This window comes from Notothenia rossii (genome assembly GCF_949606895.1).
Source record: "Notothenia rossii genome assembly, chromosome: 2".
NCBI lineage: Eukaryota > Metazoa > Chordata > Actinopteri > Perciformes > Nototheniidae > Notothenia > Notothenia rossii.
Window position 1 is genome coordinate 42,684,040 of NC_136904.1, and position 122,953 is coordinate 42,806,992.

At 40.9% G+C, this 122,953-nt stretch overlaps 1 protein-coding gene across 1 annotated transcript; it reads left to right on the forward strand.

Annotated features, from left to right (window-relative positions):
- Positions 1-64,629: 64,629 nt before the first annotated feature.
- Positions 64,630-121,321, forward strand: LOC307029609 (uncharacterized protein; the record flags this gene model as incomplete). Its single annotated transcript, XM_079665689.1, has 4 exons — positions 64,630-64,828; positions 120,242-120,316; positions 120,447-120,877; positions 120,998-121,321. Exons 3-4 carry the CDS (start codon positions 120,710-120,712, stop codon positions 121,319-121,321), a joined length of 492 nt encoding a protein of 163 aa, XP_079521815.1. The 5' UTR covers positions 64,630-64,828; positions 120,242-120,316; positions 120,447-120,709.
- Positions 121,322-122,953: the final 1,632 nt, after the last annotated feature.

Below are 122,953 nucleotides of genomic sequence, written 5' to 3' on the forward strand. Positions count from 1 at the left end.
AATTTACCCGCTATTGATTTTCAAGGTACAATTTTCTTTTATTTGTCATACAGAACAGTGAGTTGTGATCGCACAGGGATGAAATATATATCAATAGAATCTGTGGACTGATACATGTCCATGTGGACTTTTGTATCAGCTGTCCTGTATTCACCTTGCAGGTGCAGCTATGTTGCTTTATCCTGGATTAAGTGTTTGAGTCATGGATGTTTCAAGTTTAACCTCTTCATATTTGTCTATTATAGTTTACTTTTCATTCATGAAGTATGACGTTGCGCTGTCAGTACGATTGTCCCTGTTTGTGATTGGTCAAATGTTGCGGATATAGGTATAAATGGCAATTTTTTGGGCGATTTTTTCAATCTGACTTCATATTGACCATTTTTAACAACAGAGGGTGCTACATAACACACTTTCAGGAAAAGTCACGGACTGGGAGACTTTCATATTTTATTGAACAAAAGTTACATACAATCAAAAAACAGCTGCGAAAATGTGGTGGGCCGCTGCCATTGGTGGGCTGCTGCCTTCGGTGGGCCGCTGGCTCTGGCATAGGTGGGCCGTGGACTTTCACAGCACCGTTGCGCCAGTATCGCATCTGCCACCGCAAACACCCGCCGTTGCGAGTCTCCGGCTGTAACAGTCCACTACCGCCCGCGAGGACCCAGGTTCGATTCCGGCCTGAGGTCCAAAAATAAAATAAAAATAATAACAATAATCTCCCGTTCATCGCGTCCATTCGAGCCCCACACTTTGAGAAATGCTGCTTAAGCAGGAGTGAATCAGGGCAACATTCAACCAGTGAAAAACATGGGTGCTTCTTTCAAAAACTTGAAACCCAACCATTAAATGAGTTCGTAAAAATGTGCCCATCAAAGATCTTACACACCATATACGCAAATAATTATAATTAAAATTCCTACAGGGGCTATTAATCTTACCATCATCTTTCAAACAATACTCCCATGCAGCGCTCCCAGCACACACACACAGTCCATCATCACCAATGAGAGTCCTCTCCTCCTGTTTTCTGGGGTCCGTGGGGATTTGTCAGTGCTCGTCAACCAACCGTGTCAACCGTGACAGCCGTCCAGATGTCTCCTGCTGCCACGGAGATGACAGGAAGGACAGGAGGAATGGAGGAGCGGAGGGATAGAGAGAGGAATATCCCTCGTCTGACAAGCACTACAGTGGGACATCCGTGAGCAATCAAATTCAGAGCACAGAACTAGCCACGTTGACGAGCGCTAATAAAGTGGATTCCATGCTCGCGGTACTTCAGGGAATACTCAAAGTTTGTGAGGGATTGGCCTGTTGCTCAGTTTACCTGTTGAAGCATAACTCAGGCTTTTCTTGCGCGTGCACTTTCCTTAGTAATTTTTCAATTTCAATTCTGACCAATTTCTCAGCAGCTGCTTCTCTGTTCAACTATTTGCAGCTTTCCTGCAAGCAGCTCTTTTATGAGCTCAGAACAGTCTCATAATCGGGGGTGCACATAAGTGGTAAGCAGGTACGCATGCGCGGCAACAATCTGAAATGCGTACCGTCACTTGTGTCACAAAGCGCATTTGCGTACCGACGCACTTGTGAAGCTTTTCCAGAAGGCGGTTAGATCACCGGACGACAGAGTCGGTTTCTGTGTGCACAGACAGGGCTGCTGTTAACGTCGGTCTGTACAGCAGCACTGCGCTAAAACAGCTGATCACAACGTTCACACGCTCTGTGGTCACGACGCTCTGCCATCCACTAGCACCCCCCGCTGACATTCGCGATACAGAGGGCTTCATGGGAACTTTGAGGGGAGCCATAAGTTGGAGTACCAAACACTGACTCCAGGTACCTCACTGAGAAAGTTGTGTGCACCCCTGCTCATAATACACACATGCACACAGAAGGATTCACACTTGTATTTCATGATCCGCAAAAGGAGTACACTTGTATTTCCGGATCCACACTCGTGTTTTTCAATGCACACACAAATGTGTTCCGTTTCATATGCATGTAAATACAATCCAAATACAGAAAAAAAAAAAAAATGCAAAAAAATGTGAACCCTTTGGAACTACCTGGATTTCTGCATAAAAATGTGTTCTGATCTTCATCTAAGTCACAACAATAGACAAACACAGTCTGCTTAAGCTAAAACCACACAAACAATATGTTTTTATGTTTTTATTGAACACACGATGTAAACATTCACAGTGCAGGGTGGAAAAAGTATGTGAACCCTTGGATTTAATAACTGGTGGACCCTCCTTTGGCAGCAATAACCTCAACTAAACGTTTCCTATAGTTGCATATCCGACCTGCACAACGGTCAGGAGGAATTTTGGACCATTCCTCTTTACAAAACTGTTTCAGTTCAGCAATATTCCTGGGATGTCTGGTGTTGTTACGTCCCAACTAGGGGAAGAGGAATGCAACACACACCAGTATGTAATTGGTAATAATTATAAAGTGGTTTTATTACAGAACCGGGTAAAATAAAATGGAAGGCACACAGCCTGAACAAACAAAAGGGCCAAAAGGGCACAGGTTGATAGCCAAACAAAAGGAGGACTCTAAAAAAGGAGTCTAATGGCATCCTGGGAAAATAAATACTAATATAAAGAACGAAACAAAACCTTGATTCAAAAGTGGTACAACTAACCAAAGAATCTATACAAAACACAGCTAAACTAAAGGCAACAGTCACACAATACTAAGCACTCTAAACACTATCTAAACACAGACCACACAAGTTAACCACAGAACAAAGAGCAAGTAGCGAGAGGCGTCTGTTCACTCAACAGAGCCTCCAAAGTGTTGATAGTCCGCGGCCTTTGTACTCGTCCCCAGCAGGTGTGCGCTGCGATTGGATGACGTCAATCCAATCACCATCTTCAGAGGCGGACCAGATGATGGGCAGCCAATGACGTCAGGGCTACTGCGCAGCTTATTTACATATTACACGCACAGCTGAAAACACTCACAGGCAGATTAATGAGCAGACAGAAACAGCAACCGTAACACCCCCCCCCCCCCCTTAAGACACAAACCCACAGCTTTGTGAACCAAACACTCTAACAAACTCCTAATAACACACATTAACATCACAAACTCAACCTAACACACGAACGAAGCTACCTATCACAAAACAAACCTACCTAATAACACACACCAAACCGGGACAAAGCATCGGCCAACACATTCTCTGCGCCCTTTAATGACGGGTGTCTAATATCGTAGTCCCGCACAATCAGAGCCCATTGCATGAGATGCTGCTTGTGCTTGGACACGCTGGGGCAGAATATTAATGGATCGTAACATGTAAACATCACAACTGGCCAAAGGCTGGGTCCAACATAAATCTTGAAGTGTTGCAGAGCTAATACCAACACTAGGATCCGATAAACTACCTGACACTCTCGGGTTACCGGGAGAGTCGGAAAGTCGGGAGGCTTGTCTGAGCCGGCGTGTCGCGCTGGTCTCACAACTTCCTCACGAGGAGGAGCCACAATTTCTGGCTTCTCCTCGGACACAGCTTTATCTGAAGACACTGGCACAATCACAGGATCAGACAATGGGACATCCGAAACACTTTTAACCACCTGTGCACGTGTATGGGTGATCAGGCCAATACCGTTTGGCGGGGACATATTCTGCCGCTTTTCTTTACGCTTCAGAGCTGCGCAGTTGGCGATGACATGTCCAGGTTTGTGACAGTAAAAGCACTCTCTCTCCTCTCTGGTTACATTATACACATTCAATGGTTCAGTAGATGGTGTGGCTACCACACTGCGGGATCTGTCAGTAAAGACAGGGGAAAACACAGATTAATGCGTTAGCACATACTCATCGGCTAATACAGCAGCAGCAGAGAGGGTATTTACTTTTTGCTCATTTAAGTAAACAACAATGTGCTCAGGCAAACATTTTTTAAACTCCTCCAACATGATCAATTCCCTCAGAGAAGAGTAATCGGTAGCATTACATGAAGCAATCCACTTAGCAAAACACATTCCCTTTTTCCTGGCGAACTCTACGTGCGTTTGATCAGGACTCTTCCTATAGTGTCTAAACTTTTGCCGGTAAGCTTCAGGAACTAATTCGTACACTCTGAGGATGGCAACCTTTACTGAGTCATACTGCAGGCTGTCCTCTAACGTGAGAGCCGCAACTGTTTCCTGAGCTTTTCCATATAAGTTGCACGTTACCATCAGAGCCCAAACTTCAACCGGCCACCGCAATGCTGTAGCAATGCGCTCAAAGGCACCAAAATAGGCATCCACCTCAGTCTCACAGAATGTTGGCACTAGCGAAATATTGTTACTCACGTCAAAGGCAGGTGGAGGAGGTAGAAATGGCAAGTTTCTTCCGGCAGAGTCAAAAGCACCGGATGTGCGCAGTTGAGAGTCTAGCTCCAGCTGACGTATCCGGATCCGGACTTCCTTATCTGCCTCAATTTCTAGTTTCCGCACCTCTAGCTGTGTCTGCCTGCCCCGCTCTTTATCCGCCGCCTCCAGCTGGAGACGTGCAAGACGGACCTTTAGTTTACTCCCTTCACGAGAGTCTGAGCTGCCAGAAGACGGTGGATTGTAACGAGGCGGCGTGGACGGTGCTTCAAACTGCCCGCCGCCCTCGCCATCAACACCTTCTCTTTTAGCCAGGACATTAGGCACAGTGAGCTCAGCTTGTGCAGGCAGCACTAGAAAACCCCTTTCCACCAACTCATTCACCACCAGAGCCTTTAATTCTTTTTTTACCATTTGCTTATTCACTGTGAGACTGAAATGTTGCGCTACCTCATATAAGTCGTCTCTACGACACCGAACTAACTGCTCATGCGAAGGACAGACCAAAAACGACTCCAAATCAAAAGTTGCCAAACTCAGCTAAACTGCACACAACCTTACCAAATTGTTGTTATCTATAAAAAAAACACCTATAACCCCAGGAATTAGTTATTTATCCCGGACGAGTCCCCATGTATGTTACGTCCCAACTAGGGGAAGAGGAATGCAACACACACCAGTATGTAATTTGTAATAATATAAAGTGTTTTTATTACAGAACCGGGTAAAACAAAATGGAAGGCACACAGCCTGAACAAACAAAAGGGCCAAAAGGGCACAGGTTGATAACCAAACAAAAGGAGGACTCTAAAAAAGGAGTCTAATGGCATACAGGGAAAAATAAATACTAATATAAAGAAAGAAACAAAACCTCACTTCAAAAGTGGTACAACTAACCAAAGAATCTATACAAAACACAGCTAAACTAAAGGCAACAGTCACACAATACTAAGCACTCTAAACACTATCTAAACACAGACCACACAAAGAGCAAGTAGTGAGAGGCGTCTGTTCACTCAACAGAGCCTCCAGATTGGTGATAGTCAGCGGCCTTTGTACTCGTCCCCAGCAGGTGTGCGCCGGCTGTGCGCTGCGATTGGATGATGTCAATCCAATCACCATCTTCAGAGGCGGACCAGAGGATGGGCAGCCAATGACGTCAGGGCTACTGCGCAGCTTATTTACATATTACAGGCACAGCTGAAAACACTCACAGGCAGATTAATGAGCAGACAGAAACAGCAACCGTAACAATTGTGAATCGCTCTCTTGAGGTCATGCCACAGCATCTCAATTGGGTTGAGGTCAGGACTCTGACTGGGCCACTCCAGAAGGCGTATTTTCTTCTGTTGAAGCCATTCTGTTGTTGATTTACTTCTGTGCTTTGGGTTGTTGTCCTGTTGCATCACCCATCTTCTGTTGAGCTTCAATTGGTGGACAGATGGCCTTAAGTTCTCCAGCAAAATGTCTTGATAAACTTGAGAATTAATTTTTCCGTCGATGATGGCAATCTGTCCAGGCCCTGAGGGAGCAAAGCAGCCCCAAACCATGATGCTCCCTCCACCATACTTCACAGTTGGGATGAGGTTTTGATGTTGGTGTGCTGTGCCTTATTTTTCTCCACACATAGCGTTGTGTGTTCCTTCCAAACAACTCAACTTTGGTTTCATCTGTCCACCGAATATTTTGCCAGTAGTGCTGTGGAACATCCAGGTGCTCTTTTGCAAACTTCAAACGTGCAGCAATGTTTTTTTCTGGACAGCAGTGGCTTCCTCCATTTTATGACCAACTTATGCATAAATCCAGGTAATTCCAAAGGGTTCACATACTTTTTCTTGCAACTGTATGTATTTTTGATCCTCACATATTTGTTTTCCGTTTAAAACCTCTGCACCTGCAAACACAAACTGCTTTCTGTGCACGGATCGCTGTGCATTCGTGTGTGGGTTTTTTGAGACTCCCCTGACGGTCACCCAATTCGTACTTGTAATTGTTTCTATCTATAGCCAATCAGATGTCTCCTCAATTCTAAGCCAATCACATGAGCGCGCCCTCACGAGGGTAGATTTCTTGCGTTCATGACGTACAGAGATGGGGTCGTTACTAGAAAAATGTAATATATTGCATATTACATATTACTTTAAAAAAAAGTAATGTATTACACTACTTCGTTACTCTCTACATAAATTAACTCGTTACTTTACTCGCCGAGCACGTACGAACTGCGCATGTGTGAGTGGCAATAACTCTCCTTACCAGCAGGCGGCGGTAGTGTGTATTCGTCATTCAAAACAGGCAACAACCGGAAGACAGAGAAGAAGAACAGACTACGTGATATAAACAAACAACAAATAGCGTGTGCGATAGCTTCACCTTAGCATGTGTTCTTTGCAGGTGTTTGTTGAGGTTTGAAGTGGTGTTTACAGCAGTGGATAACAGCTTCTGGCCTGGACACAGTTTGCACCTCACCGTCACATTCCTGTCTATTCTTCGGACGAACTCAAAATAATGGGCATACCTCCACCCCTCGAAAGTTATCGCTGACTCAGCCATGTTTATGCAGCACTGCGCGTGGAGATGTAGACGCGCAAGTCGCGCAGATTACGTACATATAAACCTGCGGCGGAAACCCCTCTTGTCTGTCAGTGGGATTATGACTGATTTTAGTAAGTAACGAAGTAACGCGTGTCGGGGAAATGTTAGTAACTGTAGTGTGATTACTGAAATATAAAAGTAGCGCGTTACACTACTCTGTTACCGACAAAAGTAATATTATTACTTTGTAACGCGTTACACCCAACTCTGCTGATGTAGCGCTTCATATACGCATTTTGCGCTGTCCGGAGCTGACAGGTCCATGGGGCTGCAGGCGCTAACCTCTACTCTCAGTACATTGCCACTTTCCGAACAGGAAATACACGCAAATACAAGCCTTTATATTATTAAGGTACAGCGCCACTTTCCGAATCATTGATGAATGCTTGTGTGTGCACAAAAACGGCAGGCAAAACCGTTTTAAATGTGTGTTTCCTGTATGGCGAATACAGCTGCTTTATTTATGTCTGTATGAAGCTGTTGTGAGTGTGGAGGGAGCAGCTACAGGTTAGCTTAGCCTTATCGATCAGTGGCCTGTACTACGAAGCCAGTTCTACAGACCCTGGATATCTCTGAGTTATCTGGCTTAACTAACAAGTGAGATCCTGCTAAGCGGTCCTACGACCATACTTACCAACCTTGGAACCTCAGAAATTGGGTGCATTTCAAGCTGTTAGAACGGTTAGCGCCGGAGCCTCGCAGCGGGGAAACAGACTTTTAACACTAGAACCGCCAGATATTTTTTTATACCTAAAACCGCCACCGGGGTCAAATTGAGCCAGTATTAGAATGCATTGATTTTCAAGGTAAAAGTATTTCTTCAAATAGAAAAATTGTCCTGTGGTATTGGTATTTTGACAAGCAATTTTGTTAAATTGTTTCGTTTATTAACGCTACAACATAGCGTTTCGTGAGGCGGTTGTCATTGTTGGGTGAAAAGCAAACAGCTGTTTGCTGCGGAGCGCAGCGCGAGCAGTCTCCCGTGAGCGGGAGTGCGCTCCTTTACTACAGACTTTCGCTATCAATATATCTATCTATCTATCTATCTCTCTCTCTCTCAATCAATCTATCTCTCAATCTATAAGGAACCGCAGTAGACAAAAGGCGTTGCTATAGCAACACGTCATATTTGTTTACAGGCGAAATCAATAGCGCGAAAAGGGTTGGGGGTCAATATGACCCGCTGGGCGGAAATAGGTATAAATGGCAATTTTTTGCCCATTTCTTCAATCTGACTTCATATGGTCAATTTTTAACAACAGGGTGCTACGTAACACACTGTCAGGAAAAGTCACGTACTGGGAGACTTTAATATTTTATTGAAAAAAAGTTACATACAATAAAAAACAGCTCTGGGTCAAATTGACCCGATAGTGGTTCTAGTTTTAAAGATGAAAAGAACATCTACACATGCTTATTGTAGTTGTAAGTGCAATGCTTTGCTGCCTGTAGCACCATCCTTGATGGGGCATACAGTATGTGTGGGCTGTACCTGTATTTTACAGGAAAGGAGTGAGAAGAGGGTAGAGTTGTTCATTCTTGTTCTGTTTTCTGTGACTATCTTCCTCACCATAATGAACACCCTTTCAGAGTTTCCGTTGCGTTGAATGCGTACATTAACAGGTTTATGATATCACTGACCCATTTAAGACAGTGAATCTGACTTTAATTACATTTGACTCAAGTTTTTCATCAACTTAATGTGTTCTTTAAAATAACACTTCCGCATTCAGTACGTGACTACACTACCGTAAGTGTTGCACGGCCAGATACGGCTTGAGCAGCTGACTCAGATGAATGAGGCTAGTAAACACAGCTGACAGCCGGCGTGAAACTTGAGCGATTATTCGCATCGCGTCCGGTGTGAACGCACCATTATTAGTATTATTAGAAAATGAAATCGCCACTCTCATTATAGTGCCACTTTCCGACCAGGAAATGCTCGCAAATACAATATTTTATATTAATATTTGTATTATTAATAATAATATGTATATAAATAAAGACATCTTGTATTTTAGTTACACCCACTATTGATTAATTTTGTCAACACTGGACCTTGACACCATCCACATTGTCATGATTCTTGTGTTGTGTCACGTTTTTAATTTTGTGTGTCTGGTAGTGGGTGTTTTGCTTTTCTCCTTGTCATGTTTTCCTCCCTGTGTATTGTCTGGTCTTTTTTCCCTGTGTTTTCCTGTCTGTCGTTAGTTTCCCTGGTGTGTCTAATTTCCTGATTGTTTTCACCTGTCACCCCCTTCTGTGTCTCCTGTGCTCATCAGTGTCAGCCCCGCCCCTGATTGTTCCCACCTGTGTCTTGTTACCCTGTGTTTAAATTCCCCCAGTGTTCAGTGTCAGTTCGTTTTTGTCTTTTGCCATGGTCAGTGCGTTGCTCTTGTCTCTTGCCACAGTCAGGTCTATGCTCTTTTGAGTTCTTGATAAGTTTGATCCTCACTACGTGAGCGTTTCATTTTTGTTCTCCATTTTTTGTCATCTCAGCTAGAGAGTGATAGCGACTGTTTTTTGTTGTTCATTTTTGCTGTTCATGAAAAAATAAAGTATCTTACAAATACTTTACCTCTGTCTCCCGGGTCGTGCAATTGAGTCCTACCTCCTAAGTGTCTGAGTTCGTAACACACATAGCTATAGTGAAATAATATAATCGAAAACATTAAGCCTCTTTGATTTTATAATCAGAGCTGGAACCTCTCTGTCATCTCATACAACCCACACTTCCTTACTTATCTTTGAATAATAATAACATAAAAATAAAGACGACCATACTACGGTCCTTCGGTCCTGAGATTAGCCTGTCAGCTCCGGACAGCGCAAAATGCGCAAATGAAGTACTACGTCATGAACGCAAGAAATCATACAGAATTACAAATTGATACTTAAAGGTAGGGAAGGCAATAAGCTTCAGAAACAATTTTTGTTATATTCCATGGAATGAATACATTAAATGTTTTGATAAATACATACAAAAATGTCATCTGTGGAAGCCGTGGTACTGTAAAAAGCATGACCAATTATTTGATCCGGCCAGGCTAAAATAACTGGAGGGCCTACCTGCCTGTCAGCCTTCCATCTCGTGCACGCATTGGTCATGTGCGCATTTGTGTGTGTTGGAGGAGGGGCTCTGTAAGGAAGTCTGAAGGAAGGAGGGGCAGATTTTTTTCGGTTGTGGACTTTCAAATTCTAGCGCACTCGAGCTGGTTTCTCCATTCTTACCTACCCTACCTTTAATGATTTTCCAATTATAAGCCACCATCAACCAGTAAGGTTACGACACTTTAAAATATACTGTTTCGTTCCTTAGGAAATTTGCTCTGGACTGGAGTTCCACAGTGGATGAAAAGCATACAGTACATTCTGCATATAGTACATGATAAAAGACATACATACAGTATGAACACATGGCTTATGTATATATACACAATATTCACATACACTTACACACAGACAATCTTCTGAAAATGGCAACCTATTGCACAACCCTCATGGTCAACTTTTGTATAAAACATTACAAGAGTGTTGAGAAGCGTAATGGCAGGGCCGGCCCTCGGCATAGGCAGTATAGGCGAAGGCTAAGGGCGCATCACCCATAGGGGGCGCCGAAAATTGAAAAAAAAAAAAAAAAAAAAAGTTAGAAATGTAAAGAAAATATTTTTTTTAATTTACATTTTTAAAACACAATTTCCCAATTTTGGATCAACAAAGTACATCTTATTATCCTATACTAACAGAACTACGCATATATTGCATACAGCGCCCATAAACTATAGCACACCCCCCCCCCAAAAAAAACCTAATTGAACTGCCCCAGCCCCAGTAAAAACCAGAGGTTTATGTGAAATTGTTCTTTTTTTGCTATAATGGTTTTAGTGTGCAATTATAGGTTTTCATTTTGTATTTGTCTTAATTTAAAATAAATCAAACTCCCAAAAAACATATACAGCTTCTGTGTGCTTTTATTAACATTGGAATTTACTGTGTAAGCGTCCACGGGGGGGAGAGCTTTAGAGAGCTCTCTCCTGAAAGACTGAGCGGCTATGATAACCTCAGTTCATTGAGGCAAAGGCACACCTTTTATATGATCATTATAGCTATACAAAATAAGAGAATAGATGAAAAACAGGTATAAAATACTATATGACCTTAAAAAAAAGTTGTTATTAATAAACAGGAATGCAGTTTGAAAGGGGAGTGATTTGTAAAATATCCATAAAGAAAAAGAAAATCTGCTTACAGTTCTGTTTCATATGGGTGTTGAGAGATGTATCCATAGATCTCCTAATGTTGCTCTCAAAGGGCACCAGATTGATGCTTTTAACTTTAATATTAAAAAAAAGTCTTCCCGGGGGTGCATGCCCCCCGGACCCCCCTAGAGGAGGTGAGGTCCCCCCTCACTTAAATCATGTTCAAATGGATAGGATACTAAATAGAGTTGCACACATCTTGTGTCCATATCTTTCTGTCTTCTCATGCCACAACCGTGCATGTGCGAGTCATAGTGAGTGTCTGCATTTGGGGGGGGGGGGGGCACCAGCTAAAATCTTGCCTAGGGCAGCAAATTGGTCAGGGCCGGCCCTGCTTAAGGGACATGGACTAAATGGAAACCCTGAATCTCGAACCAGAAGGGAAGGACACAAACCATAGATAGTATTAAAAAGTAAAGTCTGGACATTCTCTAATGTTTTAACATTGTGTGTTTGTCTGTAAATATGCGCATTCGTACCTTTCTCGTGAACAAAATATCTAAGGAACACCTCCATGGATTTGGCACGAACGTCCACTTGAACTCAAGGATGAACTGATTAGATTCTGATGGTCAAAGGATCCTGCTGCCAGACTGAAAAACATGTTTTTTTTGCCACAACTCAAAATTGCATATGCTAATTAGGACAACAAATGTCTAATCGGATTAAATACAAAGTGATGACATTTTCAACAGACATGGATGTAAACTGCAACTTCGTGTCTGATCCCACCCCAATTCTCTACCCAGAGTTCCAGTTCTTACCTTCACACATATAACCATAGGGCCCCATTCTACCGGTCGCTTTGGTTGCACTACTTAGCTATTAGGGCTGGTTTACAGCAGAGGTGAAGTTAATAGTCAAATAACCTATTTTGAGGGGAAAATAACAGTCTCTGGTACATATGAATAACATTTACTTTAATAATGACAAAAAAGTATAGTCATACCCTTTGGATTTTTTTATTACATTTTCCATTTCCATATAATTATCCATGTATTACAAAAAACTAAAATGTATTTGTGAAATGTTTGCTTCTGTGACATTCTGATCATAATTTTGAGAGGTGTTATACGAAAATAAAATAAATCAGTAAATGTTTGTACAATTTTACAAATCTTAAACCATCCATTTGAAAAACTAGACATATTTAAGTAATGAAAAAGGGGTACCGAAACATTTAGGTGCCATAGTTCCTCTACTATACCGGTGGGTTACATATTGTAACCCTAGTTCTATAAGCTCAGACGGAGCCCTCTAAGAAGCTGTGGTACTCTCTGGTGGCCCACTCCGCCGCCAAACCTTCCATAAAAGGAAGTTTTGCCCATGGGGTGCTGACATAGAAAGGGCAGATTTTCTGTGAGAAGTCCTCGTCATCCTCCTCCCCGGCAAACGGAGCCATCTGCCCCTCTGGAATGGCGAACGTGAATGGCACCTCAGCGTTATCCTGGTCCCCAAACACTTGAAGCAGAAGTGGTGGGGATTGGCGCCCGCTGTTAAGCCAGGGCACGAAGGACAGGCCCAGGTCTCTAGAAGTGGCGACTCCATGAAGATACGATAACTTCTTTCTTCTTCTTTCAAATGTTTTACTTTTCTCTGTCAGGTGTTGTCCTGCTCGCTGAAGAGAAAAGGATGACAGTCAGGAGGCGTAGCCGCCTTATATACTGTGAGCTGCGCGCGCATTCAGGTAGGCTCGCCCTGATTGGCCGGCTAAGTTTATACAACTTCAGTGTGCGAACGCTCGGGTATCATTGATGAGAGTAGTACCCATAGAGTCCAGTAGAGAGCGGAGCCTGTGTGAGATAGAACTGCTGTGCATATGTGACACAAGCACTATATAAAATAGCAATTGGATGTTAATATGTAAATATTTAAAAAGAGACTTGTTTTGTCACTCATTAGCTCAGTGGTTCCCAAACTTTTTCTGTCAGGCCCCCCCTTTAGAGAAAAAAAAAAAGGTTGGGCCCCCCCGACACAAGCCAGGCTCAGTAGCGGCGCCAGAGATTTATTTTGGGGGTGCTGTGGGGTAGCTTGACGTTTCATAGAGGGTGCTCAAACATGTAGGGTTTCCCATTAATGTACCGGTCGCTAGTGGAATGTTCTACTGCAACAATCCCCACCCAAATACACAACGTACCCGCAACTGTTACAATGAAGGCTCGATAATCAGCTCATGGCATATAGTTGTAAGCAGGGGTAAAGTGCTATTTTTATAGGTGGTGTGTGGACCCCACATAGGGGGGTCCGGGGGCAAGCTCCCCCGGGAAGATTTGTTTTTAAATATTGAAGTTAAATGCATCAATCTGGTGCACTGTGAGAGCAAAATAAAGAGATCTATGGATACCTCATTCAACACTCATATGAAACAGAACTGTAAACAAATTTACTTTTTTTGTATGGATATTTTTACAAATCACCCTTTTAAACGTTATTCTTTTTTTACTGTCATATAGTATTTCATACCTGTTTTTCATTTATTCTCCTATTTTTGTATAACTATAATGATCATATAAACGTGTGCCTCGGAAATAATTGTTTACATTAATGGTGACCAAAACGTTTGAGACCCACTGAGATAACACTGAGAGAGTCCTTTAGCTCACTGAGTCTCTCAGTCTGACAGGAGAGGACTCTCCTCCACTTTGTTGTTGAAAAAACTCCTTATATCCGTTAGCGTAGCTCGCTAGCACCAGAAGCTAACAACAACGATCTCCGGTACCGGTGCGCTCTCTCTCTCGCGCACACAAAATGGCTCGTTCGACACACACACACACACACAGAGCCGAGCTTGAATGAAACACAGAGACCCAGACGTAATAGTACTGTACTGTATCATATTATTTTCTAATCAATAATTATTCAAATTAATATTTTTTTTTTCGTAATAACCATTTTTCCTCTTGGTCTCTCGCGTCATGCCTCTTTGGGAACCACTGCATTAGCTCAAGCTTTTGTATGTTTCTGGTCATGTTATTTACAGTACTGGCATTGTTGTGCAAATGTGTTGATTACCTTTATCAATTATTAATTAGCTAATTAAAACTATTAATGGTACGCTGCATAAAGACTGCCCTCTGACAGGATGTTATGCATTCTCCCTTACTTTAAAAGCCAATTTCAAATCAATATATTACATTTTGAAAGCTTAGCTAATGTGAAGTTCAGCATAATTGTATAAATTAATATACTGCTAAAATAGGCTTCTGTTTTTTCTTTGAGATAACTAATTATGTGCTGTTTGAACTGTAAAAGGTTTAAAATGAACTGCCGGGATGTGATATGGTAAGGCTATGCTACAACTAGTACTGTTCCAAACACTCCAAAACAATTGTTGTTGCTAGCATGTATGGCTGTCTACCATGACACTTTCAAGCATCATATACATATACAACAAATCTTAAATGAGAAATAGTATATAGGCCTATATGTAGTGAGCTCATGTGTTGAACTAACAATTACAATTAGAGGCAATTGTGAAATTAGCATTGTGTGCAATTCAAAAACAATTGCTAAATTGTTAACATTTTGATAATTATAAGTAACTCACATGTAGATCCCTTTTTAGATAACTAATTTTTTAATATTATATTTCTAATATAAGGACACAAAGTAGTTTGTCGAAATGTGTGAAGTTTTCAGAAATTTGCAAGAAGCTTGTTAGCATGAGCGATTTAACTTTTATTGATGTTGCTCATTCAAACGAGAAGGAGAGCAGATGGAAGCAAAAGGCAATCGTCAGACTCACCCTCCCCACCCTCTACCTGCTGTACATTAACATGTTTCTTATGTGCACAGTTTCCCCGACATAGCTGATATGGAAACGTTTTAAAGCACAGTTTTTTGCGGCGAAGGGATGTGTGACCCTTACAGTTTTAGCATCAAAGATTCACAACCCGCTCTCTTGTAACAACATTAAGCTCATATGGAGGACAGGGCAGGGCAGGGATCCAGCAGGCTGGTGGCCTGTGCCAGGAAGTGCTCTGTAAAGCACATGGTGGGAGCCTGCAGCACCAATCAGCCTGTACTGAGGCTGTCAATGGGCTCATTAGCGCTCATTACAGCGACCTCTTGGGCACCTGGGTGCCCTTCAGAGCTCTTAGGGCAGGGGGTGGGGGTAGACTGTGGAGGGGCAAAGCAAGGAAAAACAGAAAGCGAAAAAAAAGGGCAACAAAAGACATATCCCATGCTCTTTGTCTTGCTGGAGATGTGGGTGAATAATGATGAATTAACTTATATAATAATCATATAATGAAAAGGATCTGCCCTGCATTGAAATTGGAAAAGTGTTATAAAAAGCATTGACAGAATGATATCTAATCCGGCCAGAAAGTTCTGTTAATTCAGTCATACAGGAATGTATTGTAAAAGCAAATTGTTTGCTAAAGCTAAAATACATGTATGTTCAAAAAGCTCAGACTTGCCTTTGTTTTAGTTTGCCTGCCCTCGTTAGCACATTTGCATGGGTTTGAACCTATTCACCTCTTTGTGCTGACTATAGGAAAGTGAAATATGCTCTGTCTAAATATACATTTACTGCAGATGCTACGTTGGTGGCCCTCAGTTTTCATACTGGGAATCCGTCATGATTAGAATAAGTATATTCTGGCTGCACCAATCCAAATCCCCAGTTATCCTAAATGGTGAATCACAATTGATCATAAATTGGAGGCGTGTGGTCGGTTGCTTTTTTACAAAACTCTGGCAGACTCCAAATATTTGATGAGATTGCACCGAAAAAATACTGAAAGAAGAACTATAGCAATAGTGAGTCTTTATTGGGGTCAATGAACCAATAGTATTTTTGTAGTCCACAACTGTAATAATCCAATCATTATAATGACTCAACAACATCTCATTTTTTGTATTTGGTTCAGTTAGTTTTAGGCATTTATCCCTATCTTGGTCAAGTGCTCTCGACCACTCCTAAAATGTTGAGTTACCAAACAGAGAGAAAAGAAAGAACACTTTGGTGGATGCCAAAACTCAGTTGGTGGTCTAAAAAAAGGAAAATAAATCTGAATGGTTATAAATTGCAAAAAGAGAAAATGTGTATGTATATTTCTGATATTTGATCAGCGTGTTCTACCCTGTCTCCTAAAAATTACGTTCCCACAGAACTAAACTGCATTCTCAATTACATTTAGCAAGAAACTTATTTTCTCCCACGTTACGTTCGTTATGAACGTATCTGAAATACGTTTATTTTCTACATATCTTCTAGAAACATATTTTCTCCCACGTTACGTTTCTTATGAATGTATCTTAAATACGTTTATTTTCTACATATCTTTGCCATTTATTGTCTTGCTTATAATAATGATAATAGTCATTTATAAATATCATTTTAGAGCACACATTTGAAATCAGTAGGCGAGGCTGTAATTTCGCCAGCTGTTACTCTCATGAGCGAGGCAGAAAATAATAGTTTTAACATGTCAAAATCTGCTGTGTCGTTTATTGCACCTCAAACATTAAAAAAAATCCAGAGTTAAGTGTTTCTGTACTTCCTCTAAGAAGAAAGGACAGTAACAGAATATCTCTGTGACGCCAGCTGTGGTGTTGTTAATACGATATGATATCCGGAAAAAAATTCAGTTTAGGATGGCCGAAGACACTACACTACCCATAATCCCCAGCTATCGTTTGGGATTACAGTCCCGTTGACAAACCCCGTGATTAATCTTCAAGCTCTGGGATTGGATGTTGGAGTGGCAGTGCGCCAAGGTTACGCCGAGCGTCAAGCTCTTTGAAATGGAACAAAACCATGGCAGACTATTCAAAACTGGACTTGAACGCCCCCCCAGAAGTACACATGCTGGCTATTGTGTTTCGCAGTTCGCAACATGTTCTCTATGGTACGTCTCTACTGGGAATTGTAGTTTTAAAAGACGTTTTAGTTTTTCCCAAAATTAGAAGTTGACAGTATTAAACTGTGTACAGCCCTGGAGGTTTAGGCGATAGGAAACAAATTGGTGTGTACACATTTAAAACATGTAATTACTAAATGGGTGAAAATCGCTTGTATCCATGATGGGCAGCATTAATATATACCCACATGACAGCTCATTGTTACTTTGTAATTCTACTCCACTACAATTCAGAGGTTAACCTGATATTTTTACTCTACTACATTTATGCAGACTTTAGTTACACCTGAGTAAAATTCAGCTAAAGTTGATTGTCAAGTGCCAACAATCAGGAGAGATATTTGATAGTTGGTGCTTGAGAAGACATTTATCTGCAGATCTCTGTAAAATATATTAATTACTCGTTATTCTCTACTAATAGTTCATTAAAAACTGTATGTAATTGCTATTTTGCACATCCCTTTCAAGATTTCCTAAGGTTTATTGACATATCATATACACAACTCAGTGTAGTTATGCAACAGTGCATTACAAGACATATCAATATGTATGTATACCTTCACCATTAAACTGTCAAATTCTGCACATTTCTTATACTATCTACATACATAAGAGTATAATTAATGTGTATAATATCAGTTAAAATAAGTGCTTCAACATGGTTAACATTGCAGGAAAGCAATATATTAGACGTTAAGTACTTTGTCAGGCTTAATATATCTATCTGTAGATAGATACCCCCACAGCTTTTTTCTTATTTGAAAGAAGACCTTAACCTAAAGTATTCTTTAATGTGTCGATAAAGGTTAATTAGTTTGTCTGTTTTGCACATCCTCATATTAATATCTTTGTACATCCAGCAATAAACTGTTCTTCTTGATTTTTTATATTTTATATTTCTATCATTGACCTTCTACTTCCCCCCTATGAAAGTATGTACTCTTAATATTTTTTTCATCAAATAACATTATTCAACAAAAATAACATTATTCAACAAAAATAATTCAATAAAATGCTTTAACCACTAGGCGGTGCACACAAGGTACACACAGCATACTAATAATAACTTTGTATTATTAGTGTGGGACACTTATGTATGTATAACATCTGAAGATGTGTAGTTTACTAGTTTTATTCATGTTTTTACATAATTGTACAGGATATTGCTATACTATTTCTCATGTTTTACTTCTACACATTAATATCTGATTTGTAATACATCACAGACAGAAAGGTATATCCGTCATTTAATGGTAAGCTATTGAAATTGTGATTCCATAGATGTGTCTCCCATCACCCAAATCCCCTGACTATTCTCTCAACTCAGTATGTACATTGTTATATTCAAAGAAAATCAGTAATATCTTTAAAAACTACAAGTCCTTTTCTATCAGCTGTGCACCGTTATGGTGTAAATATAACCTATCTACCAATTGGATCAAATATAAAAGTCAGCGAAATTACTATTGATACTGCAAGGAGACGTATTTTGTGAAAAAAAAATGCAAGATGTTGTTTAATTGTTGATATATTTATGATCCACGTCACATATTCAGTTTTGGCGGCAGTTCTCCTGTTTATCCAAAGTCTTCTCATCAGGGCTCTATAAATAAAGAACTACGGCAGATGTGTAATATTTAAGCGTGTATTACAATGCTGTTATGTGATGACTTCCAAAGAGAAAAGCAAGAACACTCGGAATAAAGTATTATTATTTTTTTTAAATGTTTTCGGATATCATATCGCATTAACATCCTATCCCAACATGCATTGCGGCTAAAATATCCAATCAACGAGCTTCAAGCTGAGGATCTTGGGTAATCTGTTTAGTGGGTTTGTGGTGTGTATCGCTCGAAATGTCGCTTATAGGTCTACGTCTGTTCCCGGTGACTTTATTTACGGCTAAAAAGCATGCTAAAAAGCCCAAGATTATAGAATTAAACGAATAAATAAAAACAAGGATAATTGTGTGTTATTGTTGAGTAAATAACAGTGTGTTATTTAAAAAGAATAACAAATTAGAAGGAAAAAAAGATTTTTAAAAATACAGATTTCAGTATTTTGAGGCTCTGAGCCCCATTTATTTTCCTCACAGACAGCAAAAAAAGTCTGACATTATACGATTTAAAATAAAAATAAATAAATAAAAATATAAAATACTGGCATGTAATTTACATTAGAATAAATAGAATGGTTTTGAATAATATATGAGAGTAAAATCGACGTCACTTTACAGCCCCGCCCACTTTAGGTGAAACCAACGCTGTCATTTGAGCGGCGATCAAGCCTGAAGCCACAGAGATCTTCTGTTACTGTCCTTTCTTCTTAGAGGAAGTACAGAAACACGTAACTCTGGATTTGTTTTAATGTTTGAGGTGCAATAAACGACAGCAGCTTTTTGGCATGATAAAACTATTATTTTCTGCCTCACTCATGAGAGTAACAGCTGGCGAAATTACAGCCTCGCCTACTGATTTCAAATGATCTTATAGATTTCATAGATCTCTTAATGTTGCTCTCAAAGTGCACAAGATTGGTGCTTTTAACAAAAATCTTCCCGGGGGAGCATTCCCCCGGACCCCCCTAGAGGAGGTGAGGTCCGCTCCCCACTCGTAAAAAATAGCAATTTATCCCTGCCTATATGCCGTGAGCTGATTATCGAGCCTTTATTGTAACAGTGGCGGGTGTACTGTGTGTTTGCGTGGGGAGTGTTGCAGTAGAACATTCCACTGTAGCGCCCCTGGTTCTCGCGCTTTTGTGCGTGCTCTATATTGCCCGTAACAGTGTTCACTGGACTGGAGTCACACAGCAGTCAATGATGCAACTCAGAAAATGGGTAAAACAACCAGCCCTAATCGCCAGCAGTAACACTGCATCTACTGCAGATAATAACAGTTAGAATCATGGGGACATTAAGTTACCCGCGGCAACTGTCGTCGACACTTAACGCCCGACTCGACGGCTTTGCCTGCCTCGCCCACGGAGGTGGAGCAGCCGCAGCCGTCTTCGTTGCCCCAAACACCGCCACCCCTCAGCGGCCCGCAAGTGCCAGAGGACCTCGGCAAAACAGAGCCTGCACAGTTATATTTTTAAAAAGTACCCAACTCGCCTGTACAGGCGCTCATTTTAAAGCTCATGGTTTCAAAACAGAGATTGGCTGGAATATTCACGTAAAAAAGATGCCATCTTCTTCTATGCATGTAGACATTTCGGTTCAAGTAAGGCAGATGCCTTCACCACAACTGGCGCCATGCTCTTATGGGCTACGTGATAAGGGACTGGGAAGGTATGAATCAAGCAAAGAGCACATAGATCCATAGATCTCTTAATGTTGCTCTCAAAATGCACCAGATTGATGCTTTTAACTTCAATATTTAAAAAAAAAATCTTCCCGGGGGAACATGCCCCCGGACCCCCCTAGAGGAGGTGAGGACTCCCCTAGAGAGTGTTAGGTCCACTCAAAACTTGTAAAAATAGCACTTTACCACTGCACCCTCTCTAATCTCAGATGCACCCTGAGTCATTTTGTTCTGGAACCGGGCCTGAGTAAAAGTGTGAAAATACAGGTAATTACTGTAATTTATGTACAGCAAGGTACCATACAGCTCTGCTATATCACAGTACTTCCATGGGCATGGCAACTGTAAAGTCACAGTATGTACTTGTACTTTTATTCTAATATACTGTAAAATATCTACAGTAAATTACTGTGAAATCCATGCAACTAGTAGCCAGTAATTTACCGTAAAGGTACAGCCAAAATGTTACAGTGTATGATTGAAAGCTAATGCACATACCGTGTTCTTGCTGTTTTCAGTTTGTGTCTTCATGGTTGATTGCACTTTGTGTAAGTCAGTTAATTGTGATGTATCACATCACATTTAATTTGCAATGATTTTAAACTTTATTTTGAAAGAAGAGCTAAATATCCTGGATCTGTAAACTTGTAAGAGCCTCTCAAATGAACAGGGACATTACTGAGATATGGAGGCAGCTGAGAAACCTCTGATGCTAATTCTGCTCTCTGCTGAACTTTGTGCTTTTTACTTCCCAAAAACTTTCTTTGAAAAATGTGATTAAGCAGCAGAGCAGGGTTAAAGCCCGCGTCACACTGTCCCGAAATTGACACCTGATGGACACACGAATATGGAGTTGTGAATTTCGCACGAAGATGGCCCCGAACCACACACGAAGGCAACATTTACATTACATTTAAGAGATACAACTGCAATGAAAGTAACAAAAACAATTATGTTAAAGTACTATGATACTGTACTGATATTTTCCGACTTTGTTCTTTACTTTATCCGTCTTTATATGTAGAAGATATTAAGTTTTCTCCGTAATGTTATTTGCATAGCAACAAAAACAACTTCCTGTCAACTCGCCTTCAAAATAATATATTCTATCCTGTTCAGTTTCACAGAACACAAATTGGATTATTTACATAATATGTTTACATGATTTTGTTGTGCAATAAAACAACCAGATCGACACACGATAAAGGAAATGTTCAAATTCGGCTCTGATCGTAGCAACATCGGGCCATTCTTGAGGGCATCTTAAGCCATCGTATGACCGCCGGTGGAGTTTCTCAGGCTCCGGCAGCAACTTCGTGAGTGGTGGCAAAATCTTTGGCATGCCAAAAAATTGCCGAAGGACCTTGCGAAGGTTCATTTTCGTGTTGAATTTGTGTGTCAATTTTGCCCTTCGTAAGGCCATCGTGAGGGCATCTTGTTATCATCGGTGCCATCGGGCATTCACCCCGATCAGAGTGAGGGCGAATGCCCGATGGCACCGATGATAACACGAAGATGACACGATTTGACAAGATGCCCTCACGAGTGCCTTACGAAGTTGCCGCTCACGAAGTTGCTGCCTGAGCCTGAGAAACTCCACCGGTGGTCATACGATGGCTTAAGATGCCCTCACGAATGGCCCGATGTTGTTACGATCAGAGCCGAATTTGAACATTTCCTTTCTCGTGTATCCATCGGGTGTCAATTTCGGGACAGTGTGACGCGGGCTTTGAGGTAGGATGTGGTGGCTCCTTGGGGAGAAAGGGGTACTGAAAGTTAACAGTAAGGGGAGGAAGAAGAGTTGAACTTACATTTTTAGTGCCATAACCGAAGAAGGATACAGAGCTACGGAGATAAGAGGCAGAGATATAGCAGGGTGAGGGTTTAAAGGAGTGTAAAGGCAGCTCCGTGGAAAATAATCCAACAGGCCTTTTGGTCTCTTTGCAATGTGATACTGTTGGTTCATAAAAAGGCACTTCAATTGAGTGAGTGTAGTGAGTGGGTGCATGAATTTGATTTGATTCAAAACAGCATTTTCTAATACGTATTCTGCTCAGGTGTCAACAAAGATGAAATACAATTAAGGGACATCAATCTGATCATGCACAGAGAAAAACTGGTAAAAAGGAAAAACTAGAGCTGAAAATGAGGGCACCAAGAAGAATGCGTACATTAAAGCTGCATATTCACAATATTTGCTCTTCGTATTACTCATACAAGAGATTCCCACCGGGGAGCAAGGTTGCCTTTTTAGCAGGCAATGTCAATGGATGTTTCCTGCACCTAACATGACACACATTTCTCTCCTTGAAAAACTAACCCCCCTTCTTTTACTACGCCTCAGATATCGTCATAAATGTTTCAGAAGCAGCAGAACAATATGGAAATAAAAAAGGATAAATACTCAATACTCCCTGCAATGGGGATAAGGCCTCGAAATATGTTTTGGAAACATAATCAGCATCATAGCAGCTCTGTGTCTGTTTACACTGCGGCCTCCACCACCGCTCCCCTCTCCTCCGACAAACAAGGGGACGGGGGGATGGAGGAGAGGAATAATAAAAAATAAAAAAGCAGGAAATATCTTTTGCATATTATTTTAAGTAACTGTTCAAATTTCATTTCAGAATGGTAATCCACAAAACAAATATGTAGCGGCATATTTTAAAAAGGGAGGCTCTGCTTGCTTCAATTTCCTATTGTGGCGTTCGCCGTGTGTTTGCTCTTTGTGTCTGTTTGAATTGATTTGCACAGCTCGGCAGACAAGGGCTGAATGCTCAGACCAAGAATCCATAATTTCATATGATCTGATAGTTCTGCAGTATTAGATTGATTTTTTCCCCTCCTCTCCCCTCTCTCCCCTCTCTTTGGTGTTGATGTTAACAAACAAGCTGAGGTACCTGCGCTCATGGATCCGGAGGAGAGCAAAGAGAGCCGTTTTGTTCAGGCTAAGGTGATAATGTGGAGATGGGGACATGTTTGTTTGAGGAAGGGGATATGTTTGTTGTGTGTTGTTTTTCTGAGGAGGTACTTCCCATCTAGCCTGTTTAGCTGGCGGGTTGCGGTGTCTGCAGACATACAACATCCAGGACTGGAGGCTTATCTACAGCTGGTTAGGTCTGAGCGAAATGCCCATACTGCTATTATTTATTATGCACAAGTGCCAATGCCTAAAAGCAGATGAATAGATTAGATATAGGTGCAGATTGTGTAAGCCATCCATCCACCATACTGTACTGTAGGTCTATGATACTGTTTGGGGGCGGGAAATAAAAACACTTAGTTTGAATTTTCCCTACTTGAAAATCAAAGCACTTATTCATTCATTTACTTTGAGAAACTCTTTGAATACGCTTATTTGAATAACATAGTGAGGCTGGCCAACAACATAGCCTCTGAACGAAAACATGTCATGAACAGTGATTATGACCATCAAATCAGTGATACAGGGTGCCACAATTTAATAAGGTTAGAATGAAGAACTCTTTTTTACACCAGGAAATCCTCAGATTAAATAAAATAAAAAATGAACATATTTTCTTCACTGATTTAAACGCCATGTTAATTGCTTGTTTCCTTCTATCTTGTCTAAAAAAGTCACTATTGTGTTTTGGGGGATTTCCCTTTCCTTAATTGTGTTATATAGGGTTTTTTGCATGTAAATGGTCTGCAAAGGCAAAAATCCCTGTGTTCCCTCCAGAGAGAGATTCTCACACACTCCCCCCTTTTACTGCATTAAAAAAAAGAAGATATTTCACTCAAAAAGAAAAGCGAAGAAGCCTAGATGAGAACCAACCAAACTAATTCAGGCAGTATGTATGCCCACCTATTCCAAGTAGTGGACAATTAAATAGTATAATTGACAAAATATTTACATGTAAATGCTTCTTCGCATTAGTTGATGACACCTTTGATAATGACAGTATATTAACAGGTGAAAGACTCAGCTTGTTGTTTACTTTTCTCTTTTCAACATTTAAGTGATGGTGAAATGTTCACCCAGTGAAAGCATTCTTTGAACTATAGAGGCCATGATGATGAACTGGAAGATTAGCTATGGTTTCACACCAGACCTGTTTTATTTCATACTTGTTGTAGGTGTTGTGAGACAAACTAGCCCCATTGTGACGAGGTTCGTGTATATAGTAGGCATTACAGTTAGAGCGTGTTAAGAACGCACTCTAACGACAAGAAAAATTACTACGCTACTTCGAAATAAAAGTAAACTTTCGGTTCAACGTGATAGGCAATGCAATATTAATTTAATAGGGCTTATCAGTCAATAAATAAGTCAAACAAAATAATAAATAATGAATACATTATTAATAAATACCACCTGCAACTGTATTTCAGTGAACAATTGAATTTCAATTGTCGAATATGCTTTTCCGGACTGCGGTGAATGCAGGTTTAGCTTCGTCCTCTGGACCCTTTGCACGTGCCATTCCCTCTTTCTACTCCTTCAAACTCTATCTCATTAATAAAAGAATACTTGTATACCTTTTATAAATACATTTCCAAAGACCATAGTGACTTCTAAATGCCAGATCAACATCATCATAATGTTCAGATCAGGAATGATCATTCACAAACGGGTTCATTTAAACAGTTTTATTATTTTAGATTATATTCATCATATTTTGCAGCACCGCTTGAAATAACACTTTTATCTTATTTTCACGATGTATCTTTTTGTACTTTCTTTCTTGTCTTTATGTGTGGTCAGGATATTCCAGCTGTTGTCTTTTTGTTTTTCACCCTCAATTGAATTGGCCTGTGATTATGCGACAGCATCGTCATTTAAAATGACGGCAGCACTGATCGAGGCTTCTGTAACTGTCCAAGTCTGCTCACATTTTATTTTCTTTAAATACTGCCAGAGCCCATACCGTGTTCCTGTTAGTGTTTACTTCCTGTCTGTCTTCTTCTGCGGTTCCCTTTTAGTGTTTACTTCCTGTCTTTCTTCTTCTTCTTCTTCTTCTTCTTCTTCTTCTTCTTCTTCTTCTTCTTCTTCTTCTTCTTCTTCTTCTTCTGACATTTGGATATTATACAGTTGGCCAACTGCCATTGTCAATGGAAACTTACTTAAAATGAGCTAATACGTTGTATTGTCTTATTTTAACAATGTTATCACATTATTCCTTCTGAGATAATTGCTAAATCTTCTCTAAGCTAGCTAGCTTGCGTAGCAAACCTAGCCATTCAAAAATATCTGACAAAACACCTTCAATTATGAAACAGACTAACTCTGCCAACAGTGACAGTTGGACACGTTGTAATCCCGAACGTGGACAAGCCTTCCAGTCACAGCTGTGTGCTTCACTTTTTAGTGTCCCAGTTTCCATTGTGCAGAGGTGGGAAAAGTACTCAGGTCTTGTACTCAAGTATAAATACAAGTACCAAAGTGTAGGAATACTCTGTTACAAGTGAAAGCCCTGCAATCTAAATTGTACTCAAATAAAAGTACAAAAGTATTAGCATCAAAATATAGTAAAAGTACCAAAAGTTAAAATACTCATTATGCAGATTGGCCCATTTCAGAATAATACATATGATATGTTTTGATTATAATTATTGATGCAAAGTGTTATCAAAGCTGGTAAAGGTGTTAGTTTATGCAGCGCTTTTAGTAAACACTGTGCATGTTTGGTCAAGAAAATGTTTCTTCATTGGCATGTTATGACACATTTGTGTTGCATCGCGTTTCTCCTAATGGAAGTGTTACAGGCCGTTGTAACGCGTATGCGACTGTGTTTCACCCTAGTTTGTATATGTTAATTGTAGCTAGTTACTTGACAATGTCTGCCTTTAAAATGTGGTGGAGCAGAAGTGTTTTTAGCACGAAATGCACAAGTAAAGTACAAGTATGTAAAATGGTACTTAAGTACATAGATTGAGTACATACATACTTAGTTACATTCCACCGCTGTGAATGGAGAGTCCTCAGTATGTATTTAGTTTCACGTTGTGGTGAACAGTGATATCTGAGAAGCTGTACTGAAGTGATGCTCTCCTGCTGCAGAATAAAGACTAAGATCTCTTACAGCCCTGACAAACAGAGCCTTATCAAGAACGCTGAACAGCAGGGAAAATGCATGTTGCATGATTTATATGAGGCAAAACAAGAATAAAACATATTTGCACTGTGCACTGAAACAAATGAGGTTTCACTCTATATCGGGAAAATCAATACAATAACAGGCTCTCCGCACCCAGTGTGCATGCTTAATAAGAAGAACCCTCCTGCACTGATCCAGCCTGCAAACTTACAACATTATGATATCAAAAACCTCTTCCCTCTCTTTTTAAATCTCTCGTTCAGGATTTGGTTTGAAGAGTGGGGTGTTAAGTACTAAAACTACAGTTCAGAAGAGGCTTATGTTAAAAGAGTCATCCTGAGACACTCACCCACTGCCTTAAAAAGAAAGAGAACTATGATGCTATCACCTCCCTGAAACTCCTGTACACCCCCCTCCCCCCCGATGCATTCCCCACCTGCCTTCAACTTGCATACACCTGTCACAGACTTATACAAATACTTAGCTCCTGGTAGACGGGCAGGCAAACACCTCAGGGGGAGGACTGTGGGTGGGCAGGTGAGAGAAGAGGGGGAGACAATCGGAGGTAGCGCAGAGAAAGTCAGTGATAGAGAGATGGGGATAGAAAAGAGTGATTACGTTGGGAAGCGGTAACATCCTCTGAAGGTTCTCATATCAGTGGGCGACAAAGCGGAGTGAAGCCCAGGTATTAGCCTTCCCTCTCTTCCTGTCTCCCCCCATTCTCCTGCCGCGTACCTCCTCTACCTGCCGCCGTCTATTTTAAGCCATTCCTTCAACGCGGCGTGTCAAACAAGCCTGAAATCCCTGCTAATACTAGTTACCCCTGAAACACTGATCTTACTGTTTGGCTTTTAGCTTAGACAAGCACCCCCCCCCCCCCCCACACACACACACACACACACACACACACACACACACACACACACACACACACACACACACACACACACACACACACACACACACACACACACACACACACACACACACACACACACACACACACACACACACACACATGAGAGTAGTAAAGTTAAGGAGGAAAAAAAGAAGTATTTTGACATTGACTCCACATTTTGAGCTCATTAAATCCCGGGATCTGTCTCACTTCTACCTGGATTCTTTTTTTTGTATTCTCACAGATAAGCCAAATTAATATGAACTCGCCAGGGCCGGTTTTAAACGCTTTGTGTTATCCAAAGCCCTGCGCTCCATCTCCCTCACGCTCACACACTCTCAAAGTTATCAAGGGGCTCGTGATAGCCTTTAAACAAGCAAGGTGAAGTGCTTTAATTAAAACTAGCAGCGTTCCATGGGAAAAGGGAAAGGGGGAAGACTTCATAATTCATCTTACCAAAGGGCTTTCCCACTGGTGGCTCAAAAGAAAAAAGGAGCATCTCTTAAGTGGAAGCATAAAAGATGGCCACTTTGAAGAGATGCATGGCTTCCTGTGCATAGAAAACACACCTCGGAGCCAAAAAGAATGAAATGTACAGCTGTTCACAGGAAATGATAAAAAGTAGTGACACAAAATCAGGATTCCGAATGGGTGTGCATGCTTCCTCTGATGTTAAGTGCACCATTGCACTTAACATCAGGCCCCATGCAGGCCATGTAAATCAATCTGCGTTATATTGCTCTAAACTTTATGCAATATAGCCTCAGCTTTCATTGCTTCCATAATGCACATTTACATACTGTCTACCCAAACAGGCACCGATAGCAGCATGTCCACACACATGCATTACATACACTCACACACGCACACACACACACCAGAGAAATCTATTGAGTGTATTTCTCCTTGCCAGTGATTTTTTTTTTCCTGAGTCAAAGATAATACAATTCCTTTTTTCTTCTTCTTACTTCCTTACAATACATCTTTCAGTTCTGCCTTTTGCGCGCATGAAATTCATTTTCTAATGGAAATATTTGTTTTGTAAATCAAATATGTATTATGCACAGAATGCAAAGCACAAATTAAATTATGTTAATGAAATGAAAGAGATATGAAATGCATATTTCATGGACAAAACATAACCCTGCCGAACAGCCATTTCTTGATAAAATCTTTAAACACAATCTCATTCGGAGAAAGACATATTGCCATGGCAGATAGCACCTCATTAAAATGGTCTCCTTTAATATCAGTGCTTAGTATATATGGGATTGTAAATAACCACTGGGGAAGAGGAACCAATAATGAAATACTGTCTTTAATAGCTTGCCATTGATGTCAGCATAAAAAGAAAACTAGAGGAATATTGGAAATTGGGTGTGCACACACATATAGTCAAAAGCTGTAAATGATTGCATATTTAAATAGAGCTGAGTAAGGAAAAGATGATATAGATATTAGTAATAGGCAGAAAATTATGCTGACCTTACATAATTCCACAAAAAAAAGCCCAGACTGTTTTAAATGTTATATTGGTTACACTTAATGAATAATAGATTCTGTTGTGCAGTCCATGATGTTAATAAAAGCCTAAGAATAGGAGCCCTGCTCTGCCCGGTCAACTAGCAAATAAACTAGACTGGCTTTTCAGCAGAAATAAATACAGCAATAAATACAAAAGGAGGGGGCAGGGGGGTGGGGGTGGGGGTGAGGGCAAAGTAAACGAGAGGAAACGGGGACGATGGCAGAGTACAGAGAAAAGGAAAGATGCAGTTACAGATAGAGGAAGGAAGGAAGGAAGGTGTTCAAGAGAGGGACGACAAAAAGCAGGACGACAGGGAGGACGACAATGCAGTGTGTTTGACAACAACAAAAAAGTACTCTCAAAGAGAGAGAAAATACACAAATGAGCTTTCTTACGGAGAGTGTGATAAATAAATGGATAATTCATGGCAATAGATAAAGAGATTGTGGAACAGCCTCTCAGAAGAGCCAACTCAAGACCCACCTCTTTAATTGGATTTGAATTAGGATATATTCTTTCTTTCTTATTTTTGTTTTATTCAGTCCTGTGTCTATTGACTTCTGTATGAATTAAGTGGTTTTATCACAAAGGTATTTTTTACTCTGTTCATTACCTGGAAAGGGGGGGGCATATTATTTGTTTTTAGTTTGTGAAGCACTCTTTGTGTATGAAAAGTGCTCTTTATTAAATAATTTGATAAAGTGATGGGTGCCTTCACTCTTAGAAAAAACTATGATGTATTTTGATGTTTAAATTGTGTACATATTAATGTTATTTTAAATCATTTAATTATGGTTTCACACCATCAGTATAATCCCTTTATTACTATGTTATATAAGGAAAGTTAAGTGGTTTAAATTAATTTGAAACTACTACTTGTAAAACTATGTTTCTGCATCAAAGTTTTAGTCAAGATGGCAACTTTAAAAAAATTATATTTTATAAACATGCACTATCGTACTGTTTGTCTATTACCCATAAAAAAGGTATTTAAACAACCCTGAATACAAATAAAATGGTGCTTTACAGAAGCAAACACATTAAATTAGGACATATGGCAAATGTGGAGCACCAACATATTATGGTCCTACTGTGTTTTTAAAAACCTTTTATACTAAATATAATCTCACTAGGCTCCTCTCCCGAACATACACACTCTATTTTTAATCTATGTTGTAACAAGGACACGCATGGCTATTTCTAAACACCTTCCAATGTCACTGGAGTGCTTTATCCAGTAAAAAATAATCAGATTAACACTTTTTAATTGTGTTTTAGATAATTGTCATTCTGTTCCTCTCTTCATTCACAAAGGGGAGGCGTGCGGGACACACACGAGCCAGCGAGAGATGTGGAGGGGAGAGAGGCATGATGGGATAGCATTGTGAGAGGAAGGGATGAGAGAGATTAATGCTGCCAGTACAGTGTATAAAATATAGATAAGTAAAAGAGATTTGTGAGTTAAATACTGAGGAATAATGTACTATAGTTCCCTGACTGCTCAAATTCCTCCCCGAAATATATTTGATTTTGTTTCCATTTGTGACACTGCGTTTCCCAGAAATCCCTTTCCAATCTAATTATTCCAGCTCTGTGGCATGCCAGTTTGACTATATTTCTAACAGATGCTTAATTTTTAGAATATAGATCAGTGTAACAAGCCTGTATCTTGAAAGTGTCCTAACCTGTCCACCATATATTACTTTGCAGCAGTAAGTTTACAAGCAGGGAAGAACTCAATGTATATATACGGTGGCCGACAGGTGCAAATGTGCTACAATGGCCCAAATAATATAAATATAAAAACACAAATATGTCACAACATATGGAGAATAACCTTCTCCAACTTGATCAAACATGCAGGTTTACTAAAAGAACTGCATACACAAAACACTGTAAACAAAAAACGCTGGAAGAAGCTCAAAACACAACTGAAACCAGGGGACAGTAAAAAGTGACGCACACAACTGGGACCGAAGCGCTTGTTGACGTTCGGGGATTATAAAGTTGGCCAGTCTCATTCTAAATGCTTCAAGTAGGTGAATATGTTTCTTCATTTGCATGTGTTTTGGCACATTTGTGTTTTTATATTTGCATCATTTTCAAAACTGCAGCGCGGCAACCGTCCCCTGCACCTATATGGGGTTTGTGTCTTTTTCCCCCCATGGTGAGATTGCAACCCTCTTATCCCTACTGTGCAGTCTAATGTTTATTTTTAAACTAATTGCAGGGGGACATCGTCTCTTCCGTTGGCCTGCCAAATGTTTTCCTTTTTCTTAATGAGAAGGCAGTTAATTCTGCCATAGGTCCAATGTAATGCCTGACCTCCTAAAATTCCAGGCTTTTAAGGATCTGAGAGATCTTCTCACCCAGAACATATAAGTGATACATTTGTTTCAGCTGACACTTGTATCCAAAGTGACTTACATACATACACTCCCCCTTCAATACCGTGCATAGCCAACTGGAGCAATTTGGGTATCTTGCATCTTCATTAAGTATCCTGCCCAAGGGCACTTTGACATGTTGGCTACAGGGGCTGGGATGGAACCGCTGACCCTCTGACTGGTAGATGCCCATTGTTAGCTTGGCAGCTCTCTTCTTCTATCTGTTGATTCTGTCCTTAGTGTATTTTACCTGCAATGGAGCTTCTTTTAAACCTACATTATGCCATTTTCTTAAAGATCGCCCTGAAAGGTCTGGCTGAGTATCTTACGGCCCGCCCACACGGCAGCGTCGCATGCTTCAACGGAGATGCTTCCCATTCACTTTGAATGGGGTGACGTCACGCTTTGCCGAACTGCATTGTGGTTCCGCTGCGTCGCTTTGCCTCCGTTGCTCGCTTCGGAAGTTGAGAAAAGTTCAACTTTTCAAGAGTCGACGGAAGTGCCAGCCAATCAAATCATATGCCAGTACAAGCTCTAGCCAATCAAACCGCGTGCTTGTGTGTCCAGGGCGGGAGATTAATGTGATTACACTGGCAAGCTTCAAGCACGCCGCCGTGTGGACGTACCGTTACTCTTCTAAAGTTCTGAATCCAGGACATGTTCTGCTCCTGCCTTATTGCTGACTCCTACAGACTGTTATGCCAAACCTGAGTCTCAGACTTGAGCTTGCTATGCCTCCTTTCGCAACTCGTAACAGTTTGATTGAAATCTTCTTGTAGCCCTTGTATCTATTCAGGGTCAAGTCGATTCAATTTTTTTCTAGCAGCAACAATAACAGAAGTTATCTCATGAAACTTTTTTAAATATAGATCAGGTCTCGACCCTATTCTATCATTTAAAGAGACCCAATGTAAGACTCCCCTATGAGCAAGCAGTACATGGTGGCTAAAATAAAGACCCCTATAAGAGACCTCGAGCGGAACCAGGCTCAGGGTGGGCTGCCATCTACCCGGTTGGGTTGAGAGAAAGACAACAACTTTAAAAATAATAAAATATGACTAAATATTATAACAGTGGGAGTGGGCGTCAGGCAACAAGCTCGGCCACGATCCACAACCGTGATCGTAGCCAACAACACAATAACTCTGGGGAGGATGCCCCCGATGCCAAGTGAGTAACATGCACTTATGGGATATAAATGTATGCAGATATAGAGGGAGAGGAAACAATAAGGAGGACTCAATCAAAATGTTCATCATACATAAAAAGGAATATGAACCCAATCAAACAAAGATAATTATTTCAGAAACAAACCAAAATAGTACCAAGTTGTGTTAAGTCACCATTAACAAACCTGGCAACCTGAAACGAGCAACTTTGAACTGGTTCTGCCCCTTCATCTCTCTGCTGGCTGATGATAATCGAGATGAGGTCATTTTGAATATCCCGCGGTCCTACACATTTTATTACAAAACTCTGAAATTCCCAGGGTCTTATGATTCCCACTTCATAAGACCCTATGTTCCCCCAACCCTTTCTAATTCCCGACTTATCACATACAGATAGTTGGTCAGGAGCACTTTGGCTTCACTTTGTATTGCATTGGGTACCACTTGACGTCACTTCTATTAAGGCCATGTAACTATTTAGTTAGGTTTCGGAAAAGCTTGTGGTTTGAAAATGATTCCTGACAAAATCTAAGTACTTAATCTATAATGCAATATAGCTGTAACCATAGGACCCTGGGAACATGGGTTGGTTCCTTTTTGCTTTGGTCATTTAGGGCTGTAGTGACTCTGTATTTGTACCTCAAATTATGACACTCTTTTTAACTTTATTTTACTCAAGACATTAAGATTAATTTACTAATCTGCCTTTTACTGCAAAATAAATGTTGGTATGATGAACCCTTGTACCATAAGAGCTCACATGGCAAAGCCATCAGCATCTTTATAGGAAAACAAGTCATGTCATCACAGCCAATTTGTGCGTGTCTTCAATCAATTCTAAATGCTACTACTTTTTTGAGTTAGGGACATTGCCCTTTGAAACACTAGAACAGGTTGTATTGAGAAATACCTGTTTAAGAATTATTGGGTTTCAGTGAGATTAAAATGACTTCAAATGGACAAATGCAATACTAGAGCAAATGCATCACCTTAATAAATTAAAACAGTAATAAAACGGTTATGTCTTAATAATGCATATAAAGCAAATATAAGGTGTACCAACATTTAAATGAAGATATTTCAGGTACAAAACAGGCTATTGTTGGATATTAAAGGATACCAAGAGACAGCAGGAAGTAAATGAAGTGGATATCTGGGTCCATGCAGAGTGTGTATCTGGTGGAGGAAATCTCAGCGGGAGGAGGAGGAGGAGAAGGTTTGTCTGAGTGTCTGTAAGGAGGAAGGCTTGTCGAAGAGCAGGCCGATTCTTGACAGGAGGTCACCACACTCAATCACTTCATATCAACCTCACATCACACACCTAATTTATCTCCCACTCCCCTCCCACTCCTCCATCCCCATTGCCTCTGAACTTCCCCTTTTCTCTTTTCCCTGCTGCTTTCTCTTCTTCTCATCACCCTTATTCTCGTCATCATATCCTTCAGTATATTTCTGGTAGCACTGGCCTTAAAAGTGGAAAGTTCAAGTTGATATTTATTTGTTCTTTACAGCAAAAATGGTGTTTTATGTGATTGATTCTTAGCAAAGTGGTTGTATTTGCCTAAAGTTATCTTATGGCCTTTCTTTTATTGTTAAGACATAATTTTAAGATCTTTTCCTCATGTTTCCTCAAGCCAAAGTAACGTGATGCAACAAACATTACATGTGGTAGCCAAAGAGTTTACGGGTTGCTTAAAGTTCTCCATCTCTTTGATATTGGATATTGTAATATATTCTATATTTTATAACATACTGTATGTCTATGTAAAATATGCTTGCGTGTTTTGTTGTTAACTGATAAAGTATGGCTGTAGGCTACACACGTTATGTCTTTACACAGCCATTGGGAACCATTCATTTGTATTATTAATGTTGACAAACTTCATTAAAAATCATTATTGTTACACTGGTTTAGCAAACTGCTAGGTCTAAATGTAGTTTTATGATTGATTTTTCATAGTCCTGAGAGACGGCATGCTTGTGTTAAGAGTCTGTCATCAGAGATGTTCTAACCACTACACTAAGATGTCCGTAATCTTATAACTGTATAAATGGGTTTCCAGTTAATTTAGTTGAAAAGCTGACCAAGGAACAAGGAAAGCCTTGCACTGCAGGGGATACAGTTCCTGACTGATTTGATTAAAGAGTACAATCAAACAGGAGAGGAGGAAAACCTTCTAATATTGGCCCAACATTGCGACATTGGAGAGCTCATGCCTTTATAGGCTATTACAACCTCGCCACATTTTGGCCAATTTGGTACAGTAGTAAAAGGGCAGCCCTATTAAATACAGAGCTAATGCGAAACTGACTGGCCGATTGGTGTAGGGAATAATAGGTCCTGTGCTGTGAAGTGGCCGACATGTGAATAGGCTTACAGATTGTTGACAAATGAAAGTAAAACCTAAATAAATTGGTAGAGAAAGAAAAAAATATATACGTAGATCATTTGAGACAGATCATGATGGCTTACTGATTTACTGAACCAAATTGTATCCCAACTGGACACCCAAAGTTTACTTTAATTTTTAGAGTGACATAATACAAGGGGCTCCAAATAATAAAACATGTTAAAGCAGTGCTGTTCATCCCTCCAATAGAGTTCAATTGAGTTGGTGAGATTATGTTAGGACTCTTGTGGTTGACCAACCTATGGTGATAAGGAATAATTGCAGTTGTTTTTTTTCTGGAAAAGTTGCCAGACACCTAGTATGTACAAATTGAAGTGTGAGGATAATGTTTAAAGGTAGGTATTTTTTTCTACCAGAAATGTGGGTTTTGCTTTTGGGAATACATCACTACCAGTGCTGACCCTAAACATACAAGTGTGTCACACACTGCAGTAAAACCCCAGTATTCAAAATGTGCTGTATAAAGAGTGTTCCTAAAGCCTAAAAAATACCGGCAAATCCGACCTTTTCTTTATCAAAAAATGTGTCATTTGTAATTGGTCCTTGCTCGGAATTTCCAATCAGCTGTTTACATGACCTGCATTAAATTTCGGATCTCGCCACATCGGGGTAATTGTGAAATATAAGTGTGCATCTGAACCTAGTTATTTATACAGTCCTATGGCAGTGTGGAAAACTAACAAATTGCTTCGTGAATGATCGGCCTACAAGGGAAAATAACTCTGCAGCCTATCTCTGATCCATGCTCCCTCTTAACACACACCATTGTCCCCACCAGCCCTCTTCGCTCCTTCCACACTGAGAATGAGAAACTTGGTAAATGTAGACAAAGGCCATATTGTGATGAGTTGACGCATCATTTCTGAGTGGAGGACAAGAGAGAAAGAAACAATGGCACAATGAATCCCCATTTTCTCAAAGACCCAGGAAAAGGAAAGTTCTGGGGGAAAAAAGACGTTCAAATGTAAAAATGGGACACTGCATATGGGCAATTAACACCGTTCTTCTGCTTTCCCTTTGAATCCTTGAAGAAAATACTGTTGAAGAAAGGATACCAACGGTAAATTTGGTGGTAGAGAGAGGTGACCTTGTTAGGTAATTAACATCTTATTCTGAGTTTAATTAGACAAACTAAATCAATTCAACCTAAGTATGAAAGGAGGGCGCCTCTGAAAACAGGGAAGGGAGAAGGAAGGTAGATTATGTTTTAATTGTATGAAAGCATTAAAAATGCACCTGTTCGCCAGCAAATTGCCTCACTCACGGAAATCCACAGGGAGATGCAGCCCCTATTCAAAATAGCATCAAGTTGTTAAGATAGCTATTTATGTGCATGGGTACATGGAAAATGAAAACAGAGGAGTGGGGGGAGGAAATCCAAATGATGTTCCTTGTTGTTCAGAGTCCCCCTTGCTAGGGATTCTAAACAATGTCTCAGAAACTTTTTAGATTTAGCGCTGTGTGTCTCTGTTGGCTTGTCTTCGCCAGCCAAACCCTGTCTTAACCCCCTTTGGTGTACAGCGAACAGACTCAACCTCCCCACAATCATTTCCTTGATGTTTTCATTCGCATCTTTTTTCTCCCCCGCCTCCCTTTCTCTTGAATCCCTGAGCTATTGCTTTATTTGCATCTGGTCCAAAAATAAAAATAAAAGGGATGTGTTGAATGACAGTCCAGTGACAGGAGACTGAATGTGAATCATAGATTCATCAGAAATGTAATTGAGATGGGGTCCAGAGGTCATTAAGTTAATGTAGCGGGGAAGCGCTGGCCTCGTAACCATGATTGATGGCGTGACAGCGGTCGCCTAACGTGGCACTGGTGCTCACACACTGGTGAAGGCCTGCCTGGTGACTGTGTGTCGGATGAGTGCAGTGCAGTGGATGACCTCTGGAGCGACCATTGCTGACACCTGTACGTACTGGTAAGTCCAGAGTTTGACAGTCTTTTGGAACCTTCCCATTCAAATGTTGCGATTCTATCCTGTAAAATAATGAATTGTTTCAAAGTTGTAATACTGTTGATTTAAAGGTTTGTTTGTGGCATTGCAAAAGCGACATACTTTTGATATAACTAATACCACAAAGATGGAGAATTCAGTGGAGTAGGAATAGTAGGGTTAGGGTTAGGAAATGCAAATCTGTTGTTACAATTATTTTGAAGGTGTAGACTTTCTCAGGTTCTGAAAAGACAATTTGATGGTGGCATAAATGTGCCTTCTTTCTAATATCCATGAGGGAGTGACTCCCCTGAACGCTAACCCAGGTGAAATTGAATAGAAGTCTATGAGAAAATGACTCCAATTCTCACTTAATTGATTTTGTCAATAAATATCGTACATATTTGTTACAGTTGATGGTCTCAATCTCTAGTTGCAAGTTGTCTTGAATACAGCATCATGTCCATTTTGTGAATTATAGTCATATTTAAAGTCAAATAGACAAATCCGCCAATGTTTAAGGGCGGGGCTACACGTTAATGAAAGGGCTACAGGTCAATTCCTGCGCTTTTGTCTTAGAATTTACACCAAATCACAGTGTGTATTCAGTCCATGAAAGTCAGTTGTTTCCTATTTTCCTAAAATACCTTCTCCTATCACTTCTGTCTGCAGGAAGAACCAGATGGCAATGGCAAAAAACAATAGTGTTGGCGGGTACAACCTTTTAGTTCACCTGTGATTTAATTGCACTTGATCAACGTCCAAGAAGTGGACGATACAGTCCTCCCTTTTTCCAAAATTCACACCTCAATCAAATCCCAATAATTTAATACATAAAGCTGGCTATTTGTTAAATAATCTCTCCAGTCCAAGTAAAGACGAGGTTATCTTTCAAGACTTGCCAAAACTCCCTTGATAGACACAGAAGACAATGTTAAAGGTCCCATGTCATGGCCATTTCTACTGATCATACAGATGGAGCGATTCATTTCAGACAGTTTGAAACGCGAGGGCCGTGATTGGTACGTGATCTGCCCTCACTCAAGGGAAAACCTCCAGCTTGACTTGAGACCGCCCCCGTGATAGATAAATGTAATTATAATGAAGCCAGCTGCAATGGATCATTGATCCACCAGGGGGTGCAGTGGGGTTCCACACTGGAGCTCATGTGAAATAAAGTCAGATACAGTACGCTGGATGTACAGCCCCCACGTAATAACGTAACGCCATAAAAGCTGGTGGGTTGAAAGCAATACGGGAGGTAAAAATAACTAGAATAATTGTGATTTATTTATTGTGGCTTTTATGTTTTTAGGTATAAAATGTTATGTAATTCAGGCTTATAGTTCACCCTTCTCTAAAAGCCTTCAACAATGACAATATACATTGTCATTTAATAAATCCTTCCAACACACATTGTAAAAAATAGCCTACTGTAAGTTAAGTAATCATTTCAATATGTACATCTTCTGATGTAACAACAATAACATTATAAATAGTAACATAGCTGAACATGGTATTGCACATTTAGCTTTGAGTGTTACTGACCTGAGATGTTTTTATTACATGAATTAAGGTGACTGAGGCTTTTTAACATACAGGGATGCAAACTCATCAGGTATGAAAAAGGTGACAAGGATCCGAGCCCCCGGCTCCCCCCCCCCCCACGGAATGACAGAGGATTTTAGCAGTCAGAACAACTAAAGCAGCAGTGTTAATAATAACAGAAACGCCAAAGAGTCACATCTAATAGAAATATATAAAAGCATTTATTTTAAATTGTGGAGCAGTCAGTTTATAATTTTGGCAGCACTGTTGAGCATTTTGAAAATGTATTTTTGTGCCTCTGTGAAAGGCTTAAGTATTTTTATCTTTATAGCCACATGGTGTAAAGTAACTAAGTTCATAAACTCAACAAGTGCTATACTTGGGCACAATTTTGAGATACTTTTACTTTATTTAAGTATTTCAATGTTTTGCTACTTTGTTCTTCTACTCCACTACAGTTCAGAGGTACATGGTGTACTTTGACTCCACTACATGTATTTAATACCTTTATTTACTTCACAGATCTGGATTAATTAAGTGAAATATAATCAAGTGTTAAATCAGACTTTAGTTCCACCTGGAGTAAATCCACAAGCTACCCTGCAGTATACAAAGTCATTCAAACTAGCTGCACCTTTACCAGCTTTGAGAACACTTTCATGATCAATCATTATAAAACATATCATATCTATTATTCTGAAATGGACCAATCTGCACAATGACCACTTTTACTGTCGCTACTTTCACTATATTTTGATGATAATACTTTTCTACTTTTACTTGAGGAACATTTTGAATGCAGGACTTTTACTGTAACAGAGTATTCCTACACTCTGGTACTTCTACTTTTACTCAAGTACAAGACCTGAGTACTTCTACTTTTACTCTAGTACAAGATCTGTGTGCTTCTACTTTTACTCAAGTACAAGATTTGAGTACTTCTACTTTTACTCTAGTACAAGATCTGTGTGCTTCTACTTTTACTCAAGTACAAGATCTGAGTACTTCTACTTTTACTCAAGTACAAGACCTGAGTACTTCTACTTTTACTCAAGTACAAGATCTGAGTACTTCTACTTTTACTCAAGTACAATATACTTATACCACCTCTGTTTATAGCCTATGAAAAAAACTATTAGAAATAGAAGGCTAAAGCTAACGTTAGCAGATCGTGACAATGTATGCTAGCTAGCTAGCTAGCTCAACGATTCCTTAAATAATATTGCCACAGAAAAACTTTTCAGTTCACATCACGCTCTGCCGCTCCGACGGGGAGCTCTGCTCTGTACACCTGAACAGCCCGTTCTAACAGCTGTTCACCAGCGGTCCAGTCTGTGCCACAGTGACTCTGGATGCACAGTTAATATTAACGAACGCACCCGTAGGTAATGTAGCTGCTGAAGCTAGACCATCATCTCGGAGCAGCAGAGCCTTATTATACATCCATGAGGAGAGCCGACAGGCAGGAAGACTCGAGCACACAGCTCGTACTTCATTATAATATATAAAAAAAGAACACCATGCGTGTCATGATGGCACATAACAGCTCACGGCCGCGGATTACTCCGGGTCCCAGCCCCCCCCATACCCCAAAAATATTTGTATTGCAGATCTACATGAATCACACAAACGACTTATTTTGGATTCAAAACGGCGAATTTCGCCGAAAGGTGACAAGTTTGCATCACTGAACATGAACAGAGCACAACTGAAACATAACATCTGAGATGTAACAACATAATACACTTGTGGGGATGCTTGGGATGTGAGGAGTGAGGGACACGGCTTAGAACGGGCGTGTCGCCTGGCAGGACAGGAGAGTGTGTGCACCAGTCTGCCTTGATCTATGAATTAATGTCCGTGACACTCACTGCTGCCCACAGCTGTTTTATAGAAGGAAATTCCTTCACTTCATGAAAGTGTTTTAACCACACACACCTCTACACACACATGACGGGTGTTATTTTCCCCATAAGGAACAAGTCGCTGCAAATTATCCCGCTTATTACACGGCCACATTCTCAACAAAGTAACGACATGACTCCCAATATTAATTGAAATGCTTTTATGGATTTAGAAAATGTTTTTATTGATTTAAAAAATAGTTCTATGTATTGATTTAAAAAATAGTTGTATGTATTGATTTAAATTGACATGCATCCGCTAAGAAAAATAGTCCGTTGTTACAGTTTTTTAAACAGTCTGAATGAAACGGCAGCTCTCAGCTGTGTATTTACACAACTAATGGCCCATCAACCACAGCTCTCTCCCCCCCTCCCCCCTTGATCTTTCTTCTCCAGCAGCTAAATGAACGGTAGGTTACTCTTAGTGACAAGCTTACAGTTAGACACAACACTGTCATTGCAAGTGACCCTCAGTTAGTTGACTTTTATGTTCAACTGCTAAATTCGTCACTGATAAAAAAGGGCTTCTACTGTACCTAATTACCTTAACACTAGAACCGCCAGAGGTTTTTGTATAGGCCTACCTAAACCCGTCAAATCCCGCTATTAGAATGCAATTTTTAACAACATAGGGTGCTACATAACACACTTTCAGGAAAAGTCACAGACTGGGAGACTTTAATGTTTTATTGAAAAAAAGTTACATTGCACACACACAACACACATCACACAAATTGACCCGATTGGCGGTTCTAGTTTTAAATAAACTCACTAATTAATTAAACCAGTTCAATACGCATTATTCTTATTCTTATCATTCTTTATGAGCGCAGAAATAGTCTTAAAATCAGATCTGTTTTTTAAATGAAATCTGACGGCAGGCAGTTAGCTCTGATCACCTATGATAGATGCGCCGCACCTAATCGCTGGCCATTCAGTCACAGACACTGTTCGAAATGGGGGGGAGCTAGGGGGAGATTGGCTCCCCCGAAGAGGGAGGTAAATGGTAAATGGACTGTACTTATATAGCGCTTTATCCAGTCTTTAAGACCCCTCAAAGCGCTTTACATATTACATGTCATTCACCCATTCACACCCATTCATACAGAGCAGTGTACCTTACTCTAGGACCTAACATTTCACACACATTCACACACCGTTGGCCATGCCATCGTGAGCAACTCAGGGTTAAGTATCTTGCCCAAGGATACATTGACATGTTGACTGCATGGGCTGGGATCGAACCCACAACCTTCTGGTTGAAAGACGACCACACTCCCTCACAGCCACAGTCGCCCACTGTGGCGCTCCCTTGAAGGCTGACTTTGAGATAAATAGGGGGAGCCCAAAACAATCGTGCATATTTGTGTCACACAGATTAGAAATGTTGAGTTTCTGTAAATAACAGTTCTTGAAATAAATAATAGTTATTGTTCATTACAGTTTCTGAATATTTGTTTTATATTTGTGAATATGTCTGGGTGTTGCCATCTGTACGTGGCGGCGCTGCATTCTTACTTACGTTGCTATGGTTATGGCGGTGATGCCGGCGCGATATTTGAAATGTTCATTTTGATATTTTTTTAACTCTGGCTGTGTAATAAAAAAATATGGCAAAACGAAAACAGCCAAGCGTCACAGCTTTTGGATTCACAAGCAAAGAAGCGAAGGAGTCTAAAAATGACAACGTGAACGGAAAACAACTTTTAGTTGGCCGGCTGTAAGCGGCGTTAGGGTCGAGTTTGACAGCTCCACACCGAGGGAGAGGCCTGCCGATGCGGAGCCTGAAGAGGCTTCAACAACGGCCACATCCGCCGGCATAGTGACACCGTCTGTATTAGTAGAAGAGTGTTTTTATAGCAATTGATCGCATCCGCGCTGCCGCGCCAGTCAACAGAGCGTGCGTGTGACATATTTAGTTGCAGGATGTGCTCTGAAAAATAGGGCTCCCCGAAAGCAAATGGGTAATTCGAAAACTGACAGAGCTCCCTCTATACAAATCAAACTGTAGACGGTGTGAAAGCACCTATTGTTTTAAATAATGGTCGGAATGTGACCTGTGAGCCTTCTGAATTACCGTGGGACAGCACATTCTAAACTAAAATGTTCAATCAATAAAGTAACATCTTATCTTATCTTAATAATATCTTCATATTAATAATAATAATAAATCATACAGTATGTGTCCGAAAGGGAGCAGGAGGAAGCAAACACAAAAATATACTGCATATTAAAGCAAACAATTGTAAAGGTTAAAGTATGAGCATAACAAATAAAGAAGTGTAATGTAAACATTTACATTATGATTATTTAATATATAAAGACTATATATTATTGAATTACAAGATTAGATATACTTTAGTTGATCTAAAATATTGATGTGTTCAAATGCTCTTCAAAACACAACTGAAAGTCCATGAAACTTGTCTTTCTGTATTTGTGAATGAAGCGCCATCTCCTGGTTAAAACCTGAAATTGAAAATCTGGCAACGCCCTCTTGGAAAATAGTGGGAGGGCTTAACATTCCTCTATACTGGTCTTTGGCAGGTCGTAGGCAGGAAGCTGTAAACTGGAGTCCGAAATGCAGTGCTACATCTGTAATTCCATTGTTGAGGTCTACTAGAATAGATTTATATTGTGCAATGTTCCAAACTCACATTGGTTTCTCATAGAGCAGGGGTGGAGAACCTCCGGCCTCCGGGCCGTATACGGCACGCGAGACCATTTGGTACGGCCCTCGAGGTAATTTATAAACACACGCAAAAAAGAAAAAAATTCAAGAAATCTAGACCGCAAAATAATTAAACAAGCTTGTTTTTCCTGGCCAAGGTCAGGGTCCTTGAACACAACACGAGCCTAACGCGTCATCACGTGGTATATGTCTCGTCTGACAGGAGTGTAGTTCTAACGGAGAGCACCAGAACGCGGCTCCGGGCCGGGACTTCACAAATTGCAATACCCATAAGGAGCTGTACACATGCCGCAGTTTTTGCGTGGCTGTGTCTTTAGTTGAAAGCCCAATGGCGATCTGTTCATCTGTCATACTGATCATACAGTCAATAACATTGTTGTTATTAGCATCTGGTTAGCTAGCTATGCTAACTAATATACTGTAAGAAGCTTTTTCTCCAACCAGTGAGGTAAAGGCACATCTTTATATGATCATTATAGTTATAGAAAAATAAGAGAATAAAGTAAACAGGTATACAATACTAATATGACAGTAAAAAAAAGTTGTTATTAATAAACAAGAATACTGTTTAAAAGGGAAGTGATTTCTAAAATATCCATAAAGAAAAAAATCTGCTTGCAGTTCGGTTTCATATGGGTGTTGAGAGATGTATCCATAGATCTCTTCATGTTGCTCTCAAAGTGCACCAGATTGATGCTTTTAACTTCAACATTTAAAAAAAATCTTCCTAGTGGTGCATGCCCCCAAACCCCCCTAGATGACGTTAGATTCCCCCCCCCCCCCCCCCCCCACTTAAATCATGTCCACATGGATATGAAACTAAATACATTTGCACATCTTGTGTCCATATCTTTCTGTTTTGGTGGTCATGCCACGGTGCATGAATGCGCGGGTCATGGTCAAATATCTGGATTAAGAGGTTGCTTTTTCTTTGCACATTATGAAAGAAACGCGAAATGAATGGGCTGTGATTTGAGTTTTTTAAGCAGACGTTGAGTTCAATAATTTGTACGGCCCTCGAAGGATGTTGTAAAAGTTGAAATGGCCCTTGAGAGGAAAAAGGTTCCCCACCCCTGTCATAGAGCATCTCTGTATAGTATGTGTATTCACTCTCTGTCCTAAACGGCTGAAATGAAATGAAAACGGCTTGTTGGAGCTCCTGCCCCCCCTCCCTGTGAGCCCAGTGTGCTCTGATTGGTCGAGAAGCTGACAAGCTCGTTGCTGCTCGCACACACACTGCTGCGGGCTGCTGCAGGAGCAGACAGGCTTGCCGATACAGCTAGAACAAGCAAAACTCATCCTGAGCACACACAAACACTCACAGCCGAAGTAAAAACAATAAGTGTGGCTTGATATTGAGTAAGAAAAAGGTTTATAACGCTGTGAGAATGGGTCTGCGGAGAGCATTTCTCCGCGATCCCAACGTAGAAGTCCGAACAACGTTTACGCATTTACACAGTCGTGGTAGATATACCTTGTTTGTTTTAAACATCATAAATACACAAACAACAATGAATACTTACAGGTTGTGTACTCAAATCTCCCGCTGGTCCAAACAAAGTAGGAACAGCATCGTTCTTCAGTGCCCTACGCTTTACATATCCGGTATGAATCGCTGAAAGCTTTGGGAAGCTTTGTTTCGTGAAAGGCTGGCAGAGGGTGCGGCCATAGCTCTGGGCGTGGCTACTGGGTATCCCTACGTAGCGATTCCCAGGAAGTAAATGACAAATCTCCAACGATGCGTTTTGGGGAGGTATTTTCTGTGTTAGAGTTTTACTCGCTACAGGGTGTACTTTGAGGGTTTGTGACTCTGCAGACTGTTTACATGCATAAAAACCTTCATAAAACACAAGGGGACGTCAAACTCCTCCGGAAAAGTACACTGAACTTAATTTGTTAAATTTGTGATGTGTTACCCAAGCTCCACTTTTGAGCTTTTTGTTACACTTAGAACTGCAACACAAAGGACTGGCAGATGCTGCGAGTTGATGTTTTTTGCCAAATCACATACTGTCAAAACAATTCGACAACAAATGATTTGTGTGTATTATTAAGTATGTAAGTCTCTGTCCCCCAACTTATTGTCATGATGATTCTTAAGTTGGAGGCATTTTTGTTTTTATGTTTAAATGTATTGTTAATAAATACAACATATTTAATAAATATTATATACCTTATCACTTATTTTGATTTGATTTCATGATTGCATGATGTGTTTTCAAAATAAAAACCTCATAGGTATTTCAAGCCTTCTTACCCTAGGGAAAGTATTTTTCATTGATATTAAAAATATATATCAATACACAAGGTTTTTCTTTGGCCTTGCAGATTTCCTTCAATGGAAACGCACCATTTGAGACCATGTGAGTGAAAGCATAAAACAAATATGCAGATTTGATTCATGTTCTTTTTTTATATTTCAGGAAAATGCTAATCTTGAGTCAGTGTTAAGACACCGGTTATAAACTGGAATGTATGATTAAATCCTCTATGCATCCTGAACAAACATCAGACTCACCGCTGAGCATGACATCATTATTCCACAAAGGAAGAGAGTTTTAGAGCAGGCTTTTCTGTTTGCTTGACGCAACAGGATAAAGTACCTAGCTCTTTTTCTATAAGGAAAAATAAAGTGAAGTAAATAAAAAGTAGTAGTATGCAGATGCAGTTGAGTTTGGTGTTGGTTAGAGCCCGCTGGTGGTCTCCTCCAGCCACACTGCATGCAGCAGATACTGTGCATGTACTCGACCAGCTGTAATTGGCCACAATTGATGCTCTAATAACGCAACTCTCACCTCCTGACCCTCTCGAGTCGGAGCCTTTTCTCTGATTTTCAAAAAATGTACGAGCATAAAGCTAAGAGAGAGCAGGAAAAGACGGAGAAAAAGAGAAATAAAGAGAGGCCAGGCCACCGTGAAAAGACAGCCGGCGAACAAAACCACTCCACCTTGCATGAGACAAGCTCAGATTGGCAGCGCTTCATCCGGCCTCAATTATACTGACTAATTAGAGTTCCACAATTTTCTTGTTTGAAGTAAAATAAACGACAATGGAGGTCATGTGAAAAGCTCTAATGCAGAGCGTAATGGCGTAAAAAATCCAAGACCTTAATCCAACACTACCATGTGCCCTCTATGATAACCTAGAACACACAGAGTATACAGCAGAATACGATGTATTGGAGGAAAAAAATAAAGCTAAATGATATTGTCCTTTGCTCTATTCCTCCTTCCTTAACTCCTTTCCTCCCTCCATCCATGCTTTCCTCTCTTTTTTTATAATTCCTGACTTTTTTTTTATTCTATGCCATCTGGCCCTCTCATCTTCCACTGTAAAAAAAGGAAAACTAATTCATGTTCCGAGTCATCTGCATGATGAATAGTGCAGGTCCAGGTGCTACTGGTGTAAAAAAGGAAAGAGAAAGAGGGAGGGATGGCGAGAGCAAGACAGAGATGGATAGAAAGAGCAGCCAGAGAAAAGCTAAATTACATATGTATACTGATTATGTATGTAAGCCATTATAAACAAAGCCTCACTTTGAAATGTACATTTCAAGTCCATCTTTTATTATACTCTCATGCCCATATGTACCTCAGGATATTTACTGATGTGTTATCTTTCCTCGTGGTCAAACTGCTCATTAGGATATCTCCTTCTAATGTGGCCACACTGTAAAAGATGGGAAACAAATATGTATTTGGGGCCCTCCTCGCGTCAATGTGGGAATAAACATCCATTATTTAGTTGACCTTTGTTGTTATCATGACTCCCATTTTATCATTGGTCATCTGATCTGTAGGCTATGTAATAAAGGAAAGATCTCAATGAAATGTGTTAGAAGTTCAAAAGTTCAGCCAAGGCTTATAACCGTAGCCCAACATGTGACCTGGGCACACTTACAGTTATCGAGGATAAGAACGCTCCTGACACTTAATTGTACATTTGGCAATTTTGAAGCAAACACTTGGACTTTGGGTCTATTACATAATTAAATAAAATACAAACACAAAAATGTAAGCGGGCAAAAACCTTATTTTCTTGCACTACCCTCTGTCTGTTTGTGTTTGTAAATTATTGCTAAATCCACCAAAAAGTAGCATGAGATAATAAACTTAACACTTCGGAAAACTTGTAATAAAATAAATAAAAATGTCTCAATGTAACAAATCACATGGGATCTTTTCATGGTCAACTGTTAATAAAACATTTTAACCTTTTCAACTGCAGTTTGTTGCAACTTTTTTGAATATCACAATAGGTATTTTTAAAGTATATTTTACATTTTACAAGAGTTTTTTCAAGGGTTTTGTTCATATGTTTCCACCTCTGGAGGGGACATTTTGGATTTTAGCCTTTGCAGACGATTTACATGCACAAAACCTTAACACACTACAGGAAAGGGACCAGCCCTGTCTCCTAAAAATTACGTTCCCACAGAACTAAACTGCATTCTCAATTACGTTTAGCTAGAAACGTATTTTCTCCCACGTTACGTTCGTTATGAACGTGTTACGATATCTGAGAGGACCCAAACGCAGGACACGGCAGAGTGTTCAAAAAGGGTTTATTAGTGAACAAAAGGTGCGGGAAGGATAATCCGGCAGGAGTGGCGAGGAAGTGGAGGCTGGTGACGACAACACGGCGGTCAGAGAATGATCCACTGTGGTTTAACAACGATCTGGCGCCGACAGGTTGTGGAGCCTCTGCTGATATGCCGTTGTAGATGGCTGATGAGAATCAGGTGTGAGGGTGAACAGCTGATTGCAGCAGGTGAGCCGGGAGCCAGAGTGACAGCCACCACGCCCACACAACAGGCAAAGGGAAAACATCCCCAAGGAGGCGGCTGGAAATGGACAGCCACCACAGAACGTATCTCAAATACGTTTATTTTCTACATATCTTTGCCATTTATTGTCTTGCTTATAATAATGATAATAGTCATTTATAAATATCATTTTAGAGCACACATTTGAAATCAGTAGGCGAGGCTGTAATTTCGCCAGTTGTTACTCTCATGAGCGAGGCAGAAAATAATAGTTTTAACATGGCAAAAAGCTGCTGTGTCGTTTATTGCGCCTCAAACATTAAAACCACGCCCACACAACAGGTAAAGGGAAAACATCCCCAAGGAGGCGGCTGGAAATGGACAGCCACCACAGTACCCCCCCCTTAAGGGACGCCTCCAGGCGGCCTACCTGGTCTACCAGGTCTACCAGGGTTATCCCGGTGGAAGTCCCGTACCAGGGACGCGTCGTCGATGTTTCGCCGGGGAACCCAAGACCTCTCCTCCAGGCCATAGCCCTCCCAATCCACGAGATATTGGAATCCCCTTCCACGGCGACGAACGTCCAACAATCGCCTGACGGTGTAGGTTGGGTGACCATCGATGATGCGGGGGGGGTGGGGGAAGAGTCACTGGAGGAGACAAGGGGCTGCTGGCAACAGGTTTTAGCAGAGAAACATGAAAAGTAGGGTGAACCTTCATGTGTGGGGGAAGCTTGAGATTGACTGCAGATGGGTTAACAACAGAGTCGATGATGAAGGGGCCGACATAACGTGGCGTGAGTTTTTTAGACTCTGTCTTGAGTGGGAGGTCTTTGGAGGAAAGCCAAACACTCTGACCTGGTAAGTAGTTGGGGGCCGGGGTCCTGTGACGGTCTGCGATGAGGCGGTTGCGGGCAGCGGAACGGAGCAGGGCGGCTCGGGTGTCCTTCCACACCTTACGACAGCGTCGAAGGTGGGTCTGAATGGAAGGAACAGCAACTTCCTCTTCCTGTGCTGGAAACAGGGGTGGTTGAAAACCCATGGCACAATGAAAAGGTGAAATACCTGTGGCTGCATTTGACAGGGAGTTGTGGGCATATTCGATCCATGGCAGATGTGGGCACCATGAAGAGGGGTTCCTGAAAGCCACACAGCGGAGAGCCGCTCCCAGGTCCTGGTTGGCCCGTTCCGTTTGCCCGTTTGTTTGAGGATGATAACCCGACGACAGGCTCACCGATGCTCCCAGAGCCCGACAGAAGACTTTCCAAACGTGGGAAATGAACTGGGGACCCCGGTCAGAAACGATGTCGGTGGGGATTCCATGTAGTCGAACAACGTGGTTGACCAGAAGATCTGCAGTCTCTCGGGCTGTGGGAAGCTTGGGGAGAGCAACAAAGTGTACCATCTTGGAAAATCTGTCCACAATAGTTAGGATGATGGTATTACCTTGTGAGAGTGGAAGTCCAGTAACAAAATCCAAGGCCACATGCGACCAAGGGCGACTAGGTACTGGCAGCGGGCGAAGCAGACCAGAGGGAGGTTGGTGGGAGGACTTGGCGCGGGCACATACTGTACAGGCAGCAACAAAGACCCTGGTGTCTTGAGCCATGGAAGGCCACCAGAACCGCTGTCTGAGGATAAACAGTCTGCGATGGACACCAGGATGACACGAGAGACGGGAGGCGTGTGCCCACTGCAGGAACTTGGAGCGGACAGAGATAGGCACAAAGAGATTATTAGCTGGGCAGTTACCTGGGTTAGGCTGCGCCCGCTGAGCCTCCTTAACAAGTGACTCAATCTCCCAAGTAACAGCCGCTACCACGCAGGAGGCAGGCAGGATGGTGTCTGGACCGGCAGCTGGTTCTTCGGAAGCAAACTGGCGAGAGAGAGCGTCCGGCTTGAGGTTCCGTGACCCTGGGCGGTAGGTAAGGGTGAATGAGAAGCGACCGAAATACAGAGCCCATCGAGCCTGACGGGAGTTAAGGCGCTTGGCAGTTTGGATGTAAGCCAAGTTTTTGTGGTCTGTCCATACAATAAAAGGGAGCTCAGCTCCCTCCAGCCAGTGTCTCCACTCCTCTAGGGCAAGTTTGATAGCCAGCAGCTCTCTGTTACCCACGTCATAGTTTTTCTCAGCTGGAGTGAGGCGGCGGGAGAAAAATGCACAAGGGTGTAATTTTTGGTCTCTTTCCGGGCGCTGGGAAAGAACTGCGCCTACCCCGGTGTTGGAGGCATCAACCTCCACAACGAACTGGCGAGAGGAATCAGGGTGGATGAGCACAGGGGCAGTGGTGAAGAGTCTCTTTAGCTCTGAGAAGGCTGCATCGCACTCTGGGGTCCAGGAAAAGCCAGTTGTAGGGGAAGTGAGTCTGGTTAAAGGGCCCGCCACTCTGCTGTAGTCTCTGATGAAGCGCCAATAGAAATTGGCGAAACCAAGAAACTGTTGAAGCGGTTTCACTGAGGTTGGTTTTGGCCACCCTGCCACTGCTTGGATCTTCTCAGTGTCGGCCCTAATCTTTCCTCCCTCAACGATGTAGCCCAGGAATGAGACTGTGTTGACATGGAATGCGCATTTCTCCGCCTTCACAAAGAGTCTGTTTTCCAGGAGTCTCTGCAGCACCTGCCTGACATGGATAATGTGTTCCTCCTGGTTACGAGAGAATATAAGGATGTCATCCAAGTAGACGAAAACTGATCGGTTGAGGAGGTCACGGAGCACATCGTTAACCATCGACTGGAAAACTGCTGGGGCATTCATCAGTCCAAAAGGCATTACCAGATACTCGAAGTGACCGAGTGGTGTGTTAAAGGCCGTCTTCCACTCGTCCCCTTCTCGGATTCTGACGAGGTGGTAGGCATTGCGGAGATCCAGTTTGGAAAAAATTGTGGCTTCCTGGAGGGGTTCAAAGGCAGAGTTGATGAGGGGTAATGGATATCTGTTTTTTACAGTGATGGTATTAAGACCCCTGTAATCAATGCAGGGCCGCAGTGAGCGGTCCTTCTTGGACACGAAGAAAAAACCAGCTCCGACCGGGGAGGAGGATGGGCGGATGACACCGGCAGCCAGGGAGTCATGGATGTAACTCTCCATGGATTTCCTCTCAGGGCGAGACAGGTTGAACAGACGGGAGGAAGGCAGAGGGGCCCCGGGAAGAAGGTCAATGGGACAGTCGTAGGGTCGATGAGGGGGAAGAGAAAGAGCTTGCTGTTTACTGAACACTTCTCCCAGGTCATGATATTCAGTGGGGACAGATGACATGTCAGGCGGCTCGATCTTGGGTGGTGGAGTGGCGGTCTCTGCAGGCGGTAGGGCAGACTGCAGGCATGAGGATAGACAAAAACAACTCCAACTAAGGATTTTGCCAGTTACCCAATTAATCTGGGGGTGAGGCCAAGGAATCGGGAAGGATCTGGAGATTGGGGCAGTGGCAGTCCCAATTTGGGGATCAGGTGAGGAGTAGCTGGGATTGGGGTGACGGCTATTCCTATTCCTACGTCTCTCTCTGAGGCGATTATCAATCTTGATAGCTGTGGCAATTAAATTATCCAAGCTAACTGGATCATCCCTAGCAGCTAGCTCGTCTTTAATTGCTTCGTTCAGCCCCTGAAGAAAAATATCCTGCAATGACTCGTTATTCCAGCCTGAGTCTGCAGCAACTGTTCTAAACTCAACTGAAAATTCGGCTACACTACGGGAGCCCTGCCGGAGAGAAAGAAGGCGCCTGGAAGCGTCCCTCCCTCGTACCGGGTGATCAAAAACTTTTTTCATTTCGGAAATGAAAGTATCAAATGATAAGCAAATGTGTGGCTGGCTCTCCCTAACAGCTGTAGCCCAATCTAAAGCACTCCCCTTCAACAGACTCATTACGTATGCTACCCTAGCACCATCTGTATGATAAGTACTGGGCTGCTGCTCAAAAACTAACGTACACTGGAACAAAAAGGCTCTACAAATCCCCAAATCTCCAGCGTATCGCTCCGGTGTGGGAATGACGGCCTCTCGTAGCTGATAGAGAGGTGCGGCAGGAGCGGGAGGAGGGGCTGCCGGCTGTGCAGCGGGCTGCGGAGGAGAATACTGTGTGGTGAGCAGTTCTACTTGCGTGCCGATCCTTTGCACGTTAGCGGAGAGGTTCCGGAGAGTCTCCACTACCTCACGGAGAACCACAGCGTGATGCCCCACGAGAGCGCCTTGACTGGCCAGGGCTTGGCTGAGTTCGTCCGCAGTCTTGGACTGGTGGCCTGTGTCCGCTGGGTCCATGCTGGCCAGATCGTTCTGTTACGATATCTGAGAGGACCCAAACGCAGGACACGGCAGAGTGTTCAAAAAGGGTTTATTAGTGAACAAAAGGTGCGGGAAGGATAATCCGGCAGGAGTGGCGAGGAAGTGGAGGCTGGTGACGACAACACGGCGGTCAGAGAATGATCCACTGTGGTTTAACAACGATCTGGCGCCGACAGGTTGTGGAGCCTCTGCTGATATGCCGTTGTAGATGGCTGATGAGAATCAGGTGTGAGGGTGAACAGCTGATTGCAGCAGGTGAGCCGGGAGCCAGAGTGACAGCCACCACGCCCACACAACAGGCAAAGGGAAAACATCCCCAAGGAGGCGGCTGGAAATGGACAGCCACCACAGAACGTATCTCAAATACGTTTATTTTCTACATATCTTTGCCATTTATTGTCTTGCTTATAATAATGATAATAGTCATTTATAAATATCATTTTAGAGCACACATTTGAAATCAGTAGGCGAGGCTGTAATTTCGCCAGTTGTTACTCTCATGAGCGAGGCAGAAAATAATAGTTTTAACATGGCAAAAAGCTGCTGTGTCGTTTATTGCGCCTCAAACATTAAAACAAATCCAGAGTTACGTGTTTCTTTACTTCCTCTAAGAAGAAAGGACAGTAACAGAAGATCTCTGTGACGCCAGCTGTGGTGTTGTTAATGCGATATCAGTGGCGACTGGTCATTAGGGGCAGGTGGGGCACAGCCAAAAATAATGATTACAAAAAAATGCAAAAAAAAAAGATATATATAATAAAATATATTTTAAGATCATGTTTAATCATCTGATTTGTCTGTACATTGCTGTTTTAGTCTGTGTTCTTCTAATTAGTGTCTACAGTGTGTGCCTATTGAGCTGTTTAGAGCCAAGTGGGACAAAACCCGATCATGCCCTCCCTCTCACTGTCTAAGTATTGTCCTATTTAATGTGTGTGGCAAAAAAATAATGACCATAGGGGCAATGAGCTGCCATCCCCACCATACGTCATCTCACATCATTCAGAGCGGATTGGCTGTAAGTACGTGTGCCACGAAAAGTGTGGTGTGTGAAGAGGAGGAGAGAGACGCGTCCCAAAACCAGGAAGTAAGCTGCGCATGCATGGGTTCCCTCCACAAATAGCAATGAGATTTCTCCATAGGATTTAAGAAAATAGCTCAAAATAAGATCTGTGGGAAACGTACCTGTTAGATAAATGCACGTTTTGTTCAGCCGGATAATATCCACATGTCTACACTACTTTTATAATTTTCTAATCATAAATCTATCGATTAGATTTATGATAGACTTTTGAAACTACAAGAAGATAAGGAGGACTTTTACAAACAAGTAATAGAGATTTTTGTCCAGAAGGATAGCCAAATGGACTTCATCTTCAAGTCAAGGTAAGACCGCAATTTTATTGAAAATGGGATCTTACTAAGACATAACAATTCAATATTTAAATGATAAAATTACATGTTTTGGGTATCCTTTTGTTGAACTGTGTGTTTAAAATTAATTGAAGCATCAGACAAAAAAAGCTTTGGAAAATAATATTATATTTTGATTTAGGTCAAAATATTATATTTGTAAACCTGAAGAGTCAGTGCCAGTGCCTCACCAGCCATGAACCTCACTGCAGAAGCTTATATATAGACAAAAAAATTCAGTTTAGGATGGCCGAAGACACTACACTACCCATAATCCCCAGCTATCATTTGGGACTACAGTCTCGTTGACAAACCCCGTGATTAATCTTCAAGCTCGGGGATTTGGATGTTGGAGTGGCAGTGCGCCAAGGTTACGCCGAGCGTCAAACTCTTTGAAATGGAACGAAACCACGGCAGACTATTCATAACTGGACTTGAACGCCCCCCGAGAACTACACATGCTGGCTATTGTGTTTCGCAACATGTTCTCTATGGCACGTCTCTTCTGGGAATTGTAGTTTTAAAAGACGTTTTAGTTTTTCCCAAAATTAGAAGTTGACAGTATTAAACTGTGTAGGCCTACAGCCCCGGAGGTTTAGGTGATAGGAAACAAATTGGTGTGTACAAATTTAAAACATGTAATTACTAAATGGGTGAAAATTGCTTGTATCCATAATGGGCAGCATTAATATATACCCACATTACCCTACAATTCAGAGGTTAACCTGGTATTTTTACTCCACTACATTTATTTTAGTTACTTTGCAGATTCTGATTAATGATGTGAAATATAAACAACCCTTAAAGCAGACTTTAGTTACACCTGAGTAAAATTCAGGGAAAGGTGATTGTCAAGTGCCAACAATCAGGAGAGATATTTGATTGTTGGTGCTTGAGAAGACTAAACATTTATCTGCAGATCTCTATAAAGTATATTAATTACTCGTTATTCTCTACTAATAATTCATTAAAAACTGTATATAATTGCTATTTTGCACATCCCTTTCAAGATTTCCTAAGGTTTATTGACATATCATATACACAACTACGGTGTAGTTATGCAATGAATGAAAAACTTGGGTCACAGGTTCCTCAACAGTGCATTACAAGACATCTATCAATATGTGTGTATACCTCCACCATTAAACTGTCAAATTCTGCACATTTCTTATACTACATACATAAGAGTATAATTAATGTGTATAATATCAGTTAAAATAAGTGCTTCAACTTAGTTAACATGGCAGGAAAGCAATATATTAGACGTTAAAGGTGGGGTAGCTAAGTTTCAGAAACCGGCTCTAGTGCACTAAAATTTGAAAGTACAAAGCCAAAAAGAATCCGCCCCTTCCTTCAGACTTCCTTACAGAGCACCTCCTCTGCGAGAGCAGGCTGCAGTAACGTTACAAATCAGGCAAAGCTAAACACATCTAGTTTAGCTATACTACACAGCCAAAGCAACTCCGATATTGACTCTGGTTTGACTTCTCCTAGTTTCCACATTCTTTTTGTTCTTAATTTGCTCCGTTACATTTTTCCATTCCATGGAATATAACAAAAAGTGTATCTCGAGCCGGTTTCTGAAACTTACGTACCCCACCTTTAAGTACTTTGTCAGGCTTACTATTTATCTGTAGATAGATACCCCCAAAGCTTTTTTCTTATTTGAAAGAAGACCTTAACCTAAAGTATTCTTTAATGTGTTAATAAAAGTTAATTAGTTTGTCTGTTTTGCACATCCTCATATTAATATCTTTGTACATCCAGCACTAAACTGTTTTATTGATCACTTACAGTATCTTCTGGATTTGTTATATTCTATATTTCTATCATTGACCTTCTACTTTCCCCCTATGAAAGTATGTACTCTTAATATTTTTTTCATCAAATAACATTATTCAACAAAAATAATTCAATAACGTGCTTTAACCACTAGGCGGTGCACACAAGGTACACACAGCATACTAACAATAACTTTGTGTCCTACACTATTAATGTAGGACACTTATGTATGTATAACATCTGAAGATGTGTAGTTTTATTCATGTTTTTACATAATTGTACAGGATATTGCGATACTATTTCTCATGTTTTACTTCTACACATTAATATCTGATTTGTAAAACATCACAGACAGAAAGGTATATCCGTCATTTAATGGCAAGCTATTGAAATTGTGATTACATAGATGTGTCTCCCATCACACAAATCCCCTGACTATTCTCTCAACTCAGTATTTACAATCTACCAATTGGATCAAATATAAAAGTCAGCCAAATTACTATTGATACTGCAAGGAGACGTATTTTGTGAAAAGAAATGCAAGATGTTGTTTAATTGTTGATATATTTATGTTCCACGTCACATATTCAGTTTGGGCGGCAGTTCTCCTGTTTGTGTAGAAGTCTTCTCATCAGGGCTCTATAAATAAAGAACTACGGCAGATGTGTAATATTTAATGCAGCAGAACCGTGTATTACAATGCCGTTATGTGATGACTTCCAAATAGAAAGAATATGTTTCTAGAAGATATGTAGAAAATAAACAATAAACGTATTTGAGATACGTTCATAACGAACGTAACGTGGGAGAAAATAAGTTTCTAGCTAAACGTAATTAAGAATGCAGTTTAGTTCTGTGGGAACGTAATTTTTAGGAGACAGGTTTGAAGGGACAACACAGAAAAGCCAACCCAGTCTCACAAAAAAACGTGTAATAACTACATTGGTCCACAACGTAGGACGTAGTATTTCTACAAAACTCCTCTGAAATTGTAAGATCCATACGTTTTTTTTCACCATTCATTCCAATGGCTGGCGTCTCACATGTCACGTGATCTTCACATTTCTCCCTGCAGAAAAAAAAACATGGCCGAACTTCGTTTTATTCTCGGTATAAAATGCCTATTTTAAAGTTAATTTGGCCATTAATGTGTTTTGATGTCATTTGATGCGAGAAATATGAGTTGTTATTTCAGATTATGTGTGCAGTGGATGTACATGATCTTTAATTTGCTAGTTATTACGAAGATTACTTCAGGAAATTGTGTCTATACAACGTTTTCATTGTTACCAAGGAGGTTGCTAGGGATGCTGCTATCGATATTATTTCTGTTATGTTGTGTAAAATGGTGTTATCTTTATTGCTACCCCCTTCACCGTCAATGCATAGTGTTGGTCCACAGCGCAAACGTATTAGTTTAACAAAATCTGCATCTAAAATTGTGGGATAGTGTGTTGCCGAGAGATGGGAGTCGGAGGCGGGGTATCAAAGGTACAAGCTAGACTTTTATTTTGTATCTCAAAACACAAGCGAAGACCGGCGGAGACAGGAAGTCCGGCTCACAAAAATGTCCGTGCAGAACAATACCCTAACCCATAGATCCGTGGGTGAATAATGTCAATCACCACTATAGATACGTTATTTTCCACTGTGCAATTCTCCATTTACTCAACAATAACATATAATTATCCTTGTGTTTATTTATTTGTTTGATTAATAAACACGAGTTGGAGTCCGTCAGGACCGAGGGTCGGAGCAGCTCATTTGCTTTACAGAATATTACACGTAAGTATTCTCTCCGCTTCACTTGGCAAACCCTGTGATAGTCCGCAAGCTCTGTGATTGGAGAGTGTGCTCCGAGGGTTACGCCGAGCGTCGAACAGCAATTGAAATGGGATGGAACCACGGCAGACTGTCCAAAACTGGATTTGAACAGTTTTTCATTCATTACATAACTACACCGTTTGTGTATGTCAATAAACCTTAGAAAATCTTGAAAGGGATGTCCAAAATAGTCATTATATACAGTCTTTTATTAACTGTTAGTAGAGAATAAAGAGTAATGAATATACTTTATAGGGATCCTATTAATATCTAATAATACAAATAATGAAATGCAATAACATACTTTCACCACTAGGTGTCCCTTTATATCAGGAGTGCACGTTTATGGTGTAAATACAGCCTATCTACCAATTGGATCAAATATAAAAGTCAGCCGAATTAGTGTTTATACTGCAAGGAGATGTATTGTGTGAAAATAAATGTAAGATGTTGTTTAATTGCTGATATATTTATGATCCTCGTCACGTTTTCAGTGTTGGCGGCAGTTCCTCATGTTTGTCTAGAAGTCTTCTCATCAAGGCTCTATAAATAGAGAATTACAACAAATATGTCATATTTAATGCAGCCGAACCGTGTATTACAATGCCGTTATGTCATGACCTCCAAAAAGAAAAGCAAGCACACTCGGAATAAAGTCTTTTCGGTCTGTTTCCGGTATTTGTTTATGACGATGTGATGTGATGTGAGATGTGACATGTCAATCAATTAATGTTTATTTATATAGCCCAATATCACAAATGTTACATTTGTCTCAGTGGACTTCACAGTTTGTACAGAATATCAGTATGACAATACGACACCCTCTTTCCTTAGACCCTCACATCGTACAAGGAAAAACTTCCAGAGAAAACCTCACAGTTTAAAGGGAAAAATGGGAGAAACCTCAGGGAGAGCAACAGAGGAGGGATCCCTCTCCCAGGACGGACAGACGTGCAATAGATGCCGTGTGTAAATTGAAAAGATAATACATGTTCAACATAGGTAGTCCAAATGTTTGGAAATTAATGTGTGTATAATAGGAAGATGAATCCACGAGGATATCCATCCAGGACTTATGATCCAGGACCACAGCCACGACTCAAGATCCAGGACTCGCGATCCATGACACAGGACCACAGGATCATCCATGACTCCGGATCCCGGCGTATATATACACCAAAAAGAAAGACATTTCATCAGGACCGATATAAAAGATTATCTGAACGACAATGATAATGGAGAAGTGTCCCCAATAATCCTGTGGGATGCATGCAAAGCTGTCCTAAGAGGAAAAATAATTGGATATTCCTCAAACATAAATAAGCAAAGAAAAGAGAAAACAAATCAGCTTCAAACAGAACTAAAACATCTAGAAAATATACATAAGAAAACTTTAAATACAAAAACTAAAATGGAAATAGATTAAAAAAAGAATGAACTCCATGAAATCCTCTCAAACAACATAAAAAAAAAAGATCTTTCTAAAACAAAGTTATTATGAGGTAGGAGTTAAATCAGCAAAACTATTGGCTTATAAACTAAAAAAACAACAGGTAGAAAACACAATTGATAAAATAAAAGACCCTGAAACAAGTATTATACATAGCAATTTAGAAGACATACATCAAACTTTTGTCTGTTTCTATAAAAACCTATACTCACAGCCTAAAATAGATAAAACCAACATCAGGAGTTTCCTTGATTTGATAACTTTTCCTAAAGTGAGGGATGAGCAAAATCATAAATTAATTATAGAAATTACGGGAAAAGAAGTAGAAAAGGCAATCGCCGACTTAAAACCCAATAAAGCCGCAGGCCCAGATGGTTTCCCCTCTGAATGGTACAGGGAAATGAAGGATCTATTGATCCCAACAATGAGGGATGCTTTTAACCACGTGCTTCAGACAGGCATAGCCCCCCCCCCTCATGGGGGGAAGCAGTAATTTCCCTGATACCGAAGGAAGGGAAAGACTAATGTGACTGTGGAAGCTATCGTCCAATAAGTGTGCTAAACCAGGACTATAAGATCTTTACCCACATTTTGGCAAAAAGACTCGAAGAAATCCTCCCTCAGATAATAAATCTAGATCAGACAGGATTTATCAAACAATGGCAAACTCAAGATAATATCCGCAGAACTCTACATATAGTTGAACATATATCCAAAAACAAACTCCAGGCAGTACTTTTGAGCCTCGATGCAGAAAAAGCCTTCGATCAAGTTAATTGGAAATTCCTATACCAAGTCCTTGAAAAGTTTGGCTTTCACAAGATCTTTATTAATACTGTTCAAGCACTGTACGACAACCATTATGCAAGAATAAAAATAAACGGAGCCATATCAAATTCTTTCTACCTTGAGAGAGGGACACGACAGGGATGTCCAATTAGCCCTCTGCTATTCACAATTTATATCGAAGCTCTGAGTTTGGGGGTTACTCAAAATAACAATATTACCGGTGTAGAAGTATATGGTCAGGAACATAAACTATCATTATTTGCTGATGATATATTAATATACCTGTCAAATCCAAATGAATCATTCTTGAGTTTACTGACTTTTTTGGATACTTATAGTTCTGTCTCAGGGTACAAACTCAATACAACAAAAACCCAAATACTGAGCTTTAATTACAAGCCAAGCCAACATATAAACTCACTCATTGATCTTAATTGGGATCTGAACCACTTAAAATATCTGGGAGTAAGCATCTCTAAAGATTCAGAGGAATTGTATACACTAAACTTCAACCCTCTAAGTCAGAAAATAAAAGAAGACATAAATAGATGGAACTTGATCCCAGTGCTGAGCTTTGAATCTCGAATAGAATCAGTGAAAATGAACATCCTACCTAGACTCTTACACCTTTTCCAGAATCTACCAATTGAAATCACAGACAAGCAGTTTAACGAATGGGATAAAACCATATCAAGGTACATTTGGCAAGGGAAGAAACCAAGGATTAGATTCTGTACTCTTCAACTAGCAAAAAACAAGGGAGGAGTAGCGCTCCCCTGCTTGAAGGACTACTATATATCAGCCCAATTAAGAAGCTTGTTTTGCTGGTACAAGCCAGACTACAGAGCTAGATGGAAAGAAATTGAGAATAATGTATCAGGAGGAGTACCCATCGAGGCAAGGTTAGGGGATAAAAGACATGTCAAAAACTTACTGGAAAAAGATAACCGCTGGATAAACCTCTCCTTAAAGTTATGGTTAAGGGTCCTTACCAGGAGTGACTTGCTGGACGAAATGAAGATATTAAGATGGTGCTCACATGATCTTGATTTCACCCCGAGCAAGCTGGATAAAACATTTAAAGATTGGGCCAAACATGGCCTTACTTAATATTGCACATTTTTCAGCAAAGGAACCATGTTTGATTTTCAAACACTAAAAAAACGATATGGATTGAATAACAGTGATTTTTTTAGATTTCTACAGGTACGCCATTACTTAAATAGTTCCCTACCAGACAGCCAGAAGGCCCTTGAAAACCCTTTATTAATAGTTTTCACCAGTGCATACACATCAGACACAGGGATGAAAGTAATCTCAAAACTTTACCAAGCTCTTCAAGATATTAAAAAGGAAAATACTTTCTATATAAAACACAAATGGGAAAACGAAACCAAAAAAAACATCCCTGACGAAGTCTGGACAAATTACTGTACTTTTCAATGGAAGATCTCGAGCTCAGGCACCTACAGAATGTTTAGTTGGAAGATGCTGAGCAGGTACTTTTTCAGCCCTGCTCAGTCATCACACCACCTAGGGCCCCCCAGCTGCTGGAGGAAATGTGGTTCTCAGCTAGCACATCACTACCATTTGTTTTGGGCTTGTCCTTTTAATAGTAACTTTTTGGGAAAAGATTCATATCGAAATTGAAATAATACTACAGGAAAAAATCCCTTTAAACTGGGACGAATTTCTATTTGGGCTCGTACATTCAATCCCCACAAACTCCAAAACAAAACAATTATTTGGAATTCTTACTGTTGCAGCAAAAAAAGCAATAACTAGAAAATGGCTCAAAGCGGATATCCCTTCTCTTGACAACTGGTACGACAAAATCCATGAAATCTATGTTATGGAAAGAATCACCTTCTCGATGAGGCTTCAGGAAAACACATTTGAAGAAATATGGAAAAAGTGGAGGATTTACATATCCCAAAGACGACCATCCCTTGTTTGACTGTTTCTATACACCGATTGAATGTATATGTATAGATATGTATGTATGGTCACATGTATGTGTATTGAATGTATATATGTATGTTGATATGTATGCATGTACATGTGTAGACATTTGCTATTTCAAACAACCCCTGTGTACTTTTTTGTTTTTATTTTACTTTGATTAATTTTGTTTGCTATTTCATTTGTCACTTTCGGGTCTCTAAAAATATATGATTTGAAAAACTGTACTTGTACTATAATGTGACCCCAAATAAATAAAGAATAAAAAAAGGGTACAGACAGAGAGAAGGAAGAAGTAAGATGTCCCCCGACAAACTAAGCCTATATCAGCAAAACTAGGGGCTGAATCTAATCAGCCCTAACTATAAGCTTTATCAAAAAGGAAGGTCTTAAGCGCACTCTTAAAAACGGATAGGGTGTCTGCCGTCCGAACACAAACTGGAAGCTGATTCCACAAAAGTGGAGCTTGATAAGAAAAGGCTCTGGCTCCCATTGTACTTTTAGAGACTCTAGGAACAACCAACAACCCTGCATTCTTGGAACGCAATGCTCTAGTAGGACAGTAGGGTATAATGAGTTCTTTAAGGTAAGATGGCGCCTGCCCATTAAGGGCTTTGTAGGCGAGAAGAATAATTTTAAATTATATCCTGTGTTCTATAGGGAGCCAGTGTAAGGCAGCCAGAACAGGAGTAATGTGGTCCCTTTTCCTAACTCTGGTTAGTACACGAGCTGCAGCATTTTGAATCAGCTGAAGCGACTTGACTGACTTCTTTGTACACCCTGATAATAAGGAGTTACAATAATCCAGCCTTGAAGTAACAAATGCATGGACTAGTTTCTCTGCATCGTTTTGAGGCAAGATATGCCTGATTTTTGCAATGTTACGTAGATGGAAGTAGGCGGTCCTTGAAATCGATTTTATGTGGGCGTTAAAGGATAAATCCTGATCAAATATAACACCAAGATTCCTTACAGTCTCACTGGAGGCCAAATTAATGCCATCCCTAGTTAGTATATCTTTAGATAATTTGTTTCGTAGATTCTTTGTGGCAAGTACAATAACTTCAGTTTTGGTCGTGTTTAACATAAAAAAATGTAAGGTCATCCACGTTTTTAAGTCCTTGAGGCAGTCTTGAATTTTATTTAGATGATTAATTTCATCAGGCTTGATTGATAAATATAGTTGAGTATCATCCGCATAACAATTAAAGTTTATAGAATGATTCCTTATAATATTGCCGAACGGAAGCATATATAATGTGAACAAAATAGGTCAGAGCACTGAGCCCTGTGGCACTCCATGGCTAACTTTGGTTTGCATGGAAGATTCATCATTGACACGTACAAACTGAGAGCGTTCAGATAGATAGGACCTAAACCAGGCTAAAGCAGTTCCCTTTATGCCAACTAAGTGTTCTAGTCTTTGCAATAGGATATCATGGTCGATAGTATCAAATGCAGCATTGAGATCAAGCAAAACAAGAATAGAGACAAGTCCCTTGTCTGAGGCTATTAGAATGTAATTTGTGACTTTAACCAGAGCTGTCTCTGTGCTATGATGTGTTCTAAAGCCAGACTGAAAATCTTCAAATAAATCATAGTTTTTTAAGTAATCACACAGCTGTTTTGCGACTGCTTTCTCAATAATTTTTGAGAGGAACGGAAGATTAGAAATAGGTCTATAGTTGGCTAAAACCTCTGGATCGAGGTTGTGCTTTTTAAGAAGCGTTTTTTTATCACTAATACTTTGAATGATTGTGGAACATAGCCTGATAATAAAGACATATTCATAATATTTAATAAAGAAGTGCTAATTAATGGAAAAACTTCTTTTAACAGCTTAGTTGGAATCGGGTCTAAGATACACGTAGATGGTTTAGAAGAGAGAATCATTGAATTTAATTGTTCAAGGTTTATGGCTGAAAAGCATTCTAGCTATATATCTAGTGTAATATTAGAACTTACCTTTCCGGGAGCTGTTGATAACACTATACTGGTCAAAGGCAAGAGGTCATTAATTTTGTTTCTAAGAGTAACAATTTTATCGTTAAAAAAGCACATCAAATCATTACTACTGAGTGCTATGGGAATAGAAGGCTCAGTCGAGCTGTGGCTCTCTGTCAGCCTGGCTACAGTGCTGAAAAGAAATCTTGCATTATTCTTATTCTCATCTATTAATGAAGAGTAGTAGGCTGCTCTCGCTTTACGCAGTGCTTTCTTATATTCATTGAGAGTAATATGCCAAATTAAACGAGATTCTTCAAGTTTAGTGGAAGGCCATATCCTTTCAAGTTGTCTCGACTTTTGCTTTATTTTGCGGGTTTCGGCATTATGCCATGGAGCTAATCTATGTTGTTTTATTTTCTTCTTTTTTAAAGGAGCAACAGAGTCTAATTTTATTCGCAGCGCATCTGTAGCACTATCAACAACATGATCAATTTGGGGTGGTGTACATTTTGTAGAAGTTTCCTCCCTTACATTCAGACATGCTATCAAGTTAAGTATTGGTGGAATCTCTTCCTTAAATTTGGCTATAGCACTAACAGATAGGTTTCTGCTGCAGGAGCTTTTGACTAATGCTTTGTTGTCTAGTAACAGTACTTCAAAAGTTACTAACAAATGGTCGGATAAAGCAGGATTATGCGGTTCGACTAATAGTTGCTCAATTTCAATACCATAAGTCAGAACAAGGTCGAGAGAGTGGGTTGGTTTATTTACACTCTGACAGAAACCAACAAAATCTAATATAGAGTTAAATGCAACAGTAAGGCTATTTTTATCATCGTCAACATGAATATTAAAGTCACCTACGATAATTACTTTCTCGGTTTTAAGTACCAAAGCTGATAAAAACTCAGAGAATTCTGAATAAGGACCTGGTACACTGTAACAAATAAGATTGGCTGCAAAGTTTTCCAGGTCGGATGCGTAAGACTGAAAACGAGGCTTTCAAAGGAGGTATAATTTAATTTTTGTTTAGTATTGATAAGTAAACTTGAGTCAAAGATTGCTGCAACTCCACCTCCTCGGCCCGTGCCTCCGGCAATATGAGTATTGATATGGCTGGGTGGAGTGGCCTCATTTATGCTGACATATTCTTCATGTCTCAACCAAGTTTCAGTGAGACAGCATATATCAATATTATAATCTGATATTAAATCATTTACCAATATTGCTTTAGATGCTAGAGATCTTATGTTTAAGAGACCACATTTAATCTTCCTGTTTTGTTGCACTGTAGTAGTTGTTACATTTACTTTTATTAGGTTATTATTAGGCTTTGGCGGTATGACGGTATTACGGTATACCAGGGTATTTCGAAATCCCGTCGGTATGATTTTCAATACCGTGACGTCACAGACTGTGCGCCAAATCACAGATGCGTTTCATTCTATTACACTGACACAGAGTTTTGACAGGGACGACATTGGTTGTAATGCACAGCACGTGCCAGCAGAGGGCAGGGGAGGGCAGTCCGTCTTTCCCGCTCTCAGAGCTCAGCACAGAGCTGAGCTGAGCAAGATGGTGGCAGCATTTGCCGGCCCCGAACTCGGACAACTAGTAAAAAAGAAAAATGCCTCTGCACCTGTTTGGGACTATTTTGGGTTTACTCGTCGCCAGTGACTTCATCCAGCACAACGAGAGACAGAGGCACTTCTTTGGGAATGTTTAAGACGGGGTGAGTGAGTGTTGACATTTTTGAATCCTATGCAACTGGTTGATGGTTTTGTAGTCGAGGTTGGACGGTTTTAAAAAAGAAAGCATTTACGTGCTAAACATTCACGCGAGTAATCCAATGAATCAAATGGAAATAAGTTTTTTAACACATGCACGGAATAATATTGCCAAACTAGTTAGTGAATATAGTATAGCAAACTTTATTCAATAAGTCAAGTATTTACTCCTGGAAAATGTTTATGTATGATGATATATTGTTAACTTAGCTCACAATGGAAACAACGTCGGACATCTACAAACGCGTCCTGTATCCGATCTCGAAATGTGCCATTTGCACAATGTGTCATGTATGCAGCCCTTGTTTTGCACTTGCGCGCACGTCGCGGCACTTTGCGAGCGTCTACCGGCTCGGGCTGCATTTTACACCGAACATATAATATACCGTTCGAAACATCTATTTGCCGCCGAACGCCACCTCGCTCAAGTCGACCCAAGTCATACCGTCATATACCGTATAGCATGGTATGATGTCAGCAAGGTATGACGGTATGAAAAAAATGATACCGCCCAAGCCTAGTTATTATGTATGACACCTCTATTAGGTTTTACCTTAAATTGTCCTTGGGCAGACAAACACACCGTTAATATTGGGTATTTTATTGGGTTCGGGATTCCTATGGATGACTGCCTAGGAGAGAGCGCAGAGAAGCGTTTAAGACTGCGACTCCGCCTCCTGGTCTCAACCAGTGCTTGAATTGGAATAAAAAAGGTGCCAGTACTCTAAATCAGCAACAAGTATTTCGCACAAAGTCATAGTATGTCCTATAATGCTGGTGGGTTTGTCTCTTTACTGTATATTTTAGAAAGGCTCACTGTACTTAAACAAAAGGACTCAGGATGCATCTGAGATTAGAGGGGGTGCAGTGGTAAAGTGCAATTTTTATAAGTGGGGAGTGGACCTGACACCCTCTAGTCTAGGGGGGTCCGGGGGCAATCTCCCCCGGGAATTTTTTTTTTTAAATATTGAAGTTAGATGCATCAATCTGGTGCAATTTGAGAGCAAAATGAAGAGATATATGGATACCTCTCAACATCCATAATGAAACAACTGTAAACAGATTGACTTTTTCTTTATGGATATAAAAGAAAGTAAAGCTTGACTCCTACTGGCTGGTTAAATGACTCCTCGTCCCTGAGGCCACTACCAGTTTTTTGTGCCATTTTGCTGGATTTATTTGTCAATAGCGTTGCTGCACAAAGTGATAGCCCTCTAGTTTAAATCTACTACCCAAAAAGAAACATATGGAGATGGGTTACTATTTAAAAAAAATTGCAAATCTATTTGGGAACAGTGGGGCCGGGCCTCAAATCCTATAGGGGGGTCCGGGGGCATGCTCCCCCGGTAAGATTTTTTTTTAAATGTTGGACTTAAATGCATCAATCTGGTGCATTTTGAGGGGGAAATAAAGAGACTACACCCATATGAAACAAAAATGTATACATTTAAATAATCATAAAATCATAAGTACATGGCCATAACCAATAACATACAATATCCAATAGGAAAAAACATTGAAACTTGTTAATTTATTTGTTTTTGGTTCATTTATAGTTGTGAGTGTGTCTGGGCTCCTGCATCAGCCTCTCCTGTCTCCCTCCTCTCCCCCCTGCTCCTCTTTGAGGCAACAGCAAAGACTAGTTTTAGCTCTCAACAAGTTTATCTTACCTTTTTTATGGCACCAGATGCTAACAACAATACACGTAACCGGTGTGCACGCTTTCTCGCTCGCTCGCGCCACACATACACCAACACACACCCTCCCGAGCTTGAATGACACACAGAGACCAATCGAGGGCATTAGTATGATCTGTATGAAAGTGGCAATGTCGGCAGGCCACGTCATGTAGACAGCCAGTCCCCCTCTGTGAGGCAGAGTCAGACCCACATTTGCGCTGCGTTGCGTTTACAATATATACGTATATTGCCGGCGGCTGAGTACCGGCATTTTACTGAGTACCGGCACCTTGCCGGTACTCAGTAAGAAGTGCCGGTACCACATGGGTAAAAATCAGAAGTGCCGGTACTGCGTACCGGTGAGTACCGGCCCAATTCAAGCACTGGTCTCAACTCCAGTTTGTCATGGATTAAGTCCACAAAGCCCTGAAATGTTTGCCGAAATGAGATTGGCACCTTCCAAAGTAGGATGAATGCCGTCTCTCTTAATCAGACCAGGTTTTCCCCAGAAGGCTGAATAACAATCCTACTGTGGGAATATCTGTTAGATATGTGAACGGGTTGGTGGGGACCTGTGGGTTTCGCGTTATGCCCCTTCTGAACAGTCACCCAATCTCCCTAATGCTCGGGAGTTGCCGGGGGACGGCTAAGAGGAGCTACCTTTTGCCGGTCCGCACCGGCTAACATGGGCTTTACTGTAGCTGAGTTACTTTCTAAGATGCGGAGCCGGGCTTCTATGGCTATGATTCCCGCCTCCAACCTAACAACTATACTACATTTAACACATGTATCGGTACCAGTAAAGGAGGTAGGGAAGTAACCAAACATGAGACAGTTAGAGCAGGAAATAGCACCCGAGGGTGGGGAAAGAGCCATGGCTAGCTATCAAGCTAAAGTAGCTACCGTTAGCAAACCCGAAAAGAGTGTAGGCGATGGAGTTACAGTCGCTAAGAGAAGGAGAGTTGTGAGTGCTTAAGCTGTAGTAACGTGTGATTACAACGTCACGCAGTTGCCGTGATCAAGAGTTTTAAAACGATCGATTAAGTTTAAGATAATAAGCTATCAGCAACAGAACAGGCACACGGGATACCCGGAGATGACAACAACAACAACCGGAAGTTACAACATGCTTACCGCAATACTGGTCCGTGTAGAAACAGCAGTAGGGTCTAGTTGCGGCCGCGGACAGTGGAGGACATGTGCTACTGGAATTGCACAGTGGAAAATAATGTATCTGTGCCACCATTTTAGATGCAGATTTAGTTAAACTAATAAGTTTGCGCTGTGGACCAACACCATACATTGACGGGGAAGGGGGAAGCAATAAAGATAACACCATTAAACAGTTACACAACACAACAGAAATAATATCGATAGCAGCGTCCCTAGCAACCACCTTGGTAACAATGAAAACATTGTATAGACTAGGGGTGCACCGAATGGGAAATTCTTGGCCGAAACCGATACCGAAAATAGGAAACAGTTGGCCGAAAACCAAATGCCGAAAGGCCGAAAATGATTAATAGAAATATATATATATATATAATGTATACATTTTTTACCAATGTTGTTCAGCTGCCTGATTATGGAAAAATAAATGATTATGGCAAAACTTAACTTAAATAATAATCACTATTATGGGTCCGTAAAACATTTATTCAGCACTTTTGAATGCATACAGTACATTAATTCCAAGTCAAGTGCATTTTCTTTTCTCTATAGGATAACTACAACAAAGTGCATTCAGAACAAAGCCAAGGTGCTTTAAAACTGCATAAACATCTAGGCCAGTAGGCCTACAACAAAATAGTGTAAATAAAGACTGTAACAGCCAGGCCTTCAACAACAACAAATGCACCTATAAGTGCATGCATACAAATGTGCAAACTGGATAAATCCACATGAATGTAACTATTTACAAATGAAATTACAATTGAATTTCGAGTATCTGTAAATAAGGCTGTCTGTCCTCAAAATAAAAGTAGTAAACATTGTATAAAGATACATAAAGTGAAAACTGGATACAAAATCCACAATCAATTACAAATTAAATTACAATTTCAAGAATCTGCAAATAAGGTGGTCTGTCCTCATGAGCAATGTAAACAACATTGTATCATTTCGATACCGAAAGTACAATATATTGAACACTTTGCTGCTGTCATTTCCCCCTAATGATAACCTGAGATGGTGAATTATAACTCACAATGAAAATTGTTCAGGAAAGTGGGTATAGAGTAGACATGTAGAACTAGATAAGCTTATGATAAGCCAGCCTTGTCTACTTATTAAGGAAAAGTGGGAGGTTCTTTTTAATGAACATTAGCTTCTCTGCTTTATCAGCCATAAGTCTGTTCCTCTTCTCATCAAGCACATGAGTGGCAGCGCTGAACAGTCTCTCGCTGTCAGTGCTTGTGATTTGATCTTACTCCGCATATTTGTCCGGGTGTTTTGATTTCAAGTGGTGGATTAATCCCGAAGTGGTGAAAGTCTTTGCAGTTACACCCCCTCGAGAAATGTCAGCTGAACACGTTTTACAAATCGCAATCCGCGCCTCTTTCTCTGATATTTTTAAATATCTCCAAGCGGCAGACATGTTGGCTGTGAGCCAGCCGCGAGCATGGTCGCGCGCCGTGCTTGTCGCCGCGTTTTGATTACGTCATCACAACAACACTTTAGCTTACCAACGTAACCCTGTTCTCTGACATTCGGTGATATTTTTTCGGTGCTAGAACCCTTTCGGCCGAAAGCCGAAAGGGCCTTTTTAACCATTTTCGGCCGAATATTCGGTGCATCCCTAGTATAGACACAATTTCCTGAAGTAATCTTCATAATAACTAGCAAACTAAAGATCATGTACATCCACTGCACACATAATCTGAAATAACAACTCATATTTCTTGCATCAAATCGCATTTTAATGGCCAAACTAACTTTAAAATAGGTCTTTTACACCGAGAATAAAACGAAGTTCGGCCATGTTTTTTTTTTCTGAGGCGTTTTTGTAGAAATACTACGTCCTACGTTGTGGACCAACGTAGTTGATACACGTTTTTTTGTGAGACTGGGTTGGAAAAGCATAATAGGGCCTCTTTAACATGAAAATCCTATCTACCAGCAGTGTTTCTGTTTAGGTAAAAGTCCAAGAGTTGTATCAGCAAAATATACTTAAAGTACTAAGTGAGTACTCATTATGCAGCTGAATAAGTAAGAGGGGGAAATGAAGATGGGAACGGAGAGGTGAGCGGAGGTGAAAATACAGCCGTATTGTTTCCTAGCACCAGGACGAGATTGTACCTCTGTTGCCTTCAGTTTCAGTCAGGCAAGACAGACTGCTCACTCTCTGTCTGTCTCTCTCTCATGCAGTTACATACTCTCTTGCTCTCCCTCCCTTTCTCCCTCACTAAAAAGTGTTCTACTGAAGGGAATTCAATCACTATAATGAATCTGAGGCCAGGCAGCAATCTTCTTCACATGAAAAATTCTGAGGGGTTATGGAATTTGTTAAATGAATAGCTTGGAGGAGTTAAATGGCCATGTGGTAAATGTGCAGTATGTGTCTAAGTGTGTGTGGAATTTGGCACTTGTGTGTTCATATGTGCTTTTATTTTGCTGCCACTTACAAGTGTGTGTTTTGTGTACACTGGCTGCATGCAGGTTCTTTTACTTACCCCGCGACATTAGGCAGTCATTTTTATGAAGCATCATTCTGTGTGTGGGAGTTGTGGAATTTTGCCGATTCTGATTGGTTATGGTTACAAAAACCACTGTCAGAGACAACGTGTTTGTTTTTCTGATTGTCTTTTTCTATTTTGTCCCATCTTCCTGGCTTCCTTCTCTGCAATTGTTACCTCACTGGTTCTCAAACGGTTTCAGGACACTCAAAGATAAATTGCAAAACAAAAAGGGAATTTTTAAGGTGTGTCTCTGCTTTTATCGAACAGCATTTCCCATGAGCCCTAGATCTGTGCAGGTTAGTTGTCACAGCCCAACAACAGAGGCTAGTCCCAGAATAAATCAGGGGAAGTTCAGAAATATCCGTTTAAAAAAGCAGGAAATTATTTCAAAGGAGAACGCAGTTCATTTCTTTTACGATTTATTGGCGGTATTAGCCTTTATTGGAGTGCAACAGTGTTGAAAGAGGGAGAGAGAGGGGATGACATGCGTGTGGTTCCAGGCAGCATTTGATCCCTAAAATATGGATCTTAAGCTTTACCAGGTTGATTAAAGAAGAAGACACTAAGTTAGCAGCATTGCTAGCCCTGGTAATTTTTATGGGATTTTTTTTGTAGTTGGTTAAAGTCAGAAAAGTGACAAGTAAACCCTCGGAACATGCTACACATTTTCAGAATAATAGACAAAAGAATGGAACATCAATTGACTGACTTAGCTACCTCGCTATTTGTCCAAAACCATGAAAAATAGCAACAAAAATATTTCTACTCTACTACTACACACCACCACTAGCACAACGTAAATTATAGTTATTCAAGAGATACACTAGGCCAGCTCGGCAATACTGTAGGTATCAATCTTTTTTTAAAGGGATCAAATATTCCATGTCTTTAGAATGGGTTACAGTAGTAATTGGAAATTAAAAGCACTCTCCCTTTATCTCCGTCAATTGACCAATGGATTTACTAATAGTTGATGGTCACTTTTCAAAAAGCTCAAATGTTTCACTAAAGATGCAGATCAAATAAAGATAGCATGAATCCATATGACCCCAACAAGATGTATTGACATTGGCCCCTATCCAAAGAAGTTTTGGAGTGACGAGTAAAGGTCTACCAGTATGAGGATGAGGATGTGCAAATTCCGTGACATATTACTGGTGAAATGCAGCAGGTAAATTCTTATAGTCAGTCCCATGTTATTTGAAGGGAACTTTAACATTTTCACAATAGGACAAATCCAATATCGTTTATATTTCTAAACCTCCACAACTTCACACTGCCTGCTAACATCACACTGAGTGCCATTATCCTGCAACAATAGCCAGCTCTGTACCACCTGAACATGCGGGTCAATAAAACCACAGAGAGACCGTGGAGCTGCAATAGAGATGCCAGGACTGGCTGTGGCTGTAATGAACTCTTAAGACCAGGAAGTACTGGCTGTGTGTGTGTGAGTGTGTGGGTGTGTGTGTTATGCATGTGTGTGACCATGAGTGTGTAAGTGCATGTAAATTTGCCAGTGCAAGAGTTTAGAAACATACATTTACATTTGTGTGTGTGTGTGTGTGTGTGTGTGTGTGTGTGTGTGTGTGTGTGTGTGTGTGTGTGTGTGTGTGTGTGTGTGTGTGTGTGTGTGTGTGTGTGTGTGTGTGTGTGTGTGTGTGTGTGTGTGTGTGTGTGTGTGTGTGTGTGTGTGTGTGTGTGTGTGTGTGAGATCAAGCCCAGTAGCTCATCAGTGTCAGGGCTGAAAAGGTTGTGGGATGAATGAGAGCAGAGAATCAAAGAGAGATTACACGTCTGACCATGTATCATCCTCGATATATTGAACGCAGCCTTTGTGGAGATGGGGGCCGCTTATAAAAAGTGGCATTGTGCGGCGGCTGAAAGAGCGTGTGGGCTCAACTCCATGACTAATCTGTCCCCCCGCATTATTTTATTCAATCTTCCCCCGACTTTATGTCTTCGACATTTTTGCTACACTCAGTAACTTTGAGTTGAATGGACAATTTTAAAGATTTTTAAAAAGGCGTTTGCTCGGGCCCGTACGCCGACAGAACAAAAAAAGAGACTATCTCTTTGTTTCAATGCATAATTTATGACTAAAAATGGTCCTCCGACTAATTCTAGCAGGCAGGGTAAAGTCTTGAGCACATTCTTTTTAGACTCAATATTGAAAAGAGTGTTGAATTTCTAAAGGGAAAAATGTGATAATGCATAAAAGGATTCCCTTTCTCTTTCTGGCTTCTATAACCCACTTCACCCAACGAACTCCCTTAGACAAAAAAACCACTCATATTCACTGGTACGTTAACACATGCATACACATTCACTGGCACAATTCACACAATCCATGTCTCTTCTTCTGTCTGTACAGTGTTCTTGATCCTGACTAGAAAAGCATGTCACATACGGTAGGGAGGGAGGCGTATGGCGCAGTGGATAGAGCCTTGGTGTTGGGATCAGGGGGTCACAGGTTCAAACCCCACTGCAGCCAGCATGTCGTTGTGTACCTGGGCAAGACACTTCACCCCAAATTTCTCCTGTGGGGATTGTCCACAGTATTGAGTATGTAAGTCGCTTTGGATAAAAGCGTCTAACAAGTAACATAGCTGTGTGACTCTGAATGACAAAACCCACCAGTGTCAATACAAAGAGCTGTATACAGCACTTGGAATACCAACTTGTTTTTTATTTGAACTCAGCATATCTACTCCTTGCCATTAACCTGTTAAGCACTGAGCCTGTTTTTCAGGTCTCAGGCTCGAAAATGAAATTTCCAGAACGAATGACTGCTGTATGATAATGATAAATGATAAACCTGTGAATTGGATGTAGAAAAGTCAGAATAAATACAGATGTTTTTTATTTTAAAGAAAATTCAGATTGAACATAGTAAAAACTGTAAATTATAGTGTCCGTCCAAAAATCATTTTTTACTTATAATGAAAACTACCCTTGGATGATGGTAAGGTAGACTAAAAGCTTTAGGAATCCAAAGTACAACATATAATACGTATCCTGTATCAAGATTGATGCAAAACAAGTGACATTTGACCTTTTTAGAGAGGTTTAGCAAAAGAAACTCCACCTCTGAGGTGATTTGGGTGGAAATGGCCGTTTTTACCGTTTCTCTGGAACCCATTGGTCGATTTTGGTGATTGACATCTCTTCTTGACCGCTAGAGCCAATATAATTGAAGGGGAATCTCCACATACACACACACCTTACCATTGAGAAATGAGAGCTATGTGCACGCAGTTTTGCATGAGAGCGAACCTATCTCTCGCTCTGACATCTGGAAACGGAAAAGCAGGTTCATTGCTTATGGATTATCAGAAATTATTTTAAAGGGACACAGACACATTGGATTAACCTATGGATTAACTTCAGCAGCGTTTGTATCATTGTAATGCCATTGAAGGCCACTTTTGACCAGACAGCGACAAAGGTAAGACATTTTGCCGTTTTTAGCTACCTAGCGCCACGTGTTTTGATGTCTGTTCTTGTTAATATCTTCGCGAGTTCTCATCATGGAGTGATAATATAGGTACCAATCGATTCTGTGTCTTCTCACGATGTGAATCGATGGGTTGGACGTGCAGCTACAATAAGTAATAAGGGTGTTATGAGTGAGTTTCTGTGCAGTAATGCGTTAGCATTTTTCCGCTCGTGGCTAATTCAGAGGCAGAGCGTTATGTGGGTTTAAAAAAAAAAAAAAAAGCTGAGTTTCTTCCCGTTACATGGATATAAAACATTCATAGTTTATTGAATATTAAGATGCCCTCAGACGCTGTTTCCTGCAGATGACACGTTTTTTCCCCCGGTATCGTGGGGGGGCGGTGTAGAACTGGTTAACTGAGCGAATTCTAAAATTAAGAAAACTGAAATACCAAAGCAGATGCAAAAGGATATAAATGCAGAGCTTACAAGTTAAGATATGATAAAGATACGTGCACATTTATATATGCCATACAATATTCCACAGTAAAGTATAACTTTAGCAGGCGGGTAGAGACATTTTCCTGTTGTATTGGGCCCAAACATGCAAACAAGAATAGCAATGTAGACGTTAATATGGAGGTAATTGAAAAGCAGTACAAAATATTTAAAAAGGACATATGCTCATTTCCAGGTTCATATTTGTATTTAGTGTCTCTACTGTGACATGTCTCCATGCTTTAATGTTAAAAAAACCTCTTTATTTTTCTCATACTGCCCGAAACCAGAGCCCAGTCTGCTCTGATTGGTTAGCTGGTCAACTCTCTTTTGATTTGTCAACCCATCACCCTCAGCCTGTCAAGTTGAATGTCTTAGTGCTAGTGCTACATAGTGATGTCACTAAGTTACATAATTTAAACAAAGGAGTCCTATATGTTATTTTAAATTAGGGAATTGCAAACATAATCAGCTTGCTCAGGTCATGTGCCACCATGTTTAAGTATAGTTTGGGTCAAGTGAGTGATTAAGAGTCCTAAATCAGGACAGGCAAATCCCAGCAGGGAAATCTGGATTACTTTGCAGTTTTAGCAAACAAAGTCTTGATCCTGTTATGCATTTTTATCTCTGTGTCCAACAAACTTTATATCTGGTTGGAAAGCTAACAATTAAGGTTTCTTTAGTTTTGTTTAAGTACATAGACTGTATAAAGGTTAAGTAGCATACAATAATTATGATCACAGTGCCAGATGGAAATGTGCATGCATATACTGTATACTTCTGATTTAAACAACCCATGTGTTATGTTGCAGACTTGAGAGTGGAGGAAGAGGTCAGAAATTAAAGCAAGAAGCACACAGCTGTAAGGAGAGCTGTGTTGTTAATAACTTGCCTCATGTGAAGTGTCATAAAAGCCTATAATGAAATTATGAGGGTTCTACATAAAGAGTGTAACTGTTGTACACCCCAAAAATGGTACAATTATTTGTGTATTTGCTTCTATTTATTTTTGCTACAATGAATTCATTGTGTTGGAAAGGTCAACATTATCTGTATTTATTTTGGTGACATTCATATCCGTTTATGGTTTATCTGTACTGTTTGAGAAACAGTAAAAGTAAGCGCCAAGGTGGTACCTTTGGCAGGTGAGCGGTGACACCTGGGTTATCTTAGGGGGGACACTTTCGCCCCCTTCAGTTCTCAGAAGCAATGTGTAAATGTGACCTGAGCAAAGGCTAGCTGCTGCACACAGGTTTTGTTTACCTGAGTGAAGTCTTGCAGGCACATCGCCTTGTCTTTTTTAGTTTATTAAAACTGGCAGTGTATTAATGTGAGCTCCTACACCTATAATCATTTGGCCTTTCATTGAATGCTTTATAAAGCAGTTAAACTTACAGATGTCATTGTGAATTGGAACACTGCATTTAAATGTTGTTAAAGGTCAACGTTTCAATGTATGGTTCAGCAATTGTTGGTCGTTTACCAGGAATTGACATATTTTGAGCTCAAATACGTTCTTCTATGTTTAAACCTTCAGACACATTTTGACGTGTTTCAGTTCAGCACATCATTTATTTTGTGATGATTTAAAAGTACAATCCAGAATAATATACGTACTCGCCTATATCTTTTTGCCATCTTAGCCTTTTTACCAATTTCTTCATATCACAGTTTTGCATGATGTCACTGTAGGACAATGTTTTAAGGATCTCTTGTCTAGCTAGGTTGTCAGTTTGAAATGTCTGGATGAAGATGTAACTGATTTTATGTGACAGACAAAAACTAAACCTCAAAGTGAATGTAACACTGGTCTCAGCAGAGAAGCTCATTTTGTATTAGAAACACCTTTAATGTTTGATCTTGCAAATAAGGAAGCAATCCAGGCGATCAACCGCATCCTGTGTCTCTTTCATGCTGCTGCACTTTTCTGTTTTTCTACAGATTTCTTTATTGTTGCTGTGGTACCCAAGCTTTTGGGACCCGTAACATTACTGTCTAACAAAAAGTAATTTTTTCTGTTAAAACAACATTTGATTGATAACAATAACCAAGAAACATGCATAATTATTCTTGAATATATATAAACCTGAACAATGCTTCAGTTGGCTAGGTTTAGGGTTAGGCCCAGGGTACTTATGGTTCCACCTTTTCCACTTTCTCTCGCTATATAATAACAAAGACAGGACACTTCCTTTTTATTTGGCCTATTGCTCCAGAAATGCTTACTCACGGTCCAAAAAACCAAAGCATAAGGCTACTTTGTTAATATGACAATGTCATTCAAACTTCCAGATTTGTGGCTGACTGTCCCTGCAAGCTGCACAAAACTGATTTTACTGCTTCTAATTACTCATTGACTTTGTCGGTTGGCCTGAGGATTGGGATGGTTAGGGTTTGTGTAAGAAAACAAGTGAAAGCCAATCAGAGGCAGAGCAGAGAGGGTCATGTTGAAATTACATCTCATTTAGCAGACACATTTAACCAATTTAGATACAAACTCAAAAAAGCAAGAACCCTCTAGGTACGTTAGCTTTCATAAGCCAAACCTTTGCATTACATTGGCTTCCAAACGCCAAACATTACCAAGTGTTAGCTTCAGAAGTGAAATCTGTCTAAGTTTAAGATTAGCATCTAGGCAACGTGTCAATGCATTGCAGGAACCAGTATAACATTTCAATAGATTATAAGTGGACTTGTGTACAGTTAAATCAAAACAAGGAAAGCCTACAGCATTAATGTTTTACATGTTTTGTCCAATGTATCGTAATGTAACAGAGCACTTATATACTAATAAAGGACTGGCTTATCTAGAGCCAGTTGAGTAGCACTTAAAATGTTTGGCTCTATGAAACCTGATTTACTTATATGATTCTGTTTTATTCAAGGTTGTATCTTCCTGGTCGAATTTACTTATTGTAAGTCGCTTTGGATAAAACGTCAGCTAAATGTAATGTAATGTATCGTTTTGCTGTCTAGTCCACATGCACATCTGCATAAAAAAAAGTGAAAAATCACTTGAAACTTCAATGAAAAAGGAGAATTGCAGACTGTCTTAACCTGCAAAAATAGAAAGCACTGATTAAATGGCAAAAACGTTACACTGCCACTACCATCACACTATCATCATAGTCAATCTCTATTTTTCTCTTCCGCTCTCTATTATACGCTTGCAAAGAGAAGCACACGCACGCGCACACACACACACACACACACACACACACACACACACACACACACACACACACACACACACACACACACACACACACACACACACACGCGCGCACACACACACACACACACACACACACACACACACACACACACACACACACACACACACACACACACACACAAAAAACACTCCTCTTTACCTTCTAAAAGCCAGGGAAAGGCAGTCGGCATGAATAAATAGTCTAAGTGCTTATATTTCTATTCCTGCTTACCCAACTGCTAACAAGACCCAGTTCACAGTCAATGAGCTACTTCGGCATTCATGAGGATCACTGACAGTCACTTTGCATTCAACGCCAATCACAAACAGCAGAAAAAAGAGCACACACACACTAACACACATAAAGAAATGTGATTACAAGAGGCATTCTGCGGTGCTTCAGCATTCCCCAGTGTTTTACAAAAATAAAGCCGACACCCCATACCCATCCAGGCGGGTTGAAGCACACACATGCGTGAGTACAGCAACAAGCAGGAAAACATGATTACCCTCCACGCGTTTAGAGGTCACTGGCATTAGGAGATTAGGTAAAGTAAGCAATCATCATTTGGATATTTGATGATGAAACTATCCTGTTAAATTGATTATAGTGGTGCACAGGGCACAGGAGGGTGACAGCCACACCTGGCGACATATGGAGTGTCTGTCTGTGTGTGTGTGTGTGTCAGTGATTTAACATGTCATATGGGCCGTACCTGTCCTACATTGCTCTGCTCCTCCGTCCAACCTCTGTATGCATGATGTTTATTCTTTTAATTTTGCAAGTGTGAGGGTGTGATTGTGTACGACTCCACAATTCAGAAGATAAGTATATTAACGTATATTCCCAGTAAAGGTAAACTGTGTGTGTAATATGCACACGTGCTGATGCTTGCTAGAGATAAGGGACTCATAAAATACTGTATGTCATTGTGTAGAACAAGAATGTTTGAGAATGTCCTTCACAGGTTATCTTTGGTGTTAGGAACTGACCGATTTATTATCTTATTCTTAAACTGATTGATCATGATAGTTGTTTTTTTAAATAGGGGGGACTCAAAGTATGAAATGTAGGTGAATGTCAGTATAAGGTAGAATGCACAATAACCTTACATTTGTATTTGATTATATATTAAGTAAATGTACTTTCCACCTCTGTTAAGACTCCATAAAAGTGGAGAGGCTGAGAATAGAACTATTGCTATATAAATTGCCAACTGATTAAAAACATAAATTGGCAATATTGCCGTGTTATGTAAGTGTCGCTTCATTTGACACCAAAACATCTTGAAAATTGGTGATTACAATAATAAAATGTATTGCATTGACAATTTGGGCCTAAGTACGTTCATGGACATTTGTTTGGCATATACATTGAAAATAAAAATGCCATATACTGTGTATGTATTTATAAATTCAAACTTCAAGATTCAAAGGTTTATTTTCATGAAATATACACAAAGTCTTGTGGCCTGTGGGATGAAACTGTCTCTGAGGTTGGTGGTTTTTGACCTCATGCTGCGGTACCGCCTGCCAGACGGCAGCAGACAGAACAGTTTGTGGCTGGGGTGATGGGGGTCTTTTATAATCCTAAGGGCTTTCTTCCTGAGCCGCTGGGAGTAAAGGTCCTCCATGGATGGCAGCTCCGTCCTCGTGATGCGCTGTGCAGTTTTCACCACCCTCAGTTGACGCACAGACGCAGTCGCGATTTTTACAGGCTCCCACTACCTTTTAGCATCTGTTAGCATCTAGCTTTCCTGCTTACAAACATTTAGCCATCCCTGCTTATACAACATCTTGACGCAGTTTGGCATTGGTGCATGGGACAGTAATTGCCCTAAACCTTTCACACTCAAGAATGCCATCAAAACACCCTAAGGATGATGTGCTACTTCAAAATGCAAATAAACAGATAACAGACCTTAAAGAGGACATCCGACGGCTTTCTGACAAGCTGAAAGAAAATGAGTCTCTAGTGTCCGGTCTCATGGAGGTAGCATCGGTGCAGTCTAAACAGCTTGCCTCGTTCAGTGCAACTATCCATGACACATTTCTGTGGTATCCTTCCACCTGTCCGCGGCCTTCCGACTGCTCGACACCTGGCCACCAGCAGTCGTGGTCTGAAGTAGTGCGCAAGAGCTTTTTGAATGGGGTAACTTCACCGCCTCGCCTGGGCCTTCGGAACCGCTTCGCGGCCCTGTCCAGATGATCCGATCCATCCAGCTGGTGCTCCCGCGGCGCTGGCCCGTCCAGCTGATGCTCCCGCGGCGCTGGCCCCTCCAGACAATCTGGCCCATCCAGCTGATGCTCTCGCGGCACCGACCCGTCCAGATCTGCACCCTGCCGCCTCTGCAACTTCTGCGCCGGCAGCCGACAGCATTTGTGCTGCTTCCCAGGCCACTCTGGAGTCAACTCCCTCATCCCGTCCGGTGACCACCTCTTCACGTCGTAGACTCCTCAAAGAGGCCGTGCTGAGACACTCGGGAAGTTTTCCGGGCCCTGAGCCGGCAAGCCCATCCTCTCCGAGCCCTGCTGTTTCTGCTCGGTCACCACATCCTCAATCACCGGCACCTCCACGTCCCCTTTTCGCCCCAACCACATTAATAATTGGGGATTCCATAATCAGAAACATCCGATTTTTCAACGCGGCCATGCGCTGCCTCCCTGGAGCCACCGTCCCGGTTATCCTGGAGGACTGCTGCACTCACTCCCGTCCTCTGTCAATCGTCTAATCGTCCATGTGGGGTCTAACGATACAGCCCGCCAGCAGTCGGAGCTGACAAAAAACTTTTTATTCTTTTACGGAGCTGTGAAAAGTCGTTTTTTATCTCAGGTCTGATCCCAACGCTAGGCCGTGGAGCAGGGCGTTTCACTAGGATCCTCAGCCTCGACACCTGGCTCCAATCCGCATGCAGAGCTGCCAATTTTGGTTTTATTGACAATTTCAATCTATTTTGGGACCGACCTGCCCTCTTCGGCACTGATGGAATCCACCCCAGCAGGCTTGGTAGGCTAACATGCATCACGCTGTTCAGACGTCTCCCTGACTTTTCCAGTGCCACGTTGACACACCCCCCTCTCCGGCGGTGTCATCCAAGGCCATTGTTTCCACACCTGCCGTCTCACTCTCTGGCGCCACCCAATGACCAGAGGCTTCTATACCAGTGCAGCGTCCCATTTGTGTTGTGGCCTGCTTACACAGGCTGGCGACTCGGACTGAGAACAGAGGATCCAAGGGCATCCGTCTGAATGTATGTAATTTATCAAAATTGTGTAGTGATTCCACGTGTCAGAGTGGTGGTATGTCAAACACACTCAAACTGGCTTTATTAAATGTCAGGTCTTTAGCAGGTAAATCATTTTTAATCAATGATTGTATCACCAAGCACAACCTGGATTGTATGTGTTTAACTGAAACTTGGTTAGACCAAAACAACAGCACAGCTGTTCTTATAGAATCAGCTCCTCCCAACTTTAATTCTATGAGTCAGGCAAGACTACATAAGAAAGGGGGTGGAGTAGCTATTTTGTTTAATGACTTATTTCAATGTAAGCAGACTATGCATGGAAACTTCACTTCTTTTGAATATGTGGCCCTTCAGTTGAAATGCTATTTTCGAGCTCTTTTCCTAAACATCTACAGACCACCCAAATACTGTGCAAGCTTTTTTTGATTATTCTACCGAGTTGTTGTCTATAGTGTGTATTGACTTTGACCGTTTAATCATTGTTGGCGATTTTAATATCCATGTTGACAACCCTGAGGACCGAGGGGCTAAAGAACTGTTTTGTGTTATCGACAATTTTGGACTGACTCAGCATGTCAAGGGTCCGACTCAGAATAAGGGGCACACCCTGGACTTAATTGTATCAAAGGGTCTGAACATTTCTATGCTTGTGGTGACTCATGTTGCACTCTCCAACCATTCCTGTGTTTTCTTTGAGAGCTCTCAATGCATGACATTAAGGATTTTGGGAGATGGCCCTGTGGGCCATCTAAGCTAATTTACAGATGGCCCTGAGCCCAATAGAGATTGCCCTGAAAAATGCGCGCGGACGAAATGGCACGAAGGGTTTGGGGGACCTCTCCCTAGAACATTTAGATTTTTGCAGGTCTTACTGTAGATGCTGTCTGGTGCATTCTCTAGACTGAATTATAAGATGAACCACCACAATATTATATTGTACAATTTCAATGTTATTCTTCATCTCACTTGTTTGTTTGTTCTTGTTTGTGTTTGCTCGCTTGCATGCCCTGCATAGCTATAAGAAATACTTAAGTTGTTGGTCAAGACACTTTCCATCTGATGAAGGCAAATGCCCTCCCAGATGTAAAAAAGTAGAAAACATTACATTCAGTTGTAACTGCCAAAACAAACATTATTTACACTATTATGGCCCCTGTTAAAAATGTTTGTAATGTTATCTACTGTAAGTTGGTCGAATGAATGCCTCCTCATCCGGAAGCTGACCGAGCAGACCCAAGCAGCAGTCGAGAGGAGCCGAGCGCATCCGCGAAGCACGTAAAATGGTGACGTCAGAGTTCCCGTTAGCCGGCAAATCTAAATCTCTTCGGTCAAAATGTCCGGTCAAAATAATTTCCCTTTATCGCAATACCGCTTCAGTTGCGCCACTTATGTGACAGACAAGAAGAGTATGTGACAGACAAGAATAGTCAATTATAATGTCTAACACTTAATGTGGAGAAAGAGATGTCCTGTATGGGTTGATTGTGCGTTGATCTGTTGGTAATGCCTCGGGGTTCCGGTGGGCATGTAAACAAATGCATAATGCTGCTTTGTGGCCTCACCTGGTTGCATAGCGACACTTATTGTTTAGGTGTCTTTTAATAAGCAGGTAGTCATATCATTAGCTAGAACTAGCTAGATCTGATCGATATGGACATAAACGCGAGTGAAGTCTAATCTGACGGGAGACAGAGATCAGCTGCTGCTGACGAGGCGACATGCAGCTCTGCATGATCACATGCAGCGGTGAGCGGACAAAACACACACTTCATGTTAGGATATCACACGTAGCTATTTTAATTACCTATCAAACTACCTAAACTAGTTATAGATATATTTTGTTTCTGTGTCGGGTCACTCATTACTGGATCCGCGAGCTACATGATACTGGCATAATAGATTGCCCGATCGGGCAACCAGCAGGTGAGGCTTCATTGCCCGAGCTAAATACTAGATGGCCCCGGGCCATCGGGCAGTCCTTAATGTCGAGCCCTGGCTCTATTACCGTCCATACAACTGTTAAGAAAGAGGTAACCACTAGACGTCCCTTAACTGAAAATGCAGAGGAAATGTTTGCCCAGATTTTTACTCCCTCAATTGCCCATAGTAACTTCTCAGTAAATGAGCTAGTTGATCATTTTAATCCTAAAATAACAAATGTCATGGATACCATCGCTCCTGTTAAAATAAAGGAAGTATCTAGCAAGAAAAAATCTCCATGGAGAAAAACAATGACTGTGAGAACAGCAAAAACTGAGTGCAGAAAAGCTGAACGCAGGTGGAGAAAAACAAATCTTCAGGCTCTCTTGGATATATATAAAGAGAGACTCTGCGTCTATAATCAGGAAATAAAAAAGGCACGACAATCTTTATTTTCTGACATCATTACCAAAAATAAAAACAACTCACGTGCCTTGTTTGCTACCGGCGACAGACTAACTAACCCCCCAGTGTCGATAGCCTCAGAATTTCTATCCACCAGGGCCTGCAATGAATTTGCCTCCTTCTTCACTGACAAAATCATGCAAATTAGACAGGCAGTCAGTGCCTCTGCATCAGGTACAGCAAATGTACTGTCCCTGTGTTCACCTAAAGCCATTTCAGACGCCGTGTCACAATTCCATCTGATAAATGCTAAAGACCTGGAAGACATTATCCAAGATCTGAAATCCTCCTCCTGTAGCCTCGACATCATCCCGAAAGGATTTTTCAAAACAGTTTTTCATTGCTTGGCCTCAGATATACTACTCATAGTAAACTATTCTCTTCGATCAGGTGTATTTCCACAGGCCCTGAAAACTGCAATAATTAAACCGGTCCTAAAAAAGCATAACCTAGACAACCCATCATGAATAGCTACAGGCCAATATCAAACCTTCCCTTTTTAAGCAAATTGATTGAAAAAGCAGTTTTTCAACAGTTGAGTAATTTCATGTTTTTAACTGACGGTTTTGATGTGTTACATTCGGGCTTTCGACCTAACCACAGCACTGAGACTTCACTTGTTAAGGTCTTAAATGACATCCATTTGAACACACACAGTGGCAGAATATGAGTTTTAGTATTATTAGATCTCAGCGCTGCCTTTGATACGGTTGACCACAACATATTGCTAGACCGTCTTAAAAACTGGGTGGGAGTTTCAGCAACAGCTCTAAACTGGTTTAGCTCCTACTTGAAGGACAGAACAAACTTTGTCTCAATAGGCATTTACAAATCAACCCTGATAAATACGGCATGCAGGGTTCCTCAAGGCTCCATCTTAGGGCCTTTACTTTAATATTTATATGCTACCTCTGACTGAAATTATTAAAAAGAGCAATCTAAGCTATCACATCTATGCAGACGACACCCAGATTTATTTTTAAATTACACCGGGAGACTACTCTCCGATTAGAACACTGAGCATTGAGCACATGACTGACTGGATGACTCATGAGATCATTGTTTTTGGAGCAAAGAAGGACCGATTAAAAGTAATCACAGAGCTTCAGTCGGCAGACTACAAAGTAATCACAAAGCAAGAAATCTGGGTGTAGTGATGGACTCAGACCTGCATTTTAACAGTCACATTACAACTGTTATTAGGTCTGCATACTACCACCTGAAGAATATATCAAGGATTAAAAAACTAATGTCACAACAGGATTTAGAAAAACTTGTCCATGCTTTTATTTTCAGTAGACTGGACTACTGCAACAGTGTATTCACAGGGCTCACTAAACAATCTATCAGAAAGCTGCAGCTGATTCAGAATGCTGCTGCTCGAGTACTCACTTACCTCATTCACACCAACGCAACTCCGGTTCAAGCTCCGTGCTAGAGCTTTTCAGGTTCAGAACCGGTCCTTCGGTTTAGCTCCGGCTCTTTTCACACTGCCCAGAGTCCGACTGGTGCTGCGTCATTGCGTCATTTTTCGCGTCATGACGTAACCGTTTGCGTGCCTGCTTCATAAAGCCAAACCGCGCGCAAACCCCTCACAGCTGACACCGACAACAACAACAATGGTCGATTGTGCTCCAGATTCCCAGTAGGTAGTGGACCACTGCTGCTTGTTAAGTTTCTCCATCCATTTTTTTTTTTTTGTCTGAGATAAGAATGTCTCTTGTTTTTATTGTAATGTCCATGTTTTTTTGTCTGTAGCCTGTGCAATAAAAAAAATAAAAGTTTCTCCATCGTTGTGTACAAACTGGATAAAACGCCGGCTTTTTGTTGTTGTTCAGGAGTTGATCCCGCCCCTGCCCCTGCCCCCGCCTCGACTTAAGCGTGACGTATGTGGTGCTTTTACTCTGGCCGGACAATGTTTTGGTGCTCGAAATGAACCGGATTCCGGAGCTAAGAGGCTGCTCCGCTGCGGTGTGAAGAGAAAAACCAGGTGCTTTTCAAGCTCCAGCTCCGAACCGGCCCTGAAACACCGTTGGCGTGAATGAGTTAACTGACACTAGAAAAGTGGATCACATCACTCCGGTTCTGAAATCATTACACTGGCTTCCAGTCTGCCAAAGAATTGATTTTAAAATACTACTGCTCGTTTTTAAATCACTAAATGGCTTAGGACCGAGGTATATAGACGACTCCATCATTATGAAGCATCCAGGAGTCTCAGGTCTTCTGGGTCGGGTCTGCTCTCTTTTCCGAGGATAACCACTAAACATGGAAAAGCAGCTATTAGTTATTATGCCCCAACAATTTGGAACAAACTGCCTAAATCGTGCACGTCCGCTGAAACACTTCCTATTTTTAATTCCAGTTTAAAAATACACCTATTTCCCGCTGCTTTTAATTGAGCTGCCCATACTCATACTACAGTATGCCTTTGTCATGTATTCTGTACCTGCTGTGTTTATTTATTTAATTTATTTCATTACCTTTGCTTATTATGCCTGTTTTTAAATGCCTTTTAAATAATGTATTTATGCTGTATTTGTTCTTAAATATATTTTGCTTTTAATCTGTAAAGCACTTTGAATCGCCACGTGCTGAAAAGTGCAATATAAATAAAATTGCCTTGCCTTTGTAAAGCCTTACGATTGAGGGTGGTGCAGCTGCCGTACCAGGCCGTGATGCAGCCAGTCAGGATGCTCTCTATGGTGCACCTGCAGAAGGTCAAGATACTCTCTATGGTGCACAGCTGATAGAAAGGGACACCTATTGGTAGAGAATAACGAGTAATGAATATACTTTATAGGGATTCTATTAATATCTAATAATAAAATGCAATAACGTTCTTTAACCACCAGGTGTCCTTTTCTATCAGCTGTGCACCGTTATGGTGTAAATACAGCCTATCTACCAATTGGATCAAATATAAAAGTCAGCCGAATTAGTGTTGATCCTGCAAGGAGACGTATTGTGTGAAAAGAAATGCAAGATGTTGTTTAATTGCTTATATATTTATGACCCACGTCACGTTTTCAGTTTTGGCGGCAGTCCTCTCAGCAGGGCTCTATAAATAGAGAACTACGGCAGATATGTAATATTTAATGCAGCCGAACCGTGTATTACAATGCCGTTATGTGATGACTTTCAAAGAGAAAAGCAAGCACACTCGGAATAAAGTATTATTTTTTTTTTTTCACATCACATAAACACCAAATCCCAGCGTGCATTGCGGCTAAACCATCCAAATCATCGAGCTGAGGATCTTGCCTACGTCAGTTTCGTTTATCACCGATGTATTTTGTTATACACACATTCCTTCACATTTACATTTTAATTTGCATTAAAGTATTTCTTGAGGCGTTCTAACATGTTTTTAAATATAACTACGGTTGTAGTTGAAGAGTGTGTAAATTAACATGAACCGAAGCTGTTGCCTGGCAAAGCAATTGCACAACGTCACTTCCGTTAATTCCACATCCACACGCATGGACTAACATCGATTTAATTCATTAATGTAGCCTTTGTTTCTGCTAAAAGAGGTGTCGACCATATGGGGCAACAAGAAAATCTGCGTAATTGAGTGTGACTATTAAAAAATAAATCATTATTATATTAATATTGACAATAACAACCGACCGTCGGGGTAGCATTTGCTTGGCATTTCCGGGTATTTCTCCACTGGTTAACATGGGTTAACAATACTGTGCAACTGTCACGTTTGAAGGGATGAAATTGTGACATCTTCACATCCCCCAGCATGGTAAATCGTCACATGTTCACGTCTTGCCGTGATACCGGGTTGAAGATTTCACACCTTGGAGTCCACAAACCCCAAGAAAGAAGTGTACCCACAACAATAAACCAATTGTGACGTGACGAGAGTTGCCCGGTCAACTGGTAACAACAACATATGGCTGAAGCAGCCCCTTCCATAAGGGAGATAACAGACGTCAGGGTTGGTCATAAATGTCAAAGGGCAAAAGGTGGATATCTAGGAAAATTATTCCCTAACACAGAATATTAGGTTCAACTTAATATGATTGCTTCCAACTATCCTAGAACAATTGTGTTGACATATAACATTCAATTAATTTAAACATTTCAGTTTGTTCAGTTTTAGTTGCCAGCACACAGAGTTGTTGCTCCCAAAATGATTTGTTTATTTGGTCAGGGTCATGGAAGTCCCATTACATAGTCAGAAGAGTCCAACGTTTCACACTTGACTTTTTTGAGTTACTTTATGATGCCTTTCCAGGACGCATTTGTGCACTCCAAAAACAAATGTAGACACAGACGTGTCACATTCAACGTGCCTGGCAGCATAATTTACAGTCAAAAGCAGTTATTCATTGCTTTTTTGCCAAGTTACATTTTGTTTCTGTAGATTTTTAATTCAGTGGGTTTAACGATGATCACTGAGTTAAAATGACTGTTTCTGTCAATGGAGTATGTTGGCTTTAGGAGGAGCATATGAATTGCTGTTTTTTTATATTGATAAAGCATAATAGTTGTCCAAATATCTGTTGTTGCTTTATTATATTTTCACATGAATGCACGTCAAAGCAGCATGCAGGAACTGGGCGAATAAATAAATACCTGTCAAAACAGAAGAGTAAAATAGCAATAGTGTAAAACATTTAAATCTACAGTACAACAAAATCATTATAATTCCATGAAATGCTGGATGTAACTGAACAGGCCAATGCCACTACAGATAAAGATTCCCAATTGTTTAAATTACATGATCTGATATTTTCCCTGGAGCCTGTAATTTGTGCTTTACACCTTTTCCCACCCTTAGTTTAAAAATATTTTCTTACCTTTATTTATCACCAGCATATTATCACTTGAACATGCGGATAAGTGGTTGAAGTTTACTTTTTTATGAGAAAGAAATACAACATGCTCACCTACGTGCACCACGTACGGCGCGCTCGCAAAACTAGTGCTGCTATATACTTCGCCAGCTTGAGATCTCAGTCAGAACCCAGGGGGAAGCGGAGAGAAAACATGCTGGAAATACCCAGAGTTTAAAGTGCTAAAGTGAAGACTAAAACACAGATTTATTCAGCAGAAGCCAAAGACCAGGGGAGAGTTTTAACACATTTACACCAGAGAGCCCTCAGAGGAGAGACACACCAGTGGGTGGTTGTGTGAGAGCTTATTTGAGTATGTAGTGTATGTCTGGCTCGTGTGTGTGCTTTCGTGTGAGTTGCGTGTGTGTGTGCATACTCCCATCGGTGCGTTCATTTCTCTTATCCGTACACCCACCTTTTTCTTGGTTTCGAGACAATCTCCCAGGATGCCTATTCTACATTAAACAGTGCTTTGAAGACAATTGAGCTGAGACCCAGGCTGATCAGGGCTCCCTTATCCCTCCCAGCACATCTATTATCAAAGCCTTCGTACCATTACCGTCATTATACACTATGTATTATTATTATTATTTTGAAAATGCAGCGCTGAGAGCGAGCGAGAGACGGGGGCCTCCGTAAACAAATCTATTATTGGTGATGAATTGCATAATAACACAGGCATAATGCCGTTCTCTCACAAAACTGGTGAAGGTGCTGAACTGGAAAAAGTACCCCATCTGTAAAATTTGAATAAACAATGGGCGATAGAGGGGGAGAGACAAAGATGGAGTGGTCGTTAGATGCTGTGTTTTTACTTGAAAGCTAAAGACTGTAGCTTGCAAAGCGCATACGGGTGCTGTCATCTCTATGTTTGTTGTCAACCATCACCTTCATTTAAGAATGGTACACTTTGAACTGGGGCTTCTTTGATGCATGTGTAAGAGTTTGTATCGCCCTTGGGGGAAATTGGGGGAAGACAACCCAACTGCTATAATTTGTGAGACATGGCCCATTATAATCTTCTCAGGTGGCCTTATTGAAATAATTGCTCAAGGCTCAAAGATGTCATATTATTCCATATTTCACAATAATAACATTAGAGAAAAGTAGAAAATTGACTACTGGTATTGTTGTTTTTATTGTTGTTACTAAATGATCAGAGCACTTCTTCAACCTGTGCTTGGGGAATTGTTCTGTTTTTAACTTATTGGAAGCCCATACTGTATTTTTATTGCTGTAAAATGTCCTTATTTCCTTTATCATTGCTCATATTCACTGTCATTCAATGAAGGATGTGTTTCTGAAGGTATTGCTATTTTTTCTTGTGTGTTCAGCTTGTGACTCTTACTGCTAAATAACCAGCTTTAAGGGCTTTCATCTATTTTTGCTTTATTCTTATACTGTACCATATATTACCAATATGCCACTGCCAAGCAATAGCTGATCCTTGTTGTGAATACTAGGATCAGATATTACTCCTAGTATAGACAACCTAGGTCCGGACCAATACATTTCAGTTTTGGCATTCATTCCATTCCTCAGATAATTGCTGGGATGCAATAAAAGTATTGGTATAGGTTTGGAATAAAATACTTTAGACTTTGGTGTTACTGTTTACCCTAAACAATTGATAAAAGTATTGTAGAGAAATGGACCTGATATACAAAAGCCTTACAAGTTTGAGCTATGCTAACGACATTGCTCCACGGATGGAAAATTGGGGGAAGTGACCCCTGGCCCTTTTCATTTTGTTATTCAGAGTGACATTTGTAAGTATTGGATGAATTGCAATTACATTTGGTACGCACATTCATGTTAGCCTTTAATCTTTGCCAAAATTCATATTCTTCCAAAAAATGTGCATGTTAGCATTGTGACCAAGTTTGCATGCATTAAGCTGAAAGCACCACTGTGCAGCCTTGCAAAGGAGCTGGCATAGCTGTAGCGTATTGGCCTTGTTAATCATCATAAACCTTTTGCTAGATTTTAGGTCAATCAAAAAGACATTATCATTATTCAAGATTATATATTGTCATATGTTACAGCTCTCAAGCTTGAGTGGTATGACGGAATAATGCTAGCTGATATACTGTGTGTATTCTCTTCTGATCTCACTTTCTTCTTCATCTTATCTCTGTCTTTTTTTCTCTTGTGGGGTTAAAGAAGAACAAGAGAGTGAACAAATATTATCCATGTTCTCAGAACACATAGACGTACACACATAGACACAGAAACGTACCAACAACCCCCCACCCCCCCCCCCCCCCCGTTCCCCAGTGAGCAGACACTGTTTAGCCATGCTAATTTGAATATATTTTTGGGTCAATTGTGTGCTCACCAGAAACGGCCTCCACGCCTACCCTTTGCCGAACTATTTTAATTTTTAATATTCCATTTAATTTATATGGGCCATCACTGAGGCAATCTGACAATGCCAAAAAGCTGTCTTGATTTTTTTTTTAAAAGGGCATTTCTGCCATAGAAATTCCTTTGCCCTGGTTTCTGCCGTTCCCTAACCTGACTCCCTGTTTCTTATCTATCTTAAAACCATCTCACCTTAAGAAATAATCAATAAAAACAATTATGAGATCCAAGCCCAGCACCAGTGCTCTCTCCTCTTCCCCATCTTTTGTTTTTTTTCCCTCTCTTCCCCTCTCTATCTCTTTCTCTCCCCACTCCCTGCTTTTATCCTCTTGTCTGTGCTCCCACCATCCTCTCTCCTTGGTGATTCACGGAGTATAATATTTAATTATACTCTATAATTTATGCAGGTTATCAAACTCTGAGCGCATCATTTTATGTACATTGTGTAAATTGCTTTTTTCTCTCTCCCTCCCTGTCTCTCTGTCTCTTTCTGTCTTTTCTTTACAGGCTTTTTTTTCATCTTGGATGGGAGGAGGGTAAATCCTTTGCAGGCATAGACAGAGATATTGAAGCCCGGGTGCAAATGTGAAATGAATAAACAGGCTGGATCTCTTCTTCAAGGGCCTAAATGAGATCTGCACAAAATAATTTAAACTAGGCCCATTCATCAAGCCCAGCCAGGGAATGTGTATAGCAGTGGCCTGTGTATGTTGTCCATACTGTATCTATGTGTCTGTGTGTTTGTGTGTATTCCACGCCCCTGGCAGCGGTGCTAGTTGTATCCTTCTGTAGAGAGACAGAATGAAGGATTAAGAGTGAAAGACAAGCAAATAAATACTGGAAATTAAAGTATTATAGAAAAGTTTAGCAACATCTAGAAAGTGAGCCACTTAATGCAAATACTGTCTTGATTTGCTTATAATAATATACTATGCCAATTTTTTTTTAAATTCTCTATCCAAACAAATGCAAAGTTGATGTGCAGGATAAAAGGTGTCCTGCCTGTGCAAAATGTGATACAGTCCTTACAGTAGAGAAAATAAGGATGCAGTGTACCAATGGGTCCCCTTAACCCTTAAATAGGTATTCAATATTTTGGAAAATTAATTGATTTCTATGTACTACATTAGAAACCGTATTATCCTGTTATTACAAGCGTGTGACATCATGATAACACCATTATTATACTGTAATAACACTGTTATTACACCTGTAGTACGCTGGTATTACACTGTTATTACAGCATTATTATGCTATTATACCATAACAACACTGTTATTATTCCCATGTTACACTGTTATTACAACTATTACATCCATTTTACACCTTAAATAAACCCATATTACACATACACAACACCAATATGACACCGTAATTACACTGTAATTAGACAAATTTAACACATGGACACAGCCATGAATAGATGTATTCCACAGGATGCAGAAACCATATAAAGATTAACATGTAGAAAACAAAATGCAATTCCCTATTGGATGCCTTTCCAAAAGAGACAACATGATGCATTAATAAGAGCCCTTCCAGAGGAGAAAATGCAATACAGCACTTTATGTCATGGCTTTCCAGTGGAGAAAGCATGAGGCAGTGCCCCCTCAGTGTGCCCTTGCAGTGGAGAAAACATGCAAAGCACTCTTGGGTGCCCTTCCAGTGGACAAAACACTATGCAGTGCCCTCAAGTATGCCCTTCCTAGAAATGTGAAAAATGTCCCACTGCAATGCATTCTGCACGAAGACGCCCCAGTGCAGGCTCCCCTTTTTATTTTTCCGCCATTGAATATAAAGAAAAAAAGATGCAGGAGCGAAAATAAGTCTCTGTTTGTTCATAATGCTACTCCACTAATGCCAAATCTTTCTTACGGTAAGTGCCAATATCAAAAGCATGGCAGAATTAATATTAATTATGGAGAAAATAAATCTTGAGCCAACAAAACTCTTAAATCGTGTTATTTACTCAGGAAAACATTGCAGTGATATCACAAAGACTAATACCACAGTAAATAACTTGCTAAGATGTTCATGCAGCGAAGGTAATCAAAAGTCCTTGGCATATGTAGCTATTCAAACTAAACTAACAATAAGAAGAATGAAAAACAGTAAAATAGGAATTAAAAATATTTAAACATTGAACACAAAACACATGTCCTCTTCCACTGTCAAGTAATCAGATATTGTATAATGGTTTTTAGAATAATGATTTTTAATTGGATTGTAATTATTTGTATAATTGTATTGTATTCTGGTATACACACACAAGTTTGCTCATGGCTTGGGCCTTGCCATTGAACGTTGCTTAGTAAATCTAATAGAATACATATTCAACATCTGTTGACATGATCCTCCCTTTAATGGGCTATTTTCTGGAACCATGAGAGTTTAGAGCAAAGTACAACCAGGTTCTAAAAAAAACGTTTGAGCCCAAAAAGATGTTAACGTTCTTGAACAAAACACACATAGTGAATGTTTTGACATTAAAACAACACAGTGTAGTAGCAACCTTTCAATCACACCTCACAGTAGATCCCGTTGTATTCTCTATTGTAGTATTAATGTGGCTAAATGAGATCTACACTAAATAATGTATTGAAAAATACTAGAAACTAAAGATTGAGGATTAATTGAGGAATTGAATCAAGTGAAAATTATGTTCATTTTCTCTTAGACTTCTATGCAAATATTTTGCAACCAGAGGATTCACCCGCAGGTGTATATTTGAGAAAAGCTGTGTTTAAGGACCTCCTGCATTAGCTTCAATTTAAAGATGGGAAGTTGCCTCTTTGCCTGACTTCTAGAAATGGACACAAGTAATATAATCAATAATTGCTTCCTTATTAAGTACATTTTTTACAAACATGTCAAACACAGGGCTGCCAGTAGTAACTGTACTCCTCGGAACATACTTGTTAGTCAGATTAATCACATGCAGCTTCATTTATTTGCTCTTTAGTTGTCCATTAAGGTTACTGTAACGTGATTCTAATTACCATACACAACCTTATCATACTGTTACAGAAAAGTGGCAGGGCTGGCCTCCAGCCTAAATAGGTCTATGGGAATACACTCTCTCACACACACACACACACACACACACACACACACACACACACACACACACACACACACACACACACACACACACACACACACACACACACACACACACACACACACACACACACACACACACACACACCCTGCTTCTTCCTTTTTTTCACTCTCCGGTGTTTTAAATGTCATTGACCTGAGGGCAAAGCACATACCATCTCAAGTACACATCAGTCTTCCACTAGGACACATACACACATACACACTCTAATCAAGTCTCAATGGGCCTCCTCTCTCCCTTGCCTCCTCCCCTCCTCCCTTCCTGCCTTCCTTGTCTTTCTGTCTAAGTGGAGTGGTGGAGACCTCATGCAGGGAAAAGCCATTGGGTTGGTACTTTCACTAGACAAAAAAGGTTAAAGGGATGGCTGACATCACTCAGTCATGAAATCCACACCTTTCCAACATCACTCACTGCTCTTTGCTATCATGTGATTGGCAGGCATGCCAGTGTGGTTTCAAGTGGGCAGTTACAGTGTTTAGGTCATGTACAGGATGATACAAATGTTGGACTTTTGCATTTGGTGGTTGGACCCAGAGTTATTTAACCCTAAACCTTAAGCAGATACAACACAGCTGCAAAAATATGTTACCATCATCTTTTAACCTAAACAACCACAATGCTAACTACAGCATATGTAGAGGTGCACAGTTAGCAAGCACACGTATTCAATTACTGTAAGTGTGATTTCAGAGACTTTTACATCCTGTTGTTCAATATTTTTGTTCACTACAATTGGGAGGCATATTCTAGTTTTTACTCCACAACGATTATCTGACAGATTTAGTTTCTTGTATCATGTAGGCTACTATGTTTGGTTAAGATAATGTTAAACCCATATTGAAATTCAGAGGCTAAGTGGCAGTCTATACTGTAGTACTGTGCCAGATTCAAAATTACATTCATGAAAATATCAACAGCAAGAAGTATATGTCACATTATTCTGACAGCCTTTGTGAATAAGGCTTTTGATCCTAAATTACATTTGATACAAATACTTAAGTTACTTTAACTAAAAGCAATTTCACTACAGTTTATTGATACACTTTGTTGATACACTTTGTTACTACCTTTAATGAAATACAAGTCAAGTACAAGTAGGCCTGCATGATATTTATATTTAAGGACAGTACTTAAGTAACTGGAGCAACTGTCCACTAGGTTTTTCTATGTCTCAGCACTGGTTAACAGCCTCTTCCAACTCACATTGCCTTAAAATGTAAGCATTCCTGCTAAATAAACATCATTAACCCATCGCTGACGCTTGCTTAATGAACATATTAGACACATATATTATTAGACACAATCATTAAGAAAGCTCATGTTTAGTAATGTTATGCACACAGACTCTAAATGCATAAACCTCTTCAAATGGGTTCTAAGGCACATGATCTTAGTGTTCTTAATGATGGAGTGAATGTTCCCCTCATATTTCTAATCAACAGCTGTTAATATTTGTTTGTCTGGAGGCTAATGGATGTCAGTGGTGACGGTAATTTTACCAATGCTTATCCATATGTTGAAATTGTAAATGAGAACGAGAGAGAGAGGTTATAAATGACCTACTTCACGTCGCCACCGCTCAGCTAAAGGCGGATAGTGTTCGGCTTGATGATGTTTAGATGTCTCTTTAATTAAGTCACTTTCTTAAGACACGTAAAAGCTTCAGACTTTTATCCAGCATGTCTAATTGATTCATAACAGGAAACAGTTCAACAGATAAAGCTTTGTGAGAAAGCCTTATAATAATCATAATAGTTTGCATGAGAAATGCCACCCCATCAACGGACCATTGAACCCAACAATAGAATGGTGAAGTGATGATGTATTTTTGTTAGCAGACCCAGAAGTTAGCATCGCAAAGGGGTCCCTCGACAAAAAGCAATGGGATTTTTCCATTGCTTTTTGTAGTCTTTTTATGTCAATTGTAAGCAACCACCCTTTTCATAGACCATTCAAGCTCCGGACATATGAGCGGGGTAATTACTGACGTATGTTAGGTTGAAAAAAAACACAAACCTTTATTTCAGGCTTCTCACTACAAAGACGTTCAAAAAAACGAGGACTTTGAGGGAACGGAAGTGTTAACATGCTAAGTTATTTTGGGTTTTAGCACTCCTTTCTGCTCTCTTACTGTAAAGCAAGGTAGATCTTTATAAACTGTTACTATCATTAAAGAGCACAAGCTGCATCTGTTAGAAATTTTAATTATAAATGGGCTACTGTATATCCGAATATATTGCTAGTTGGTAAAAAGCTTCAATAGAATATAACGTATGTATCTGTTGCTCTGTTACAATCCTAATTCAGGTAATATTCACGAACTTTGAATAAAAAGAGTACATAGTTTCTAGTTCTATTATGGGGTTTGCACAACTTGATTTAGATATGTATGTTTTTAGGACTTTTCCGCTTTATTGCCAAGTTTGAAACATTTGTTCACAAAGTAATTAAAATCAATCAAATGTGATCAATTAAATGACTTTGATAATAATTAAACATTTTAGTACATTTATAAAACACTGATATCTGAAATATACCTCACACATGTGCGTACATGTGTCAGATGATTTATTTTAATGGTTCAATAGCATGAATATGTGTATTGAATGTACACAATGTATGTGCTGTATTTCGATTACTCTTCTAACCCCCCGTAGTGAGAGAGTGTGCGTGTGTGTGTGGTGTGTGGTGTGTGTGTGTGTGTGTGTGTGTGTGTGTGTGTGTGTGTGTGTGTGTGTGTGTGTGTGTGTGTGTGTGTGTGTGTGTGTGTGTGTGTGTGTGTGTGTGTGTGTGTGTGTGTGTGTGTGTGTGTGTGTGTGTGTGTGTGTGTGTGTGTGTGTGTGTGTGTGTGTGTACAACTTTCACTGCAGCTGGAAGTTGTCGGCACTCCCCCTCCTCTTATCCCCAATGTGCTCCCAGCCTGCCTTAATAGCCACATGTCAAGTGCATAGGGAGTTGTGTGTGTGTGTGTGTGTGTGTGTGTGTGTGTGTGTGTGTGTGTGTGTGTGTGTGTGTGTGTGTGTGTGTGTGTGTGTGTGTGTGTGTGTGTGTGTGTGTGTGTGTGTGTGTGTGTGTGTGTGTGTGTGTGTGTGTGTGTGTGTGTGTGTGTGTGTGTGTGTGTGTGTGTGTGTGTGTGTGTGTGTGAGCAGCTACACAAAGGTGACATACATGGTATCAAGTGCAGTGTACAGTTGGGTTTTGAAAGAGGAGAGCAGAGGAAGCCAGCATGCCGCTGCTCTGTTGACATCATAGCAGGGGTTAAACTGCCACCGTTTACCTTGATTTATAATCCTGCTCCTCTCCCTCCCTACGACTCTCCTCCTCCTCCCTTATTCTTATCCATCCTGCCCACACAGAGGGGTGAGGCGTCACTGCTGGAGAGGGGGAGAGCAATTATATGCGATAGGATGGGAGTTATTGAGCATAAAAGCAAATACTATAAAAATAAAATAAATTAAGGATGAATAAATTATACAATACGGGAGTTTTGTTTGTTGTCAAGCAAATACATTGTAATGCTCGATTTTGAGTTTGTGTGTCCAAAAAAGGATAACATTTAGTGCACTTTATCCTAAAAGTATGCAGTACACAAGTATAGTCATTTTCTGAGAACGCTGTAGTTGCTGCACAAAATAAATGGATGAGCATTTCACAGCAAGATATAAAAAAATGTGGGGTGGTGACGAAACATATTAAATTATTCGAGAAAGTAGAAGTATTGAATGTGAACAATGACATTTTCTTTATGAAGTTGCACTGACATCATAAAGTCCCAGTTTGATTTGGAAGGGACATAGTACATAATGAATAATGTTTTGTTTCTATAAAAGTATGTTGGAATTTTAGTGTAATAATGATAATGAGTTTGTTGTACTATGTATAAAATAAGCATGTTAAATGTAGTTGGAACAAGCTGTAATAGTCAGCAGCCATTTAAAGCTCTGCAAGATTATATTTGCGTCATGATTCTAGTTTTTAGTTGACCTGTTTCCTATTGTATTGTGAATCGTTTTTCTACACCTGACTTCCTGTTTAGCATTGCTTTACTTTGCCTTGCTGTGTTATTGAACGAGCCATGAATAAAAGGCATTAGTTCCTTAAAGTGTTGTATTTAGCATTTTTGTCCATCCTGGTCAACTCCCCACTGTGCCAGAGGTGCAGTAAGCTACAATACACCATTTATCAATTAAAAAATGCAACATAAATTACAAATACTACTAAACAAATAAACCACCCTGATGTTATTTACACGCTGTGGAAACTAAGGCAGTCAAGTTATAGGCAATAACATTAAATAACCTGCATATTCAGTACAAAATGCTTCTTCAACCCATTGTCTTGATCAGTGGTGGACTGACTGGTCGAGTAACAATGCTATCTCTAGAGCTACGCTGCTAACTTGGTTAAAAGTGTACATTTGATTTAAGTTAGTTTTCACTAATGACCATTGAAATAAAGGAATTGATGAATTCATGAAAAGCTCTTCAAAAAATCACAAGCTTGAATGTTTGTGTGGATAGAGAAGAGAGAGGGAGATCACAACACACTCCAGTCGCCTGAGGGCTGACTGAAGCTGAAGCCCAAATTCCTCATGTCTACCATAAAACAGTCCAGCATTCCACTAGTTTTTGACACACACACACACACACACACACACACACACACACACACACACACACACACACACACACACACACACACACACACACACACACACACACACACACACACACACACACACACACACACACACCCCTCCCTTCACAGCAGTGGCAGCACTTCACAAAGGAACCATTGAAGGGGCTCCTTCAGTTTAAAAGTTGAAGAGTATGTCTAATTTTGGTCCGAGTTCATTAGGCAACACAAAAGTGGGAGCTTGCAGAGAACATGAGGACAGTGGCAGAGGCAAGTGCTTCATGCCAGGACTGATAAGAGGAGACAGAAACTACAAAGGCGCCTCTCCTTCAGAAGGGAAGGATGGGGAAGGAAGAGAGGGAGGAGGAGAGGGAAAGAAAGGAACCAAACGGCAGGAAAATGTCTCGGCCCAGAGTCTTGAATGCTTTTAATACATGCATGTCAGTGTTTGTTAATGTGAGCTCGCAACACACCCACATTTAACTTAAATATTCAGCTGTGATAAAGAGGAGCAGCACAAATGTAATGGGACGCCAATGAAAATGAAATACTTTAAGTTCCACAACTATATTGAGGGTATTAAAATGTCATCACGTCTAAGTGAAAGCGACATCAGAAACAGGACGCGACTTTATGTCAAATGCAAATCCACACTCACGAGTTACATTCCATCCCCTCATTACGAGGACGGAATGAAGAGCTTATAAAATAAAAATATATAAAGGCGACAACAGCAAAAAATGGCTTTAAGTACACATCCTCAGAACATTGTGGAGGAGAGGGTGTGGAGATGAATGTGGACAGTGATCTGCCCCTGAGATCTGTGTTTTTGCTCTAACTGGGATGCAGTGTTGCTGCATTAGTGCGAGGCCCTGAGCTGTAAATGGATATTGGAGATTAGATCTTTCATCTTGAGAGAGCCATGTCATTTTCCTATTTTTCTCTCTTATTGATTCTGGCCACTCTCAGCTCCACATGAACAAACCCTTTCAGACTGAGAAAGGCCAATCCAGAGCTGTTCATATTGCCTACTTACAGATCTCGCTATATTATAGGAGATGTTACGGCAGATTTGATAGATAACTGTGGAGAAGATGGATACTGTATGCATTACCATGGCCGGTGTTTGATTCTAATGCATGACTCATATGCACGCATGTATTCCACCCTGCATGTATCTGGGAAGATGATGCGAATGAAGTACATCCATCAGGAGACTACTGCGATACTCAGTAGTTTTTAGGTGTAAGAAATGTTACAATACATTCTTATTACATGTATCTCTATTATTCTCTCAAACAAACACAAGCAGCCCAATCACTTTACTACTGTTGCAACATTGTCATATATTACTCACACTATCACTATGTCATTATTTAATGTGTAATTGTGCCCATTGTTTTTGAAAACCAATTATTCCTAAAAATATCCCAATGGACCGAAAGCCTATTTGTCCGGCAGCCGGTTATCCCAATAAATATACGCCCATTGTTCAGAAGGACCAAATTAACAATGCAAAATCACTATTGAAGATATTCTGATCCGGCACTGCTATGGCTAACTTTAAATTATGTTTAGGAAAAAAGAAATGCTCCAGTACAGTCAGATTTCAGCTTTCAATGAAGATTAAGAGCTATTTTTGATCATTGCCATAGTTTTTTTAAATATTCATCCTGAGCAAATACTAGTGCTCATTTTGGCACACAAATAGATGTACGTTTAACCTGCCCAGATCACACTGTACTTGATTTTGTGACCCTCCGGTTTCAAAGCAAAGTCCCTACAGTATTAGCTTCTGCCATTCTGGAATCACTGGAGCAGAGTCGAGCAGCGGTCCAGTTTGGGCACTTGGAATTTTCTTTACATCTATTCTACGTGTGACTCTTAGTAGTATTATACATTGTCTGTCAGGTCATATCACCATTAGCAGGATATTTGGGATAAGGTATATCAATATTTTGGGTGATATGAATTTGAATTTCTGAATTGCCACACTTTTTCTTAGTGGTCTCTCTGCACCTGTTGCTGTTTTTAAAGGGAATGATATCAGCACATGTGTTAGCTCATTACTGTAATTTGCCCCCAATCCAACCTGCTGATTGTGATTTCCTCTTACTAATAATGTATTCATCTTCTTATCCACTTTACACCAGGCTGCTTGTGCCAACGCCTGTGGTCACTGAAATTGCAATTGCTCCTGGATATTTTGCTATTACTTTCATCAACACTCTCATTAAGAAAGAAAGAGCTGTAAGACCCTGCAGCCATGCTAGTAACCCTTTGAAGTGGTTATTATCATTGTAGAAAGAAAAATGTGTCAGTTAAATAAAACTGGTATTTAGAGTCATGTTTTGATGCGATGGTTAACTGGAAGTAGAGCAATTGGCAAAGTTACAAACGTTTGTTTTCACTCGATAAGTTAACAATTTGACCTGCCGGTTTAACTAGATGAAATGTCAGATGATCATCAAAGCCAGAAGTATTACCAAGTTTTCTGGCAATCTAAACAGGAGTCGTTAGAATATTTCAGTCCCCAACACGGCAGACTAACGGACATCCCTTGAGCCACTAGCCTTGTTCAAAAATGCAAAGTGTTTAACTTACTACACCTAATTATTTCAGGGTCCAAGGTATAAAGCACTATAGAGGATGAATGCATTGAACGAATGGATGAAGGGGCTTTTGCTTTCAAGCACAGGTTGAATAGAGGAACATGTAAACAGTATTTACCTTATTTCTGTTTTTAAAGCAGTTGAGATGGCAGAAATGACTCCTCATGTGTCCATGTCCACACACCCTGCATTGTGTCACACACTACTAAGCCATACAGGTCACACAAGATGTTTGCCTTTCTGCTCTTAACTCTACTGTGTCAGCTATTTGAGGTCTTAGAAATTGTGTTTTGGGTTGAATATGACTTAGGGGAAGATTGTGGTCATTGTTAAAAGACAATTACTTGGTGTTACAGCCGATGGCTTCCTGGTGCTACTAACTCTTTTTGTGTGTGCATATGTAAATGAGCTGTGCGGTTCCCTCAATGTCATTGGCTGTCCCGCCCTCGTATCCGAAGAGGTGATTGGATCGAGGTCCTCCACTCCCTGTCTGCATCCGGCCCATCTTCCGGGGGAGGAGTACAAAGGCCGTGGACCGAGATAATTCGGGAGGCTCTGTGATGTGGGACAGACGCCTCTAGCCTCTTGGTGCATTTACTCGTTTGGTTGACGTTTAGTGCTTTTTTGTTATGTGTTAAAGCTATACTGTTTAGCAGCATGTTAAACCCGTGCTTCTGTACTTAGTGAGATATTGCCGTATAATTGTGTGAGTAGGATCCAGGGTAGCTTAGCGGTTAGCGCCTGTTGATGACTAGCAGCTGTGTTTTTGTACAGCCTTTTTCGTTAACGTATACCACTTTAGAAGTGAGGTTTTTGTTTCCTTTTGTGTATTATTCTATACTGTGTACAACCTGTGAAACTCTCTTTTGGAGTTCTCTTTCTGTTGATTGTAAGCAATCAGTATTTGGCACTTTGTTTATGCCAGGCTGCGCGCCTTTATTATTTTGGTTACCACTATTATTATAATAAATACATATAATATTTACCAATTCCACACTGGTGTATGTTGTTTCTCTCTACCCCTAGAGAGGGGTGTAACATACGTGGGGACTCGTCCGGGATATTATATTACTTAATTCCTGGGGTTATACATAAACGATACGTAAACTGACGTTGTCCTTGTCAACAGGAGTGACAGCCCGCACACACACAAGACCGCAAGTATGGCAGAAGCAAAAAAGCCCAAAATATATATTTTCACTCCGAGTGGGAGGATGAATATTTTTTTATCTATTCCAATTCAAAGTCCATCTGTCTCATCTGCAATGCGAGTGTGGCTTTATCGAAGAAGGGTAATTTAGGAGCGGCATTTCAAAACAGTGCACACACGCTACGAGACGGAATTCCCTCCTAATTCTGCCCTACGCTCCCAAAAGGCGAGGGACCTGAAAGAACAGCTAAATGCACAGCAGTCCATTTTCACCAGGCCCAACAACAAGGGCAAGGCTGCTACCATAGCATCTTATCGTGTCAGTCACGTTCTTGCGAAACACATGAAGTCTTTCAAAGAAGGCGAAGTTGTGAAAGAAGCATTCCTGGAGGCTGCCGACGCGCTTTTGGGGGACAGTAAAAATAACAGTAGCATTTCAACAGGTTTTTGATATAATAAAAACTCAAGTTAGATACCGTTATTAATCAGCTGTAAGTTTTTGTTTGTTTGAACTTATTCATTTTAATTATTGTACAAAATGGTATAAGAATGCAAACGATCTGTTCTGTTTAAATTGATTATAGTCTATTATCAATGCAGGTTAAGAAACTAGTGTTGCTTGCATCCTATTTTAAAGGAATTTCTTTTTATACTAAAATGCAACAAAAAAAGGGTTTGATTCTATTAATTTTGTCTTTTGTATTGCACTTTGGCAGCAGATTCCTGTGTAGCTTCAGATCTGAGTTGTCTTATTAGTAAGCCTAATTTATACTTTTGTAGCAACACTATTTTTAAATAATGGCAAAGAAAGGGTTCAGAGTCTTATATTTTTTCCCTGTGTCATATGTGGCAGCACTGTTCAATGTTTCTTGAAAACATTACCCACTGTAGTATGTGACGTGTGAATAAACTCCAACTCTGTATCAACAACACTGTTGTGTAGCTTCAGTTAAATACTTGTATGTGTGTAGATTAGAAAGAGGTAAGATAAAGGATCTGCAGTATTTTATGAAGTATTCATCGTACGAAGGTCAGTTTTATACAAGTAGAAGTGTGTATTTACCCGGTAGTAGGCTGTCAGTAATGGTTACGACTCTCTATTTGGACTGGTAGATCTCGGCAGACTGGCAACTTTAAAAATAGCTCTCGGTTCAAAAAGGGTTGGGCACCCCTGGCGTAAATGGTCCCTCACTGCTACTTCTGAAGCCAACTGGAGTGTAGTGCATCAGGTAGTTGTGCCGGCACCATACCGTCAACATGTGCTATCCGTAGCCCATGAAAGCCAATGGTCAGGACACTTGGGCGTGACTAAAACATATCAGATCATCCACAAACATTACTTTTGGCCAGGTTTAAAGAAGGATGTCTCTAGCTTTTGCTGCTGCTGTCATGTGTGCCAGGTTGTCGGTAAGCCTAATCAGAAAATTCCTCAGGCTCCGTTACATCCTATACCTGCTATAGGTGAGCCATTCGATAGGGTGTTAATAGATTGTGTTGGCCCTTTACCACGTACAAAAACGGGTCAACAGTATTTACTCACCATTATGTGTACGTCCACTCGTTTCCCTGAAGCTATTCCGCTGCGTAGTATTACTTCCGCCGCTGTAGTTAAGGCTTTGACAAAGTTATTTTCCACATTTGGAATCCCGCGTGTAATCCAGAGTGACCAAGGGACGAACTTTAAATCCAAGCTGTTCAAACAGGTCCTTCAAACACTGCAGGTGAAACACGTTATATCCAGTGCGTACCACCCAGAGTCTCAGGGTGCGTTAGAACGGTGGCACCAGACACTAAAAAGTATGCTGCGAAAGTATTGCATGGAAACGGAAAAAAACTGGGATGAGGGAATCCCCTTCGTTTTGTTCGTAGCCCGTGAAGCTATTCAGGAATCGTTAGGATTCAGTCCCGCAGAGCTTGTTTTCGGCCCCGCGGTCCTCTTAAAATCCTACACGACAAGTTTTTCTCGGCTGGTTCTCTTCCAGATAAGAACGTATTAGATTACGTTAGTCAGTTTCGTGAGCGTTTGCACCGGGCAAATTCACTCGCCAGAGAGTCGCTCTCCGCTTCTCAAGCTGTCATGAAGCGTAATTATGACCGTGCCGCTGTCCATAGGCACTTCGAAATAGGCGAAAAGGTCCTCGCACTATTGACTATCCCTGGCGCTGCGCTCTCCGCCAAATTCCTCGGTCCGTATGAAATCCACGATTGTCTCAGTGACACAGATTATGTTATTTGTACTCCAGAGAGATGGCGTAAAACGCGCGTCTGTCACGTCAATATGTTAAAGCGCTATCATTCACGCACCACCGCTGATAGACAGCCTGTAGGGTTGGAGAATCAAAGAGTTGCTGTTTCGGCGTTGATAGTTACAGATAGTTCCGGTCCCTCTGACGACGGTTTGGTGATGCATGCACATCATCAGCCGGGTGCCCGGTTATGTAATTCTGAGATGATAAAGACACTGCCGACTACGTTAAGTCATCTGCAGGAGGGGCAGCAGCATGACATAACCCAGTTAGTGGCTCGTTTCCCGTGCCTTTTCCATGATGTCCCGACCCAAACCAATGTGATAACACATGACATTGATGTAAAAGGTGCAAGGCCAATTAAACAAGATCCGTACCGCGCAAATCCCACCAAGCGCGCACTTATGAAACAGGAGGCTGAGTATCTTGTAAATAGTGGCTTAGCTTGGTGGTTCTCAAAGTGTGGGGCGCAGAGGCATGACAGGGGGGGCGCGAGAGACCAGGAGGAAAAATGGTTATTTAAAAAAAATAAAATAATATGATACAGTACTATTATGTCTGGGTCTCTGTGTTTCATCAAAGCTCGGCTCTGTGTGTGTGTGGAACGAGCCATTTTGTGTGCGTGCGCGAGCGAGAGAGAGAGAGAGCGCACCGGTACCGGAGATCGTTGATGTTAGCTTCTGGTGCTAGCGAGCTACGCTAACGGATATAAGGAGTTTTTTCAACAACAAAGGGGAGGAGAGTCCTCTCCTGTCAGACTGAGGGACTCAGTGAGCTAAAGGACTCTCTCAGTGTTATCTCAGTGGGTCTCAAACGTTTTGGTCAACATTAATGTAAACAATTATTTCCGAGGCACACGTTTATATGATCATTATAGTTATAAAAAAACAAAACAGGTATGAAATGCTATATGACATAAAAAAATGAATAAAGTTTAAAAGTGGAGTGATTTGTAAAATATCCATAAAGAAATAGTAAATCTGTTTACATTTCTGTGTAGAGAGATGTATCCATAGATCTCTTCATTTTGCTCTCAAAGTGCACCAGATTGATGCTTTTAACTTCAATATTTAAAAATCTTCCCGGGGGAGCTTGCCCCCGGACCCCCCTATGTGAGGTCCACACACCACCTATAAAAATAGCACTTCAACCCTGCTTACACCTATATGCCGTGAGCTGATTATCGAGCCTTCATTGTAACAGTCGCGTGTACACTGTGTTTTTGCGTGGGGATTGTTGCAGTAGAAAATTCCACTGTAGCGACCGGTACATTAATGGGAAACCCTAAATGTTTGAGCACCCTCTATGAAACGTCAAGCTACCCCACAGCACCCCCAAAATAAATCTCTGGCGCCGCCACTGAGCCTGACTATTTGTGTCGGGGGGGCCCAAAAGGGGGGGCCTGACAGAAAAAGTTTGAGAACCACTGGCTTAGCTACAGAGAGCTCTAGCCCATGGTGCTCTCCGTGCCTTGTAGAGGTTAAATCTGATGGTTCGCCGCACTTTATCACTGACTACCGCAAAGTGAATGCGGTTACGGTGTCAGATTGCTATCCGTTGCCTCGAATGGAGGATTGTATCGATAACTTAGGGTCCACAAAGTATGTTAGCGAGTTGGATCTGCTTAAAGGTTACTGGCAGGTACCTGTAAGAGACCGTGCCTCAAAAATCTCCGCCTTCGCTACGCCTGATTGTTTCCTACAGTACACAGTCATGGCTTTCGGTATGTGTAATGCTCCTGCCACGTTCCAGAGGTTGGTGAATACCGTCCTATCAGGCATTAGTAACTGTAACGCATACTTGGATGATCTCATCGTGTACACGCCCACCTGGGAGATGCACATGCAGATATTGGGGCAGGTATTCACCCGCCTCGCACAGGCGTCACTTACACTAAATCTGGCCAAATGTGAGTTTGGTAAAGCTACCGTCACTTATTTAGGGAAGCAGGTTGGGCAAGGCCAAGCCCGAACAGTGGAAGCTTAAGTTGCTGCGGTGGCTGAATGTGCTGTGCCCGTCACCAGGAGTGACCTCCGCCGTTTTCTCGGTATGGCAGGCTATTATCGAAGATTCTGCCGCAACTTTTCCACTGTCGCCCAACCTCTAACTAATCTGATAAATCCCATGGTGGATTAAGTTTGGACCCCTGAGTGCCAACATGCATTTGAGTGTGAAAAAATCTCTTATCTCACGCCCCTGTGCTCGCCGCTCCCAATCTTTCTAAGCCCTTTACACTCGAGGTGGATGCCAGTGCAGTGGGGGCCGGTGCTGTTCTACTGCAGGAGGATGCGGATGGAGTTGATCATCCTGTCTGTTATTTCTCCCGTAAGTTCAACAAACACCAGTTCCGGTACTCTACTATTGAAAAGGAGACCCTTGCTTTGTTGTTAGCTCTCCAGCACTTTGAAGTTTATGTCGGATCCAGTTCTTTGCCAGTTGCAGTGTTTACTGATCACAACCCCATCGTTTTCTTGTCAAGCATGTACAACCACAACCAGCGTCTCATGCGGTGGGCTCTGATCGTCCAAGACTACAACTTGCAAATCCGACACAAAAAGGGTTCAGAGAACGTATTCGCAGTTGCCTTGTCCAGACTGTAGTGATGTGTTCTGTGTTTGTTGTGTTGTTGTGTGTTATGGTTCACAAAAACCCTGTGGGGTTTTGTCTTAAGGGAGGGGCTTTTACAGCTACTGGCTTCCTGGTGCTACTAACCCTGTTTGTGTGTGCATATGTAAATGAGCTGTGCGGTTCCCTCAATGTCATTGGCTGTCCTGCCCTCGTATCCGAAGAGGTGATTGGATCGACATCCTCCACTCCCTGCCTGCATCCGGCCCATCTTCCGGGGGAGGAGTACAAAGGCCGTGGACTGAGATCATTCGGGAGGCTCTGTGATGTGGGACAGACGCCTCTAGCCTCTTGGTGCATTTACTCGTTTGGTTGACGTTTAGTGCTTTTGTGTTAGGTGTTAAAGCTATACTGTTTAGCAGCTTGTTAAACCCGTGCTTCTGTACTGTAGTGAGATATTGCCGTACAATTGTGTGAGTAGGATCCAGGGTAGCTTAGCGGTTAGCGCCTGTTGATTACTAGCAGCTGTGTTTTTGTACAGCCTTTTTCGTTTACGTATACCACTTTAGAAGTGAGGTTTTTGTTTCCTTTTGTGTATTATTCTATACTGTGTACAACCTGTGAAACTCTCTTTCTGTTGATTGTAAGCAATCCGTATTTGGCACATTGTTTATGCCAGGCTGCACGCCTTTATTATTTTGGAGGTCAGTTTGAGGAGAAGAGTCTTTGACTAAAGCTTAGAGTCTAAGTCTAACGCAAGGGTGGAGAGGATGCTGGCTCTTGTTTGTTCGCCGCTTCTCCTACGCCTCAGAGTTTTGATTTGCTTTTAAGCTATAGTTACATGGCTAAACTTTTAGTCTGTTTAACAAGTGTTTTTATATCTTAAACCTCGTGATTATTGACGGTTTTGGAGCTGACGGCTGTCGGGACTCACCTGCTGTATCGCCCAATTTCGCCGACTATCTCCGGCTGACTGCTTGCCTCTCTCCCGCTACTAGTGTGATAGCAGGCAGACTCCCAAGTCTCTGTTTCATTCCCGGACGTATACAAACGGGATAGTCTTCCAGCTGTCTCGCTGCTAAGCACCGCTACCAAACTTCTTCGGCGCCCGACCTGTTGACATGAAGAGGTTTTCCATTTCCCAACTCCTGAGTTTCAACCACTCCAACGCTCCAACCTGCACCTCAGTCATTAAACAACTTGGACTTCTTCGTCGGCATCGCTATATCCACCGAAGCCAAAGAAGAAGAAAAACTGTATATTCCCAGCACGGAGATGCAGAAATTCCATCCACTCTGTCTGCCGTCGTGTCGCACATCTGAGGCCTCATCAGAGCCCGGTCACGGCAGGGTCAAATCGCGCCAGAAACATCGCGAGACCGCTGCATGAATACACGGAGAGCATCGCGAGACCGCCACACACGAAGGAGTCTGGAAAACGTGGAGTGGATTACAGCCTACTCCGGCCCCTACAGAGACTCACCACATCTTCCAAAGCCAAAATAGAACTTCTGAATACACAATCCCTCAGCAATAAAGCATCCTTCATTCAAGACCACATCACTGATGAGAAAATGGACTTCATGTGCCTCACGGAAACCTGGCATCAGCCAAAGGTTTATTCCACCCTCAATGAAGCTTGCCCTCCTGGCTACAGTTACTTGGAAAAAGCCCGCAGCACTGGTCGTGGTGGAGGCCAAACCCAATTCAGCTTTCATCCCAGAGATACAAGCCCTTCTCACTACGCTATGCACAACCTCTGCCAATATTATCATACTTGGAGATATTAATATTCACGTCGACTCCCCCTCCTGCAACTTTGCCACTGAGTTTCTGCTACTTCTGGACTGCCTCAATCTCACACAGCATGTTGATGTCCCCACACATGCCAAGGGTCACACACTTGACCTGGTCATCACAAACTCCGCCCCCATCAGCAATCTGCTTGTGTATGACCTGGGGGTGTCTGACCACAAGACCATCTTTATGGAGCTGTTTTTCCAGTCCCCACTCAGCAAGCCCAAACGCCAAATCCGGTTCAGGAACCTGAGGAACATCAACCCGGACACCATGACCCTGGACCTCCAGCATCTCTCTTCTGCCAACTTCTCATCAGTAAATGAGTCAGTGGCATACTACAACCAGTCCCTTAACAGTCTCCTTGATCTGCACGCCCCCCCTCAAAACCAGGATCGTCACCTTCTCGCGCTCAGCCCCTTGGTACACCGGCGAGCTGCGCAGAATGAAGACAGCTGGGCGTGTCCTTGAGCGGCGGCTCAAGGCCTCAGGACTCACTGTTCACTGGTTAGCCTACCGTGAACACCAGAAGGCCTATGCACAGTCCCTCAGAGATGCACGGTCCCAGTACTACTCCTCTATCATCAACAACAGTACTGGAAACTCCAAGAAACTCTTCTCCACCATAAACCACCTCCTCAAACCCCAAAGTCCACTACACTCCGACTCCACTGAGAAGCAGTGTAGCAACTTTGCTGCCTTCTTCAAAAACAAAGTTGACACCATCCGCCGCTCAATCCTCTCTAGCCCCTCTGCACCTCCAGTTCCAACTGCTGACCCACAGCCTGGGACAACCAAGCCTCTTCGCTGTTTCACGGACATCTCTCAGCGAGAGGTTGAGGGCATCGTTAGGAGGAAGAAGCCCTCCACCTGTATCCTGGACCCCCTTCCGTCAGCTCTGGTGAAATCGTACATCTGTACCATGAGGCCCATGATCACTAAGATCATAAACCTCTCTCTCCAGGCTGGCCATGTCCCCTCTGCCCTAAAAACCGCTGTCATCAAACCTCGTCTCAAAAAACCCTCCCTTGACCCCGGAGTCCTGGCCAACTACAGACCCATTTCCAACCTTCCTTTTCTATCAAAGGTGCTGGAAAAACTAGTTGCTGCTCAGCTCCAGGACCACCTAAACTCCAACAACCTATTTGAGAAGTTCCAGTCTGGTTTCCACTCAGGCCACAGCACAGAAACTGCCCTGGTCAGGGTCACCAACGACCTGCTGATGACGGCTGATGCTGGCTCTCCCTCTCTCCTCATCCTCCTCGATCTCACTGCAGCTTTCGACACCGTCGATCACGGCATCCTCCTCCATCGTCTGCACTCCACCATTGGACTCTCTGACTCTCCCCTTGACTGGTTCAGATCATACCTCACCGGGAGAACAGAGTGCGTCTCCTTGGGCGAGGCAGAGTCGGGTACCCACAACGTCACCTGTGGTGTCCCTCAAGGATCAGTTCTCGGCCCCACCCTTTTCACACTCTACATGCTCCCCCTTGGCTCTATCATCAGCCAACATGGAGTATCGTTCCATTGTTACGCTGATGACACCCAACTGTACCTCAGGATCAACCCTACCTCCTTTGCAACCCTGCCTTCACCCACACTCACTGCCTGCCTGGAGGAGATACAGGCGTGGATGAAGCAAAACTTCCTGAAACTCAACAGCTCCAAAACCGAGCCATTATAGTTGGCACCCCACACCAGGTTCGGTCATCCACCATCACCACCATCACCTTCTCCGGCCAGGACATTACCCTCTCCTCAACAGTCACCAACCTGGGTGTGAAAATGGACGCCCATCTCACCTTTGAGGGTCACCTTAAACAGCTGTGCAAGAACCCCTTTTATCACCTCAGGAACATCGCCAAACTCCGCCCCACACTCACTCTGTCTGATGCCGAAAAGCTAGTCCACGCCTTTGTCTCCTCCTGGCTGGACTACTGCAATGCACTCCTCATCGGGATCCCTAACAAAAGCATCCAGAGGCTCCAATACATTCAGAACAGCGCTGCTAGGATCCTGATGAGGGTGCGCAAATACGATCACATCACCCCCATCCTTAAAGCACTACACTGGCTCCCCGTGGAACTGAGGATCGAATTCAAGGTCTCCGTCCTCACCCACCAGTGTATCCATGGAACTGCCCCTCCCTACCTCAAGGAACTCCTCACCCCCATACCTCCTTGCGGACCACCTGCTCCAGCAACTCCAACCTCCTCAAACCCCCCAGAACTAAGCTCCGTACTATGGGAGACCGGGCCTTCTGCTCGGCTGCCCCCAGTCTGTGGAACGCTCTCCCCAACCACATGAGAGCACCACAGACCGTGGAGGCCTTTAAAAAAGGCCTCAAAACCCATCTGTTCAATAGAGCCTTTCCCTAGACCTCTTATTTATTTATTTATTTATTTATTACCCCCCTTTTATTTTATTTTATTTCTATTGTTTGTTTTTATTGCTTTTTATTAATTTTACCATATTGTGTAATGTTTTTATACTGTTCATGCTCACTGCTTGTGGCACTTTGGGATTTGAAGTCAAATATGAAGTGCTTTATAAATGAAACCCATTATTATTATTATTATTATTATTATTATTATTATTACCACTATTGTTATAATAAATAAATATAATATTTACCAATTCCACGCTGGTGTATGTTGTTTCTCTCTATCCCTAGAGAGGGGCATAACACTTGGGAAAAAAATAGATGTGCTCTGTATGGACCACAACCCTAAGGGGTTGCACTGCAACTATGCCCCCCCTTCGCTGTAGGCCTTGGACTGGAGCTCCACCAGGCTGCCGGTCCAAGGACTAACACAGCTTTGGGCTAATTCCTTTAGCTGGAGAGGTCCATCCCATAATGACCATCCTCAACATAAGCCACCCACCCTCTTCCCTCACAGACTTACCCTAGCGTTGGGAGCTAATGAAAACAAATGGCTTTTCAATGCGCAGACAAACCTATTTCAGACATTCATCATCAGCCTCATAGATTTCTAAAATCCCATCAAGTCTGTCCCTGGCCCACACCTCACTTTGTCTCTGGCTTTCTCCCTCTGTCCGTCTGTCTTCCTCCGCTTCAATGCCACTCATAAAGCACAATTACAAACTTTGTAACTTTTCAGCGTCATTTAAGCTCCATGTAGAATTACCCACCTGACAGTTATTCACTCAGCGAATCTCCGTTGACAGAAACAAGTGGACAGGACAGTATTATCTGGAGACGGCAGAATGAATGGAGACTGGCTGCTCATTTCTCTGAGCGCTGCACAGCACTGCTATGAGCTTTGACAAAACTTCCACATTTTCCACAGCAAATAAACAACAATTTGATTAGAAAACATCAAACTTTAATGATCCTTGTGAGGAAATTGGTTTGTTGCAGCAGTACAGGGGGAATAAATACTGGAGATAAGAACAGGAGAGATTATTTGATGAAAATACAATAAATATTAAGTTTAACAATGTAGAAACATAGTGACAATATTATTACGGATGAATATGTAAAGCATCTTTAGAGATGAATAGATATAATGTAGGTCATATGCGTGGCAGTAGCACTGAGTACAGTAAATCAAGTTTTGATAGAAGCGTCTCTGTTGTCAGATATCAACGCTTGCATTTTTTGCCAGAAGGGCTTTTAATATCTGTAAAATAAACAGAATCCAAACAGTATCTTCTCAACGCGAAAGGATTCTGAAAACCTTAAGTGTTAAAAAGGTCCTTCTGTAACTACAGTTGTTAGGAATTGATGAAAAAAAGTACTGTTGTAGTGTAATTAATGAGCACATTTAGCATTAGTGTCACGCAAGGCAATATTTATTGGTTTATTTTTTTAAGAATTAAATTATAAAATTCAAACAAATTGTATATTTGTTTGGATTAGTTTCTTATGATGGTAAACAAGAAACTATAATTATCCACGTAGTATCATAAACGGTATTTATCTGTAAATACCTTTGATTCAGCCGTGGAATATCCTGATTTGTTTTTGAAGAGAATTTGGCAGAGAACACTCACGGTCACCAGGCCGAAATTTGACCCTAATTTGTCTCAAACACACATACCTGGTAAATGTTTTCTGTTCTATTAAATCTACTGTTTAACTCAAATGTTTGATTACAGAAGATACAAACGGTTCCATAATACTTTCCAGTAAGTGCAGTAATAATATAAACCACAGTGCATTGTTAGGCATCTGATAAGCCTTCAAACCACAGATTCATTTTTGCATTGCATTGACTTTTCACCCCTTAAATGTTAATTTATGTACAGGTACTCGCATGCCCCTGTTTATTGTGGTGGGTATAATATTTTGAAACTAAATGTTAGATTATATTTAGAGATCACTTGCAGACTACCCACTGATTTAAACATTAGGTTCAGTTTCATCATAAAGGGCACTTCTACTAAAAACACTTGTCTCTTGCAATTATTTATTTATAGAACACTGACACAAGTATTTGTAATGTAGTATAATTAACATCTATGTTTTCTAGCGATTAGTTTTACGTTTCCCTTTGCTGTCACATTCAGCATATCTTGGTGTATTACAAAAGCTTCATAAGTGAAGAGGTTAAGAGGTTTTTAAGTTATAAAGCCATTTCAAAACGTCAGATAAGGTGACATCAGGAGATATCAGAACTCAAGAAATTGTTAATTAAATACTGGGATGTGAATGAGCATGGGACACCTAGCTGATAAAGAATGTGTGTCTGGTTGCAAGGTCAGAGTAGAATCAGGATCACAAACTAATGAAGAGCAGACACTCCAGTTGTGTTTTTAGCATCCTTTGCTGTGTCTTATCCATTTAATGAAGATAACACTTCTGTATTTTGTACCACTGTATTCTTATTTAAAAATGTCTGACTTCAGTGGAAGTGTTTACCTGATCATCAAACTTAAAACCTACATGATTTACATTAGAAACCAAATTACTTTTGTCATTTTGGAATAAGAGAATGCAGGTAAAAACAACACAGTAATACAGTATTGGTCCTATGCATATAGAAACACGGTTAAACCAATTACTGTATACTGTATCATTCAAAATATAAATCCAAGTGGGCATGTCAAAAACATTTTTATAAAAATTTGAGTTTACCTTAACATGTAGATTTAAATGTAAAAGGAAACCAAAAAAAGAGGGAAATCATTTATAATGAGTGCAAACGAGTGCGATCGGCTCTGAAAGATGTGTGTTCAAATTGTTAAAATGTGTTGTTTTCTGTTGGTCTGGAGAGTCAGATGAAGATTGATTGGAGGTCACAGTTTGCTCACCCTTTGATTTACCGCTACATAAGAGCCTGAAACCCCCACTGCTTGGCTGAAAGAGTGGCATACAGAGGGACACTCATTGTAACAGCAGGGCTGACTGATGGGCAATGATGATGTCATCAACGAGTGCCAATCCTGATCAGAGCGGTGGATCAGTGCCAGGCTGCGGGTGGCCGTAGCAACCAGATGCCAAGGCAACAATGCCACTCAGCCAATCAACGAGCGGAGGCACGGCGATGGAACATGGCAGGTGCACTCTGAAGGGACGTAACATATTAGGAGCATTTGCTACCATTGTACATATTGTTTTGTCTCATTAATATTCCTCAAATCCATGTGTCAAGACACTCATACTCTTCCATAGAATCATTATATCATGTTAAGTGCAGTTAAGGATTAAATTACTAAGGTTACTTTGTCTTAATTAGGTCCAGATCAAGGAAATAAATTATACACTTTTGAAAAATGTCGCACAGATTAATTGAATACTCAAATCTCATTGGACATTCAGTAGTCTGCTAAGGAGAGAAGTCTGTTGTTCAGGACGCTCTAATCAAGGGACTATGTGCAGTCATATCAATCCGCAGACAGAAGTCCGGTCAATTTAACGTCAGCTGTGCATAAAAAACTAAACAGTTTCCCTCCATCAGAAGACACCGTGGAATACTTTAAAAATATTACTTTTTAATATTTGTAGGGAGCCCAAAACATTGGATTCATGCAGGCTAAACTGTACCCGGTAAAGAAAAGGACAACAGAGAATTCAACAGAAGAAAAAAGACAGGAAGTAAACACTAACGGGAACAGCAGAAGAAGAGGACAGACAGGAAGTATACACTAACGGGAGCATAAAAAGAGGACCGACAGGAAGTAAACACTGACGGGAACAGCAGAAGAAGAGGACAGACAGGAAGTAAACAGTAACAGGAAACAGCAGAGGAAGAGAGACTGCAGTTCCAGCCGTTGCTACGCTATAGAGTGGTGCAGGGATGACGTATTTACTCGGAAGTAAGCTGCGCATGCGTTCCCTCGACAAAAAAGCAATGGGAGTTCTCCATAGGATTTTGGAAAATAGCTCGAAATAAGGTGTGTGGAAAACGAACCTGTTTGATACATGCACGTTTTGTTCAGCCGGATAATATCCACATGTCTACCCTACTTTTATAATTATCGAATCATAAATCTGATCGCCAGAAGCAAAATGCTAATCAATAAATTGTGTTCAAATGATTAACCCACATGGAGTGATCAAAGTCTTGATGACCCCACAACAGGTCATGCTTCACTTCTGTGAACCTAACAATCATTATTTTTTTTTCAAATGGCCATGGAAAGCCCAAGAAGAAATAACACAACTTCCCAGACAAGGCACCCAAACAAGAAACAGACCACAGCCCAACTGGTACCAAAACATTGGTAGGTCAAAGAAGATTGCACAGTAAGAGCGCAATAGGACGACATCTTTACAAGACCGCCAACTGGACATCAAAGTGTAAAAACAATGTTTGTTTTATCTTTTCCTGTAAGGAGGGTAACATCAAGACTGTGTTGAACGAAGAGAATATTTATCGTCTCTAGAGCAAGGCAGAAGCTTTAGTGGACATTGAAGTCACATGCTTCATACATGTCATTGATTCGATTATTTTGTTTTCCATTTCATTTAGCTTGAATAGATATACTATACTCTGCAAAGCTTTTTTTTACTTTTTTTGTATTTTTAGCATTTCCATTCGATATCTTATGTGATCGGACCTTTGCAAAAAAACATGTTGATAAAAACATACCGAAAGATGTTAAGATGAATGAATAACTTAATCACTGGTGATACAGTATCACTCATTGGTCTTGGTTTAGAGAACTGGGATTAACACTTTAGAAAACCACATATGCTTGCAATAAAAAAACTGATATTAACCATTGTGCTATCGGTAACTGAAAGTAAATGACTCTTTGAATGCTTACATTACTTGTGTAAGTCATGTTCCAAACGTACCTATAATGCTTAGCCTATTCATCTATCTCTGTCAATCAGGCCTTTGCATTAGGTATAATTATGTCACAGCATTTAATATATACAAAAATGTAAACCTCTTTATTCAAAGTTTGCATTTAAAACAACGTATTTTTAAAGCTAGTACCCAAATATCTCTCTTCATGCATTTAATGTTAACCAGGTCTTTGCAGAGGGTAGTAATATGATAGTATACGAAATGCAGAAAACAGAAAATATATCATCAAACTAGCAATGTTATACTTAAATTAATCATTTTTCTCAGTATCACAATGGCGATGTGTTCAATTTGCTGCTTTTGTGTTTTCTCTCCCTCTCGCACACACACTAGGTAGGAGCCCTCAGCGGCAGAAGCAGGAGTGGTGAACAGTTAATAGTGGCACTGCAATAACAATAAAATGTCATCAATCTGTGGGCGCCTCCTGCCTCTGTCACACCAAGTTTGTACAGAGTAATGACATTAGGCCCGGAGTAGCTGGCACACTGCTCTCTTAAAGGCACCGCACCTCCAAACAAACATACACCTGATGGGGGAAATGAGAGGGGGAAGGTACAACAAGGAACAAAGTAACAGAGGTGAGGCTCGATAATGGGCAGCCATTGAGAATGTTCTGATATCAGATTATTTAATGTTGAATATATTCTTTTGGAAGGAAATTGATCTAAGAAAATTGAGATGAATGCACAGTCGATGTTTCTTTCACTAATATTAGCCTATGGGAAAAATAGCCACAGTATAAAAACATTGAGAAAAACTATTGATGTTGATTATGGATAGAAGGATAATAGAAAATATCCAAAGGATGACATTTTAGTGGTCATTTTCACTTATTTTAAAATATCAGCACAAGTCATAAAACCGGAAAAGAAACAGAGATGTCCGCCCCTTAGCCTATCACGTACAGTGTGTTGGAAGCACAAATGCCACACAGTGATGTCACTATGTTACGGAAGTAAACGTAAACAAAGGAGTCCAATGGCAATGTTAAGCATTTTTATTTACATGTTCATTTGTATTATTTCAGTATGATATTTCAAACAGTGGCTTAACTTTAAATACCTACCAGCTATGGGTAATATCAGTGAACGACCAGTCCTCTAAAGCCGTGGATTGGCTGAACCATAAAACATGATTTCACTAAATCTTGATGAGGACATGTTTGTTTACTGGCATGTGTGTCAGTGCAAACGCCTGTTTTAAACATGTATAGGTGTTATTGTGTGTGTGTGTGTGTATGTGTGTGTGTGTGTGTGTGTGTGTGTGTGCACGTGTGTGTGTGTGTGTGTGTGTGTGTGTGCACGTGTGTGTGTGTGTGTGTGTGTGTGTGTGTGTGTGTGTGTGTGTGTGTGTGTGTGTGTGTGTGTGTGTGTGTGTGTGTGTGTGTGTGCACACACACATGCTATTGCACTGTATGTGCTCATGATTGTTGCCAGCATGTTCTCATGGCGGTGTGTTGACTTGCATCCATCTGCATACCCGCTGGTGACACACCAGCCAAGAGCCTCCATCAGTGAAACACACACTCTCACTCGGGGGACAGGGGCCGGAGGGGGGGCAGAGCGTGAGAGGGAGACAAAAGCATGTGCATGTGTGTGTTAGTGTAAGAGAAGGAGGGAGGGTCTGGCCAGGCAGCATTAACCCTGTGGTTCCTGGGGCCAGGCCGTGCCACTGATCCTGTTTCTAATTCACCCCCGCTGGCACTGCTAATGCCAGCCACTAGCAGCTAGCAACTAGCAAACAATCTGCTCAGGGGACTGCCCACACCGCTCAGCTACACCCACATATACAATAATGTAGGCTGGGCTATGCATAATGATTAGCATCCTGTTTAGACCTTACAGCTACTCACACTGAGGGTGAAAATGTAAGATAAATACTGATGTAGGACACCAGATCTTCTTGTTTGAAGGTACAAATTCAACAGTTTTTATCTCAAGCTTAATCTCACTTTGAAATCCAGCTATACTTAAATGCATTTGATTGAATAAAAACAGTAAATATCACTTTTTTTTTTTACTAAACGGATAATTCAAAACATTTGTGTTTTATAATAATTCTTTACACAATTGATTTTTTTGACTACACGTGTTTGGTTGTTTACTGCAGTTATTTGTGACGTGCTGTATCATGTCCTAATAGACTTCAGCTTCAGAGATAAATTCATCTCAGAAAATGAGTGCAGCATAATGTATTCATAAAGTTTTTCCACAGTTTTCTGTTTTACTACATGATTTAATGTGCTTTGATAGTCGTTTCCAACTATTACCTTATCTCCACACATTGATGGTAAAAAGGTCAAATAAATACTGATTGTACTAAATAAAAGGTTCTTGCTTAGCGAATCTAAGTCTTAAGCTTCAAGCTTATTTTAATTCATAGTGACTCCAGCTTTACATCATCATTTGATTTAGTAAAAGCAGTTTTATTAACCCACCATTTCCTTTACTAGAGACAGATTCCAGAGGGATGACATGCCACAAATGGTCCCAGGCCGGACCCGAACCGGGTCCTTTGCTTGGGCAAAGCCTCGAGACATGTTTCGCCATCTCTACCAACTGAGCTAAACAATAGCTTAGCTTCACATGTTTGGTTATGCATACTACAGTTATTTGACGCGTGCTGTATCATGCCCTATTTTAAAATATCACCTTGTCTTTATACAAGCCTTGAAACACTGAGGGTAAAACATGTAAGATGATTACTCATTATACAAAACAAAGAGTTTTGCTTAAAGCTAAAAATACAACTCTGTATTTAATTTAAACTTAATCTCATTTTGAATTGTCTGCCAGCTATACATCATCATTTAATTGTATAAAAGCAGTAAACATTTATCTTCTTTTGTAAATGTTTACTGAATGGATAATGAATCTCAGACAATGAAAACCCTAAATCAAATCAAATCAAGTTTTATTTATATAGCACATTTATAAACGATTTTTGGTCGAGCCAAAGTGCTGTACATATAATAAAAATAGCTAGAGACGCTTTACAGCTAATACAACAACACAGATTGTTCAGAATATCAGTGTGAGAAAAACGACACCCTCTATCCTTAGACCCTCACATCGTACAAGGAAACACTTCCGGAGAAAACCCACAGTTTAAAGGGAAAAAATGAGAGAAACCTCAGGGAGAGCAACAGAGGAGGGATCCCTCTCCCAGGACGGACATACGTGCAATAGATGCCGTGTGTAAATCGAAGAGATAATAGATTTACAACATAGGTAGTCTAAATGTTAGGAAATGCATGTGTCTGTAATAAGAAGATGAATCTACGAAGATGTCAACTACAATCCTGTGGGAGCCTTCAGGGAAGCAGCATGACGAGACCCAGGCAGGACCACAGTGATAGGTTTAGCCACGACCCGAAGTCCACGACTTAATCCAGAACTCAGGATAGAGGATCCAGGACACAGGACCACAGCAAGAAGATCAGCCTCGACTCCGGATCCCGGCATCGATATAGACACACTACAAGAACAAATTTGGCTGGTTTAATCGGAACAAGAGAATACACAGACACAGACAGACAGAAGGATGGAAGAACAAGCACTTATTCGTGGCTTGCTGTATATTGTCCTATTTTATAATTTGCTTTCACCTTGTCTTCATTTGCACCTATTACCCATGTCTGAGCCATAGCCACCATTCACGTTTCTTTCCATTTTCCCACGTCCCCTGCTGCTTCTCACTTGCTCTCCCTCAGTGTGTTTTAAGGCTGAATAAACATATTGACCTTAAAGAAAATGTAATAATGATGAGAGCTGATTGCTGTTGTAAAGAAAAGTAAAAGGGCTGGTAAGGTTCAACATTTTTTTCCTCTTCCAGCGTGATCCACAGGGACAAGTAGCTGTCTTTAAACCTGATGTGAAGACAGACCTTCTTATATGCACATATGGAAATAAAACACTAATAGAAATATAATGTATTTGATGATTCACTATAACTAAGTTCTAAATGTGTCCTCTGTTAAGATTTTGAATTAAGACAAGAATTGAATAAATTAATACATTATTTCTGATAAAAGTATGTGAAATTATATCTGTAGTAATATTTTAAACTCTACTTGTATCTTATCAGTTAATTAGTTACAACAATACATTTAACTCTGGTTCTGGCAGAATGAGTTTCTGAAATGTGTTGGGACACTTGGATGTATCCCTTTTAGTATGATAATTAGCCTGTTAGCATTAGCCAGACAGCATTGTGTGACTTGTTGAACTGGTTTACCTGCATGTGTGGGTGTAGGCATTCCGATTATTATGATAATAGGCAGGATTGTGTGACTTGTTGAACTGGTTTACCTGCATGTATGGGTGTAGGTATTGCTTTTATTATGATAATAGGATAAACCAGGTAGTATTGTGTGACTCAAGTGTACAATGTAAATAGGGTTCAGATACTTGTTGCATCGGGACACCTGGAAGGTGGTGGTACATGCATTCCTTTTAGTATGATAATAGGCTAAGCCAGACAGAATGAACACTTGTCCCACCACTCTATCTATTCCTTCAGGTAATCTATTACAATATAATAAGCATATGTATTATTGATACATATTTATTAATTACTTTTTCCATTTCAGAATGCCACCAGCAGAGAGAGGTCCTCGATTCAGTGTGCATGATGTGATTGCTGCCATCCAAAACGGAGAAAGTGGGTGAGAACTGTAATCTCTGGAATGATCTGTGACTTTGATGTGTACCAAGGCAGTATCAATGGGATACGAGCCAAGTCTGAACTTGGATTATCAGGTGATGTTGTGATGAAGCTTGCCTCCACGCTTCCAGAAGGTCAGAACTACAAGATCTACGCAGACAACTACTACCTGTGTCCCATTGGTCGTGAAGCTCCTTGATCGTGGGATTCGTTATGTGGGAACAGCCAGGCAGGTGCGCTTACCCAACTGTAACCTTGAAGAGGAGAAGAGCTTGAAGGAAAAAGGGAGAGGAAGCTTTGACATCCGAGTGGAGGCTAACCACAACATCTGTGCTGTCAAATGGTATGACAGCAGAGCGGTCACACTTGTGCCATCCTTTGCTGGACCAGACCCATGAAGTCCCGACGCTGGTACGTGTACATCTTCTGGCACACCATCCTCCTTGCTGTGATCAACGCCTGGCTCCTCTACAAGCAGGCTTGCAAAGCTCTAAAGATACCAAAGCAGGAGATCCTGACCAGGAGACAGTTTCAGGCGGATCTAGCATCCTCTCTCATCCTGGTAAGAATGCATTTCTGCTATTTGCCGTTTGTAATATTTTTTTAGATTTCACTGTAATATGTTTGACTTGTATCCTAATGTATTTTTGACATGTATCTTGATTTATTCTGTTCTAATCAGGTGAACACAACTCCTCTGAAAACACCCAAGAGAGGACGACCATCTTCAGGGAGCCCAGCAGCGACAGTGACATCAAGGAGCCCGTTGAATGCTCAGAAGAGACCATCCTCAGGTGATGGGATTCCACCAAACGGGGCCCCATCCAAGAGATCACAGCCTCCACTGGATGTACGCAAGGACCTAGTGGCATATTTTCCAGTGAGGACAAAGAGAGGACGCTGCAGTAAAGGGTACACAAACACACAATGCACCAAGTGTGACGTCCGTCTCTGCTTTTCTGACAATAGGAACTGTTTTTGGGACTACCATTGTATTCATATTTAATAAATGACTTTTCATAAAAAATATGACTGACATGTGATTATTCATGCTATATACTGATATAGGGCTAAGTAAGCAATCAATCCTCCAAATCTACCCTTGGTTGTTCAATATATTTATTCAGACAATGTGAGTAGAAACACAGGAATTCAGTTCACACCTAGGCCCAATGTTGCAATATTACAACATTTCTCTAAAAACATAACAAAACGTAAAGAATAAACATTTCTCTTCTTTTGTAAATGTTTACTGAATGGATAATGAATCTCAGACAATGACAACCCTAAATCAAATCAAATCAAGTTTTATTGATATAGTACATTTATAAACGATTTTTGATCAAGCCAAAGTGCTGTACATATAATAAAAATAGCCTACAGTCAAGACACTTTACAGCAAATACAACAGCACAGATTGTTCAGAATATCAGTGTGAGAAAAACGACACCCTCTATCCTTAGACCCTCACATCGTACAAGGAAACACTTCCGGAGAAAACCCACAGTTTAAAGGGAAAAAATGAGAGAAACCTCAGGGAGAGCAACAGAGGAGGGATCCCTCTCCCAGGACGGACATACGTGCAATAGATGCCGTGTGTAAATCGAAGAGATAATACATTTTACAGCGTAGGTAGTCCAAATGTTAGGAAATGCATGTGTCTGTAATAAGAAGATGAATCTACGAAGATGTCAACTACAATCCTGTGGGAGCCTTCAGGGAAGCAGCATGACGAGACCCAGGCAGGACCGCAGAGACAGGTTTAGCCACGACCCGAAGTCCACGACTTAATCCAGAACTCAGGATAGAGGATCCAGGACACAGGACCACAGCAAGAAGATCCGCCTCGACTCCGGATCCCGGCATCGATATAGACACAAAACAAGAACACATTTGGCTGGGTTAATCGGAACAAGAGAATACACAGACACAGATAGACAGACGGCTGGAAGAACAAGCACTCCCTAAGCACTTATTTGTGGCTTGCTGAATATTGTCCTATTTTATCATTTGCTTTCACCTTGTCTTCATTTCATTACCAAAACGTAAAGAATGTGAAAACTCTTTCATTTCTGCTCCAGAGGCTCCCTACAACAACATCTGGAAGGTCAATAAAAATTATTCTAATGTTGTTCTATATTTCGGCTTTACAGGGTTAAAGAGATGTCTGTCTTCAGTCATCATCTCCTAAAATGCTTCCAGCAGGGGTCAAGTGCTCGTGACCGATGACACAGGCAGCCATGTCTAAGTGGGAATTGCAACTTAGATCACTATCAAGGGATCCCTTTAACCCACTGACTGAATGCCTCTGAAGCTGAAGTCCATTAGGGACGTGCTTCTGCTTTCCTTCATCATCTTTGTTTCCTCTTTACCCATAAGACTGCAAATCTCTTCAGAGAACCACATCAGGAAGAACTAGTGCAGCTGCTCCTTGGTCCCCTTGGTCCCTGAAAGTGACCAAAGAGCATGGATGTATAGAGAGAACTGGATACAGCGTTCGAAGCGGGACCCCGTCCATTCCTATGAACGTTTTGAGAGCAAAGGCAGCTGTATCTGGGCCCAAAGAGTGTGCACTCTTGCGTCTTCTATAAACCCTGCCTCTAATAAACAACTTCACGTTATCTTGGCTCAGTTAAAT